A 133,440-nucleotide genomic window follows, 5' to 3' on the forward strand; every position below is an offset into this window, starting at 1 on the left:
CCCCTGTTTAACTACAGGGGCTCTATGTAGGAAGGCCCATGTCAGGCCAAATTTGGTACCTCTTGAGTTCGGGCAACAATTCCAAACAACCACTTAAACGACCAATTAGGGGCACCACTGGAGGCACTGGGGGCGCTTGGCATGCCTTTATTCAATTCGTAGAAGCTTACCGAAATGTCAGTTCGCAAAAAAAACTGCGTTCAACAAGCGTGGCAATCGTTAGCTTAGTTGCTGGAAACTCGAGAAAACCAGCACGCAACGACACCATTACCTTCCAGTCGTTCTTGCTTTGCAATAGAATCCGTGTTCTGCATCTCTTGAGGCCTGAATAAACTCTGAGCGCGACTACGTTTTTTTTTTCATGCTCACCTTCTCCATTGTTAAGCAGCTCGTCCTCGGAAGATGGTCGTTAGAGAACTTGTTCGATAAAATATGAGCCTCCCCTCGCCCGGTGACGTTGAGTTTTCGGTATAGCTGGATAACGTGACAGTATGCGCAAATATTTGTTTTCGAGATCCGATCGAACGCAGTCAACTAATATTTGAAGAAAATTGAATGAAATAATAGATTAGTTTCTGAATAATGAACAGTGTTTTCTACCATTCTTGTTTTCACATCGTAATATTCAAAACGTGGGACACATATTAGAATGCATTGTGAAATGTAACAACTCAAACATTAAAACGAATAGTCACTTTCTTAGCGCGGTTCGGAACTAGGAGGTCATGCGTTACCAGAATCAAGTTTACAAAGAGGCCTGGTTTGCGCATGTGTATACTTTATTGTATAAACCGAAAATAGGCAATGTCTGCTGCGACAACGACAGAGTCAAATAATGCAGACAGTCTTTTGAACAGTTTGAATGGTCGTGTCGGAAGATGCCACTAAAATATGAAATAGTGTTGCAAGGAAAAGCATTAAAAACTTACTCCAATGAGCAAACACAGGAGCAGTGTCATTAACAGTAACAGGCAATATTCACGGTTGAATGCCATTTTAACTTAATATTTATGCTTGATCATCAACCGTTGAGGATGTGAACTATTAGAAAAGTTCGGCAGAGTGCTCCACTCCTGTAACACGTGAAGGCGAAAGCCTGCTGCACACGTGGTAATGCACTGAGTTATACGATCGGTGGGGTCAGACTTCTAGCGAGACATAACGAGCCACAGTGTGAAGTAAACGAATGACGCTGTAGGTGGGCCTCCTCAACGGATTCAATTCGATAACCGCATGGAACAGGACAATGTTTCGTTAAGCAATGGAAAACATTGAATAGTCGCACACCATAATTTATTACCCTTCAAGTACAGCATAGGCTGCATCACAACTTTCTCAATGTGGCCCCACAGAAGTAAAACTGAAGGTGGCTGCGTTAATGCTTTCGGAACACAGCAGAGGTTTCAGTTAGACAGCGCGCATATGGCATCTCTCAACGCAAAAATCAGAGGGTCGCAGACACATAAACATAATGCGCATTAGACAAACGAAGTGAATTAGGATTCGCCTGCTGCAGGAGCCATGCTCCGCTTTAGCAACTAAATAAGTAAAATCACACTTACATCAGATTTCACTCATTAAACGACAAGCAACAGTTAATTAATCAGGAGCGAAACGAAGTTTCAGAAATGGCGACGTCCCCTAGCTTGGTGCGTCGCTCGTTCTTGTCGATCCGCGCTTCATATGCCTGCTTAATATTAAACGAGAAAGGCAAGTCTCCAAAGGAATAAAAAAAAGAAGAAAGGAAAGAAAGAAACGACACACAAGACAGGAAAAAAGAGAAGACAGGCGTTGGTCAGCGCATACCCTGCCTTCCTTCTAGTCCTTCAGGTGCAAGTGTGCCAACTTGTTCTTTTTTTTTTCTGGAGAAAGACAAATTTCAGATGCACTTCCCTAGTCTATCATATAATTAGTGAGACGCGATGTCGTGCGAAGGTTACTCCAATGTGACATTTAATTTACGACCCTTCTCTATCTTGCTGTCATGTCACGACCAGTGCATCAAATTAGCGTGTTTATCGGAGCGTTTCATTCGAAAAGCGCACGCGGGAAGCAGTATCGCAAACAAGTCGGCCGTATCACTACACGTGCAGCTCCAAAGCAGTACCTTTAAACGCTCCAGTAATAACCCATGCGTCAGTGAATCTCGCAATTACACGCCTAAAACGTTGCCGAGGGAATTTCGTTCAATTACGACCTTGTAACCGGAGCTATTTCTAATTACAAGGTTGGTGTCTCAAGATAATTATAAGCAGCTTCCGTTAGCCGGCTTGCGTCAACGCGAGGTTGACCTGAAACCTGGTGGCTTCCCCGCGCTGTGAGCGTTCACAATGACAAACTAATTAGTTTCCCAAAGTTCCCACTTGTATGTAAATTGAAGAATACGAAAGGAGCGCTGCGGTGGGAAAGCGCTATATTTTGTCGAGTAAGTGGCCCGTAACATGCAAGTTACTCTCTCTCTCTCTCTCGGCAAACGTTTCCGAAGGGTAAGCTTAGCCTTTGGAAACTTTAGTTTAGTTTAGGTATTCGAGTGTTGCCTAAATGTTTACTTGTTGATGCAAGTTTCGGGCGAGTGCCGATGAAACCATGCTCCTAGCTTACACAACAAGTGCGCGGAACTGTTTTTTTTTTTTGTAAAAAGGAAATGCGTGGCAGGCTGAATTGTTTCGTCACAGCAAAATCGACCGACCTGAGCAGAGACTATGCATGGGCTCAGCCGACCTCGTGCGTTGCCGCGTGCAGCTCCGAGGCCGCAGGTGTTCTGTTGTGGACCACGTCCCAATTGAACACGCATCCGCATCACTTCCCCGTAACGCGGCCATTCATGAAAGAGGAAATTATCCTGGTTGACAGAGGCGAAACAGCACGGCAGAAGACCGAGGTTGAACAAAAATTTGTGCCTACATAAAATGAATACATCTCGAAAGTAATTGTGCAGTAATATTCTCTCGTCAAAGTTCTTTTAAAAAAAGGGGGGGGGGGGGCAGGGGGGGATTTCCCGATTGTCGTCAGCATCAGCAACAACACATGATCCAATGATTCCATTAAATGGATCGATCACTATGGTGAGGGGTATCCAAGCGGTCTGCGACAGGCATAGCTTAGACTGAGTATGGCTTAAAGGTAAGGTGAGCAGTCTTTTTGACAAGAACCACATGAACCACATGAGCCAAGGGTGACAAGGCTGCATCGAAGAAATAGGTCTGTCGATCGATCGCTGAGCCTGTTTGAGACACCTTGCCGAGGCACACAAACACACACACACACACACACACACACACACACACACACACACACACACACACACACACGCACGCACACACACGCACACACACACACACACACATGCACACTCACACACACGCACACACACACACACACACACACACACACACACACACATGCACACTCACACACACGCGCACACACACACACACACACACACACACACACACACACACACATATATATATATATATATCTTCTGCTAAACTTCTTTATTCTCGAGGATTCCGCGCTACGACGACAAAGAAGTCGCGGTTCTGATGAGAATATGTACGAATTTTGGCCTTTTTCGGCAGTCTTTCGATCTTGTTTTCCTAGGCTTTGTGCTCAATCGACGACGCAACTCAAGAGGACCACGAGGATACCGCTTTCTCCACAAGTGGAACCTTATTTCCTCCATTTTTGGACTGTGTGTGTTCAACGCAGCGCGTAGCTGAGGCGCTGAGGCTACCGCGGCTGACCGGGCCCGCGGCGTCCCCACCGTAGGATCGTTTGCGCTCGTGGCCGCGCGGAAGTTGTGAATCATGGCTACTATGGAAGGAGCGACTACACCCGAGGAATCTTCGGTTCCAGGACAATGGTACGCTAACGAAGGAGGAAGGTACGTGCCGCTAGAGAAGAGCGGACAGAAAACTGCGAAACAGCGAGCCCGGCAGAGGCAAGCAGGCAGGAAAATGGCGGCCAAGTCGATCGAGCGTCAGCATACACGCATTCCAGACGGCGCCGAGAAAATTGTTCTCCGACCACATGGCGGCTTAGTTAAGCTTACCAAATATGGAACAGCATATCTGACTCACGTCATCAAAATGTCGGCGGGGATTAACCCACGTGAAGAGAAGGAAGATATAATAACTCCAAATATGAAGCAGCACTCCGTTCTCGTCATCACTACGAGTGCGGAGAGGAAGCTGAAGTACGCGAGCGTGAAACACCTCATGTTCGACGGTGAACAAGTGGAGACTTTCGCCTACGTGGCCACCCCCGAGCACTGCGGAAAGGGAGTCATCCACGGTGTTCCACTCGGATACTCCATCGAAGAAATTCTGTACCGCCTAGACCGCAAGGATAACCCCGAGATTCGAGGCGTCCGCAGGCTGGGCAAAGATTCACAGTCGATCTTTATTCTCTTCAAGGAGAAAGGAGTGCCAAGGTGGATTTACCTCAACGGGGCACCGCACAGATGCCAGCTGAACCACAAAAAATACGAAGTGTGTGTCGCTTGTGGCCGACTCGGGCATCGCGCTGACGTGTGCCCGTACCCGACGAACGTCAAGTGCCGCGGCTGCGGCCTCGAGAACCCGTCAAGTGACACAGGTGTGAGCTGAAATGCCAGCTCTGCGGCAAAGGCCACGCCCTAGGAGATCCCAAGTGCCGAGAACGCTTCCGCACTCCCTACGAAGTTAAGAAGCGACAGTGGCAGAAGATGGAACAAGCAACGACGAGTGGTGGGGGACATCAGAGTCGACAACGCGAACCCAAAGGGGGCAAAGACTTCAAGTTCCGCGAGGACTCTTTCCCAAAACTGGAAGCAAATCCGAGCAGACCATCGCCGCCGCCCAAAGGACGCTCCGGTTCCCGTGCCAGGAGCCAGTCCAGGGGGCGCTCGAGCTCAAGGGACCCTGCCAACCCATGGAGACGAGGTAGGAACAAGGAGCGTAAGGGTGTGAGCAAGGAGCGTAAGGGTGTGATAAACGGGACGAGGAAATTGAGAAAGTAAAGAAAATGGTCGAAAAATTAACCGGGATAGTCGATTCGCAATGGTCCGAAATCCAAAACTTAAAGAAATCACAGAGGCAGGCAACCCCTCCTCCGCAACAACCCATTAGACAGATGACCCCCCCAGCGGCACGTCAACAGCCGCAAGGAGAGGATAAGATGGTCACAGAGGCGTCCCTCCCGCCACCAATGAAACGCAAAATTAAAGACGCCGACCCTATTCAGGCTATAGAGAAAAGGGTCGAAAATTTGGAAAGGTTAGAGGCCAAGATGAATGAATTTATGAACCATATCAACATCCAAATTCAAGCTGTCCTCGGGGAAGTTCAGAAACAGGCCGAGGAATGCCAAAGGCTAAGGAATGAGATGGTCGCCATGAACGGGTGGCAACAGAATATGGAGCAGATCGTCACGCAACTGCAAAATGGCCAGGCGCGCAAATGAAAATCAAATCTGGCAGTGGAACTGTCGTGGCTTCCGGCGCAAGCGGTCGATTCTGCAACAGTACCTTCCGCTATTAGATGAGACTCTTTTGGCGATTGCCCTCTAGGAAACTGGAGGACCCGCAAAACTGTCAGGTTATCAGGCATTTCATAGTGGCAGGGGGGAGAAATCCTCGGTCACAACACTCGTGAAAAGAAATATCGCGGCCATTGAACACGATTTAGAGTCGAGAGAGATCGAGAACGTGTTTGTCGAAATTCTAACCGGAAAACAGAAGGACCCTAGTTTATTCCTTTTAAATTTATACAGCTCACCCAGGCAAAGGATGGTGAGGTTCAGGGCTCTGCTTCGCAAGGCCCTCAAAATTTCAAGCGATCAGCCACTGTTGATAGTGGGGGACTTTAATGCACATCATCAGGAATGGGGGTACCCGCACCAAAGCCCGAAAGGCAGACAGCTGTGGGAAGATACGCATGACATAGGGCTCACTCTGCACACGGACCCTCAGAGTCCAGCGAGGGTGGGCAACAGCGTTAGTAAGGATACATCTCCAGATCTGACATTCTCGAAAAACATTAAAGATCTAGAATGGCATAATTCGGATCAAAATTTTGGCAGCGACCACTACATAATTGTTTCCATGCTGAAAGAGGGCCTTCAAACGCGCAGGGCTCGCGCGCCAACCGTCGTTGAATGGGATAAGTTTAGAGATATCAGGAGAACGCAGGAACGGGGACCATCAGAAACATCGAGGAATGGACGACGGCGCTCAAATCGGAGAGACGACGAAAATGCTCGAAGGGGATAACGCCCCGGAGATAGCGGACAGCCGTCTTCTGCATATGTGGGAAGCTAAGCAAAGCATGGAGCGTCGTCTCGAAAATCAGAAATGGAACCGCAACCTCAGAAGAAGGATTGCTAGGCATAATAAGGAAATCGAAGATTATACTTTTACACTATGCGAACAAAATTGGGCCAACAAGTGTGACGAAATGGAGGGGAGCATGAACCTCTCCAAGACATGGAACATCCTCCGGCACTTGTTGGACCCCGCAAGCTCGAAAACTCAATCCGGTGTAAGATTGGCAAAAGCTAGGCGCGCGTCCGTAGGGAACGATGATTATTTCATGAAGGAATTAATTGAGACGTTCGTGGGGGAAACACCACGAACTCCACTACCCGATTATGGTGGATCGCCTAACGAGGCGTTGGACACCCCCATCACAGAAGCGGAAGTGCGAGCAGAGATTGTAAGACTCGGAACGAAGTCGGCTCCGGGCCCTGACGGGGTAACGAACAAGATGCTCAGAAACTTAGACGATGATTCCATTAGTTATCTAACGAAGTACATGCAGGAATGTTGGGAAAAAGGCGAGCTCCCACAACAGTGGAAGACGGCAAGCATTATTTTAATACCAAAACCCGGAAAGCCTCCGCAATTGGAAAACTTACGGCCAATTTCCTTAACTTCATGCGTGGGAAATTGATGGAGCACGTCGTCCAGACCAGACTGATGGGCTTTATGGAGCAGGGCGATCTGTGGCCACATGAGATGGTCGGGTTCCGACCTCACTTGTGTACGCAGGACGTCATGCTCCAAATCAAACATGATATAATAGACTCAAGGTCTAAAGATGCAAAAGCAATTCTGGGACTGGACCTCACGAAGGCTTTTGATAACGTAAAGCATGAGGCGGTCCTGGAAGGGCTGAACAAGATTAATGTAGGTACCAGGACATATCGATACATCAGGGACTTCCTGACGGGAAGAACTGCTTGCATGAGGTTCGAAACGCTGGAATCCCCCACAATTGAGCTAGGGAGTAAGGGTATGCCCCAAGGATCGGTGCTGTCTCCCCTACTCTTCAACGTGGCTATGAGAGAACTCCCCGAGCAATTGGCAAAGCCCGAGGGATTAAAATTTAGTATATATGCGGATGATATCACCCTCTGGGTCAACCGGGGAAGTGATTCAGCCGTCGAAAGCCTGCTCCAGGCCGCCACCGACATCATAGTCGATTACGTGGCCGAGAGAGGCCTAGCATGCTCGCCGCAGAAATCAGAATTGTTTATATACAATCCGAAACACTTAAGGTGCAAGGCACCGTCGGAGATCAAAATTAAAGTGGCGAGTAAAGAGGTACCAATAGTCAAGCAAATTAGAATCTTGGGCCTGATTCTCCAGTCACACGGCCACAATGGTGAGACCGTCAAGAGGCTGCAGAATCACGCAATACAGACCCTGAGCCTAATTAGGCGGGTGGCCAGCAAAGGCCGAGGGCTAAAAGAAAAAAAATTTAATTCAACTAATACAGGCGTACATATTCAGCCGGGTGAGCTATGCAACGCCATATCTCGATTTGAAAGTGGTGGAAAGAGAAACGATTGATTCTCTAATGAGAAAATGCGTAAAACTAGCGCTGGGACTGCCCATGTGTACATCAACAGAGAGACTGATGGCTCTAGGAGTGCATAACACATGGGCAGAACTGGCGGAAGCGGTGCGAACCTCTCAAATTGAGAGACTTAGCACCACGAGGACAGGAAGAGCCATATTGGCCAAAGTTGGAATAAATCCGGACAGAGGCCCCACCCAAAAGGTGGAAGTAGATAGGGAAGTTCGAAAAAATCTGATTATCCCCCCCCCCCCCCCTGCCAAAAAACATGCACCCGGAACATAGCAAAGACAGGAGGCATAAACGAGCCGAAGCATTAAAAATTAGATTCGGTAATATCCCGGAACATGAGGTGGCCTATGTAGACGCGGCGGGAGGTAGCGGCAGTTTTACGGTGGCAACGGCCGTCAGCGGCCGAGGTATTCCCGTGACCGCTGTCACTCTGCGCGGGCGCAACATAGAAGTTGCCGAGGAAATTGCGATCGCATTAGCTTGCGCTGGAACGGACGCGAAATTTGTGATCAGTGACAGCAAAACTGCCATACAAAATTTAGCAAGGGAAGGATCTCGCCCTTAGCGGCCAGAATCCTAGGCCAGAGAAAGCTAGATAGAAAAATTCAAATAATTTGGACTCCGGCGCACGAAGCCGTCCCCGGCAACGAGGCGGCCCACGAGCTGGCTCGAGATCTCTACCGCCGAGCCGCTACGGGGCCCCTCGATGACCGAGGGAGCGGAGAGCGCATGCTAAAATATGGGGAGATCACGCAGCATTATAGATTGGCTCGTAGACTGGTATCCCCGCCAGACCCAAAATTAAACAACAGACAAGCAGTCGCTTGGAGACGACTACAAACTTACACATATCCGCACCCGGTTATGGCGAACCACATGTTCCCCGAGGCCAGGAGCGATAAATGTAATCTTTGTGGGGCGAGAGGGACCCTCGACCACATAATATGGGAATGTCCGTACTCTCCCGGGGGAACGCAAAAAATAGATAGTAGAGACACCTGGGAGACCCTGCTGCGCAGCTCGGACTCTGAGCTCCAGCTCCGGCTCGTCCAACTGGCTGAAGAGGCTGCTGGGACCCAAGACCTCCTTGCCTGCATCTGAGGCGGCGGCACTCGCCCCCTGACCTGCGTGTCGGTGGGTGGGTAGATCGCCTTTTCTGTTGGACATTAAAGTTTATTCTATCTATCACACTAATTTCCCTCTCTAGCGGAAGCGGCCAGCCTGGTTGCAGACGTGCGCTACGAAACGCGCCGTCCATCAGGTTTCAAACGACACGTGCACAATTTCGTTCCTGCGACAACGACGGTCAGAGAGAGTACAAAGAGGCGAAATGCGATAGTTAACAGGCGAAGTCCGTTCATATATATATATATATATATATATATATATATATATATATATATATATATCAGTGAGAGAGGACTGAACACTGAGAGACTCGATTTTGGTAACCATGGCCATTTCAAGCAATATACAATGAAGCCAAGGAAAAGATTGGGGAAATTAAGCTGTGGTTAAAATGTAAATGTAGCAAATAATTAAGAAAGGGGAAAGAACAGTGGACAAAACGACACCTTGCCGGCAGTGGGATCTGAACATACAAACTACGAATTACACACGCACTGCGCTACCCAACGAACTACGGCGATGGGTATCAATCCGTCCACGAACTTAGGTATTAATATTTACTAGATCTAGCCCAGCAAGGGACAGCCAGCGGCACTCAGAGATATGATGTACGGATAAGGAAAATCCTAGGGCAAGAATTGTTGGTCCACATTCACGTACGAGTGCATTACTTCCTGTGTATCGTGTGTACATTGTTTTACGTTTTTGATGACTGTAGTGTGGATTTGTAAACGACGCACAGGAAATCAAAAATTATATCCGAAATTATGAAGCCGCTACTTGCAGCCGCATCTCTTCTTAGTAAAAGCTCTTGCTTCTAAAAGGCGCCTCGCACTGTACACAGCACGCGCACACCGGTGTTTGTTCAACGTTACTGGGCGCCTTCAATGTCAACTTTCACGCCGTTACGAACTTGTTCTTTCCAGCATGACGTGATAAATTTTCTTTCCTTGAAAAACTTCTTTTTCCTTTCTTGTCGCATTTTTTTCTCTTTCTTTCTTTCTTTTTTTCCCCTGCGGTTGCGAAAATTGCCGTTTTCTGCTTTTCTGTTCTCTAGAAGTTTAATGCCCGAGTTGCTCCTTTCGACGTCGTTGCAAATCCGTTCGTGGCATCCGGTCTTGCTCTAGGGCAAGACTGGACATTTGTCACATTTGTGTCTTTGTCACATTTGTGTCACATTTGTCACATTTGTGACCGGACTCGTCACATCCGCGTCTCGCTGTCTTTTATAGTGTTTCTCGCTGCTGGCCGCCGGTTGATGCTGGGTACTACTGTATTTCATGCCGATTTTTCCGCTTTTGCGGCGTGCTATCATGTTTTCCTTCTACCTTGCGATGGTCATTGGGTACATTTTCGTGCGTCCTGGTTGCTCAACCGTGTTTCCCGTCAATTTTTTTCCCAATTTCACCGATACTCGGAGCTAGAACATTGTAAACAATTCGCCAGAATCAAATTTAGCAGCGTTTTAAACTGCCAGCTAGACGCTTGTTAGTGTTTAATATTGTTACGTGGCGATGGGTTCATTTACAATATACAGAAGGAGAAAACGCGCAAGAAGCAGCAGCAGGAAAAGATGAGGCTGGAGAGGGCAACGTCCGACTAAACACGCGTCTGTCAACAACTCCTTGCGGCTACGCGGTGTAGTACTGCGAAAATATTAAGGCTTCTGCAAATACATAAACGTTGTCGCTGAACAGTCAACGCAGGTCACGGAGCAAGAAATCTTTAGGAGTGGAAACTCCGCTGTTTGCGGCGACCAGAAAAGGTCACAAGCCCGCGGATATATTTTCATGCTGGCGGCACCTGGCGGCATGGGAAGAAATTACCGCCGTTGCGGTTGCTAGGGCAACCGGTCGAGCGTGTTGCTCCCGTTCGGCCGCGCGCGCCTGACTTCTGCTGAGGGCACTCTCGCGCGCTTCTTTACCGCTTGTAGCCCGAAGAGCAACTGCTGCTACGCTTCAGCCATTTGAGCGCAGTAAAAAATAAAGCGCGTTCTCCATGACAGCTATAAGATGATACGCAGCTTCTGGTTGTCGTCTGCTCTGAGCGGGCGCCGTCGGAGTGAGCGCCGGAGCTGCCGAAGCCGCCGAGCCGCCTGCCGGGCGCTGCTTTTTATGCGAAGCATATTACGAGAGCTCAACCCAGCTCCTCAAAACCCAGCTCAACTCAACCCAGCTCCTGACGTCACGTGACACCGTGACGTCACGACAGAGGAGAAGTGGCTTTGGCTCAACTCTTGCAAGACGGCCTGGGTGGGAATCGAACCAGGGTCTCCGGAGTGTGGGACAGAGACGCTACCACTGAGCCACAAGTACGATGCTTCAAAGCGGTACAAAAGCGCCTCTAGTGAATGCGGTGTTGCCTTAGAAACGAGCTGTTTCTAAGGCGTGCGTCTCTTGCTCAGGCGCACATTTCGTTGCCCCGCCGAACGCTGCTTTGCTCGACGCTCACCGCGTCCAATGCGGGGCGCGTAGTCGCTGCCCTGTAGCCCATTGTCTTACACCCCTTGGCGGGTCGACGGGAACGCTGTCGCGTTCCACTCTTGAAGGCGAAGCAGTAATGCATGAGTTGTTTCTTCGTCTAGCCGAACCAAATATAGCCAAGCAACAGCAGTTCACCAGGCTAAACAGTGGTTCAACAACTAAAATAAAGGCTAGTATGCTTTGCATCCTGGGCTTAACCTTACCTAAGCCACAGCCATTTTTTTTTCCGCTGCGGCTTCTACGACGCGCCGCATGGTGCCGCCACTGCATAGGGTAGCGTCGGCGCATGCAACAATTGTGACTTTATCTGGTCGCCCGCGCTCACTCGCGCTGACGGGAGTTTCACCTCCTATATGTCTTACTCCGTGACGCAGGTCTACTGATGCTGAAAGATTGGAGGTGGTTTTGTTCATGAAAATTTGCTCGTTGTTCATGACAGTGCAGATGGGCAGACGTCCCGGTGTGCATATCAATATATAATGTCAGTAGTAATTTGATCCCGGTGCACGACGGGCGTTCTAGATTCAGGTCTTTCACAAGACGCAGCGGCTAACCGCCCCTTTTGATAATGGATCGACCGCAACAGAAGTGAACCATCTGAAGTATCTGGCACACAGTTTATTTTCTTGTGATTCCTTTCATGTGACTGAAATCTAAGTGAAACGCAAGTCGCGCGAGTGGTCGCTCGAGGCACTTTGCATGCATTCGCGGGCTTCTTTCAAGCTCGGAAAAACACTTTTATGTAGCACGTATTGAGTAACAGAAAGCTGCGTCGGGAGTTTTTCATGTAGCTCTGCAATTTTGTCATTGACACTATTCATTTGATTAAAATATTTAGGAAGTTGATTAATTATTTGAAGCTAGTTACCTAATTACTAGGCGGAATGAAAGGAAATTAGTATCTCCAAGCGATGGCAAACAAAATTAACTTGGTTCTGTCCAGCTACGTGGCATTCACATATTGTTAAACTGGCTAAAGTGTTGGCTGGGAGCTGGGACACCCTATATACAAACAAACATACATACATACATATAAACGAGAAGAAAGGGGATTAACCGAGGGGCCCGATTTTTATTAGTCATATCATAAGAAGAAGCCAACAAACATTGACACCAAGGACAACATAGGGGAAATAACTTGTCCTTAATAAATGAAACAAAGAAACGATAAACTAATGCAAATTAAAGCGGATGAAAAACAACTTGCCGCAGATGGGAACCGAACCCACAACCTTCGCATTTCGCGTGCGATGCTCTACCAATTGAGCTACAGCGGCGCCGTTTCCCCATCCACTTTCTTGGGTATTTATGTGCCCTAGTGGAACCCTGGGAGTGTTAGCCAGCGCCACCACTCCCACCACTCAGAGTCAGAAACCAAGTGAATTATGTAAGGCGTGCGGCGTTTTCCTTATGGAGGTTTGCGAGGTATCTCCCAAACCTTATGAACCGATTAAGCGAATAGTTCTCCCTTTGTATAATCAAACAACGCTGGATTGAGACATAGTGAGGCAGAAGGTACGTGAATTTTCCTTTTCTAGGCAGCCTAAGCAGCTCTGTAGTATCTCGAATATACTTTAGGCATCGCAGTTGGCGCTCTAAAAGACTGCTTCATAGTTTCGATTCGAAGTCGTAGTGAACTCATGGGTTTCGCGACCAATGCCATAACGACTGTCGCCTGCTATCGTTGCGTGTGGGGTGTGCGATATAGTCGATAAAGACTACTGAAGGCCACCATAAGCATTTCATCGCTTGAAATTTATTAGCTCTCGATCTTAACCAAAGCGTTTCTCTCAGGTGATTGCTACTATGGTATTTGTGAATTAACTATGTAAATACTCTATATGACGCGCCGTCATTAGCAGCCATGAGCAATTCGTTTTATGGCGGCGTATTTCAGAGAGCGGTCAAAATAGCAGCAAACTTTTTCATACAAAATGTGCGCCTACCTCTTTATTTTACGCTTTGAACCCTGAATGATGTATGACGGAACCACCCAAGAGATAAGGAGCAGCCGGCGCCTTACATTGCGCGCTAACATCTCCTTATATCATATCAATAAAAAAAATAAATGGGCCACATTTGACCAGAACCATTCACCGGAGTAATAAGAATCATGATGACAGCTCCACTGGCCAGTGTCTTTCTAACACGAATAACATGTTGACACTAATTATCCATATTTTTCTTCCATGAAAAATGCAAGGTCTCTCATAGCTAAGTGCTAAGGGAATATTAAGTGTTTAGCAAAGCATACTACACAACTTCGCGTGTTGAATTCGAAGACATACATTTTAGGCAAATTTATGGACAGACACGATGCATATATTCATTGCAAAACCAGTAGACCCCTTCAACGCTGAATAGCTTGCGGTAGCCAAGCCGCAAATTTTCTCGACTCACGCGCTTTTCAAGAAGCAACTGTGGTTCAGGCATGGCAGCAGAAAGAAACCCAAATATCCAATAAGTACGGCTCATGCCACCAATACCCCAAGCATGCACGAAGGGAACCAAGCGAGCGAGCCGGAGCGAGTGGTCTCCTGGCCGTGACGTCACTCGCGACAGGGCGCCACTCCAAATTTTCGCCGCTAATAGAGACGGGAACGAACAGTACTAAAGAGTCAAAAGCGCTTGCACAAACCACACGTTCTCAGAAAGTCCAAAAATGCCTTCACTACCTTCTGATCCGATGATCGGTAGGGACGGTGCTCCAGTACGGTCTATTCACTTATAGGACGATCATCTAGTTTCCTCAATGTGTTGGACAAGGATTATCTTGTGTTTCAGATTGAGCACAATGGCACAATAAGTGGTCAATGTTCTCCTCGCATCCGCACATATCCCATGCAGAACTGTCAGCCATTCCAATTAGTGCTGAATAAGCTTTCGTAAAGGCAACTCCCAATCACAACCGACACAGAAGAGACGCGAGTTTCAGTGAAGTATGTGTAGTGTGTTGCGAATTGAATGTGCGGTATTCCACTCAGCTAACAAGAGTGTGCGTGCTAGGAGGCGAAGCTGTCTCACAGCGACGGTCGTTGAGAGGAATGGGCGCGCAGTGGTCTACTTGGTTTGGCGTCCAAGCTGCCTTATACCTGCGTCATCACTTCGTATGGTACCATAATGGCCTGACATCCATTGAGAAGAGATATCATGGCCTTCTTCTACCAAGTGATGGATAAGTTCTACGATTTCGCACGTCAGCTGATGGTGAGTTCCATGACGGAGCAACGACTGCACACATTGTAACGCGTGGCTTGCATCGCAGAAGACTGCCCCTTTTCCAGGACTTTCGGTATTTATCACATGACGCCCACCTTGGAGAGTTGCGAGCTTTGCAGCTGTAGATAGTGCCACGGGAAGACTTGAACCATCGGGTTATTCCCATTGTTGGTATAACGACAGCGCCACCGGAACTGGTTGAGCTAGTCGAGCCATCAATATGGAATTATGTGCAATCTGCGCATTCCTCGTACAAGAGGAGCAGATGGCTGCAAGTCCAACTTTCTCGTGAATTCTTGGCATTGATACGTTTGCTTGAGCAGGGCTCGCACACTATGGAGGAATCCTAGGTCTTGCCGGAGGTGCGCAACCTGACCTGAGAGAGGCACGGTGTGCGGAGACAGTTGCACTGAATGTCGTGTGGGGCCTTTATACTGGGAGACTTGTGAGGTGGTGGGTAGGGGTCCGGACGAAGTGTCTCATGTGCACACGCATTGCTTCAGTGGTAATGTGTGTTCTAATAGTGTAATATTGAGCGACTGCAATAACGTATGCCGTTGACGTGCTCCGTGGTAGACCAAGGCATATCTTGAGGGCTTCCACTTGGATGCCTTGGATTGAGTTCAGGTTAGCTTTGCAGGTGTTGGAGATGACCGGAAGACTGTGCCGCAGAAGTGCAATTGGAAGGACGTTGTACAGTTGCAACATAGATTGTACTGACACTCCACAGGTCTTTCTGGCTAGGAACTCATATAATATACACGAGGGGTCCAGGACAGATTTCTTTCAATAATCACCCCCCAAAAATCGTTAACTTGTGTTATCTATATTATAGAGTTATCAGTAAACCAATGAACGCAGTGCTCGTTCACTTCCAGAAGAGCGACAATATTGAACCGGTTTTCACAGTTTTGTTAACTTACGCTTCCAGTACTCATAAAAATCTACGTAGGTGACAATAGGATGCCGCATACACTCACGTCGTGTAGCCTGCCTAAATACTTCAATTGCGCTTACAGCGGCGTCAAGGTCGCCAAATAGCACTGAAGTATTCGCGTGATGGCATACAGTGGTGACGGAAGTGAGCAACACATTGTGCACGCGCGAGCCGTTATTATTACTTGATAAATTGAATATGCAGCGTAATTTCAAGAACCAGGTGACAGGCTATTAAGTGACAATCGTCATGAATATTTAGGAGGTGTAGGGAATAGCATGCGGGGGAAAAAGATATTCCACAAAATAAATATATCAGATGACCAAGCAACCCCTTTAGTTCGCTGCTCACCATTTCCTGGAAATTGTCGGCAGCGCCGGAAAGGTAAAGAAAGAAGCAGGTTCTCGCGGTTCCAGGTATCATGCAATATTCTCTCGTACTACAACTGCAAGAAAGGAACAAAGCGAAAACTACCGCATTAACTGTGCCTCGCGGCCACGGTGAACACGGCTCGAAAGAGGGACGTGCGCAGACACGTCAAGATCGCATCTCGCAGCGAAAATGACGCAGCAGTTAGGGCCCGCCGGCGTGAGCTGGGTGGACACGTCATTGAGTGCATTTCGGTTGCAAGCGCGGACACGCAATGCGGCGTAGCACCGGCGCTTGACGCAGTTTTGCTTTATGCCGGCGCAAAGGGGACACTTCACAGCCTCGTCACGGCGCAGCCATCGTGACCGGCGGCGTTAGGCGCGCTTTTATGGGAAGGAAGCGGGAGGTTTGAAATTGTAGAGAGGAAGAGACGCAATTTCTGGAAATAGAAGCTTCCAAGTCATATCGCATGCCGGAGAACCTATACACTCTTACACAAAGGTACTATCAGCGTCAAATGAAAGTTGAACAGCGGAGCGCGTGGCCAAAGCATAAGTGAAGATATGGTGCGCGCCGTCCAGTCGTCACCATTGAGAGGCGCGCACATTCGGTTTGGCCGCACTGCCCGATCCCCCTCTAGTGAGGTAATTTCGCTTCTCTTCTGGTTCAAACATTTGAAAGGTAGAAAATAAAAATGAAGCTAAAATATTGCAGTTCACAGCGAGTCTTGTCGCACAGATCGCCGAAACCACAAGTGCTGTCGGCGCGAACAGCGGTGTGCATGGTGCAGTTTGCACCGTCATCGCCCGCACCGCGTGGGCGAATCTACACTCTAAGAACAGTTTACACCCTTTGGCTTGCCCCTTCTGCCACACAAAAATAATCGTCATCTGCTTGATGCGTTTCCTTTCTTTATCGCCGCAAGCCCGGAACTTTCCAGTGACGAACGGCACGCGCGTTATCAGATGAGGCACTCCAAAGGGCGTACACTGTTCTATGCTGATAACGCGCGTGCCGTTCGTCACTGGAAAGTTCCGGGCTTGCGGCGATAAAGAAAGGAAACGCATCAAGGCAGATGACGATTATTTTTGTGTGGCAGAAGGGGCAAGCCAAAGGGTGTAAACTGTTCTTAGAGTGTACCTTGCGATGATGGTGCAGTGTACATCATGCACTACACTCTTAAAACGGCTGCACCCTTTGGGGTGTATATTTGTCCACAACAATAATCGTCATCTGCCTTGATTGCGTTTCCTTTCTTGAAAACTCGGCGCTCGCTACATTCCTGTCGAGAATGCTGCGTCACACTGATAACGCGCGTGCCGTTCGTGACTGGGAAGTAGCGGGCTCGCAGCGTTAAAAGGAAACGCGGGCAAGGCAGATGACGATTATTGTTGTGGGACAGGATACGCCCCAAAGGGTGTAAATTTCTTAAGTGTACACTCTTAGAAACATTTACACCCTTTGGGACGTATCTTGTCCCACAACAATAATCGTCATCCGTCTTGCCCGCGTTTCCTTTCTTTAGCGCTGCGAGCCCGGTGCTTCCCAGTCATGAACGGCATGCGCGTTATCAGTGTGACGCAGCATTCTCGACAGGAAAGTAGCCAGAGCCGAGTTTTCAAGGAAGGAAATGCCAGCAAGGCAGATGACGATTATTGTTGTGGGACAAATATACACCCAAAGGGTGCAACTGTTTTAAGAGTGTAGTATATACTGGCCCACAGCAAGGTGCACTCAGTCGCATGCCGATACGCAGTGGCAGCGCCGCTTCTACCATTGATGGCTGCCGTGTATCCAACTGTAAATAATTCACAACTAAAACAGTGTCTATGTGACGTCACCGATGAGGTCAGAAAGTAGAAAGAGATGGGGCACAGCTGGAAGGAGGAGTGCTGCCGCCGGAAGCCATCCTTTCTCTCTTCACATGAAAGCGGGGTGTGTCTACATTTCCTGGTGTTGCGTGTGTCCGCGCTCTCTTGCAGGCCCGCTGGTCCCGCGGCGTCATTGGCCAAATCGCAGAGCAGGACCCGCTTGAGTGCGCCGTGTTTATCAAGTGCTTCTTTTTCTGCCGCGTTTACCTTGCAAGCTTCTGCTAATTTTAAACCACTGGGACATTGCTCGTTAACGACAGCGCCAAGCAATTACAACGAGAAATGTTTATACAGCGAACCACTGCTAACTATCAATATTCGCGCCTAAAATGTTACATTTCGTCAGCTCGTGATGTGATGGTAGCCGCTTTGAAATTCCTAACTTGTGGTTAATTTTAGGGCTACAGTTAGACTAGCCCACAGATGTAGTGGGAGCTAGCATAAAGAAAACTCAGAGGAATTAAATCATTCTATAAGAAGCATGGCATGATTCATCGCCAGAGTAGCGCGCAGCAAAGATGGTTTCACAGAGGACGAAACCTTAAGACTGGTACAAGCCCTCGTCATCTGCCGTGTCACGTAAGTACTTCCGTATCAAGTCAAGCGCAAAAGCAAGACAGAGCGCATGGACACTCTTATAAGAAAGGCGTACAAAACGGCCTTACAGCTACCGTCAAGCACAAGCACAAAGCAATTACTAGCGCTAGGCGTATAGAACACCTTTGAGCAGCTATGAAGTGCCACGCTCATAGCGCAGAGGGAGCGCCTCAACAAGACTCAAAAGGGAAGACACCTTCTTCAACGGCTAGGGTACCCGCTGACACCTCAGTACTGCAAAGAAGAAACACAAGTCTTGCCTAACCACATTAGAGAGAGCATTGTAGTAGACCCTATCCCCAAGAACATGCACCTCACCCACAATCAAGAGAAGAGCAGCGCGTGCCCGCATGTTGCAAAACCCCGTTTCAGAGACCCAGATACGTACTACACGGACGCTAGCCCGTATCCCTCGTCGCCACGTTGCGGGCCCAAACACACACTCGCCGTTGACAATCAGGGGAACCTGGTAGCCTCTGCCTCTATCCGCGCCACATGCAGCGCAGCAGCAGAAGCAGCAGCGATCGTTCTCGCACTTCGCGACGCCGAGAGCAAGAGAAGGTCCACCCGCGTCCTTACGGACTCACAAGCGGCGTGTCGTTTATACGTGAATGGAACACTCCCTTTACAAGCCATTCGAATCTTGAACCGCGCGCTAGAATGGACTCCCGGTATCGTCTGGTGCCCCGGGCACGAAGGCCTGCGGGACAACGAAGAGGCGTACTGCGCAGCTCGAGGTCTCCCTAGCCGAGCGGCAGACAACACCGTTCTTCAGCCCCCAACAGACCGACGAGCGACCCACGAATTACTAACCACAAGTCAACAAATACTGCAGGATAAACGTCTCGAAAGAACACAATACGCTCCCCCACGCAAAGCTCTCAATAAACTCCAGGCAAGAGACTGGCGCCTCCTGCAAACGAACACATACCCACACTTGTCTCGTCAATACGCAATTTCCCCAGACAGATATACGTCCCGGACATGTCCCTTGTGTAGCAACCACACAGCGACACTCGTGCACATAACACACGAATGCACCGACCGTCCGGGCGACGCCATTTCACCATGAGTCACAGCACACACACTCACTATGTGGTCTTGGGAGGCGAGACTCTCCGAACTGGACCTGGGAGGCCAACTGGCGACCCTCGACCAGGCGCGGCGACCCGCGATCGCCAGTGGAGCCCTGTCAGAGGGAACCACCCGGGAATAAACCGCGCAACGGTTTCTGCAATAATAAAGTTAAATCCACCTTCTCCTCCTCCTCCCCCTACCACCATCGTTCATTATTTTTGTTCGTGTATCATGCAGTCAATGAACTAAATATAGTCGATTTCTCAGTTAGCCAAATCACAACCCAAGTAAAAACTTAAAGTTTTTGTTTTTGCACGCAGAATTCGTACTGCGAAAAGCCTGACCTCCCCGTAGGGCAAAAGTGTCAATCGGCAGAACCAATGTTCAATCGCAACTTAAATTTGTACATCTACAAATTGTACATCTGCATCTACGAACCCGTACAATTTGTACGGATTCGTCTCTTTGCCGATGATGTCGTAATTTACCGCACAATTTCCTCTGATATCGATCGACAATGCTTGCAATCTGACCTTGATGCAATTGCCTTATGGTGTTCCAAATGGCTAATGTCGCTTAATATCTCTAAAACCAAGTTCATGACATTTAACGGCCGAAAGTCTCAAATTGAAAACCCTTACTTCATTATTAACAGCATGATTAAGTCTTCCACTTCCTACAAATATCTTGGCCTTCATTTCCAGTCTGACCTAACGTGGCATCACCATATAAATATAACCCTCGCAGCTGCTAACCGTACTCTTGGAATACTTAAACGAACCCTCAAGCAAGCGCCACCACTCGTACGAAAACAGGCATATACCCCAATCATTCGCCCGAAAATTGAATATGCTGCGGCAATTTGGGATCCCCATCAGGTATATCTAGTCTCTAACCTTGAAGCCCTGCAGAACCGTGCTGCTCAATTCATTTTTTCAGATTATTCTACATTCACCAGCGTTACATCTTTAAAAAATCGTGCCGGTTTGCAATCCTTGAGGCTTCGTCGAAAACATTCTTGCTTATCACTATTTCATAAAATTTTCCACCATTCCTCACTTCGTGATGATTTCTTTCAGTCACCGCCGATTATCTTTCCTCGCCGTGATCACCCTAACAAAGTGAAACGCATTTTGTGTCGGTCATTAACTTTCACTCAATCCTTCGTACCACGCACCATCATCGATTGGAACGATTTACCCTCATACATAGCCATGGAAACTGACATAGCCAAATTTAAGGAAACAATTTGCACTACTGTGAGAAGCTGTTAAAATGTTGTGTTTCCTTATTAAGTGTGTTTCCCTGATAATTTTTATGCTTTGTGATTTGTTGCTTGCTCCTGACGTTTTTATGTAACGTTTTTTTTTTTTTTTGGTTTCTTGGTTCCTTATGATGACTACACTGCCTTGTTGAACGAAAACAAAAAACACATGTCTTGTACATGTTTTTCTTTTTATGTATGCTGTACCTGAATGTACACTTGCTTTTCTTGTAGCCCCTCCCCCCCCCCCCCCCCTATGTAATACCCTCCTTCGAGGGCCTTTAGAGGTATTGTAAATAAGTAAATAAATAAATAAATAATAAGAGACAATGGATTCCCGAAGATCCAAACCAACGCGAAAATAATTCACCATCAAGAGATGGTCACACGGAACTCGATTCTATCACGTCTGTTATGACGATGCACATATTTTGTGTGTTGTGGCAGTTTGAGTATAATACATATACCACTGACAGCATTAGAAGTACAGACCCACAGAAAGTTAAACTGGCTACACGCATATAAATAAATATAAAGTAGCATATAATTGCTCTCACCATTTGAACTGCCTGCCGAATAAGGGAGCACGCTTTTGTTACTTTTGTGCTCAGTTTCTATAGCGCTTACAAGTCCATATAAGCTGCCAGTCATCATACTTTGGGTCATGTTCCTATATACAGAAAAGCACGGCAGGCAAATGGTTAGACACTATTTTAACACAACACCAACGAACGCCAGTGGCCAACCATTCATTAAAAAAGAGCTTAATAGCGCTCTGCATCACAAGAAGGATTACCAGTGAGTACTTAATTAGCATAGAATACCCTATACATGTGATACTGGCATTATGAATGCATTTCGTTGGCAAAATAAAAAGCATTGCGCGTCGTCTAAGATGCAGGTGAACAAAAACCTGCACACACCGAAGCTGAGCACGAAGCAAGGTAACCGAAAATCAAAACAAACTCGCACTCAAGCCCTTTACTACAAGTATTTTACCAGAAGCTGATGGGCTGCTCTCACGACAAATAAAGGTGCGTTTAGACTACGTACGCAATGTGCAGATGTTTCGCAAGAAGCGCAAGCGCAAACACTTAAAGCGCGACTAAATTCTTCAGACTACAATCATATGAAGCGTGAAGAGCGCAAGTCGTCACACGCGCAAGCTTATTTGTTGGAGGGCCCACTGGTTTTACGTTTCGTACAGATACGGCAGTTACGACGTGGCTAGCAAGCGCCTCCGTTTCGGTGTTAAATATATGGTGGCGCGACTTCCGGCATCCCCAGCTAGAGCAACAGCCATGATTGCATGCGTATGCTTATGTGCATTGTTCGAGCTGCAACGGCGCCCGTATTTTTCTTGGAGCTTTCGCTGACAGCTTTTCGGTGGTTTCGCCATGTTGAAAAGCACTAAGACTCAACTGGCCAGTTTAGGTTTTGATTGGCCGGTCTTAGGAAGCGTGACGTGTGCACTTGACAATGTGACCGACCAGCATTGTTAACGATCTTAACGATAGTAACGCGCGATACAAGCTTTACTGCAGATGCGCACTTTGCTAACGTTACGACGGCAGTCTGAGCATACCTTCAGTCCAGCGACACTGCTCTTCAGTCCACTCAGGCTTGCATTGAACTGACCTATCCCTCTTGTACAGAACTGATTTACCTACTCAGAAAATGGAGTGAATTACTGGTGGTTACCTGCTGTCATTGGGAAATCTGACACACTTTGCAGAACTGGAAATCCCGGGATTAGAACGCTACAGAGTCGCACAAGACATGTGGCGCCCCGATTTAGCCATCTTCGTTTAATGCTTGGTTGAACTGGTTGCGATGGATGGACAAGCGCATATAGCTGAGCATAGGATATGTCCAGCCATCGCAACGTTTTCGACGTCGGTCGTAATCGGGCGACGCTGCATTTCAGCGACGCGGAACTTAGCGTGCGTGACGCGGCTGATTTCGAACGACGGCCCTCGCTGCCACACGCGATACGTCAGACTGTACCCGAGCCTTAAGTTAAGATTACTGAGTGGTTTGCCAACGTAAGCCTGCTTGCTTCGCCATCGCTAGGCGCTGTTGTTGTTCAGGCGCTGTTCAGGATGACATAGCGTACTTTCGCGGAGCGTGCACTTAACGAATTCACGATCATTTCTGTGCGGTAACAGCAGAGGCTCGGTTGCGCCCAGATTTCTCCGTAAGCGGCTTATAAGTTTGCACCCTATGCGTCTCGTAAGAAGTTGAGTTCGCTGGGGCGGAAAATTTCCGGAACCATTCTTTGTCACGGAACGCACGAGTCCAATAGGGTGAGTTGGTTTGTATCCCTTGTGGGATGAGTTGGTGTGTGTTCCGTATTTCAACGCAACGAGAAAAGACAATACGTTTAAAGGTATTCGCACGCGCACGTACTCCTCACGCGTGTGAGTGGATTTATTATTATTATTTTTTTAGTGCTCGGTCTCAATTATGATTTACGAACAAGCTGTGATACTCGACGCAATACTTGACTGCTTCTCTCTTATCTAGGGGCAGCAAACGAGTCGGTGAGGGTTGAATTAGTATTAGCCTTGCTTAGTCGTTTCAATAACGCATTCAGTCGTGTTCATGTTCCCTCCGAGGCTTTTGAGTGTTACATTTGAAGTGATTTTTACATATCAGAAGCATTAATTTGTAAGAAAAAAATAATCCATTGGCGTAAACCTTGACGTAGCACACGTACAGGTTTACTGGCCAATTGTATGGTCCTGACATTGTGTACCGCGTGACGGCCGCGAGTTGATAGATGTTCTACATACGGCAACGTGACCTCGAGGGTGCTGGCTTGATTAGGTACAGACATACATAAATAGCCAAGCCATTGAACGAATGAAGAGTCGTTAGCGAAGCTATACTTATAGAACAGAGCACATTCTGCTAACATTGTGGATAGGGCTATTAACGGCCTATAGCCATATAGGGCTATAGGGCTATTACAGGTTTACTTGCCTTTTTTCTTTGTTATAGATATGAAGTTAGTAAACAATAACTCCTAAACACACGCAGAAAGCATACTGTCACGTAGTAGTCACGGTGAAGAAAACAGCAAAACTGTGATTAACGAAACTAGCGTTTTATTGGGCGAACTTACGCCCTCAAAAGAAGGCTACACTCAAAGACCAACGATAGCGGCGAACACAGTCGGTGGTCGTCGAAAATCTGGCCGGCGGGTCAAGCTCATCGGCTTTTATACATCAGTCATCAGAGACAAGTGATGTGCAGAGTACTGGACCAGTTGGACAATCGTCCACTATCAGAACTAAAAGCTTTAGGCCAATGCTCCGAAAGAACATCCGCGTTGAAGGCCTTACTCGCATTATCAAGGTTCTGCGGTCTACGGGGCTTCACGTCAGACTCTAAGAATGCCGCCCCCTACCGCTCTGTAGTGTAGGCGCTTTGTTCGTACTTGTCTCTCTTTCTTTCTATCTCCTCCTTCCACTCTGTTTCTCTTTCTATCCCCCTTAAGCCTTCCCCTTGCGCAGGGTAGCCAACCGGAACGACCTCTGGTTAACCTCCCTGCCTTTCTCTGCATTATTTCTCTCTCTCTCTCTCTCATCGAAAGTTCCAGAGTAACCGTTGAGACCCCGTGTCTTCCAGAAAGTTCTACACAAGGTTGGGTGAGAACAGACTGCGGATATAAACATCGATAACTTATGAGAAACTTCTAATACCTCCAAACGCGTCCTGCACTGTACGACAACATTTGTTAGACGGTGAAACGGGATCACCCGATAAGCAAGTACACGTGTCGATATCCCCCCTCCTCTTAAAGAGCATCGTCCCGACGCTACGAACAGAAGAGAGCAAAACGCAAGAGGACACTTATTAAGCAAAAGTAACAAAACAAGGAAAAGAATCAAAGTCCTAAGTAACCCAGTCCAAAAAAAAAATATAATGATGTCCACAGGTGAGCTATGCCCAAGTGCATTAGCGCTGGTAAAACAGCTTAAGTCGCACAATTTCAGGTCGTGGACGGCGCCGCTGTGATAGCGAAATGCCGTCTGGTACGACCTCATAGTTGAGTGCGCCAATGCATCGGATGATCTTGTAGGGCCCGAAATAGCGGCGTAAAAGCTGCTAAGTCCTCGTCAGCGTATTGGAGCCCAAACACGGTCACCGGGATGCTATTCGACGCAGCGTCGTCAAAGGTCATAATGTCGGCTGTCGGTCCTCTGTTGGTTCTTGATCCGCAGGCGGGTGAACTGTCGGGCGTTTTTGGCGCGCTGGAGATAGGTGGCGACGTCAACATTCTCTTCGTCGGTGACGTGCGGCAGCATGGCGTCAAGAGTCGTCGTCAGGTTCCTGGCGTAAACCAGCTTGAACGGTGTGATCTGTGTTGTTTCTTGCACCGCCGTGTTGTAAGCGAAGGTTACGTACGGCAGGACAGCATCCCAGTTCTTGTGTTTGACGGTGACATACAATGGTATCATGTCTTATTCAGGCGCTCTGTTAGACCGTTCGTCTGCGGGAATGTAAGCAGTTGTCCTCCTGTGGCTTGTCTGGCTGTATTGCAAAATGTCTCGGGTGAGCTCCACTGTAAAGGCTGTTCCACTGTCAGTGATGAGGACTTCTGGGGATCCATGTTGAAGCAGGATGTTCTCGGCGTAGAATTTAGCCACTGCGGCTGTGCTGCCTTTTGGCTAGAGCTTTCGTCTCAGCGAAGCGGGTGAGGTAATTCGTCGCCACGACAATCTACTTATTTCCGGTTGTTGACGTCGGGAAGGGCCCCAACAAGTCTATCCCGATCTGCTGAAATGGTCGGCAAGGAGTCTCTATCGGCTGTAGTAATCCGGCTGGCCTTGACGGTGGCATCTTGCGTCGCTCACAGTCTCGGCATATCTTGACGTAGCGGCGACGTCGGCGGTCAGGCGCAACTGGTAATACTTTTCCTGTATCCTCAATAGCGTCTGGGAGAATCCGAAGTACCCAGTGGTCGGATCTTCATGTAGGGCGTGCGGTATTTCTTGACGCACCGCTGAGGGAACAACAACAAGGTTGTTGGCGCGGACTGGTGATAAGTTCATTACGAGGAGGTTGTTTTGAAGCGTGAACGAAGATAATCCGCGCTTAAATGCCCTAGAAACAAAGTCGCTATTCCCATCTAAATACTCGACGAGGCCTTTTAGCTCCGCGTCTGCTCGTTGCTATTCAGTTAAGTCTTCCGCGCTTATCATTCCAAGGAAGGCGTCGTCATGCACGCGTCGTCTTGCGGTAGGGGGTCAGTGGGGGCGCGTGATAGGCAATCGGCATCACAGTGCTTTCATTCGCACTTTTAGATTACAGTGATGTCATGTTCTTGCAGTCTGAGGCTTCACCGCACCAGCCGTCCTGAAAGGTCTTTAAATTAGCTAGCCAACCCAACGCGCGGTGGTCGCTGACGACTTTGAATGGCCGGCCATATAGGTAAGGGTGGAATTTTTCTGTCGCCCAGATAATGGCGAGGCATTCTTTTTCAGTCATAGAATTGCCTTCCTCTTTTGACAGTGACCGGCTAGCATAAGATATCCCGCGTTCATGGCCGTCTTTCCTCTGACTAGGAGGGCACCGAGACATATAGGTTACTGGGGTCAGTGTGGATTTCTGTATCGGCGTTCTCGTCGAAGTGCGCAAATATTGGAGGCGATAGCACGCGTCGTTTGAGTTCTTGAAAGGTGTCGGCCTGCGGCATTTCCCACTTGAACTCGACATACATCACATTTAGTTATATGTGTCAGTGGCTCAGTGATGCGTGAAAAGTCCTTGACAAAACGCCTGTAGTAGGCACACATGCCAAGGAATCGACGCACTGCCTTCTTGTCGATGGGCTGCGGGAACTCTGCGATGACAGCTGTTTTCTGCGGGTCAGGGTGGACTCCATATTTGCTGATGACGTGGCCCAGGAACAGAAGCTCATCGTAAGCGAAGCGGCACTCTTGCGGCTTCAGAGTGAGCCCTGATGACTTGATGGCCTCTAGTACTATTGTAAGCCGCCCAAGGTGATTGTCGAAATTTGCTGCGAAGACGACGACGTCATCCAAGTAAACAAGATAGGTCTGCCACTTGAACCCTGCTAACACCGTGTCCATGATGCGCTGGCACGTTTCAGGTGCCGAGCACATTCCGAATGGCGTGACCTTGAACTCTTAGAGGCAGTCTGGCATGGTGAAGACGGTCTTTTCGTGATCTCCCTCGTCGAATTCCATTTGTCAGTAGCCAGATTTGAGATCCATGGACGAGAAATATTTAGCGTTGCAGAGCCGATCCATTGCGTCGTCTATCCGTGAGCGGGGGTATACGTCCGTCTTAGTGATCTTGATCAGTCGACGACAAACGACACCAAAACGTAGGCTTCCGTCGGATTTCGGACCCTAAAAGATCATTCCACGCATTAGCGCACTCGACCATGAAGTCGTACCAGATGGCGTTTCGCTATCATGGTGGCGCCGCTCTGAAACAGTCCCCATTGTGCGACCTAAGCCGTTTTACCAGCGCGAATGCACTTTGGGACTTTGCCTAGCTGGCCTTTGGACTTTCTTTCCTCGGGCATTTCTGGGTTGATGTGGCGGGACAGACGGCTCATTTCTTCTGTAAAGATGGCAACGTTCAGCTGATTAGGTAGCTGCACTCGGGTGTCTAGTAGTGCGTGGCCTCGTTCTCTGCGTACGACGCTTGTGAATGTCTGCAGGGAACCGCTTCGGAACAGGTCGCACGTCCTTAAGGCGGGTTCTCTATTCTCAAACCACGTCCTGACGGCGTCTTCCAAGGCGAAAAACTTATGTCGCAGCTTGTCGTTGGAGTCGCACTTAAAGGTTGCTGTTCGTTAATAGGTCTCCAGCCAGGTTTATGGGTCTTCAGGTGATGATCCATGGAAGATTGGTTGGTCCCGAGGTTGTTGCAGCCGAATGGGGGACACTGGGGCAGCCATTGGGTTTGCTAACTTGTACTTGATTCCTCTGGTCTTTTCGGGAAGAGGTCCGTATTCCGGTAGCAGTCCTTGCTGCTTTCGGCTAGCTCGCTGGTCCTTGGCGACGTTGGTGCTGGCCTCAGGCTTCGGGCTTGGATCGCGGCTTTACGGGGACGTCCGGTACATGAAAGCACAAGCACCTCCACCAGATGTCACGTAATAGTGACGGTGAAGAAGGCAGCAAACTATGCTTAACGAGACTAGTGTTTTATTGGGCGAACTTGTGCCCTCAAAAGCAGGCTACACTCAAAGAACAACGATAGCGGCGAAAACAGTCGGCTATCATCGAAAATCTGATCAGCCGGTCAAGCTCGTTGGCTTTTATACATCAGTCATTGAAGGTTCCAGAGTAATCGCTGGAACCCGCGTGTCTTCCAGAAAGTTCTACACCATTCGCGCCACGCGATGAATTCAGATTACACAAGGTTCGATGTGAGCAGACAGCGGCTAGGACCATTCATAACTATCGAGAAACTTCCGGTACATGCGAATGCGTCCTGCGCAGTACGATAACATTTGTTAGGCGGTGAAAGGCGGTCACCCGACAAAGAAGTACACGTGTCAATATCGCCCACTTCCATCAAGTGCTTCTAACGCTTCTGAGAATACGTGTTTTTGTACGGTATTATCGCTGAATCGAGTTTTATTCTTTGGCAATACAATTTCAAAATGTAGATTTTTTTTTAAGCCAATAGCAAAAAATATGAGTTGCGGCGGCTTTTTCTGTACCTCACGGCCGCTTTGTACGTACTTCCGGGCTCGTTGACCTCAACGATTACAAATATCATTATTATTATGTATAAAGCATGGGCTGTCACAAATGGAATGATGTCGCAAGGAGCGCGTATTGCGGGGTCATTTTTTTTAACATGGTAAGAAAAGTTAAATTCTGCGGTTTGAAGTGCGAAAACCACGATCTGACTACGGGGCACGTCTTATACTGGCGGACTCCGGTTGAGTTTTGTCCACGTGGAGTTCATCAGCGCGCACCTAAATCTAACCATACCGGCGTTTCTTCATTTCGTCCAAATCCAAATGCGACCGCAGCAGCGTCGGCCGATGCCGAACCCTCGACCAAGCGCTCAGCCGTGCAACGTCATATAACCACTAAACTGCCGCGACTCGTTTCTAACAGACAAAAATTTCTAAGTTTTGTCAGGGGCATATGTTCCCTAAAAGCCAACAGAAATCATCATCAGCAGGCGAGAGCCCGACCCACAGCTCACGCAACATGCGTGGGATGCTCTCTACCTCTTCGCGATTTTATGTTTAGGTTATTCATATCAGTCCAATCTTTGTGATTGGACTGATAAATATCATAATATATACATAAATAATATAAATGATAAGATATGATATGTAAATGATATATACATAATAAATAAATATACACAATATATATATATATATATATATATATATATATATATATATATATATATATATATATATATATATATATATAAATAAATATATATATATATATATATATATATATATATATTACGGTGTGCACGTCTCCAATGAATCGCCTAGAGGCAGCTTAGCCGGCTGAACATTGTGCAAACTGCAATCTTTCCGGCGAAGCTATGCAAATGAATTTAGTCACATCATATCTGTTCACAATGCTCATCAGGACGGTCGCGATAATTTTCATAATCCGAACTTGAAGCAGCTGTAGCATTGAAGCAATTTCCTGACTTCAAATATGCGTGTGTAGAGCCGGCTTTATTTGCAGAGTGTGTGACACAACTTAGAAAAAACTAATCACTTCTTTGCCCCAGGCGTAGCGACAACGCTATTTTACTATGGATTCACCTTTAGAGTAATCAACTATATAGTGCCAGCACAGAATTTCACTTATGCGTTCCAGTAAAACTTGCAAGAGATCAATTAATTCAACGTCTAACACATTTTCGGGCGAGCAGAAAGTCTACAATAGCGCTTTCTCGTTGTGTAGTGAACAGAACACGTTCATTATGCAAAATAGAAGTGAGGCGTGCAGACAGGACACAAGAGTAGAGAAGCAGACAACACTTCGTTTAAATCTGTTTATTACTTGTTTTATTGTTACTACGCTACGCGGAAGGTGCTCTTAGCTTTCTTTACGCTCATTTCCCATGCAATGCAGCCGGCGTACCATAATTATAAACTGTAGCAATATAATTAATTGAAAACTCTGTACTCATAAGTTCCTTTTTTGTAATGCTTGTGCCCAGGCGCCTGCAATTAATGAGAGAAATGGCATGGAAGCACAACGATCACGCTGTGCATTTTTTTTGCGGTGTTAAAAAAATTGGCCAAGGAAGTCAAGCAGGAAACAAGCTTTAGCTTATTCTCTCAGTTCTTCAGCGGAACCTACGAGATTTACTTCAGGCTGGCGGGCAGAATGGCACCCTTGCTAGCTGTTATGAATGTGTAGTGTGCGTTCAAGTGTTGGGATACACGTGTGCCTGAAGCCTTTAACAGTTAAAAATATATTTGTTTTCTTTCACTCAAACGGCTTCAGGAAGCGTTATTCTGATGCGCCTAATTTTTTTTAACGAGAGCGCTGATGAACGCATTAAGACAGGCACGCCATATTTGCCTACAACTTGAAGGTACTTATTAATTTATGTTTATTTTATTTATTCAATGCTCTAAACCACGGTGTACAAACAGGAGGGGCATACAAAGGATTGCAAAGTATAGTGTGTGTCTTGTTACTTCTGCTTATCAGAGACGGCTTCACTACTACTTGGTTTAAATTTCCCACTTGTAACATGCGTCCCCAAGGGAATGATTAACACGGCTGCAAGTGAATCCTTCTTGTTCCAAGGAACTGTGGTAGCAAACTCTATTGCTCTGTAGAGAAATAAGCCACAGTGAAATGATATTCCCTAAAGATGATACCTGCATGCTGAACTACCATAACGGTGCTTGAACTATATACTGGCCTTCATTAAAATGATGTTATTGTAAAAATAACTGAAATTATTTAGAGGTTATTGAAATGTTACTGTCGAAAGGTTAACCAGCGTTACTCCCTCTTTTTTGTTTTCACAAGGAGATCGCCCCAGTGCAGAATGCACAGGCGCTGCGGAATTTGCGTTCATGTTGCCATTCATCCGCTAAAATATTAACCGTAACAAAAAGAAAGAAAAAAAAAACCTGTTCGCTAGCCCCTTGGCTATGACGTTCGGGGTCAACGGTGCGACCCCGGCCTCGTCCTCCGCGTTCCGATGGGGGTGGAGTGCAAAAACGCTTTTGTCCCGTGCATTGGGTGCACGTTAAAGAACCCCAGGTCCCCAAAATTAATATGGAGCCCCCCCAACCCCGCACCTTTACGGCGTCCTTCATAATGAGATAGTAGTTTGGTCACGTAAAGCCCCAAAATAATTTAAGTTAAAGATGAAAAATGATAGCAACTAATTTTGCGGTCCTGGCAAGAAGAAAAATGGACCGGCCGCACAATTCGAAAAGTTCTCACATCTCGTTGACGTTAATAACCGCATTTCGCATTACATTCAGCCTGCTTGCTCAGCACTTCATATTTGCTCACTCAGTTCCCATAAACCGCTACTTCCTCTCGAGTGCGTGATAAGGCGGAGCTTCGCCGCTGTTTGTGGGGCTAAGCCACACACGTACTCCGCTCGCCACACGCACCACAGAGCTCATTAGATGAGGAATTAAGCACTGCATACAGCCGAAGTCACCATGAGCAGGCGACTTCGTTAGTTTACGGTTCCTAATGAGAACAACGTCAGCGAAAACCAAGTTGCAAAAACTGCAGCCCGTGACCGCTCGTACTTAGTCGAGGCCGTCCTTACCACCGCGACGTAATTCCGCTTTCTTTTTTTCTCTCACACAAAACGATTGCGCCATCGTAGATTGCGCAGGCATTGTGGAATTAACGCTCATCTAAGCAATAATTTGTTTAAATACCAGCCTTGACAATGTTGCGCATAATATGGTCACTAATTTACCGGTATGGCATGAGCGCGAATGGTGAGTTTCTAAATGAAAGTTCTGTCGAGAAAGCAGAAGATTATCAGAGAGAGAGAGAGAGAGGAGGGGAGGGAGGGAGGGAGGGAGGGAGGTTCGATCGCTAACACGCAATCAGGAAATAAGGATGGCATATGTACACAATAATAAGCCGAGTAAATCGAAGCAAACAAACGAAAACAAGAGGTGTAAGCGCATCGCCTGCGCACTATACGCGTGGACACCGAGCGATCGTGCGATATACCATTGCTGTGTCTTAGCCGACGACGTAGTTTTTCTTTTGTCTCTGCCGATGTGCCATATGCACCACCGTTGCGAGAAAGACTGTTCGGTGCAAATACAGCAACCCGAACTGGGAGCCGCATTTCGTCCCGAAACTCGAGCGGAAAAGAAAATTAATCGCTAATTTGGTGCCGTGCAACGGAGTTCGTGTATTTTCGGCGTCTACGGCAGCTCAACCTCGAGCAGTATCGATTATCCATGCACCGTTTTTGCTGGCCCTTCTCGGTGCACTTTCCTTACGCGCTATATAGGTATCCTGCGCACTTAAGAGAAAATGAGACATCCACCCAATCGTAGCAATTGCTACAAAGAAAACCTATAGTGGTTCCTCAAAAGAATATCCTCGCAGTTGAAGAACTCGTCCAGGTCCGGGACTCGAACCCGGGACCACCGCCTTTCCGGGGCAGCCACTCTACCATCTGAGCTATACAGGCGGCTAGCAGAAGGCAGGGCGAAGCCGTATTTGTCAACGACCCGAAGCAAAGGCAAGAGTTTGACGTAACATTTCTGCGGAAACCCACAAGGTGGAGAGAAGTAATTAATTGCTGCGCAGTTGCTACGCAAAGCAATTGCTACGATTGGGTGGATGTCTCATTTTCCCTTAATCAATTACTTCTCTCCATCTTGCGGGTTGCCGCAGATCTATCCTGCGCGCACTCGAAAATCATGGAGGTGTATAGTAATTGCTCCGTCGGGGCAGCAGCGGCGACGCGGCACCGAGAGCACGCCGCGAACTCTAGCGTCCGTGTCCTTCAAAGAGCAATCTCGCTAAAAGGTCGCGTGTAGGCGACTTGGGGGTATCGGGCTGGCCCTGCTTCTTTGTTTCGAGCCGCGAAGTCTGCAAGTAATCAAAGCTTCTGACGACGCTCCCATTCGCCGTGGACAAGTAATTAGAATGGTTTCTCCATTAATCGCGACGTTTCCTCGGTAACTGCATGCAGCTGTATTCATCTTGCATAATATGGCAACCTCATATCGCGTTTCACCTCGTGCGGCCCCTATAGTGCGAAAAACATTGCTTAAAATTCATCTGTATACGATCCTTGCTTACAGGTCACAGCCGCTACAAAGGAATGCGTAAGAAGATGGCGTCTTTGTACGATGGCACTGTTAATAAAGCAAGCGTGCCTGCGCGCCTTCTGTATTCGATGTACTTCTATACACTCTCCCAGGTGGACACTAATTGGACCCTTTAAGCGGGGAACATTTGCTCAGTTTAAAGGGATATTGGCAGTTCTCAAAGTGAAATTCCGTCGGCAGGAACTCTAAAGTCTTGATCTTGAGCTCACCAACATGCTCGAAGAAAGAGCTAAACATGGAAGCCGACAAAGAGAAAGAAACCTTTTTATTGAAAATGCAGAATGTTTAGCGACCATATTTTCGCCTACTTGCTACTCTGCAGGGAATGGTATTAAGGAGAAGAAGGGCCCTGAAAGACGGTGGGCAGAAGAAAAAGGGGAAAAATGCAGGTCGTGTGATGTTATTAGCCGTAGAGTAAGTGTCCGATGCGACGAATGCAGACGAATGCAGTCTTCATGAGACCACGTGCATGAGTCATAGTTTACACAGCAAACCAATTGACACGATGTATAAAAACAAGAAGTCCAGGGTGTTGCGCGGTTTTGATAGGCAAGGACAGGGACCCAACATCCGTGTCAATGCCAAGTGGCATTAGTCGAACTTTTCCATGTTCAGTTTATACCGATGTCGCTCGTCTCTGTAAGCTGGGCACTCGAGCAAGTTGTGCTCTGGAGATTCTATGGCGCCACAATTGTCAAAACATGTATTTATGCTCTGACCATTGCGAAAAAGAAGGCTGTTCGTGTAAGCAACGTTAAGTCGAAGCCGGCGATAGAGGATCTGCAGATACCGTGGTAGACATTGTGGTAACCTCGATTGAAGTTTGAAGTTTTGAAGTTTGTTTATTTCGGACAACCATGTACGGATTTTTGGTGGACGCTGGTGAAAAGGCAAATAAATTCCTGACAAAGCACCAGCTAACCATAAGCACAAGCACTCACTGAGAATAACAAAAAAGGAACAGATAGAAAAATGGCAAGTCATAGTTTAAAGAAGTTAAGAAAGTAGTGGAAACCACATGTAACGGCAAAAATGCACAATATATGTAAAATATGATGACTTCAGGAGTAACTCTACAAACACTAGACGATATAATGAACAACATTGAAAACATGACAACAACAATTCCGTACAACCAAGGTGACCATTTGCCTACATAATCCATCCCTACTGAAATGATAATAGGTAGGCATACATAGTTTATTTCAGGGCGTGGACAGAAGTGCTTCTTTTCATAATGGACAATGCATTAGAGTGTTTCTGTAAGAAATCTGGTATTAAGTTGGAGATTGGAGTTCTAGGTCGTTGCTCAACAAAAACTTGTAATTGCCTGAACGTGAAGAGCATTTTCTATGTCTGCATATCATATTGACCGCATATAAAGACGGGGACAGCGGAAAAGAAAAGAAAAACAACACGGGTGGTGTTCTTTTTCTGTTCTCTTCCGCTGTCCCCGTCTTTATTTGCGGTCTATATGATATGCAGTAAACACCAACTAGGCCAAACTGAAGTTCTTCTGGATCTTCTATGTCGTTAATCGAGGACACATGGCTTCGCCAGAGCTGAAGCTTTGTTTTTAGTGAGAAACCCTTTTATAAATTTTGTATGATCATGTCCTTTGCAGGCTGCCTCATCCGCTTTTTCATTACCTATTATACCGCAATGTCTTGGAAACCATTGAAATGCTATCGCATGTCCAGCGTTATATGCCAAGTGGTGTACGTATGCTATGTCCTGGGTCAAAATATAATTGCTTGATTTCGTGATTTTCGGGGAAAGGCTTTGCAGTGCTGCTTTCGAGTCTGTGAAGATTGTTCATTTTTGTTGAAGCTGCCGTGGTACATATTTTAGCGCCTGTTTCATCGCGTACAGCTCAGACAATGTTGATTACGTTACTCGATCTAAAAGCTATGAAAATGTTGGGTTTGTGGAAGGAACGAAAATTCCGCAGGAAGAGGTAGGTTGCCCAGAGGAATGTCAGTAAATGTGTGCTTCGCAGTGGAGTACTTCACTCTCATGTAGGCCAGTGCTGTCTGTAAAATAGCTGCTTGAGGCATGTTCTTCTTGGGCTTTATCCCAGGAACGTACTTTCGAATGTGTAGAGGAGACAACATCCACGGAGGGAAGTGTAGCGGCATCATCTGTGGTGACTATTTGGGGATAGTAAGTCGAATTTCGCCAACAGCTTGCCCGAATCCGGAATGGTTCTGCGTTTTGATATTACTCAAGAAATTACTCTTGTTTTGTTACTCTTGTTACTCTTGTATGTAGCAGGTCAAAACAGTGACCTTCAGCTAGTGTCCCTATAAAAGAAAACCCCATTGGAATACCTAGGTAAAAACGCAGGCTATTGTTACGTGCTGCTTCCAAGCTTTTCTTATTATTTGGGGGCAGTCGCTGCAGGATAGAAAGGCTATAGCGCAAGAGGCCATCAGCATAAGCATTAGGAATCATCACCATCGACCAGCTGTCGCTACCCCACGTAAGCCGCTACGCGACAGAAGGCTTCAAATGAAACTTATGTGAATGCTGAACGAAAGGTAAAAAAGAACAAAAAAGAACAAGAATAAATAAGGCAAGGCAAGTACATCAACGAAAGAACAGACCCGGCTGAGTTCTTTTATATTGCGAAAATACTGCTTTCAAACATTCCGCGCTCGCAACTCCGGATTAAGAACGGCTACATGGCTGAAGCTAATCCTGCGGCTAACGAACCTTACAGTTGCCTCCCGCGCTAAAGCCTCTCTAGGAGCGCAAGCTATACTCCTGGCCGGACGTGTAGCTATTTTGGAAATGTCAAGAAAAAAAACATTGAACGTTTTTCGTTTCAAAACCCCAACGAAACGGTGCCGGATAATGAGCCTTCTCCTTTATCGGGAGCAAGACCTGGGTCTTAAGCTTTCTCATTCAGGGTCTTTATCTAGCACAACCTACCCCGGCCTCCAGAACGTGTACGAATGACGGAGCTGCCGCTTGTCTTGCAGGCTGTTTGTTACATGGAACGCCGAGGTATACGTTCATGCCAAGGGCCGAGCTGAAAGCGCGATCGATTATCTAGCTTGATTCTCTCGGTGCAGTAGGCAAAAGCTTAGCCGTGAAGATTTGGTGACGTGTAATTGGAGAAGCGTGAGCGAGCAATTTAAATAAAAATAAATGGTGGAGTTTAATATGCCAAAATTGCGCATTGGGTTTTGCCGCCGTAGTTGAGGGTTGCGGAATAAGAAAGTTCGGAACAGGCTGTTTTTTTTTTACATTCCAATCACATCGGTATGCGGCCGGGAATCGAACCTTTGACCTCCTTCTCAGAGCGCAACGCCGTATCCATTGTGCTGCCGCGGAGGGAGAGCGTATAATCCAAGCCATGTGTAGACATCTTGAAAGCTATTTTCAAGATATATTGGAGGCTTAGTAAAGGTTTCACTACCCAGATATATGCACCAGAAACTAAAATAAAGGTACAGGGGGTTTCTAACACTGCGACAAGTTCTTTAAGTCGGAGGCTGCACTGTGCCAGGGTTTCCCCTCATTTCCTCTGACAAACTTTAAATGAACATTGCAATGTCTTTTTTTAACGGTTGCATCTGTTTGAAATCAGACACCTCAGCATGTGTGCACAACGGCTGCAAGAGTACTTCTTTGGTTAAATAAAGTAATTTACATCAGCGACATCAGCTACAAAAACAACGGATTGCCTTTACTACTTGTGCTGTAGAAAGAGAGAGAGAGAGGAACTCTTCATTGTAAGGCATAATATTTTTTTTCTTTGCGGGGTGCATATGACCACTAATACGCTAGCTTTCATAGGGAGGGAAAGAGAATTAAATGATCAGGCGGAGTGTAAAAATCCGAAAAGAAATAATAACTAAAACTGATAATGATATAATGCGTTGCACCTCTATATGGTGTATCCACAATGGTAGTAGCTATTTTAAGGTGATGCGCGGCCTTACTGTGTATTACGCTGTTTTCTTGCAAATGCACCATCTTTCATTTACCGCAAATTTCGTGAAAGAATACCCTATATCGCGCGTTAAGATTTAGTAATTCAAAAGTTTTGTTGCATAGCTTGAAGGCTGCCGCAAGAATCAGAACAGCGCATTGTTTATACTTGGTCAAGTACTTGCAGGCGTTATCTGCCGAAGGGTGCAGGTAATTACCAAATTGCTTAATGAAATTTCCTCTCACTGGCACTGATCTCATCAGCACTGAAATATTTGTTTCAGTGCTGATAAAGATTCTTCTCTGAGGCAAACAAACATTGTTGAACCCAGCGCAAAGAACGCATGCTTTCAGATATCGGCTTTCTCGTCGCTTAACTGGCTGTCGGAGGCGTGAAGTGCCCCTTTGTGCTCTCGTACTTGTTTTGAACAACGCTCGGAACAAGCTGTATTTAGGTTAGCCAGTCTTGTGATAAGGAAATAACCTCTCAAACGCCGAGTCAGGCCGCGTATATATGGGTCAGTAGCGCCTCGCACCTTTCGAAATGAAACACACTGAGAGACTAAAATGTTCACGAACATCACGCAAGGTGGGCATTAATGTTTACGATGCATCGTATGAAATGAGCTTTTCCCTGATACTGACCATGCCGTTATCTTGTTGTGTAGCTACGATAGTGTGAACAGCTAATTAAATAAAAGGTAATTACCGAACCTTGTGCGTAATTAGGTTCTGCAAGTGTGTCAAAACTCTTCCACAATGCCCATAAATAAAGAAGTGATTCTTGCCACCTTCTGCAAATTTTCTCAATACCAGTGCACGGAAAGTAATGTCAAAAAAAGAAAAGAAAGCAGTAATGTTTTCTATGTCAGAAATAGTGAAACGCTGCTGAATACGACTCTACAGGGCGTTCCACTTAACTTAGGCCAGACATTAAAAATAGGCAAATGTGACGTAGCTGGGCCAAATCAAATTAATGCTGCTTGCCGTCGCTTGAAAACACTCAAGTTCGTTTTTACGACTAATTCAATAATTAGTCTTAATCAATCAATAAACTTCTCGTTTATTATAATTATATGAAAAGTGTCAAAGAGGAAATCGCAGAGCAACATGAAACATTCCAGACACAGCTCTCTGTTGCTCAATACGTGCTATACATAAAAGTGTTTTTCCTAGCGTGAAACAAGCCCGCGAAACCACACAAACCGGCCGTGCGGCCGGAAAAACAACAAACAAACAAACAAAAACTTTTAAGTGTACAACAATTTAATTTTATTGCCTCACTGATCTATTTACCTCCCAAATAGATCAGTTTCTAGAGGAACAGATGAGTAACCTTAACAAAATTCAGGAGGAAATGAAACACCCCTCTCCTACATGTATGATGTCCCCGCACGCAGACCAACTCTTTCGGAGTAGCGCACATGGAGCCAATCAGTGCTTTATTCCCGCAACTCCAGAAACGAGACTCCATTTACTATTTACGAAAAATTTGGTGAACACGGACGCAATCACTTTACGCAATATCACTTTCAGTGCGCGCTTATTGACTGAACAAAGCGGGGCGCACTGATTAGCGGGTATAGCACTGCTTCCCGCAAACGGGAAAGCCTCGCCGTTACTGATCGTTCGTGAATACGTGCCCGGTACGGGAATCAACCACGGAGCAAGAAACATTTAGGAGTGGAAACTCCGCTGTTTGCGGCGACCAGAAAAGGTCACAAGCCCGCGGAGGCGTTATCGTGCTGGCGGCGCCTGGCGGCCTGGAAAAAAATTACCGCCGTTGAGAGCGCGCCGGAGCTTAGCCGGAGCCGCCTGCCCGGGCGCTGAATTTTTTTTTTTTCGCTGCGGCTTCTACGACGCGCCGCATGGCACCGCCACTGTATACGGCCCCGTCGGTGCATACAACAATTGTGACTTAATCTGCTCGCCCGCGTTCGCTCGCGCTGACGGGAGTTTCACCTCCTGAATGTCTTACTCCGTGGAATCAACCGAATAAACTAGTTGGCTGGTTTAGCACTATACTTCAGGCAAACGAGGTACTATCGCCGTAACTGGTCGTCCTTGAATACGCCGTCAAGAAGAGTCTTGCGTTGTTCCACGAATTCTGGTGATTCTGGCAAGTCACGTTTCCTATAACCATGAACGTGACGAAAACGAACACGTTGTTGGGGGTGATAGTCCTACTTTACAGGCGAGGCGGGAGTTACCGTCCTTAGTCGCAGTTCTCATTCAATAAACAATCCAATATCTAACACACATCACCATGCATGCGTATCTACATTCCTACGCGTCGTTAAGTGTACGTTGAACGCTTTCTAGAGTGCCACACGTGCCTACATGTCTAAGACGTACCAGATCACGGAAAGCATTAGGGGTTCTCTGAAATCCATGCATTGCGCGTGAAGTGAATACCGTTCATCTAAACGCACAATCATACTGGGGAAACCGACAAATGCGGTGCCTAATGAACACTACTTTCTTCCTTTCTTTTTCGGTAAAGCCATGGCGTTAGTTTCGTACAAACCCCTCGTTCTATATCCACAAAGTGCGGCGCGCTATGAACGCTGAGCGTCGATTTGGCGCCGTCGAGGTGACGATAGCTGCAACAATCGGTAAATCGAAGTCTCGGAGAAAATGTATTGCGCCAACGCGAAATGAACGGGCTTTCGAAACTCTGGAAATCCCCGCAACTCCAGAAACGACAAAGACTGCATTTTCTATTTTTTTTTCTCCATGGTCTTTGTACGCTGCTCACTTCTTAAGTATTTGCAAGCAGAAAATATTCTCGCCCCTGAGCACACGCTGTTGTTGCCATGGCGACGTTTTCGCCGTTCTTCTTCTCGCCGTGGATGTCTCATCATTAGCACTCCACGAGAACGCATAGAGACATGAGGGCCCCTAAGAACCCCCTGATAATGCAACTCTATCGATGCTAGGTTTTCTTCCTTTTTTTTTCTTTTTATTCGTGAGGTTCTCGCTACGTCCCGCGAACCTGATTTGCTTTAGATCGCTGGTGACGGGCTGTTAAATTGTCGTAGCACGCGCACAAAGCGAGGTACCGAGCAAGTCATGCTTTAAGAACGTTTTGCTTCTCTTAGCTTCGCTCTCACCGGTTGGGCTGGGAACGTGAGAACCTCCTGCGTGTTCCACACGCGAAAACCAGAGGACGCCTTTCTTCCACTGCGTGATGACGCAAAACGTTTTCGAAACTGAAATGCCGAAATATTGCGAAGTATTAAAACTGAAAAAAAGCGGGTGCAAACAGATGTCAAGCCCATGACATGTCAAACACATGTAAAATGTAGCAGTATTCATTCCCATTTAGGTAAGAGAATCACTGGAACGGAAGTTTTCGCATTTTAAATAAAACGCAAAATTTCCGTGATTGCGTAATGCACATTATTCCTTTAGACTAAAATACATTTCCATAGAAATAATGACGAAACAGACAAAGTTTAAAGAAAATGAAAAGCTAACGTAATTCTGATACGTCTAAGACATGTAGGCATTTTAATTCGTCAGCTAGAAAAAACACAAAAGATACCTAAAAGGGTGATTTTAAGTCAATTGTGCGACGGCAATCGACAATCGACAATGTATCAGCTGCGCCTAAAACGCAAACCAACGTGTATGTCTGATATTCTTCGAATCGCCGGTAATGTGCAGTTTACAGAATAGCGAAATATACCACAGTTTACTTCGCTGTTAACGCCGTTGAGAAAAGCTTTTTTAATTGTGTTGCTTTTTGCATGCACAGTAGCGTGTAGGCATTTATGCACGCGCTGGAAGATGTCTTCATTTCATCAGCTAGTCTCTCTCTCTCTCTCTCTCTCTCTCTCTCTCTCTCTCTCTCTCTGTAATTTTTTTTCCCTTTTTCTGAGAAAGAACTTGAATGGCCGTATAAATGTTCCAGTCGTAAAGCACATTCTAATCTCCAAACATTCCAAACAACTCGCTCAATGAGTGGACTACCACATTTTGCGTCTATTTGAATAGGGAAGCCCTGAAGCAAACATTCCTCTTCATACGCGGCAGTACTCGGTTCAGCACTCGAGCATGTCCTTTTCTTTTTTCTTGTAATCAGCTGCTGCGCAGTAATAAAATAGGCGGACAAAGAGTGAATAGTCGCAATCAAGAGCCAATTCATGAGCAGAACGGAGTGGCTATGTAAATGAAGGAATGGCGCGTTAACTGTCCCACGCGAATGTGAAAAACTCAACAGCGCTGTCGGGAGAATGGAAAGCGGGAGGAAGCTGCGGACAAGAAAAGAAGTTAAACGTTATGCAGATCTAACGCACATGTTGCAACACATGCGAAACGAAGCTTCAGTAAAGGGGTTAATCGTATATGCAGTAAAAACTGTTCATCTTCTGCAACGCCGCATTTTGCAGCACTACGATTGCGGGCCAGCACGGGAAAAAATCAAGTTGCCGAGAGCCACGTGACCCACGCGATCGCTGATAACACTATCTCTCGGGCCAGCCCAGTTTTGCACTCTCTCGAAGATTGGCACACTTCAGTGGGCGAAAAACTGAAGAGCCTCGATATAAAGAGGCCTTATGCGCTTGAAGGAGTACATTTGTTGCAGTGAATGTCTTTAGGTACTGTTTGTTGCTTCATTGCGTAATTCTGCAGAGAACTGAGACGGTCATCAGCACATTAGGAAAGGTAGTACTTATAGCTGTATAGAAGTCGATCCTTTATATGAGTGCTGTGTTCGTGAACTATTCTGTACAACGGCAGCAGCAGCTAGCAGCAGCAAGCAGCTGCAACAGCAGCTACGGAAAGCAAAGTCCGTGAGGGTCAACAAAGAAGACCTTCGAAGCTTTAAAACGTGGAGTAGAATTGAATGCAGCGCACTACCGGTTCAATGGTGTGGGGAAAGTATGCGCACAACAGGAAAGAACGTTCGTCCGGCGCCTTCCCTCAGTGTGAGTCTATAGGGTTGATGAAGACCTAGACAAAGAGCGCGAAAGACTGTTGTCCACATCGATGTTAAAGAGGGCCTGAAATGTTCCGTTGGACAATGTCCCTGTGCCCGAAAGGAACAGATCATTCAGGCGTCCATACAGCTGCTGTATATTACACTTACGTCGACTAGAGGCATGTATATTACATATCAGGCATGTAAAAAAGAATCGCCGTTTTGTCCTTGCTGCGAAGCAGTGATTTGATATTGGCACAACATCAAGCAGTCTTGTACAGGTTCGTGCGGTACTGGTTGGAGAACACATTCGCAGATGGATGGATGGATGGATGGATGGATGGATGGATGGATGGATGGATGGATGGATGGATGGATGGATGGATGGATGGATGGATGGATGGATGGATGGATGGATGGATGGATGGATGGATGGATGGATGGATGGATGGATGGATGGATGGATGGATGGATGGATGGATGGATGGACGGACGGACGGACGGACGGACGGACGGACGGACGGACGGACGGACGGACGGGAAAACTTTACTGAGGTCCATCGGAACGTTCACTAGCCCGCAGTGGGCCACTGCCACGTCGGGACAGAAAGACCTAGCCTCTCCGCCAAGTCGCGGGCCCGCTGGACTGCCCATACTTCGGCTTCGAAATCGGGACCGCGTAAGGCAGCCTCCAGATGAGCACCAGAAATCTTCTTTCGGGAAAAAGAAGGAAACGCAAACAATAACGTCGTCCGAGTTTCAGAGTACTTCATTACTTAGGCTTTGTTCTTTTTCACTGGAAGACGATACAGGAGGGCACAGCACTGCCATCAAGTAGGCAGGAGGACAGGCTCAGCGAGCCTAGTTTACTCGGAGCCGCTTCCAGGTGCAATATTCCATTAGGCGGTAACCGTGCGAAGCTCAAAGACGAAATAAATACACCTAATGAGACGACTCGCTGCGGCAGCGTATCAGCACTACGTCTCTGCAATTCGCCCTCTTCTTTAGCGCTCTTCCCGCCTGAGATTGAACCAACTAGCCAGTGCATCCACGTTAATAGCAGCTATATGTTCTTACAGAGCACTGCAGTAATTATCTTTGCAGGGTGATGCTCCTCGCAAAGCACTCTGAGGTGCCACTGATGGTCACCGACAAAACACGTAAAGGATTTCCTAATTCACAGTCTACCCTCCTGCAAAGGAAGAGTGTCAGCACAAAGCCATTAAGACATTAATACGGAAGTCTTTCAGGGTTCTTCTTGCGATATTTTCTTGCGAGTCCTGGCGATCACTGAGGAACCACTGCCGCAAGAAATGGCACCTCCTTCAGGCAAGCAATTACTCGCGTTAACCAAGAGCCGGTCTAACGTGCAGTTTGGTAACATGGCAGTGAGCATTAGTGCTTCGCTGGGAGAGACATTAATAATAATAACAGAGAATATAATAATAAAAAGAAAGAAAAGGGAATGGAGGAACGTTTTTCGCTGTTTGCGTATCGACTTTCTCTAGATTAAGTTTTCCTGTTTCCTTTTCATACACTTTTCCATTCATACTGTTCCATTCATTCTTTCGTTGTCCTTTACCTGTTCCATGCAGTTTATCCTTTTCCAAGGCCGTTGCTTTTTCTCAGTGCATCAATTTTTAATTTACACTGAAAGTGCTATTGATTTTTTTTTATTAACCAGCCGGCCCTTTTCCAATCTCTCATGTAGGTGATATCTATAGGTAGGTAATACCTACAATAAGGACAATCTGCTCTCAAGAGGTTTCAGCGCCCGATTACGGCACGTTGTACTCGATGTTTGTCCGCGAATATCTCTCTAATACATTGGTGAATAGATCCCATCAGCACACCTTGCCTCAATACTAGTTAACAGTAATAGTACTATAGTAGTATACAGCGACATTGGCAATACACCGGAATGTCCCAGAAATAAACGCTATGGTAATAAGAATAGGAGCCGAAGCGCGAAATGCATTTAGCAGTCTGATGACGAAGACCGTGAGATTGGATCTCCTCTGTAATGTTTTGTGTGCTTTTCAGTTACCAATTACTGATTCTCACTGACATTATTTCTCTGATTTATAGATTTAATTTCACCGTTCGCCGCCATTTACACTGTATCAGTCATGAAAATTTATTTCTAGTTATATCTTGGAAATAATAAAGCTATTTCTTCCCCAATGCTCCCACCAATAAGCCTCATGTTCACTGGTCAACCATAAAGACGACGACGTTGAAGTTAAATGGAGCGAGGTCACAGCTAAGCGATGCGCGGTCTCCCATTCTTCGTGGCGATCACCGCCTTCTACCTGATGGCCACCACTCAAAGCGTTCCGCTGTTTGAAAGCGTCAGGTAACGATGATGTTTTATCGAATCTCTTAGACGCTACCAGGGAAGGCTCATTAACGCGCGAAAACTGTTTCCCTATACGAATATGTCGCAGCTTAGGGACCGTTAGACTCGGACTAGTTGGTTTAAGCAGCCTGCATGACTATTTTCTAAACCACAGAAGGCTTGCGTTTGGTTTTGTATTGCCCCAGCATAAATGGTTAGCAAAGGGAGAACATTGGAAAACTGGGTGTGATATATGGTACCCATCTTCGTTTGCTAGCATTAAGGCTTGCGATTCGTCGCGTTTTAGTAATACAAGAGAATTAATGTTACACTTGCTTTGGTACTAGGCGAGTCACGTCATAAGGGAAAATATTCCTAGAGGACTGTACCGATGTACGGAAGGACTTCTAGATGTGGCGTTTGCCGCTTCAGTTGACCATGGCTTTAACAAATGAAGAGAACGTAAACGAGGAATCAGCCAGGTCTACTGCACAAACCACTTTGAATGGCTCACAAGCCCTTCTTTAGCGACGAAGTACACTTTAATCTGGTGCATATTTAAGAGTACAACGTTTACTTACAGTACTCATAGTTTTTCTCAGGGTTTCCGACACTAAGGCTGCTCGTCGGACACGTTCTTGTCGTATATTGCATGCGTGTCTACGTAGTTCTTGACAAAGCAATCGATAGCACACTACATTGTTACTGACTAAGTCAATGTTACCACTGACGTCGTTTGCGATGTAAACACTGTGAAAGGTTTAACATTTTTCCGAATGCATGAAGAATTCATGTAATCAGCTAAGCGCACGTTAATTTGTGGCGTAAAGTCGTGTTTGCGGCGCTCAAACGAAAGTGCATTCTCTAACCTGCGAATTTGTCAACAGTGATCTTAGAATGTGTTATGCGATTTTCATCTTCGGATAAAGTGCCTTAGCATCGACACACCTTCTAGCAAGTGCATTGAAAAATATGGGCTCGGACGTACTCCCGCTACATCCTATATATGTGAAACTTGTCGGCCAATTGCAGAAAAGGACGCCAATAATTACGTTTCAAAGGTCTGTCAAGTCATTATTGATGAGGTGTCTCCGGCAGGGCAGGAACACTTGTTTTGAAACCAGCGATGCCATGTGAAAAACCAGCCGATTGGACTGAATGTTTAAAGAGACAACAAATGTTTCCTTTTGACGTGTTTGTAAGGACTACTCCGAAACAACCCAATAAATCAAAGTGGTGGTGGCATCGCTGCTTATGCTGAAGCTTCGAGAGAATATGAAGTAATCTCACGTTACACTAGTGTTACTAATGATTTCGAGAACCTAACACTAAAACGGAACCTTGACATTATTGCCGTCGTTTATCGACCCCTAAATAGGAACTGCGGTCAGTTTGTTAGCTCGCTTGAAGAATTTTTGTACTTTATTTAACAAATAGTCTCAAATTAGTTTGCGGTGGAGATATTAAAATAAGTACACTCGAAACAAATAACCTTGCTCAAGGTTTCAACAACACTATTTATGCAACAGGCTTCATGAACATAATCACTACGCCAACACAGATCATGGTCATTACTTCATTCGTACTTGATTTGTTTGTCACTAACACGAAAATTGCTGTATCGCATGCGGGAACCATAGCCTTAGGTATAAGTGATCACTGCCCAATCTTCGTGTTTTTCTTCCCACTCCAACACTCACAAAATTGCCGAAAGGGCGTAATTACCATGCAGCATGTATGAGACAATGACTTACTTTCATTTAAGCTTGATATCAGTGCTCAGGACTTATATTCTATATATACAGGGCAAGGGATGTGAACGATGCATATTCAAAGTTCATGTAGTTTTTTTTTCAAATTTACGCTGTACATTTTCCTTTTATGTCTTTCAAACAACCCAAAAAAGTGAGAAAACCATGAGCCACGCGAGCTCACAGAGAAGTCATCGAAAAGGAAAATCGATTATTTCACACCTTCTTGTGTACCAGCACACGGGTCAGACTTGAAATATTTTAAATCTTTCAGAAATAAACTGAACGCCCAGCTTAGTTATGCCAAGACAAATATTACCAACGACTGTTTTCTGGCATTAAAACAAAACCCGAAGTTGCGTGGAAATTTGTTAAACATGGTCCTTCGTGGAGAAAAAAAATCGAAAACACCCGTAATTCTAAGGCACGATAACCGCGAAACTGCAGGTCAGGAGCTTGTTGGTTATTTTGACCGAGTGTTACTTGAACATGCTTTGCCGGATAGCAACCTAGGGGGTTATCAGACCCTCATTCAATAGCCCTGCTGAAAGCTTTGCTGTACATGATATAAGAGAAGCTGAAATCTCTCCAACATCTGTAAGCTTAAAGAACAGCAAGGCTTTAGATATAGATAACCTTTAGGTAGAACTTATGAAATTTGTTATTGAATACAATATGCCTGGGCTCGCTTACATATCTAATCTTGCTGTCCAATTAGATCAATTTCCAGATCCCATGAAACGATCCAAGGCTTCTGCTATTTACAAAGGTGGCAATAAAAATGAAGCAAAAAATTATAAGCCAATATCTGTGATACCAATGTTTTCGTAATGCTTACCAAAGATACTGTCTTCTCCATTAACCAACTTCTTTAACAAAATAAATCTCATTTCCGACGCCCTGTTTGGTTTTAGGAAAGGGTGTCCTACTGAAAGAGCTTTGTTAACTCTATAAGAGAGCGTGCTGCAGAACATCGAAAATAAACATATAACCCTAGGTGTCTTCATCGATAATATCAAGGCCTTCGATTCACTCAATTTTATTATACTTATACAAAAAATCTCAGATAACGAGGTTTGTGGCAGCAAGGTAGAATTATTCTGTTCATATTTCATAAACAAGACTCAGTGTGTGTGTGTATCGGCAATTATCATTCATCTCCTCTCCTCATAATATGCAGCGTGCCCCAAGGCTGCATTTTAAGTCCTCTTTTGTTTACTGTACACTCTAAAAATTACAACCTTTGGGTTGTATCTTGCCACACAATAAACGTCATCTGTCTTGTACGCATTTCCTTGAACGCCGCGAGCCCGGTACTTCCCAGTAACCAACGGCATGCGCGTTATCACCATTACATAGCATTCCCGACAGGAAAGTAGCAGACGCCGCGTTTCTAGAAAGGAAACGCAAGCAAGGGAGATGACGATTATTGTCGTGTGGCAGATATACACCCCAAAGGGTGCACCTTTGTCTGAGAGTGTACACATAAATGATATTTTCAGTATTGATACAAGCTCAAAATTTATTATATGTCCGGATAACAGCGTTATCTTGCTCTCTGGGCCTGATGAAAGCGATCTAACACCAAGATGTAATCATGTTCTTGAGAAACTGGTATATTTGTCTCATTCTGACTGTCGTAAAATCAACACAACCTAACTAAGGCTTTTGTTTTCTGCGTCCAAAAGAAGGTAATTAACTTGAAACACGATATATACTGTGACGGATACAAAATTCAAGTTCTATATGAACGTAAAATTCTTGGGGTTACATTTAGCTCGTATCTCGCTTGGAATATTCACATTGACAACTTGTTTAAAAAAAGAACTTCCAATGAGTAGAGGAGCGCTGTCGCGTAATCGTGCCATCCTTCCAGTGCAAGCAAATTACAAATTTATTCCACATTATTTGCTTCACGTATGAATTATTGCAGTTCAGTAGGGCTGACTACTACACAAAGAAATATTTAAAAAATTTATTTTTTTTACAAAATAAAGCTATACGCAACATGGAAAATGATTATTTATCTTCAACAGAGCAGTGCTTCCAGCCATGCAACATTATTAAAATACAGCGTATGTACAAATTTCGTGTTTTGCGCTCATTCTATGTACCTTCACCCACTTTGAAGCATTTTATTACTTCAATTGCACTGCTTCAGCAGTATAGCGATATTGGCACACGTAGTACTGCCTTATGGTTAAACCACGTTTCCGTACTTTCTATAAATTGCAGTCCTCGAAACGAAATCTTTCGTTAATCCTTAATAGGTACAAATATATAGCGAAGCCCACATTACCGTCAACTACATTTTCAATTAAAATATTTTATCGTACGTTCAAATATGTTCTTGTTCAGTTACATTGGTCGGGCATGGGCAAACTCATACTGCTATTATTTGTGCTTCACACAGTAGTGTGTCATACAATGAGTAATTTACGTTGAATGACTTAATGCTTAATGTTTATCTAATGCATTTCTGTTGATCTGTTATTTTGATGCTCTGTTTCAGGCTGATACGTTTCCTGTATTCTGTGTGTTACCCCTTATGCTAGTACTTTTTAGATTGCGCTTGCTTAGATATCCAGTATTGTAAACCCTAGTACTCTAATACGTTTACATTATTATTTGTGTTATCACTTCTTAGCAATTCGTACGATGTATTACACAATTCTTATTTCTGATGATTTCATAGTTTTAATGCTCTGTTACCTGCTTATACGTATCCGTTCATGGTTCGGCATAGACATCAAAGTCGGGTACCACGTGTGCATAAGGAAAAGCCTTGCCTTGTATTTATTCGGTTTCTGGGCATCTGTCAAGCTGCTGAGCCCAGATTTTAGCCCTGGAAACCGTTCCGAACAACATGTTTGGTAAAAATAAAGAATTTGGAATACCGGAAAACGAGATAGGTAAAAAATAAATAAAACATGGCACAAAGAAAAAGAACGCGTTGAGCAGACGGGAACTTTAAATGTAACGACGACGGATTGGTTCTTCACGCAGGCTCGAGGAGGCAAGTGATGTGCCTACGTCTACTTTCGACGGAGGAATTTCCAGTCAGGATGAAGAATTCACCGATACGCCAGTGTCACTCCACGCTAATAATGGTAGGTGGACCACGCGACCACCGTACTTGTGTCATGCTTTCTCACTGCACGGCGTTGGGAAGCAGCTTCACAATGACTTGCCAAGTAGAGATTACGCTACTTTTTGCTTCCTGCTGACAAAATGCAGATGAGCCGCAGATTTTCCTTGAAAATGTACAATCCTCTTACTATCCTTCCCACTCGTACTTGTGTTGCTAAAGACAGTGGAATTAAGCCGTCTTTAAGTAAAATTCGAAGCAAAAATTGTGTGTGTGCGCACGCCTGTGTTTGCGTGTGTGGTTGCGAGTTTGCGTGCATGCTTTCGTGTGTTGATGCGCCCCTAGGTGCGTGGCGGAAGGGCGTATTTGGACTACAGACAGGTACCTAGGTCGGCCGGATGACTGCTGCTGCCCGGCCGACGGGATACTTCTGTTATTCCTGTGACATCAGGCCGGTTCATTACATTTCGCAACTGTCAGTACGTCCTCAAATGCTCGTTCAAAGTGTAACACTTTTCTTTTCTCTCTTAGTATGCTAAGAAAGAGGCACTGCATGCACGCTGGGGCGACGACTCGAACACGTGAAATATCGGCTGAACCACCTGCGCGAGGTATCTGGGCTTTGAATCGCCACATACATTAACATTCTCTTTCTATCCGTATAGGCGCTTAACATCGTTTTCAGTCTGACATTGGAGATGAAGCAGAATTTGTGAGCCCTAGTCGTCCCGCACGCCAACCACAGCAACTTGAAGATATTACCAACAACTCTGGCATGTCGTGAAATTGTTTGTTTTCTTAGTAGAGACGAGATTTTGGAGCCAATAATCATTTGTTACAAAGACAATTAGGCGTTGCCAGTGCTCAGATGTTATTCGGACGGTTGAAATTTCTTCAGAACTTGCGCATGTCATGACGAGTCAGAATCCTGAAAAAGCCGATTATCGCCACTGACGATCAGCTTCTGGTGGCAGAATCATAAACCAGGCTTCCTGTGCACACTAGTATTAGGCGACACTCATATGAATGTGCTCACCCTCGCAGTGCGTGCGCTAGCCAAGAAGGTCGGGTTGCGAACTTCAGCGACCGCGCCACCCTCAGTATGGCGTCCTAAATCCAAATATCTAAACCTGCACACCGCTACGCTTGGGGGGGGGGGGGCGTCACTGAGGAAGAAACTAACAAACATCCTCACAATGATAAAAAAATTGCTAAATTCTTCTGTGAAAGCACTGCCTAACATCAACAGACACTTTCTGTTCCTAGTGTACAGGCATTCTTGAAGCCGAATTCGTCACTAATTGAAGCTGAAGATGATCTGATTTAACAGACTTCTAGAAAATCGGTAAACGAAACAGTGAGAAATATTTGGAGCGAGTATACCAAATGTTTTCTGAAATATCGATGCTATTCCTGAAGTCTTCACTAGGTACACAAATACCTCGCGCACCCGGTATAAGAGGGTACACTACACCTTCCTATCCGTACTCCCTTTTTTCTTGTGCTTGTGAATGAGATCCATGGCTGTCCACAAACTTTCTGATCATTCATGCACTTTATCTTCATTGGTATGGCATCTAATACAAAAAATAAAGTCGACAGGAAAGGAAGCAGTGCAGTAAAATTTTCAAAGTGAACAATGGCATTGCTTATCCCCGTACAGGGACAATCCCATTCGGACGTGGTTCATCGTGCACCCAACAATCTGACTGTGACGACGCCCTGGTCTGTCTGCCGTCCAACACCTGTGGCTGTCCGGAACTCGCACCCGTGATGCTGCAGGAAGCGGACGGCGTCGTATGCGTCTCAGGTGCGTGTTAAGCCTATTTTTCCTTCTTAATCTCGTTCCACATACGTACGGCTAAATAAGTGGAGCATTTTCTTTCAGTGTCCCATTTAGCTAGTGCAACTTATGTCGAACACTATGCAGAGTGTTATTTAGCAGCAATGGCATGAAGGATGGATGGATGGATGTTATGAGCGTCCCCTTTGGTACGGGATGGTGGGTTGCGCCACCAAGCTCTTGTTCCACCAGTGCTGTCTCCACCTAGAGGCACTGCTTTATCGAGAGGAAGCTTCTGAGCTGCAACTCGTGCGCCGTCACGTGGCAACTGTATAAATGCCTGGATCATACGACCGCTAAACTGATTTGAGTAACATTTGCTGACCCAATTGCTGTTACACCATCTTTGTCTATAATACTGAATGTTTTGTGAAAGCGAGCAAACCTTGCAACATTTGTACAAAAAGAAAAAGAAAATCATATCAGAAGTTGAAATCTTGTTATTCTGAATAGATAAGAGATATTGCAGTTTTGCGCATAGCTATATTTATAGATAACTCATCGGACATGACTCACATAATATGTTACAGCTTTCACGAATGCACAAATAATATAAGACCAGTTAAGAGTGGGTGCACATGGTTAATTTTGCCAATATACAACAAGCGTGTGGTTTAGGGCTTGTTTTGCAGCGGTATCCAACACATGCCTTTCATATGTTCTATCAGTGGAGTTATCGAAGCGTATTTCATAGAAGCGTATTTAGAAGCTGTGAATCTTACGTCAGAATGCTGATACATTTCGTGTTTAGGGCCTGAAACAATCATTGAATAAGTTTACTTAATACTTCATTTAAAGCGCAAGAAAAAATAATTTACCTCTTTCCTTTATACGTAAGACAGTCATCGTAATTGGTTAAGCTATTTTCTAACTAGGGCACTATTGTTTGCAGAGTGTACTCGAAGGGGAAAATTGCTGTTAGCTTAAAGATAATGCTTTCTGAAAGTGCTTAGCGGTCAAATATTACATTCTGATTCATGCCTATGTACCCAGAATTTTAAAGCAGGGCCTATTCTGTATTTAGCGTCTGACAATGCAGGTAGGAGAAGTAGACTTGAAGAGAACATCTGAATGAGAGAGAGAGAGAGAGAGACTCACCTGACAAAAACAGCTCCTTGAAATCCGACAGGGACTTGTCGTACACCATATTGCCTTGTACCAAAGAAAAAAATTTATGTCATCCCTCGGTAAGTCGTCCTGGCATAATAAAGCTTGAGGGCTTTTGGCAGCTGTTTCTTACAATACGACAAGGAAGGCGTCGTTGCGAGAGCAGGGTGCGAGATTCTGCTCGAGAATGTTATGTCGCTGCATGGCAGTAAAAAAATGTTTGACTTGCCGACAGCTCCGTGTTTTACGTGTAACATAAGTTCCTATCGGTACCATGAAAAATTTTTTCGTTTTCTTTAGCGAGGAATTCGTTCTGTAAACCGGCCAGCGTGGAACGTGCTGAATGGCCCGGGTTGTACTGCACTCATTCACCGATTATCACAGCATACTTCTAATGCCCGCGAGGCTGTCGGGGCAGCTTATCGCAATTCTGCCACCCGTGCGTAATGTGCAGGCCAATGCCAGGGTGCTGTTATGGACGCGGTCAAAATTTCGCCATGCTAGTGTTTTGAGCCAATCAAAGAGTTGGCTTTGTGAAAGGGCTTTGTGACATTGCAGCATTAGTTTCCAAAGAAATATACCTCTACAAATGCAAGATTTCCTAGTTGTTATGCTTGCGCAAAGAAACCCATTACCTTCATGCATTAAAAGTATGATTTCTTGAACATTACAGATATAAAACGTAATAAATAACGCAATGAGAATGTCTGAAGTTACAAGCCACGAAGGTCAGATGAATGCGTGTCTTGTGTCCCTCATTCCCTTGGTAGGTGAACTATCAGAAAGCGAGAGTTCCGCTAAGGTTACTTTTTTATGATAAGCTTTTCTCACTCTTTCTTCTAAGGAATTCTTGAAGGGAAGTCTATTGCATAATGAAATGGATTATTAGAATATATCTCCCTTTGGCTGCTTTCAAATGCGTCCTGATCATATGCCATACAGTTGCCATGTGAGTGTGACTTTAAGTGCTACCATATTCATGAGTCATCGGTGTGTATGCCTTATCTGTGTAGTCTTTACTGTTGTCGTGCAACGTATACGCCAATATTTGCCGCGTCGGTTGCGTGACGTCAGCAGCCATTGGTCATCGAGTGCTGGTCATTGGCCAATCAGTTCTGGACAGGAATATTGTGACGCAGCCCGGCGGCTGAGCGAGCCCTGCCTGACCGACGCCGAGTGCAGGCACGGCAACGAACACGCACGGTGTCTGGATTCGACGTGCAGCTGCCAGTCCATCGACGGGTCTCTCTGTTTCGCCGGTGAGGGGGGAACAGTTGCTGGCTGCTTGTTAAGAGCTCACTGTGGCCCGCGTTGCGAGGTTTCCGCAGATTGGGCTTTCCCGCTGCACATCGAGCAGAGCCCCCGAGGAGGCACTTCCCCACAAAGCCCAGGGCACGTCGGAGCACATTGCCTTCGGGCAGTGTCTTTTTCCTTGCCGGTTCTCCTCTACCAGAGACGTGTCTGGGCGTGTTTGCGCGTTTGTGGACTTTGCACATTGCTTTGCTCACAACATTCATATCTCATTTCCTTTTTCTCTTTCTTTCTTTCTTTCTTTCTTTCTTTCTTTCTTTCTTTCTTTCTTTCTTTCTTTCTTTCTTTTGAGTCAGTTGTGGACTCGAAAAGCTAGAACGCTGCAAACCCGTATCTGCGCAGCAGCCTCGCATGTCACTGGCGACTGCTAGTAGCATAAATATTTTATAAACCCATTAGGTTATGTATAAAAAAAAGCACTGGTCAAGTGAAAAGTTAATTGGCCTTTCGGAACGCACGCGTTTTTTGTTCATGAGGGCATCGAGTGAAACAACCAATGGAGGTGAGGCATTAGCGATGGAGTGAGGCTTCTTCAAGAGGAGTACTGTAGCGCGATTAAAAGACGGGACAAAAGAAGACGCATAGGGACACACTAGTGCTGTGTGTGTCCCTATGTGTCTTATTTTGTCCCGTCCTTTCATCGCGCTACGGTACTCCCCTTGAACATGCATTACCAACAAGCCCACATTGCAACCCTCGAGAGTAAGGCTGGTGGAAAGGGCACAGTGATATCTTAGTGTGGATGTTGGAAGCTTTCTGAAGGCTGGGAGCAGGCTCCGAGTGTCGAAACGTCATGCCAGATAATCTTGGCAGGTTGAGAAAGGCGCCCCAAGACAATCCCGGAGCGCTCTTAACAGCTACGTAAGGAAAAAGGCGAGACGCGCATGCAGCCGTGGAAGCAGCGCTTCACTGGGTGAAGTTGTGACGTGGAAGAAACAATGCGGCCAGTGATGGTGACAGTGTATCGCCACATCTACAATGTCACTGTGAGCACTGGGATTTTGAACAAGTACGGCTTTCGAAATTTCAAATAACTTTTAGCTTGATAAACCACCAAAATACTTTTTTTTCGTTTTTCTTTTTCTAACATGCTACCTGACCGAAACGAGTTTTCGCCTAACTCTTGACTCGGCGCTTATGTTATTAGCATTTTCGTTTTTGCTGACGCATAACTGTACGTGCCGTCATTCTGACGAATAAATTATTTGTTGATAGCCTACTATTTATATTCTACCCATCGTGGTGGCGTAGTGGCTATGACATTCTGCTACTGACCACAAGCTGTAGGTTTCGGTTCCCGGATGGGGCGGCCGAGTTTCGATGGGAGCAAAATGCAAAGATGCTCGCGTAAACAACATTTATGTGCGGTTAAACAACTTTGCGTGGTCGAAAGTAATCCGTAGCTCTCCACTACGCCATGTCTCATAGCCGCAGTGTTGCCTTTTGGACGTTAAACCCCATAATTGAGTCAATCCCGTGTACTTAGATTTAGGTGCGCCTTAAAGAACTCTAGTTGGTCCGAAATCCCGGAGTCCCCCACTACGGCGTGCCTCATAATCATGAAAGTGGTTTTGGAACATAAAACCCCATATTTTTAATAATTGAGACGATGTAGACATTCTATACGCTTTCGCTTAGGTATGGAATGCGCTAAGACGCGACGCTCGCTTCTCGTTCGCTGCTGCAGATTACCTTGTACGGAGCCCGCTGCCCGCAGCTATCTTCCCGGCCGCGCTGCTGATTATCGGGTTCGTCGTCCTTGGAGTGCTCGGCTACCATAGGTGTGCTCTCTTATACAACAACAATTGTTCGCTAAAATTTACAACCTATTTGTGCACCTATTAGCCTGGTGCATCTTCTACTGTTAGCCCCAAGTGCGTATGGCATGGCTTCTTCTATGAAAGATGCCGAGAGTAGTGCACAATGCCGAGTGCTGCCTTTCTCTGGCTCGAACCGAAACGCTGTTTTCCACAATACCGAGTTAACGAAAGTTGCTTAACAGTATTTCATACGTAATTCTAATCGGGTAACGCACACACGTCCAATGAATACAGCGCTATACTTCGTCAACTATTCGTAAGACATGTTTGACTAACCAAACGTCACACCTGGTAACTCCTGTCGTACTGCGCGTCGCAGGCTGCACAAGCCAAGGTGCGATAAGGGACGGCAGGTGCAACAGCTGACGTCGTTACCAAATAACATCGGCTACTCTGGCCGTGACCGGATCAATAATGACTTCTTCGACGGCAGCCTCAACGAGCACGAATGTGATGCTAATAACTCAGTCTGGAGTTGGCTACGTTCTTTCGTGTCGAGTGTCACGATGAGACTGGAGGCAGCCAAGCGCCGCTGTCGATGGTCCTTTTCTGGCCGAAGTCCGCCATGCGCAAACTCCCCGAAGCGAACGCCGGTAGATCGGGTCGCAACCCAAACTGGGTACTCCAACGAGACCAGTATTCCACCTCAGTTAAGCAGCGTACTCCCGTACGCGCCTTCCGGCACCACTGATGGCACATCGCCACAATTTCTGCCCCCAGCGAGTATTGCTATGCGACGAACACATAGCGCGGCTTCATCTGCAGTGAGCATGACTGCCTATCCAGAAGCAAGAAGAGAAGGACGCATAGCACCGCTCCCGAGGCCAAGAACAAGAATATCGACTTTGTCAACTAGCACACTTATGCCCTGTAATCGTGCGACAAGACGCGGCACCTGCAGTTCATCTGCGGCGTCATCTAAATATGGAACCCCGCCGAGTTTCTGGGTGGGCGGCATGTCTAACCTGTGTGAACCAATCGAAGAAGGAATTGCCGATGAGCCCAATAACACCGTCATGTTCACCGAAAGCGAGCTTCAAGGCGGGGTTCACAGAAATTTCCGGTCGGAGGAGCTTGCGATGCCGATACCTACAAGCCTTCGGCCTGTCGTGTCGGACCACGGCCGATATGTGGAGGTGATCTGCCCGGACAGCTATTCAAACGTCGCTCCAGAGAAGCACATAGGGTTTTCCTCGGGTCGCTGTTGCGGCGACAGCTGCCCGAACATACACTTCTACGGGCCCTCCACCGTGTCATCGAGCAAGCTTTTCGGACGGGGCACAGAGTCTCGCTTGAGGTTGTCCTACGCCGAGCACAGCGCGCGAAAGAGCCTCGAGGCGCTTTTCACCCGCAGTGAGCCGACGTGGCCTCGCGATCGCGTCGTCGGCAAAGGCCCAGACCGCAAGGCCAGGACATGGGAAGCGTTGACTGCCCATGTCAGCGGAGCAAGGCCTAAGGAGACAAGGAAGCGCTTTGTTTCCGCGCATATCGGGCATGGCCGACCGAGTCTTCCGACGACCACCGACCACAGGTCAACAAGCAGGGACGATTCTGGCTGCCGGTATGCGGGAGCCACGCGGTCGATCGGAGCGCCGTCAGTGGCTGCGGCGGGACGGCCATCTCACGTCCGCTCTTTGGCGTCACCTCTATGTACACCGAAGCGCGACTTTGGCAGCCCAGGAAGGGGCAGTGTATCACGTTCACCAGGACCCATGTCGCTATCTGACTGCGCCTGCCAGCCCGCTGCCCGGGTGCCGCAGGTCGCCCAAGCGGCGCCATTTAGTAGCCAATCGCAGACCCTTGATTCTGAGCGTGATATCGCGGTTCGATGTGCCGGGCGGAAGGACAGCAGGGGTCCTGCCGTCTCGTCGAAGGTGGCACGCTGAGACCGCTCCAGCGTCCATCTGTGCGAGGACAACTTTCGCGGCCGGCGCACCGACGCATCGCTCGATCTTAAGGTTAGGCCGTGGAAGGTTGTGATGTCACAGCCAATGCTCTGTCGGGACAGATAGGGCAAGTATAAATTTCGTACGAAGATTGCGTCACCCTAGTGTCATGCTGCGTGCACCCGATGTTGCCGTGCTACTCGGACCTTTTTAGAGGTGCCTTGCAGAATAAAGTCTATTAAATCGAAAGAACTGGTTGCATGCTTTAGAGTGCAACAACTGCCATCGGGTTGCGTACTGCGTTCTAGAGCAAACACATAGTAAAGATTACAGGCAATCGACGAAACAGTGCCGCTTGTGGCTGGGAATGGATTGAGAAAGTTTTTGTTTACATGAGCAAAGGATCTGTAAAACAAATTCAGAAGTACGCAGTGTCGCGACAACTGCAAAGTGTATTATTTTTTAGACTGAAGTTTTAACGTTGGTCTGTTGATGATCCAGAAACTAAATCCAGGAGGGCTTTCGCTCGTAAAGAACCTTTTGCCACCTGCCGACCCCCCTCACTGATGTCATGTTTCCAATCATAATTTGTGGGTACTTAATCCTAATCATTACATTAACGTACACATTGTTCCTGCGAAAGTGGACACTGCTCGCCATAATCGCTTAACTATGAATTTACAGTGTACGGTGTAGCATCTCCTAGCAAAGTTAACACTTTATATAAAATCCTACAGAATATTGCAGCCAGTCTTGCTTGCGACACTACATTCTATGGTGCAGAAATTTCATCTATTTTTCAGCATAAATGACACGCTTTATTTGAGCATAATTCGCCTTGAAGAAGACAAGTCCACTTTTCGAAACGTTGGCTCCTGCTTTCACCTTGTTCTCGTTTTGCTCATCGTCTTGAATTTCCATCTCCCGCCTTCCCAGTGTTTTCCATGCTTAACTTGACGTATTATATAATAATTATTTTCACACACTTGATGTTAAGGAAGTTCACCTTCCTTGTTGCAACAGAAATATGTTGTACCATGGTGTCTATACAAATTGCGGGAGTAGACGTCGTGACTTTATGCCACATCATATTATTAAATGTAAAATTTATGCATAAGAGTGCCCATTTCCTGTTTCCTGAATTTTAATTTACCTTACTATTTTTTGCGCGCTCATTGCTAATTTTCATTAGATAGCATATAATTTTGTTTGTTCTACTCTACTGTTGTAGTCATCATCATCATCATCATCATCAGCCTATATTTATATCCACTGTGGGACAAAGGCCTCTCCCAGAGCTTTGAAATCACGTCTGTCTTGCTTTAGGTTATTACAAGGTGCGCCTGCAAATTATTTCATTTCTGTCATCGTACTGTTTCAATAAACGTTTTCCTGTTCCTCTAAGATAATGTATCTAATATACAGCTCTCTTTCTTTTTGCTTTTTACTCTCAGCATGTACTTAGTGTGCTGTATATTTTATTAATTTTCAAAATTACTCAGTATGATTTATCTTCTACTGCTTAAGCAATGATCGTTTAGAATTTCTTCAAATGCACAAGTCGGTCGTCAATCTGGAGTGACTAGCTTCGCACACGGGGTACGTCGTACTTGGAAGCCTAAACGGGCTGGTTTATGTGACGGTATGTATGTACGTCAATAAACACATTATCATTATTGTGGTACATGCGTGTACGGAGCGCAAAGTTGGACAGAGCTAGAACATACCGGAAGTTATCTTCCGCTTAATCGAGTCGCTGTGCTATCGCATATTATGGGTTGCTCAGTTTTAAGTTTGATGGAATTTTTAAAAAAATGGAATGTTCTGGGTAACATAACTATTGTCTTCAAGGTGAAGTGTTCGCAGGCGCAGATATTACTAGCACGAGAAATCAAAACACATAATCAGCTAATTAAAAAAGATTGACTAATTAGCTTCCTAATTAGCTTACTGCACATATTGCAATTCACGAATTGCAGCCGGTGAGTTTGGAAGACGCATCCACTTGAAATGAATTTCCAGGATCACCCCTGTTTTGAGATATTATTTCCCAAAGTGTGGCCGTGGGCGTTCCTGTTACTTTTGTGCTCCAATGCATAAAAGAGCGTTTTATTAAAAAAAGTGACTGAACCAACAGTTCATTTTTACGGCGAGTTTGATGGCGGATATCTGCAAACTAGCGTCATTAGCGAAATTATTTCCGAGTATATACGCCTGAGAAACTCACCGCCTGCACTTCGTAAGGTGTAATATGTGCCGCAAAGTAATTAATTCAGAAGTTAGCTGGTGAATTTTAGGCAATTAATTGAGTAGGAGTTTTGGTTTTTCATTCATGTTCACCTCTCTGAGCAATCCAGATCAAGGACTAGAACAATGTTATCTTCAAGAGGCAATTTTCTTTTCAATTCAACAAAACCAAAAAATGATCGCCCGTAGAATGTTTCCCCGCTCACCTCTTTCTATCAACTCAATAATGATGATAATGATTCATTGCCATCACCATTGAAACGGGGTGGTAACAAAGTCGCTTAGCCTGCTTGAGGTAATCAGGTAGTCTATACACGCTTATCAGTCTAGCCTTTTGCCGACATCTTAATCTTCTGGCTCATCCTTAAGAGCTCTAAATCTACCTTGTACACTTTCCAAAGCCTGTAACGGACGCGGTCCTGTCAATCTCATCCCTGTTCTTTTCACCAGCACTCTAACGGTCTTTGTCTGATCTCAGCTGCTGCTGACGGGTTAAAGGGAAGCTGAAGAGTCTGTCAAATTCAATAAGACGCTCATATACGGATGCGGGAACCTTATAAACCATGAAGGTTAAATTTTGGGGGGGATTTTTCACTTAGGAGCGACGCAATCGTCGGTTAAAATTGCGTTGTAGCTCCACCCCCGTCGAGCGCCGCGCGCTGCTGCTGACGCTGACGATGCGAGCGGAGACCGGAAACCGCGGCTTAGTGACGTCAACACTGGTGTTCCGCTCCTTCGCAGTCTACGCGACCGTGCCTGACCGGGCTTATTTCTGCGTGCGTGCCGTCCTAATCTGCTTCGCTCGACCCTACATTCCTTTATTTGTGTGTATATAGGAGTGGTAGTTGACGTGCGCAGCATCAATTGAACTTGTAGGCCGATCATGCGGGCATTCTATGCAGCCTACGCTTGCACGAACACCAGCGGCCGCGACGATGTTCCGATGTTCCGTTAGTTCCTGCAAGACAAGAAGCTTTCAGCTAAGTGGGAGGCTGTTGTGAAGCGAAACAACTTCAAGCGCTCAAGAACAACAGCGTTGTGCTCTAACCACTTCCGTGACGATTACTACCGGAGTTTATCAATAATGCATGCTTTGGGTTCTCCTTAAAAAATATAGTTAGCACGCTGAACGGAAGGTGCATGTTTATCGCCCACCCTTGACGCAGGTTTCATCGCCAAGCGCCGCGAATTTTCTGTTCGCACGCGTGTTGTGAAACAGCCTGCATGCAGCTACCATAACGCAGTGCAAGCGGAAAGTTTGCATGTGTTGGAAAGCCTGCTCCCGCCAAGACGCTGCGCTCCCCCTTCTCTCGCACACATAAGAAACCGACCATCTCACGTAGCCGACGGAATTCGCCGGTTACGAGTAGCGTGCGGATGGCGCGCTGATGAAGGTTCTATACTACACGTGCTACAACAGCCGATAAACTTTTCCTCGCGTTTAAACCGTCTGTGTAGATTGCCGACAGCTTTGGGGCAGCGCACAAATGCTGAAGATTGCATCACCGCTTACATTCTACGAGGAGGCATGCAGGAACATAACACTACAGTTGTTTGCCCGGAAACGTACTCACTGGAACGCTGAATGCAGCTTAGCAAAAAACATACTCGCCAAAGAATATTTCCAACACAAGGAGATGCTAACACTTCGCCTTCGTTCGCGTGAAAAGCGACAGCGACAGCGCTACAAGCGAGGCGATGGCTGTCGCGTTCACCCGTCGTCTGCAAGCCCAACTCCACGCGAGCGACGACTTCCCGCTATGAGGGCAGCAATATACGCGCCGAAACTAGCGTGACGCATGCTTTATCAATTCAAGTTGATGTATTTTACTGAAGAAGGAGCATAAAATATTTCTGAAAGTCTTGCACTAGGTTCTTATTCTTGCACGTGTAAAATTCAATAGTTTGCTCGTTCCGTGCGACAAACAGTAGTATTTGGGTTATGTACATCCAGTTTCGGCTTCGCACAATTGGCTAGTCACTCATAGCATTTCCGGGCGACGAGCGACGAGTTCCAGATTTCTAGAAACGAGCGATCGAGCGGCAACACCGAGCGATTTGTTCAAGCGACGGCCCGTTTTGTCGCTCGAAGCCGTCGCCCGTCACCGTCGCGCGCAAAATCGCTCTCGTAGAGTTTGGACTTAACGCCGAACTCCTCAGAGAAACGCAAGCTCTCGAAAATTTCCATGACCGTCTCAGCAAAACAGCACCAAATTACTTTGCACCGTGCTTCGTGTGTAGCGGCAGCAGTCGGTCCGGACGAACATCATTGTTGACGTCACGAGGCACCCGACCAATCACAGGCGGGAACGAGGCGCGCGAGCTGGGCGTGTCTGCTGCTGCACTTTTCGTCGAAATAAAATATGTTTGCGCTTTCTTTCACTCAATTTCGATGCGATATTCGAATTCAGAGGGCTGAAAACCATGGCGTACTGCTCTTCACTCATTTTGTCTGGAAGAGCTTTCAGCTTCCCTTTAATGCTTCCGTCCGCTTTGAATTCCAGTGCTTCTGGAAAGTGGACGTTACCTACTTGTCTCGCTATGTGAATACCTTTGCATTCCATTAGAATGTGCTGATTTGTCACCGTATTTTTGCTGCAACATACACGTGCCTCATCCAGTTGGGAATATTTGCTCCGGTATGTTTTTGTCCTTGCGCAACCAGCTCGGGCCTCAAATAGCAAGTTACTGAAATTTATGTTATCATACAGATTTTCCTTTCTTATTTCTTGTAATTCATGTAAATATCCATGACCTTTCTTGTTCCCATCGTTTGCATTCAATCTAGTGGCTTTGTTTTGCTATTTCTTTTTGATAACTTCTGGTTTGCACTTTCAGTCCACCCTTTATCATGGTCTCCACCTTTCTTGAAGTCTTCCTTCATTCGGTGTCCACGCGTTTCTGAGGTACAAATATTTGTGCATTTAGCCGCCCATTTATTTTCCCCGAAGTTCCTGAGGTACTTTCGAAATGAATTTTGCTCTGTGATTCTCTGACTTCGAAGGAGGTCCAGCCAATGTCTGCTTGCGGTGCCTCGTTTGTGTTTTTTACCGTGGGCCTCCAAGACCAACCGGCCTACCGACCTCAGTGTAACATTTTCGAACGCCGACAAGACGTCGTATTTGCCGCAGCGAATGGCATTTGTGATCGTTAGCATTGACACCATTATTCCTTTCCATGTTTCTCGCACCACCGCATATTTATTGTAGCCCCAAAGTGCTCCATGTTTCATTATTATGTCATTCCGTTTCCCCTTCAGTCTTAGGTTATCTTGGTGAATGGCCGAGTAGCCGTTTTCTTTATGTATACACCAAGGTTATTTATGGGTATGACTTGCTCTTGAAATGATACCACGTCATTGCTCTTCTCTTCAATACAGAACTGTTATTGCGACAAAGCAGTTTGGAAAATGACCGTCCCAAACTTCAGAAAAATTTGCTAACGGATAAATTCACTATTTAAGCTAGCGTATCAGTACTTGTTGCTGGCCTAATTGGGTCATCTTCTTCTCCGAAGTTAAGATGCAACCAATGGAGGAATAAAGCTTTCGGACAGGAAAGCCGCTCTTTCCTTTCTTAAAGCTTTTTTCCGCCCTTATTTTCGTCTTCGGACAATTTAAGCTAGCGCCATGCAATTTAGTGACGTTTAGCATATCAACAGTAATGAATCTGCAAAGTTAGGAGCGCATAGAACGATTAGGTCCTTTGCATAAAGTCGCAGAATTTGCCTCAGCTGACCTTCGGAACGTTACAGGGCATTGAGCAGTGAGTCTTTTCGCAACTAGTAGGTACAGGATTAAATATTCATTTAGTGGAACTATGCAAAAGAAAGCGTTTCCGTAAGAAATGATCGGAGCTATATATGCCCACGGATATTTCTGGATGCTTGCAGTGAGACTAAAATATCTGGGTTCGCGTACTATCAGCTGAATCGAGATCAGGTTTCGTATAGAAGTAAAACGTGTGTGAAGAAGAACACGCTGAAGAAATTTTCTCACTATATATTTATTCAGCCTTCCATAAAACATTTCCAAGGTATAATATGATGCATAGCTGGATTATATATACAATAATATAGCCGGATTCTCCAACTAAGCTCATGATTTCGCATAACATTCCCACACTAGCTGCACGCACAAAAATCAGTCGACTAAAATTCTTGCATAGTATTTTGTCTGGAAAAATAAATATATCTGTACCGTCATACTTAAAGTATATCGCAAGAAGACCGACATGTAATACTCACAAACACTCCCTACAACCAATTTTTGCCAAAACAGAGGCCTTTAAGAAGCGTTTTTTCCCACGCACAGTTTCGGATCGGAACAGTCTACCTGAGTTTGTTTGTGAGGCTGAAAATTTTGAAGAAGCCCTTGAACTACACTTGTTGTCTTAAATATCAACCTAGCCAAACTGTTATTATTTCTGGTGCAAGTACTGTTGTAAATTATTTATGTGCTGTTCTTTTTACGTGTGTGTGTGATAAATACCATACTAGTGAAACCGATGTGTTTTATTGTCGCGCGAATGTTGTTGGAAATTATTTCTGGGCTGTTCTTTTCCCATTTCATTGTAATTCCACTCCTGCTTGGGCCACATTGGCCTGCAGCGTTGTGAAATAAATAAATAAATAAATTTAATACCCTTCAATAAAAACAGCGCTAAACGACAGGACGAGTGAAGGGACACAGACAACAGCGCTGACAACCAACCAGCCCCAATGCGTACTCTTCTGCAGCTTTAATACCCTCCTTCGAACAGTGGATTAAGGTATTTAGAAAAATTTCTTTAAGTAAGCCATTGAACACTAGTGCTTAAGTTATCGCGCGCTTATTTACGGAATACCAGACTTATAATCGACATTTAGGATTTTTGAATTGTTCAAACGTATTAATTTGAAAGCAATTATGTTAACTACTCACGCGTGTTCACCTTCCCGGTGCTACATACGACAGTGCTGAGCTATTTAGACGTTTTATGGGGAATTCAGTTGAGAAGAGCAATTTGTGCTCGCCGGTGGATATAATACGTAACTGATGCGCTAACCAGGCGGGGACATTCAAGCGGATGGAAATGAGCACTACTTTCAGAGGGCAAACCTGTATAGTGGGTTCATACAGACAGACCTAATTTACCACACAGTGTGCTTGTCGCACAAGGTACGACCCTAAACTCTTAATTTAGAATGAGACCTGAGAACGCGAGAGGTGGCACACCACGCGCCTAGTCTGTCTATTATTTATTTTGCACGAATGATTTCTCTTGTCGCCTCTCTTTGTTTCTAGATATTGCTACAGCTGCCTGAAATATTAGTCGATATCTGCAGCTCCTGTAAGCTCACCGTCTCTTTCTAATGTAACATTCACATCAGACAAAATGCCTAAGTAACATTCTCATCAGAGAAAATGCCTCATCTTGTTGACGTACGCTATCAAGTGCATGCTTCCATCGCAAAACAGTGGAGCTTGGCATGCAGTGGAGCTTGGCATGGCCGCATGCAGCAAAGTAAAGCTCCCCTTCTGCAATAAGCGTACACTGTATAATAGCTTAGACCCTTATTCACTTTAACGGTGCATATTATTTGACAGTTTACTTCTGGATGTGCGCCAACTGGTTGCGCATGGTGAAGAAAGGCCATGCGTCGAGAATTGATTGAAAAACAAAATTAGATTTTCCAGAATCTTGTGCACGCATGTTTCCCAGAGCCGCCAGTGCGCGGTTAGGACACACGTTTATGCGTCAACGCGTTTTTTCAAAAAGGTTTGAACCATATTCAGTCGACGGCCAACCGCCGGGACGAGTAAGAGGCATTTGAATTGATAAAAGCCTGCGTTTATGCAATTCCACGCAGTCATCTCGGCGCATTTCCTCACACTACCAACGTTTACCCGCTGATTTTTCAAGATCTAGTGCACACATAAGTTTGGATAGTTTAACCCAGTGTCGCCAAAGTACACTTTGGATACACGTTTATGCGTCAACGCGCTTTTCAATAAAGTTTAAATCGTATTCAGTAGACAGCCCACCGTTGGGACGAGTGAGAGGCATTTGAATCGATAAAAGCCTGCGTTTATGCAATTTCTCGCACAGCCTTCTCTGCAGTGCATTACCACACACTCTAGCAACGTCTACTCGCTACAGTACCTTGACAAGATATGCCATTGGCTGAGGCATATACGTTGGCGATGGCGGTACTATTGAACTTTTCACTACATTTTTTGTTTAGAGCGTGCGTCATTATTTGCAGTTTTGAGCCGTCTATTTCTGCTTTGCTTTCCGCTTGCCTATGTGGTTATGAGTTGTGTCGGCGTCACAGACATATAGTGACGGCGGCAGATGGCCACCACCCGCCATTGCAGGCCAGTCGCTATGACGTCGCGCTGCTGAGGTCGAGGTCGTGGGTTCGAATCCGGCTGCGGCGGCCACATTCCGGTGGGGGTGAAATGCGAAAAACGTTCGTGTATTAAGATTTAGGTTCACGTTAAAAACATCCCAGCTGGTAAAAATTAATGTGCGGGCTCCCAGTAAGTCGTGATTCGCAATAAGATCGTGCTTTTTGGTACGTCAATTCCCATAATTTAATTTAATTCTTTATTTTCAGATGGCTAAATTAAGAAACCTCAAATAAGGGCTACCCTTTATGGGCAGCTGACTGAATGGTGGAAGTTTTGGCGATGGTAGTTAAAAAAATATAATGCGCTTACTTCCAAGAATAGGTCTGCCTGATTTGCATGATTCGCAGAGACCCTGTAGGGTGTTAATTAAAAAGCGGGAGAGTACAGGTGTCGAGCCCGATCGAGAGTTAATCAACTGTGCAAGGTAGGTGGGCGCGTGAGCGTACATTAGCATAGGAACGTTTCAAGTCCATGCGATGTAATTACGTTTCTCACTGCAAATCGCGAAGGATCCGGCTAGCACTGGTGGGAGCAACGGGCATTATTATTAATGCTTTCGGGGCCAGATGATCACAGGATGTTCTAAATATTGGCGCACCAGGAGCCGCTGCGTGCGATGATAAAACAAAAGATATACAAAATACAGAAACGCTCGCAATTAGAATTTCTGTGACAAGTCGACGTCAAGCCGATGCACAGCACGAGAAAACCAAAGTGGCTTTGGTTTAACGTGACTTAAACTTAGTTATACGAGCGAAAGCTCTGTTAAGCTTGGTTAGGCACGGTGCTTCTGTGCTTCTTCCCGGCTAGCTGTATCGGCAGGCTGTCTCAGAGTCAGCCTGGCGCCTACAGTGAAGAGTTGACGCGCTCCCACCGGCGCGTGCTTCATCAATCGCGAAAGTGAGAGAGTAAGCACCGCCGAAGCAGCTGGTAAGGCTCGTTTATAGTCCGACGTTTATCGGCGCGCGGGCGAGCGTCCCTCGATGCCGGGCGCGTCGGAGCGCGTTGGCAGCGTCCGGCTACGTTGGCTACTCCAGTGCGTTTAACCATCGGTCGAACTGTACACGCTGTTCTAGCCAACGTGACGTGACGTGTGTGCGCGGTCACGTTACGTCGGACTGTATTTAACCCTTTTAAATCTTGGCCTAGTCACGTGGTGCACAGCGGCGAGGCTGGAGCGAGCGTATAGCTGCGACGCCTCTCCGCAGCGGAGCACGTGACGCAACGTCACGCCTTCACACTTGCGCGCCGGCGGGGCTGAAGGTCAAACGCGCGCCGAGATCGACCTTGGGAGTTGTACCTCGAGGAGCAGAGCTTTCGCTCTAAAAATAGCGATGAAGAGAGAGGAGGAAGAAAACAAAATACGGAAAGTATCGAAGGCACTTCATTGCGTTTCCCGTGAGGATCACTGGGACATGTAATACGTCTCTGTCCATATTCATCGATCACTTCGTCACTGTAGGTAAGCGTTTAAGAGCAAGCGCCATGCTACCGTGATTGCGGAGATATTTGCGGAGCTAGCCAGCCACTGAAAAGCACAGCAAAACATTTTTTATTAGGGCGATTTTGTTCACTATGAAGAACGGAAATTCATAGCGCACTTAAGACAAGGACAGTTACAGGCTGGCACAGGACAAGCGCTAGAAGTGTCTTTCTTGTGCACGAGTATCGAATCTGCGACCTTGGCTTTATTGCATTATCATTTATTGTCTATTCTCTATTGAATACCAGTCATTGAAAGAAGAAGGTTTTGTGCCTTAAGCTTTCAAAAAGCCTGTATTCGAAGGACTTGGTGCTACGAATCCGGATGCTCCACAATCGTCTTCTCTTTTCACTTCGCCTTGTCTAACAAGATTTATTCCAGCGAGGGAACGCTCTAACGTGAGACAAGTTTTTTTGTGAACTCGGCCACTCGTTTGCAAGAAAAGCGAAGCCCCTTAGGTTTTGAGCGTGAATGAAGCGTGACGCACTTAAATGGGGCCTCACTTTTCTTCCGCCCTAGCCGCTGTCCTCCGAGGAGCGAAGCTTGCCCATCCTGTGTTCGAACTTTTTCGCAGGGCTGAATCATGAATGGCTCGGCCGGAGTGCTCAACGAAAACAGACAAAGTAACATTATAGTTCCTTTATTTCTTGAGGGACGCGACAGCTGTCGCGGAGCGCACCGTAAACAGACAATGACGCAGGTTTCTTTCTTTCTCTCATTTTTGTAGGTATTGTAAATGTTAAACTTTTGAATTTGGCGGCAGAAACTGTGCCCGTTACGATAATAAAAAAAACGTAAAAAGTAGGCGGGATGGCTAAGATTTCTTTGTAACTCATTTCGGTAGACACGAAGGCAGCGGCAAGTATTTGCCGGTAAAGGATAATTTCTTTTTGGCATTATGTGAAGAATGTAGCGCAACAAGTAATATTTTATTGGAAGAAAAACTGCAGTGAGGGACAGGTAACTGGAACACATAAGGGTAATAAATTATAGTCCGAGTTCTAAGTCCGAAACAGTCATCGTTGCTATGTGGTACGCCGTGGTGCAGGACTCCCGTTGCGCGGCAACACTCATGGATGGATGGATGGACACAAAACTTTAATGATTGTCCTGAGGTACGCGACTCAGCGTGCTGCGGGCCGCTCCCACGTTGGGACAGTCAGGCCATGCCCGACCGCCGCATCGTGGGCCCTCTGGACAGCCCGTAGTTGCGCCTCGGCATCGGGGCTCTTGATAGCGGAGAGCCACTTGTCCTCATTGATTTGTTCTGTGCCTCGTAACGAGGGGCAATGCCAGAGCATATGGTCTAGGATAGCGATGTCATTGCAGTGCCTGCAAGAACTAGTGGCATAGGCAACACTCAGGCATATTTAATAAAGCCCATAATTTTTTATCAGCGCCCCCACAGCAGAGCGGCCGTTTCGAATCACCCGCAATGTTGTATGCGGCAGCACAGCACCACAAACACACCGTGTGTCGTGACAACACAAACCAGGCATTCGTTAATTATTTCGTTTCAGCTTTAATGCTAATTGATTCTTTTTACAAGGCACAGTAATCTAGCGATGTGGGCAAGTTGGAATTTGCGAATATATGGTAGCTGTCAGTGCAGAATTATACGGGAATAAAAAAGAAACGCGTTACCTGTGTACGTGCTATTTGTTTTTTCTTCGTTCCTGTGCGGTTCTGCGCTGGAAACTACAATCGACAGGCACTTATTGTGAGCCTAGTTTGCTTACACAGCATAGATGTCCTGTTAACGTTACAATGTTTGGCTCCTTTCTAAGAGTTTTAGTACGATAACAACATTGCGCCTGTTATAGAGCGAGAGAGAGTGCGATAGAAGAGAGTAGAAAGGCAGGGAGGTCAATCAGTCTCGCGTCCATCTTGTTATCCTGCAAACGGAAACTGGGATTTATGGGTGAAAAGAGGGAAAGAAAAAATAATTAAAGAAAGAAAGAAGGAAGCAAGGATAGAAAAAGGAACAGAGAAAAAAGGAAGAAAAGGTAACACCGAGGGTCTCGCTTCATCAGGAGGCGCGCATCAACACCACACTTAGTCACTGAGGTGTGAAGAATTCAACTGCACTATTCGCATGTCGCTTTCCGAGCTTGACATATTCACTGTAACGTCCTCTTCTGCGTGAATCTCTGCGGCTTAGAATACGCGAGGTATAATTCTATACTTGACTAATGAGCAGTACTCTGTCCAGTACTTTCCGTACTTCTTTGCGCACAGCCTCTCGAAGCGGTGCGTTCGGTAAACGAACCAGCCCACGAGGAAGATCACGTAAAAGTACGGCACCACGCTTTTGTTCCCCGATGGAAGAACCCAGCACAGGGCCGTGAGAATTTCGAAGACGTAGTTCGGGTGGCGACATACAGACCAGAACCCGGACGCCACAAGGTACTTTGTGTCGTCGTTACCAGAAGCGTCTTTGTACGCTGCCTTGATCACTTTTGCTGGCGAGCCCCATATGTTGCAATCGCCCTCCTTTTCCTTGACCAACTGCTTTTGGCGTTGACACCAGCAAGTCGACAAGGTCATGATGATCCCAGTGACCAGAATCAATCCCGCCGCAACTGGACTCATGTCCGGTGGATTCTCCACCATGTAGATGCTGGCCAGTGAGTACATTGAAGGCACAAAAGTGATGTGGCTCCAACACATGTAAAAACCTGCAGATAAGCAAAAAAAGGTGGTTGCGCGTGATAAATATTTTTTTATCGTTTGTCTCTTTCTTAATTTCTCATTGTGTGTAGTCTTCATCCCCTCCTGCGAGGTGAATCTATTTCGTGGGTATGAGCCACATCGTGAAATCGCAGCAACAATGTACTTGTGAGAGTGCAGCAACGACCTCATAACAATTACATGGAATATTACGGTTGAGTTTCGTAAACCTCACATCGGTTATACCCACTCAAATACTTCAGCCGATCCTGATGCTGAATATAATAGCGAAGGGGCGAAAGGACTACCGGCAAATAACACTTAGGAACGCAAATCTTTGTGAATTAGGCCATTAGGCCCATATTCACAAAAATTACGCTGAAGTTGTCAATAAGAGAAAATGACACCCACTCCTGATGCTGACTACATTATTAGCAAAGGCTGCCAGCCAGTTTAACAAAGCAGTTACGACCGCAAGCGTTCGTGTATTCAGCTGTTGGGCCCGTGTTCGCAAAAAATTCTTACGCTAGAATTGTTCATAAGTAAACACTTCAGCCAATCCTCATACTCAACATAGTATTAGTGAAAGCGGATGGCCAATTGAAAAGAGCCCTTATGAACCACACAAAGCTTTGTAAATCCGGCCCCTGGGCCTCTATTTTCAAAATAGGTCTTACAGTAGAATGGTTCGTAACATAAAATTTCAGGGAATTTTTGTGCTGGTCATATTATTTGGCCGGCCAATGGTGAAAACACTTATGGACGAAAAGCTGTGTGAATTCAGCCTCTGGTGCCGAGTTCACAAAGTTTTCCATTCGTAAGCGCTCTTTGAGATTGACCGGTGGACTTCGTTATTCACATATCCGTCCTCATGATTGGCTGCAATTCATTCTTATGAAAATATTATAGCATGAGAACTTTTTGCGAATACGATCCATGGTGATTAGAGGACAAAGCGCAGGTAGTTTTGTTTTGGTTGCTTACGCTCACCTCCTCTGTCCACGGTTATGTCCATGGTCTGCATGTAGAGGTCTTCCCACCAAAAGAACTTGGAGATGTACGCAGTCTGCAGCAGGGCCGACACTGCCACGGCCCAGTTCCAGCCGCTCGTGTCCACCTGCGCCTTCCAGCAGGCGAGAACGAGGAGCTGCCAGAGCATCATGCCGAACCGACTGTTGGTCCACATCTTCATGTCGAACCGGTCGCCTATTCGAGGATAGAGCTCGATGCCCCAATAGAAGTCGAACACGATGTTTCCCGTGGTGCCGAACTCTCCGGGCGAAGGGTCCATCGTGCCCATTAAGAAGAGCAGTGCCGACACGAATGTTCCTCCCATCACCAGAGCAACGGTGAAACCGGGCAGCGCTTGGTAAAGCGTGTAGCAAGGAAGGTCCTCTTTCAGGAGGAAAAAAACGGCTATTGCCATTGTCAGCGCGTAGTAGGTGAAACCATTGTTCCAGTAAACGGGTTTGTGTCCCGAAGACGTAGGCGGGCCCCAGTACTTCTTTCCCCGTAGCGCTTCGATGGACAGCGAACTGTGCAGCGCGAACACCATCAGGAACTGCCAACAGTCTCGGGGTCCCAGTCCGTAGGCCGTCCACGATTCCCATAAGAAACTGAGGAAACCAGACTCCAAGGCTAGAGATATAGTGGCACAGTGCGTAACCACGAAGGAGACGCTGCAAATGACCACGTTGGGCACAGTGAGCATGAAGGCGAGTGGCATGGCAATGTACCAGAAGATACTTGACGGCAACTTCTCGGGCTCTTCCACATCTGCACGTAATAAGAAGGCATGTATATGTGAAGCAATATTTGAAGCAAAGCGCTAGAAATTAGGGCCCTTAGCATACATCGTCAACTTGGTTAAAGGCTTTGTTAAGTGCTCATTAGACAACAGAACTGTTTCTTTTCCTAGTTTGTGCTTGCTCAAAGACGCACCTGCTGCAAAGAGGAGACGCACAAACATGAAGACTCATTGATTACGACACTGGCGACACGTGTCAATGTGTATTCCTTTTTCTGTGTGTCCTGTGTGAGGAAAATGTGCTTTATAGCAAATACTCACTGCTTCTGTGGAACAAAAATTTTTTGTTCAATTATACACGTTATGTTTGGTACCACGGAAAAATATGCTTAAGAGCATTTAGCAGGCCGGCTTTTTACATTTAATTGCTTATTCAAGGTATCCATAAAGGCCATCAACATGATGTTATCACATAAGAGGAAAGTCATGCAGCCCTTTAATGAGAATTCAACTACCATTGAAAGACGAGTGTAATTGTAACGTCAAAATAACAGTAAAGAAAGTACACATCAGGCGCATTAAATTGTAACGCCAAATAAACAACCAAAAGTAAAAGATGCGGATCATTAACAAAGAAAGAATACGATAACATGGTGCAGCCATTACCAAAGAATGGTCCACAGGAACCATGTCAAATGAAAGGTCAGGTGTTTTAAATGTGCTCAAGTTCTTAAACTTTAGCTAGGTCACTATAAGTGGGGGTGTTTTACGGAAGCTTATGCCGATCTGTTATTCTGCATAGCAGAAATTTTGCCACCTAAAGAGATGTGGCGACATATGAAAAGTATTATTTTGTTTGGATGTTCTCGGCGCGGAAGAAGAGCTGCCGGTTGAGCGAAGAAATCACCATAAAGTGATGCATTATGGTAAAGGTTTCCTGCTAGTTGTCCAGCGAACATTCCCTGTCTTGCTTTTGGACATAGAGTGGGCGCCATGGCACAATTTCTCGCTTCACATGCATATTATGCATGCACATTGCCGCTTCAGCCAGAGCAGCTTTTCGTAGGCTATTAGTAGAGTAGAAAGAGCTAAGCCCTAGTTATGGAGAAGACAGGCAAGAACACGATTTGCATCGTTATAGACATCTACTTGGTAGCCATGACCAAGAATGATTAAAATACCAGGAGACTCTCCAGTATTTACGAAACCTTATGAATGACATTGAACAAAACAAAGGCATCTTAGGTGATCGCCAACAGTGTGAATGGCAGAAGGACGCAGGAAGCGTCTGCGTAGTTTTCTGTGACATTGGTCATATTCCTAACAAGAATGGAATGGAATGGTATCTTTGGACTGCAGGGCACGAATACAGTTGAATCTTTTAGCTATCTGACGGAGAATACAGTCATCTGCAAACGAAATCATTTCCGGTAGAGGAGTAGGAACTGAAATCGACAAGGTCCGTTATTAATGTATAGCATCGGGGCCCACCTACCACGTTTCACTCGGCATCAATTACATCAATCGAGGACTTCGCCACAAAGCCCCGTCCTGTCAAATTGCATGTGTGAACGGTTTAGTATTGTTCCAGTTCATAAACTTTGCGACCATTACCTAGCAATGAGATATAAGCAATCACTGTTCAATAATAATCACGCCTTCCTGGATATATTTGGTCTGGAAACATATATTATGCCATACCCTACCCGTCACCAACAGCATTGGATAATTCCATTTCGTAGAACATACTTTGGGCAACAAATGCTATGGTTCCCTGTTAATAAATAAATTACTCCAATACAGTCCGCATAATATCAAGGAAGCTCTTCTACTGTGAAAATAAATGCAATGTTAATGTAGGCGTTAAGAAAAGTGACTATGTATATTGTATTGTGTGTATATTGTAGTACTGTATATTGGCGTCCATTCATATTATGACTTAATTTGTGTAAAACCTTTCCACGCTTTATTGCTTTCAATGAACTCGCCCTTATGTCCTGGCTGTTTTCTATGCATCAGGGAGGCTCGGGTTCTCCTCAAGTGGCGTCACTTTTCTCCCGAGCCTACCCTCATCCTTGAGGTGAAGAATAAATTTGATTTTGAACTTGAATTTGTTGATAGATGTTCCGAAGCACGATTGTGTATATATACACTCCCTCTAATTCAAAGCCGCAATATCTGCGCCCTCTTGGTGGTGCTCTTGTAAACATTATTAATCGCGTACCACATGGGTTCCATTAAGTGGAACGTTTCTTGTGAAAATGTTCCATTTTTTAAGCGCAACCATGAAATGTGGAACAGCTCTCCTCAAGTGTTGGCTCTCGAGGCAGGCAGGCTTGTTTGCGCTGCTTCTATTGACTAATGGGATTATGCGTAAGTTTCACTAATTAAGCTTGACATCTTAATCTCGTTGAAAATAATTTCCACTTAGTGAGAGAAACACTTCTGCAAAAATGTTCGGCTTATTGGAACTCATGTGGAGAGAAATTAAGGGCGAAGTCCTCTTTGGCGGAAAAGCCGTCTTATTAATGCACTCAAGTATACTGCGAATCACCTTCCGTTTGCCGGGACGACGCCGGAGCCTAGTCTTAGTTCTCCTGGTGCTTACCCCAAACATCAAAAAAGCGTACTACTAAAATTTGCCTTTGTAAGCTTAACCGAACTTCAACCAAACGAGAAACAATGGAATATTCTCCATTGGTCTTGTTCGTCTCGGGCATGGGTGCGCAAATCAAGGTCACATAACAAGGCTCTGATTAAGGACACAGTTCGTCTGCGAGCACGGTAGTATAGCCAGACATTTAATTAGAAATACAGGTCTGAAATATTAAGAACGAGTTGTTAATGACTTCGGCAGCAATGCCATACTTCTGAGAAGCACAATTTGTACACTGCGCGGGGTACAGTAAATTGACTCAACAAAAGCGAAGTGTCAAGAATCGTTATCGGTGATAAGCTAATCCCTCGCCTATGTCGTAAATCGAGTACTACAATAAATACGTGCAAAAATAGAACATACTTCGGCAAACTAAGGACTTCATTTTTACTCGCTTGCGAACGTTATTTCTGTATTTTGACGACGCCCAAGAAACTGAATAGTTGTCAAAATTTTTTGCTCCGGTATATGTCAAACCTACACTCGGCGTAGATAGAAACGTGTGCAGCTTTTAAGGTAACGGTCGCAAACTGTTGCTATGGGTTTTAACGGTGATATTTCTTGCTGAATTTAATTCAGAGGCTGGTCATATTTTTCGGGGTAAGACAATGAGAAAGTCAGCAGGTGTACCTGATAGCGAATATTACAAACATTGGAAAGAGAAGAAAAACATCGTTATCACTAAGTGCGTCGTCGCCAAGTGCCTGGGACTTACTCAGTGATGATGGTACACTCTTAACTTGCATACACATAAATTACAGTGTAAGTGGAATAATTTTACGAATATGTTCCACTACGAACATTGCAATTCTAAATGTAAGTGTTTTAGTTTCCAAATGAATGCTGTTGTATGGGTGGCAGGAGCTCGGTCAAGTTGCGATAGATCAGCTTTTTCTCCAGCCACCATTTTTTCGCTGTATATTTATTTCATCAGACGAGAATAATTTTTTTCTATTGATTTGATCTGATTGACTTGCTTAGTCAAACCTCTGCAATGTACCACTTAGTTAAACTCAGTGGCACTTATGCAATGCTACATTTATTAAGTGGAACGTTTCTTTGCAAATATATTGCTCCTATTTAGTGGAGCCGATGTGGAATGAGGTTAAAGAGTGTAGAGCCCTCTGAAGTCGTACGGTCTGCACAAAGCAGTTCGCTTGAACACATGTCCCATATATACTGCAGCCGTTTCTGACTTCAGTAGATTCCACGCATTATGAAAACCTCCTCCTTATTCACTTCATAATATTTTCTTTAGTTCCTATTAATCTTGCACTAAAACCCTTGTAACCGCAGTGATAAAAAAAAAAATCTATGCTTGAGGGGCGTTAAATAAAGCAAAACCAACGATTTGGTTATCATCATTGCGTACGTTTTCGACGCCACTTGTACAGCAAACATTGAAAGCGTTTCTTTCCTGCTACCTTTTTCGAGCTGTAACTCGGTCAAAGCAGGGAGTGATCAGATTGGACGTACCCACCCTTGAGGTTAAAAAATTAAATTATGAGGTTTTACGTGCCAAAACCACTTACTGATTGTGAGGCACGCCGTAGTGGAGGACTCCCAAAATGTCGACCACCTGGGGTTTATAACGTGCAGCTAAATCTAAGTACATGTGGACCCTTCGCATTTTGCGCCCATCGAAATGCGGCCGCCGCGGCCGGGATTCAATGCCGCGACCTCGTGCTCAGTGCTCAGCAGCCCAACACCATATACCCACTGAGCAACCAGGACGGGTACCATTGAAATCGTAGGGTTAGTTATGAACAATACGCCACTATCCGTGCTATAATATGCAAGCTACAGTTCTTTTGTCATCGTTTAATTCACCTTGCCCGCTCGGTTTACCATGTTGGAAATGTTCATGTGTGAGAACGCTTTTCTATACGAAGAAAAATGTCCACAGTTCGAATTTGATGTTCAGACCGCGGGTATAGTTCTAAATAAAGGTAATCGCCAACGAGAGAATTAGGAATGTCACTGTTCATGCCAGAAAACGAGAATTCTTTCTGTTCACGCATACTCTTTGACACAGAGGCATAAGCGCGCCCATTGCCGCTCAAGCAGCAAAAAGAAATGTTGCAAATGGGATACAAATAAAATTTACAGCCTCGGTTAAAAGCTTTCAGGCCACAACATGCGCGAATACGTTCAGGTTCCGACCGGTGTCGGGACTCCCGAAGCAATTTTTACACTCGGAAGCAATGAAGGGTGAGGAGCGGGGTCCCTTTCGCTCTTGAGAATCTTGAATACCGTAGAGAACGGAATACAAGCACCGCTGCAGGGCACGATGTGAACGTGTTCGTGTATGTTGTGTCCTGGGAACATTTGATAGAGACTCTCCGCAGCAGCTGGAAACGGCAACTAAGAAACAAGACTTAGGAACGTGACCACATTTATTTAAATGGCACGGGCCCGTTTACTGAATGGAGTCCTCATGACTGGCATTCTTGAACTAGTGACCATCCTCGTGCGTGCGATAGTATAGCGCGTTTTCAGCCTCAAGAGACGTCTGGCCACGTGCCTCATCAGTCTGCAACACTGGGTAAAAAAGCGTTCTTTTTTAAGTCGTTTTGATGTAGCGAAAGTCTCCTTTTACGTTTTCAGATAAAAGAAAGGCGCATAATGCCTCAAGGCAAACTTTTCGAATTTTTCGCATAGCTTGCGGCAAATTTGGCTGTTAAAACGGTGGTTATGTGCGGGGGAAAAGCGTTGAAAATCAGAAAGCTTCTCTAATGACGCACTCACCCAGATCACCGCTGTCTTTTTTGTCCTCTATATTTACCCAGATGCGCAAGTGTTGCCGGCATGTCTTGAAGCCGCCATGTACCTATGTTTGCGAACCGCCAGAAGGTCTATAGACAATTTTCACGGCACTCCTGTGGTCGCCGCCATGTTTTATCACCTAGTGACACGTTCATTACTTTGCCCCAGCCAGCCTCCGCCGCCTCTGTTTACAACAGCACACGACGCCCGTCCGACGGAGCAAGCCGCTGTTTCGACATTTGTCCTTGACTGCCTGAATAGCACGAAACTTTAGCCTAAGCTTCAAAGGACATCCTTACAAGACATCCTTCATCCTTACAAGCTCGTTACATCTTGTCCTATGTTACGAACACTGTCACACAATGCGCCTGTACTGGAAGGCAGGGCTAGAAGTTGTTTTGCGAAACCAATAGGCATGTACTTTATAGCAGCTGTAATAACTAACAATTAATTTCTTTCGCTCGTTCTTATTTCTTTATTGGTCGTCAATGACTTGAGAAGCCCAAATATGCACGTTATGGTTCAGTAACGTTTTTTTTTTTTTCTGGGTGCTGTCACTAAAGCATTTGTTTTCTACGCAATCTCTCGTGGACGTGTCATTTACGCTAGATTTGATTCTGCGGCGCTCCGAGCTTAACGCACCCATGTGTTGAGGTTTTGTAGTAGCCAGCAGAAAAGTCGTAATATGGTTACCTACTCGTTTACGTTGTGGTTAGGGACGAAATGTATAGCTTCGAACGTTCTTACGCAACATTTGGGACCCACTCATTGGTCAGCATGCTCTAAAAGAGTGCGCTTATATATTATACGTGGCTGTGACTCTCAGTGTGAGTCACAGTAAATGAGGCTATAGGTTACTGGAGAACAAAAAAAATATTATTTAGAAGTGCGACCAAGTATATACTAACTTTGAGGTGCTATCTAACTATCTTTTCCTGCTGAGTTTGCCTTGATTAAAAATAGTCGCAGAAATTTTTAAACTGTAGTAATACGTTGGTTTTAGTTGGATAACGCTTCGTCATTTTATCCCGAGGTCAGGGCGCACACAAAGAAAACAAAGACGAAGAAAAGTTGCCCGCACAGTCGCTACAGTTAAGCAGAGTTAGCACAACGCTGTTAACAAGTGGTACTTCTTTTTTCTCGATGCTTCTCCATTGCGAACACGATACAGGTCGAGCTGAGCAGCTTTTAGTAGAAAGCTCCACGGGAGAATGCCACAGTTCTCAATCCATAGTAAGCAGCCTTGCTGGAGCGTTGCGCGCGTGCAGCCTTTTTAACAGATTTTTATTTCTTTAAAGTGGTATAGCGTCTTGAAACTGTCAACCGGCACACTGTATTATGAGGAACGCAGTATGCTTGTGCTCCTGATTATATTTTGATTACCTAGTGCTCTCTAACGCCCATCTGGTATTCTCTAACACGAGAACAGGATCGTTTTTGCATTACACCTCCATAGGAACGCGCCCACTCAACACCACCTAGATAGCACAAGGCCTGTTCACTCCGATCCACGACGTCATGTTATCTGGCGCGACTGCCATAGAAGCTTATGACGATGCTCCCGAGTAAGCCGCGATGATTTTGACATCACCACTTTCAACAAACCAGCCTTGTCCATGGAAATTTAGGGCCAGGTAGCATGACGTCATGGAGGGGAGTGAAAAGGCCTTGTGCTATCTAGGTGGTGTTGGCCCACCAAATGGGCAGCACATGGGTAGGCACGGCGCAAGCGCCATCTGTTTATAGTGGGTGAACTAGCCGGTGAAGAGAGTTTATAGTTAACTTGACTTCTTATCCTGGCTACAGCATGTGCCATGCCTGACGAGTGTGATTGGACTTGACCAGCGACGTATTTCCACAGCGTCCCAGCGAACTGAATACCCACTGCAGCGCCAGTCCATGCGTCAGTGAAAGGAAACGCCCGAAAATTGTGTTTACGATCTCTAGCGGCAGCATATCTTACTTCTCAAGTCAAACATAATCATTATTCGTGTGGGATGTTGGAGATACCGTTTTTTAACGCAGCAGGACGCAAACACGAGCACGAAGAGTCAGACGAGGATAAACACAGTGTTGTGTACATTACATACATTTAGAAGTATAGGCTGCGTCGCGTCGAATTTGGATGTTAAAAATAACACCTCGCCGCTGCGCATACACCGTGAACAAACGAGCTTTCGGAAGTTCCTTTCACTCTTGACTAAAGTGCAGTATTCAACAAATAGCCTGTGGACGCAAAGTCGATAGGATCGCAGGACCTCGGGATGTATACGCCATTCTAGGAGCCAATGGTTTCCACAGGAATTCTTTGGCAATGCGCTGTGGGCTTCCAGGAGATGAACAGCGCAGTAACATTTCGCTTGCGGTTATCCCCTTTGCTGAGTTTTGATGGTGGCAACGATTGAGAAAGTGTACGGTTTAACTTCCTTTAGTATAGCACTTGGACTTTGAAAGACGCCATTCGTAAATACCTTCGAGTTAATATTGACCGCATGGTATTATTTTTTTTACCATCCACTTAAATCGCGGCTTACGAACTGTCCTTGCTTTGCGTCGATATCAAGCACTGTAAAAATATTTACGCCCTTAAGGCTGTTTTCTTGTCGCACCGCAGCACCCTTACCGTTAGGGCCTTACAAAAATTTATAGAGGACGACAGCGGAGCTCTAACGAGACGTGCGATAACAAACGACGTAATTGAAAACTATGTGATCACTCGGACAGCCTTGGGCGCATAGAAATATCCCACAGGAGAGTTTCATATCCCTCCCTGTCAAATTCTCTTCTCGGTTATTTCTGTGCGCCCAAGGCTGCCAGAATGATTACAAAGTTTTCAACTAAGTTTCGCACGTCTAGTTAGAGCTCCGCTGTTGTTCTCTCTAAATTTTTAAGGCCATAACGATAAGGGTGTTACAGTGCAAAAAGATAACACGCCCTTAAGCGTACAAATATTTTTACTGTGAAGTTGGGTCCCCCCGGTAAAGAATCAAACGTGCGACCAGGTTATTGTTTGTTTATTTGTTTGTGGTGGGCCCAAAGTGAAGTTAGCCCCAAGTTATATTCGCACTTGTGTGACGTGACGGGCTGTAGTGCTATTTAGCTGAGATTTCAGTAGATTAACAAATTGGTGCTATATGTATACGCCGATCAAAAGGCGCTGCCACTGCGCAAGTCCTCGGCCCAGCGTCGATCTGTGGACAAGGGCGACGGAAGTAACTGTTGCAACTGTTGAGAGCCGGGGGCCACTGGCGGATTAGGATATAAATCTGGGAGATCAGTAGGGGTCGCTAGAATTCAGCGAGTACCCCGCAAGTACCACGCTTCAATGTATTAAACAGCAGCACAGCGCAGCAAGCACTGCGGTTACCACTGAAGATTATTTTTTCCAGGAGTCGTATGTCCGCGCTCTCGGAATAACGTGCAATGTCTGAACATCCGAAAGCGTAGCGGTGGCGTCGATGAGGCAGGGGAGCAAATAAACGAGCACGGTGTCGAGCTTTGTAAAACTGTCGTCGATTGAGCCGCGGCACGTCAAGAGAGATTGCATGCTTATGTAAGCACTTTTCTTCATTTTGCTTCTTTACGTTTCGGTATCTCGAAGATATATGTGGCAGCCATTTGCCGCTGTCTATCGGCTCTATCGACAAGAGCTTTCCCTTAAGTATGCAACGACGCTTCAGGCAGAAAACAGAAAGACAGATTCAACGCGTCGCCTTCGAAAAAAAAATGATCGTGGCAACCAGTGCGAGTTATGCCGCAGGCAGAAACAAACGAGGAAGGCCCAGAATGATTACACAGCGTGTGTACAAACTAGGCCTGGAGTATGTCAAAGCCTACATAGATGGTGTCCAAATGCACGCCTCAGACACGCCTCCGACGGAGTAACATATATCAATCTCGAAAACTATGCTTTCGTTCGCTGCAAGCGCCGGAAGTGATTGCAGGAGCCGTAAATAACGTCATGGCCGCCATGCTTTAGACATCACCTACAAAAATACGGGTGTCTTGGCAACTAACACCCTCTATTCCATTGCCCCCTTCCCTTTAAAGAGGGATAAATAAAGTTTTTCATAATCATCATCATCATCATCTCTGTGTACATTGAAAGTACTGGATAACGATGCATAGGGAGGGCACTTTTTATACACTGAGTCTCAGTTTTTGAATGCGGAAAAAATAATTTAGTTTAAAAGCGTCCTTGCAAATAATAACCAGCCATTTTGGTGCGTCTGGCTGGAAGAAAACGAGCGTAGTTGCTGTAAGCCAAAACGTGTCAGAGCTGCAGAAGCAGAGCGCTTATTTTATTACACGCTGCTCGCAGTTGCCGTGGTGTGTCAATCGGCGCGTTGCCGCTGAAACAATTTGCACGTTACATCGTTCACACTGTTCTTCCATGACGGGTAATTATGCGCTTCACCGCGAAACATGCGGTACAATTTACTGTGTTCCGCGCGGTTGGTTTGTTTCTTGAACTCGGTGCAACATCACATTCGTCGTTTATGTTTCTGGAACGATGCGCGGTTGTCATGGTAACAAATTGGGCCACTGCTCTGAGTGAGCCCGAAAGCGCCAGAGAAACACGAGATGCCGAAGGCGGGGAGGTTTCTGCCTTTTATTACCGAGCAGGGGCTTTTACATAAAGGTTAAACAGCACTCCCGTGTATGCAATTTTGCGGCAGGAATGCTTCTCCAAGCCAGAATTGCATAACTGCAGATCTTCACCAGTACCACTGCTCATGCTTTTCCGCAAAAGTTTAGCGTTAGTGGGTTGGCCCTATGCAGTTATGATTTATTTTATATACTTAGATGACGCACTCCGTTTAGTACGTCAGAAAACATTTAAAACATGAAGAGGGCCCGAAAAATTCTATCATTCCGAGATGTTTTACTCCATTGCAAATAGGCTTTCGCAGGTTGTCCTTGTGACTGCAGCCGCAAGGCAAATGCGTGGCAGGGCCTATAGTTAAGCGAAGCACGGCGACTAAACCTTGTTGAGTCATTGAAGCCAAGCGGCATACATTGTAGGTACACTTATAGAATGGAACTGTCGACACGTAATACGTAAAGCTACTTAGTTGTCCCCCAAAATCAGTAATTGGATTTTTACGTCTATATAATCAAGGGCACATTCGTGCAGTACTTATTATGCCAAACAGTACGGGCATTTTGTTTCCATACATATTCAAGGTCGATTCCTATCATGCCGAGGCGGAGCGCCACTCGAACAGCCGACGAGGCAGGAGAAGCAATAACAATTTAATGTAATCGCTGTACTCTATCACAGCCCAGCAACGCAGGCCCAAAAAGCATGTTAGCGTAGCTCCAATTTCCTTGGACGGGAGCAAAATTATGGTAGTAAGAATGAACCATTCCACTGACAGCGTCACAATGCGCTAACACGGCAACGTGTCCTGAAAAATTGAGTACACAGCAAGGTCAAGGGGAGCGGCTTTGACTGCAAACAGCGCTTGCCAGACTCTTACTATACCCATCCGCCTAAGCGGCGTCGGCACAGTGCTCAGTTTGTGGCACAGCTGTTTGCGGCAGCATAACCGCGAGGCACGGAGCTAGAGAACCCGGAATCTATCGCAGCTGCGTGATCGTCGCATCGCCGGCAGCCGCCACTCGCTTGGCGTTTACATATTAAACTTAGAACGACCAGAGCAGGCGGTCCCTGTCGCGTCCCCCGTTCGCTCCCCTTCCTATATGTCGCTTGCATGCGATTCTCCCCTCACACGCTTCCAAGCGATTGTTCGCAAACCAAGAAAGGGTGTCGCGATGGTTGTTGTACAAGGCAGCGTGTCTAAATTTTGCAATGAAAGGCGGGTTTAGAAGGCGAACATAAGCCTCGAGTACACTACAGAAGCATGGATCGGGCGGAATTAATCGAAATGCGCGGAAAATAACAATACGAAGCCTTCGATCAACCGAACCTTGTATATTCAAAGGCTGCCCCGGTCGAATCACAATATAAGTGGAACGTTGCTTTGTCTCTTTAGCTTCAGGTTTTGCTTCGTGTACCGGATTTTTACGGGATTCAAGGTTCAGAAGCTAAATTCGACGACTCATTTCAGAGTGGCTGACGGCCGTTTTCTGGTTTCTTTCAAAGACGTGATTAGTAGCTCCTCTAAATCGTTCAGATGACTACAGTTCGGTAAACCTGGACAGAATCATTATTAAAATCTTGATAATATCTGGGCACAAGATATTGAAACATTTGGACACGTTCTGAGACAGTGCATGGAGCCCCAAGATACGTCCAGTTTGTTTTTATTGGCATGAAAATGTTTATGAAGCTCTGGCAACCAATCCACGTGCGGCTTCATTCTCTACGATTTAAATAAATCGTCAACAACCTCTCAAGTGGCTGCTCGCTCAACCTGTGCATTTTATTCTTTAAGGTGTTCTTAACAACGGGTGGAGAACAAGAGCTCTGCTTCTGCAGAGACAAGTAGTGAATCCAGAGTGCAAGTCCAGGAGGTTATTTCCATGCGCTGTTCTCAGTGCTAGGATTCCTCGACTCATTTTTTCTTTAGCTGGGCCATAGAAAATTTCATGCCACACATTTTAAGGATTCGAGCTGCGCCTCTACGTCAGTCCCTACTGTTTCCAGTCTCTCATATTTATTAAGTGACCTCGAAGTAGCCTAAGCGTGCCCGAACACATGAGGCGCGTTTTATGCTCAGTGGCATGCAGCTGTGGAGAACCCAAACGAATGCCGCTTTTGTTTCTCGCACTGGCCAGGCTTAAGCTACATTCCGAGACCTGATAGCGAGTCCCGTCGATAGATTTCGAATGACTTCCCACCCTTTCCTCCAGCAATTAATACCTAGAGAAGAGCAGTGGGTGGCTGCCTTGCGCAGCTCGAGGCTCGACCTTCAGGAGGCCATCCTGGAGTGAGCTTAGAGGATAGAGGAGGCCTACTTCAAGTATTTCCTCCTCCCACCCTCTATTCCGTTGCCCCCTTTCCTTTAATGAGGGATAAATCAAGTTCTTCATCATCATCATCACATCCTAGTATAGTTGAACTTCCCGCAGCGTACACTGCAGTGTACAGAAGATACAAAGCATTGCGTGACAGAATGCAATAGTCGGACAGATTTACGGCAACCCTCTGACGTTTTGGAGGGCAGTGCCTGGAATGAGCATAAAACTATGTAGCTGCGATAAGGTCGACCTTCAAGTTTAAAGAGCAGTGCTGAAAGCGGACGCATACCCGTCGTGAACTAATGTGTCAGGCTCCGACTGACATGACGCGCATGAAATGTCGTGCTTTTTCAGTTTCTTGCAATTTTGAACACTGGAAAGACAGTTTGCAGTACAATTAAGCGATTCGGACGCCGTTGGACGCATAGGCAGAAGAAACTGCAATTGTTCCCTGCCGAGAGTAAAATATTACCAGCAGTTTGATGGCAAAGTGAGCACAAGCCCGTCTATTACAACACTACAAATATCAAAATCTGCACAACCAGGACAGTCTGCAATTTTCCGGGACATCCAAAGTAATTTCCGCTCATTTCGTGAGAACACAGTCGCTGACAATCAGGTCTAAGCAGTTTGGTAGATGCAGCTACTCATCTGAGACACCTTTAGAAATCCGGACATATCCAGGAGGTCCCAAATTATAAAGGGGACACACAGCCAACGTATGTGAGTTCAGTGTGCGGAAATATATGCGCCGAACCCGTAGAGAGTGCCCATAAATTTAGCTCATCTTACGCATGCTACCGGAGCAAATGGTAACAGCACCTATTTCAAGAACAAATGAGAATAAAAAAAATAAAAAGCCAAGAGAAGAAGCGACGACGGTGTGATTCATGAGGAGAAGCAACAGAAGTGGATGATGCGTTTGAAGCTTGCTTGAAGAACTTGCAAGCACCAGTGATAGGTTGTGTAATTATATTCTGTTGTTTCATCTTATTCTAAGGTGCCCTTGTGCTATCTAACTGCTGGTTAACTAGCCACATATTTTTTTTTCCTTTGCTTACCTCAAACAAATAATCTTCAAAGGGCCGAATAAGCAAACCGTGTTTCTTATGGCGAATGACGTTTGTGTAAGTATTTTCTCGTTTCGTCGGTCTCAGCCTCGCAGAATCTCATCATCGCAGTGGCCCACTTCCTGTATTTATCGGTTCACGTTGTGCTCTCTGCGCACCAATCAACGTTTACCGTTAACGTACACTTTTCGGTCCTCGTCAAAACGAGTTCCTTGATATGGCTGCTGAAGCTTGGCGTTATAAAGCCTTTGTTCTTTCTGACTAGTCTGTGTCACCGGCAAAGAAAGATCGTCCGATTCCGGTTCTCTGCAAGGCGGGCAAGTTTGTATGGGAAAGGCAAACACGGGAACACTGAGTCTCTAAATTGACTCCGGCAGGAGAGTGCAAACAAGATGAAGCAATTCCCCACAAATGGCGGAAAGCCAGGCACTGAGAAGAAAAGGCTTAGTGCTGTGGAGAACCGTGTTTGCACTGGGATTACATATTTGTCCCGCAGGATGGGTCAATATTGAATGGACTGCAGAATAAAACGGAAAGTGAACTCGCAAGTCGTTTCCTCACGTTCATCATTTAATTATCAGTTGTGTTTTTACACGTTGTTTCCTAGAAACTTGGTCTCTAATTGGCACGCTCAAGTGCGCCTGTTCTCTGCCTGATGATAGCCATGTCACCTCACTCCTAACGCTGTTCATCAGGACCGTGGCATCTGCAACATTTGCAACGCTGTACCAGTGAACACGCAATATTAAGGCAGAGAAACACGCAGTGCAATATGTGCTTCTACATACGTGCCATTACTTTGCATTGTCAGTACTTACTATAATTTACAAGAAGGGGGGATGCAGTTCTGGAACACGTATCAGCGTCAGCAATCATCTCATATACATGAAATAGCACCCTTTTCAGGCTCACAGGTCATCCGGTTACATAGAAAGGGAGTTGCGCGTAATATATTATCGCTTGAAAGAAAAAAGAAGAAACTGGTAATATCTTAAACAGATAACGTCATTTGCATTGTTGGTATAGGTAATACTAATAGGTGCCGTAACTCTGCTAGTGTAAGGTAAAGAAAGGGTGCTTCTTGCAGAAACTGTTTGGCCTACCTGCACTTTTAGCGGCCTCTGGATGGTCGGCATCAGCGCAGTCATGCTCCGCAGCATTTCCCTCGGGAGATTCTGCGGCAGAAAAAAAATGTGATGAAATAAGTTAATTGTACGCTGCTTTGACTGCGGAGATGTCTTAGTGCTTGAGCTTGGAAGGAAGGAAAAGTCGTACACACCTCCTGTCAACGACAGGAGGAACTAGGATAGAGTTCAGCAATGTGTGCCATTTGAAGGTACCCTCATTTTCATCAACGTTCATTTTGGTAAGCGATAGAGTGTTTTTTTTTTCGTAATTCTACTGACAACTTATAATAAAGAAGCAAAATATGCATACGCTCCAGAAAAAGATTGTCTACGACAAAGCCGACAGCACAGTGACATGTTGCTAAACTGAGAAGGGCATGTTTCAATTGTACATTGCTTTGACTGCGGAGATGCCTTACTGCTTGAGCCTGGAAGGAAGGAAAACTCGTTCACATCTCCTGTCAAAGACAGGAGAAACTAGAATAGAGTTCAGCAATGCGTGCCACTTGAACGCATATAATGAAAAAAAAACACAAAGTGTTTTTTTTTATTATTCGGACAACTTATATTAAAGAAGTAAAATATGCATACTCTGGGGAAGAAGATTGCCTACGAGAAAGCCGACAGGACAGTGACATGATGCTACACTGGGAAGCACATGTTTTGCATAAATATATAGAAAATGGCCACATCAGAAGAGGTTTTAGGAGGAGTCTGATTGTGACTGTCTGCAATCGAAATTTGTTGGAAGTGTCTATACCAGTTCTCCCCGCCAAGTTCCCATGTAAGGAGCGACGCATTCAGTTTTCATTGCTGTGTCAAAATACACCATTTTGAGCAAGCTTACTATTTCACATCATCCAGGGAATAGCAAAAGCTAACAAAGAGGCCTGGCGAGCTGTTCTTCAGTGCAACATTAAAAAAGAGCCACTTGCTCTGTTTTGCGTTTGTTGCTGACGTCGCTTGAACCTCATCTACTCTCGTGAACGAAATGTTATTATAGGATAGGAAAAGCGAAGGTTTGGCGGCGCAGAAGGGCAGCGGAAAAGGACGTTGCCAAATTGCGTTGCCTGAAATCAATCGTCTCTTTCGTAATATAAATTCTTAAAGAAAAGAATAGATGAAGTCTACTGCGAAAGCTTCCTTTACAGTGAGTATCCGAGCTGCCATTGAAATTTTCGGCACTGCCTCAACGACAGCGTGAAATTAAACCATGTCATTTGCATTTGTAAAAAGCGAGTGCTGGCCACGGGTGTCTTATACCCTCTTTGATTTTTGCAATCTATTCGGGCTGTCCAAGCGCTCGATGGCAACCACGTGTAAAGCTATCCACGTTATTCAAGAGTGTATTCGAGTTGGAGCGGCTCTGACATATTCTATTGCATGTTGCATGGCACTGTCACCTGTGTACCTTGGAAAACTTTCCAAGATACATAGCTCCCCCATTTACGACAGGAGAAAGACACCAGCTATGGCTTTGCGCACGACAAAAATTTATCGCAATGAAGCCGTTTGCATAACAGAACACCGCCGGCTCTTTACGAAAATGTACGACAAACTGTTGCTGTAGTAAGTCCATGTTTACCGGCTACGTGCCTTCACACAAAAATTTTATTATTATTACTTGGGCTGATGCACACGAAGAAAAAAAACAAGATTACAGTTTGGTGGTAACACCAAGTTTACAGAGAAACAAGATGCGAAATACAAGATGGAGAGCCAAATTTAGAGAGAAAGGACGTACAGAAAAACAGATAGGTCAACCAGGCATAGTTCTCGTTGGCTAAGCGTAGATGAAAGCTGATAGAAAAAGAAAAAGAGAGGAACGCATAAATAAAATCAACCGCGTACACAATCCAGCATTAGCAACGGTATCTGAATGGCAGTGTTTTCTGCGTCTGCTATGTAGGCGCGCAGACCTCAGGAACATCAGCGGCACCTATTTAACTTTCTGGGTGGAGTTTCCTTGGTAGTGCTCGCCTAGCACTTCTTTATTCTGATAGCGGTCGTTTATGTAGTGTATCAATGACTGCACACATTACGAGTCTCTCGGTCTGATAGCGCGGGTAGACACAAAGTAGGTGTGTAAAGTAATCATAAATGTTTACTCTATTAAGAAAAAAGGGCATAGTGTGAAAAAAAAACGAGTTAACGCCTCAGACCAACGCAGTATAACCCTTATAGACGCCATCATGGCACTCTTTGATCTTAGCTAGCCCTTGCGCCTTTAAACACCACTAATCATTATAGACGCCATAGTGAAAGGCTTCGACCACTCATTTTAACTACTTGAAGTACTTTCACGTGCATCGAAAGTGGGAGGCACCCGAGCGTTCTTGCATACCACCTCCTCGGAATACGGCTATGAGACGGGGAGTCGAACTTCCAACCTGGTGTTCAATAGCTGGGCGCCCCTGGAACCGAGCCAACTCAGCCGTGCGAAGAATACGTTCACACTTACTGCCTATTTCAAGCATAAAACACGAGAATGTAGAGCACGAAAGATAGAAATACCAACGTCTGAGCTCTCGAAGCTGCCTTTTGAAGTCGTCCATGTAAATATTACAGAAATAAAAAACAAATGGTAAACGCTAGCTGCAAGCATTCACAGTCACATTCTATGAGTGCACAATATTGACAGCAGCAAAATCTTGAAGGAAGGGCACTGCTACTGCCATCACATCCCTGGACTAGGATTTGCCTTGCAACAACAAAAGGGCAACTGTAAAAGATTAGGCGAGTTTGGCAACGGTTCGATTTGAGGGCGTTAACAGCGCATACAGACCTATCGAAATATGGGGCAGGCAAATAGTGAAATTGTCATGACTTCCAAGTGAGCATTAAACCAGTACTCTTCTTTACTTCCCGTCTCTCCCTTATTTCCATAAGTCTGTGTACGTTGTGAGAATGCTTGAAATGAACTAAAGACACGGTGGTGGACATAACGCCGCTTTTCGTTGGTGACAAATTACGAAACTCTATATACTGCACTTGGTAGTTTCTGACGTACGTATTTAGGCGGACTGGCACAAGTATATACTAAGTATGCAGAGTGTAGAGGAGTTGACCAGTTCATGAATTTCTCAAGGGGCTATTCTTTAAATAACACCCCAAGGAAAGAAAACAGGACTATCGCAGGCGCTCCATACAAAATATATTGGGTTAAAAGCTTCACAGAAGGTAACCAGAAATCGAAGTCGGCGTTTGAAACCTATGGAGCGAAAATTTCCGCGAAGTTGAGGGTCCATTCTCTGGCCCTTTTTGTGTGAGAGAAAGTGTAAAACGATAGCTAATTATGAAGGCCTGGGATAAAACCTATAGGCAAGCGACGATCTTAACTATAAAACTAACGCAGTAATAGGAACGCAAGCGGTGAGGTACTAAAAAGCGGACATCAGGTAGTATAAAGCGAAGTTGGGGACGACAGCTGCTAACTACACTAGCTATACTTGCATCTCTGGCTTTAAAATCCCTTCAGAAACGACTGCCACATGCACAGCTATGACACAAATTTTTGTTCATACCTCCGACAGCTCGCTTGTTCGTTCGATGCTATGAAACGTCTCATTAGTTATGCTTACGGGCATGTCCACCCATAAGAACATGCTTACGGGAGCAAGGCGTTGAGAACTGTGACTTAGCCTTCGCACAATTTTGTCATATCACCTGTGTCGTTTGTGAAACGAACCTGAATTGGCTACGCAGTTTACACGAAAGAACATTAGAAAATGTCTAATGGTTTGGAGTTGTCGCTCGAGTTTAAAAATAAAGCAGCGAGAAATTTGGGTAAAAGAAGTGCTTCATTAAATTGGGTTACTTTGCGGCTTATAACAAATGATTGTGTTGATCAACCTTCTCCATTGAAAGCTGCTCCCTTGGCTATTTGCACAAATAAGTCATAAGGCCCGCTACCCTAAAATAATTAAAGCTTGCAGCAAATTGCCCATGTTCAGCAGGTATAAAGCCCCTCAAGCCCTTTCTCCGTGCACCAGGCTTAGCAAAAGCCAGCAGTCGCTGACTGTTCAAAACTGATCTAAAAATACAGTCTACCGCAAGACTGTGACTGCTATGCTTACCATCTGTTTTGGTCATAACGTTCCAATCTGCAAAAATACCTGAAGCGATTCCACCAGTATGCTTTCACTCGTGCGTGACACTAGTATCGCGAAGTCTCGTTGTATTGCAGTTCGGCGAGATCCACAGCAGACCACCATGCCAGTGCGACAATGAGACAAACAGTGAAGCGACAAGGTTGTTGGCCAAGCGATACACGTCGGCCCAGCAATTTTCTGTATAATGGAGTTCCTGTCACGTGCGGATTTATCGCAGTCACCATATGTTGTGTCGGGGAATAGGAGCTCCATGCAGACGCAGCTGGCGGCTCAGACATGCGCTATGTAACGACGGTGACGTGGTTTCCGAGCCGGTACGGAACCTTAATTGAAGCGTGCGCTGCAGTTTCATTGCAGCTGAAAAAATATTCGCCTTAGAATAGTAAAGGCAGGTAGTAAGGTGCAGTTTACGCAAGCTTACACAACTTCTAGCATAATAAAAATTCTATAACGAAAAAAAAAATACCCTAGCAGTAAAAATCCGCAAACCAGGTTTCGTGGTATAACGAATGTGAGATAAAGAAATGCCTTCAAAGCTCGTGACAAAATTTAGTTCAAGACGAATTAATGTCTATACATTAAACATTCGCATCTCACTACTAACTGTATGCATCGTAAAAATGCCTAATGATTAAGTCTGCTTAAAACAACCTGATTGCCGGTTGTCGCTGTACCATGTATATTACGCACACCTTATCTCGTCGTTTGCGAGAGGCACTGTATGCGACCTTTGACAATTCGGAACGTCATTTCCGATAGCCTAGCCATGCCGTACAAAAAATACTCTCATGAAAAAGGCAGTCCGTTCTGTAATGTGACTAGACGACTTTCGGTAATAAGCGGTCCTTGCTCACTTGCTCTCACGCGTCGTTATTGGTTTTTGTCATCATCCTTCGGCTGGTATGTTTGACGGGCTTCAATTCAGCTACCGTACAGCGTAGTTCACAGCACGTTTCCAGAAATTAATGTGAGATGGTCGTAACGCCAACCAAAAATAAGAAAACTCTACAACGACGAAGAAATAATTTTTTAATATCTTTATCTGAGTTGCAATTGACTCCGCTGATAAAAAAAAAGACATCCAATCGTTCATGATATTACACGACTTACTATACGTCGACGTATCCCGCAATCAATCAAACTCTCTCAACAGTCTATGGAGTGTAAGTTGTAGAATACTGGTGATTCAGTCGACCCAGTCAATGATTCAGGCCATTAAAAAAAAAGTAATGTGAACGAGCAGACAATTCCGCCGTCGAAGTATTTGTTATCTTCGAGCACTTGTTCCCGCTAGGTTCCTTTATGTGTGAATGGTCTGTCCTTTGTTTTGTTTGTGCTTCAAAAACAATTCGGACTAATCTTGCTGATTGAAGACGAAGAGAATGAGAGTCGGCCGTACGAAAGGGCACCAATCTCCAGCGCTCCGGGGCTTTCTTTTTTTCGCTGAGAAGCCTAGCTGCTTCCCCCGTAAGAAGTGAAATTCTTCTTAGCGGGCCTGGTGGAAAGCGCAACTTTAGAGCAGGAGCACTCAGTTTTATTGGGTTAGACGACCTTCACCGCAGCACTCTTCACAAGCGAGCGCCAAAATTTTGCCCCTTTTCGTAGATCGGAACGGGAACGGTGAGGCTGGAGGAAACCACGCACCGTCGAATGCAAGGCGTGTGCGTCATCTGCGACGAGCGTGGCCTTGAGCTTCCGGCTTCAGTCACTCACCTGAACGTCATAAATTCCTTTCGTTTCAAAGTCATTTTGTTCTTTTCCCGCGGCAAACTTCTTTTCAAAGGCGCACAGCATTTTACTCGCGCTTCGAACCGGAAAACTCGGCACATTGTTTACTGCCGTTTCAGATTCAATTGTAGACTTCAGGAAGTTTCAAGGACCACACTTAGTGTGCGTGTATGTGTGTCAATGCATAATTCGCTTTTACTTATAGATCTTCTTTCTAGGTTTTTCTTTATATTTATTTATTCCGCACGATACTACGTTAATTTTGTTAGGGTGCCTTTCCTAGAGAGAGAGAGAAACAACTTCATGTAGTCGCCTGCAGAGCGACACGATGACTAAATGGCGCCGTGACGCGGGCCCTGACGTCTTCTCAGCGGGTGCCTTTCCTAAACATTTTATAAATGATCCACGCACGCAGCGCTTAGCTTTTATCGCAGTCCGTTGCTGCATTTCAAAACAATAGTCAACGTCTGACCCACTTTCCGTAAGGCATACTTCAGAGTTTGTTCTTTTCCCTATTTGGCTGAACACACAAAGACAAAATAGAGGCGAATCTCTGAACAATCCTTTCCCTCGCACCCTTTCTATCACGCTTCTTTACTGAAAAAACCACACAGCAGGTTAGCTTATGCCGCGTAATGCTAAGAACCATTCTGTACTTACCCACAGCAAGCAATGACAAAATGATTTGTGCCAACCACGCACAGGGATAAGGAAAGTATTGTCATGAAGCGTGCAGTGTTAGTGTTATTGTGTTGCTGTTGGTTATTTTCATTCTTTCCCGATTATTAATTGTTCTTTCCTCAGGGGGGTACCAAGCTCTCTAAAGAGCACCTCTTCCTCCGCAAGATCACCCACTGCTTAAATACCTTAGTATTTTTTTAACTTAAGAATAAATTTTCGTAAGTTGTCTTGCGCGGTCCTTAACATGTTCTCAAGCTTCAGGACCACGCTAAGAGCGATGGAACGAAGATTGATAGGCATAACGTTAAGAGACAGAAAGAGAGCGCTTTGGATCAGACTGCAAACGGGTATAGACGATATTATAACTGACATCAAGAGAAAAAACTGCAGCTGAGTAGGTCATGTAATGCGCAGGTTAGATAACCGTTGGACCATTAGGGTTACAGAATGGGTACCAAGAGAAGGGAAACGCAATCGAGGACGACAGAAGACTAGGTGGAGCGATGAAATTAGGAAATTCGTGGGCGCCAGTTGGAATCGGTTGGCGCAGGACAGGGGTAACTGGAGATCGCAGCGAGAGGCCTTCGTCCTGCAGTGGACATAAAACAGGCTGATGTTGATTATGATGATGAAATTTTCTTCCCATCAATGTGTCTTACAAAAGTGTACTATTTAGCAAAGTTTAGTAGCGTCTGAACTACTGTAAGCAACAAAAAAAAAAAAACACATGCTGTTACGTAGCAGACGAGGTGCCGTGCAGAGTCATTAATTTCCCTATTCCTGCTATTCCATTCTCCATACCCTTATTATCATCGCCATGATCCTAGTACTATAGACCTCGATTGGTGCACTGCAAATCAGAGACGCTTGCCCGGCTTTCCCAGTCACGCCCGTCCTAAGTCGACCGCATGCTTCACCAACCTCCGGGTTATTTATTGCTGTCACTTTGGCTGGTGATTGACAGCAGTCTACTATTGCTTTACTTCCCGTGGTTATGCGAAGTCAGTTGCACTAAAACGCCGTCTCTTTCTTCCGCACACCACTTACCCTTGTTCCTGCCTGACAATTCTTCTGTTAGAGTTCGCAGCGTGACGCTAATGTTCGCCCGAAAACGAGCTCAACGACATCCTTAAGGAAGCAGTACTGAGGCGGGAAATAACCTGCATCAGAAGAGGAGAAAGAAAAAAACCTGAATGTTCGCATAGTGCGATTTTACTTCGTACCTTCAACTACCTGCGAAGAATTCTGTTCAACGATTGCTTGTAATAGCTGCCATGTATTAACGACTGACGCAATTCTGCAAAAAAAAAAAAACTGTCATCTTCCTATTCCGAAAAATCAGTCGTTCCGTCACGTACCAGGACGCCTAATGAGAAATTTCTCTGTTCGTTGGCATGGATCGTGGGAACGTTTCTCATGCTTTCAAACTCAAAGTGGTAGCGCAGAAAAACTATTCAAAGTAGCCCTAAAATATTTAAGTATCCACTTGTGCTTTCTAACTCTGCCGGAATGACTGCCGTGTTATAACGATGGTATCAATGCGATAAGAAAGAAAAATATTTTCCTGAGAAGGGTGCTGGCGCGTTATCCTCATGAGGGCCACAACAGCTCTGAGTTTCACCAAGTTTAGGTTGTAACGGCTGGAGAGAGCACGGACTTTCTAACTGGCAATTAGGGCTGAGCACCGTGCTTTCAACGTGTTTGTTTCGAGCTGTGGGGGCGTACTTTCGAAGTTCCTGAAAGGCCAGGTTCAAAACATGCGCGCGTCTTTCAGCTCGACACGCTATGTAAGAATTCCGGAACGCTAGCGCTAACCAGGTGCCCAGGACACCGAACAGTATTGTCCACGCGCCTGATAAGACCGGTCCGTTGTTAACGAAATTTGCTAATGAGAATTTGCGCTTCGTTGCTAAGGGCACATGTGGGATACTCTAGATTCTTGTTGCTCCTGTATCTCCCGCCTAACGTTTCTAACTAACGTTTCTAACTAACGTTTCTAGACTAACGTTTCGCTATGACTTCAAAGCACCCCTTGGGACATGCACAATAATTAACTATTAGTTTCGCCTCGTAGAGGTTAATTAGCAGTGCTTTTTCATCTCAACCTAACCGATAGCCTTAACGATCTGTATTCTAACTTTTTGTGTACGTTTGTCAGTACAGTTTCTTTGCTTACAAAGGACACCGTATAGTGCCTGATTAAGTCGTGAAGGCTTGATTTCTCGAAACGATATGATCATGAGATTCAGAGCACCTAATCTTATTTGTTGCGCCTGCTTACTTTGAGATGCGAATACCGAGTGCGCCTTCAATTTGAGGGCGGTAACCTGACTCCACCAAAAGCGAAATCATTTCGCACGAAATTTGTGACTTTTTTTTTTGCGAGGCCTTGCACACTGCTTGTTTGCACGCCTAAGTGGGCAGACGTGATAAGCGCATTGTGGAATACTTGTCTTTAGAGGAATAGAGGCTATGATTACGCAGGAAAGGCGCGGCACCTTCGGAACAGTCCTCGGTGACTCGCAGAGGCATGCAGTGATGCTTTCTTTTCTCTTCTGTTGCTGGACTTCTTTTTTGTTCGTGCTTGGGCTTGGAATCTTTGTTAGACGCGTTACTATTGTTGTCTCCTTGCCGATCTCTTGCATTCCAATTGTCATTGTATCTCGAACTATACTACATGCTCACCTTACAAATGTTTCTCCAGAGGCCTGTAAAAATATTCCCTCTCCCCTAAAGAAAAAAGAAAACCTTCAGCAAGGTAAAACAATCGCCCGTGAAGTCAATAAGAAAGTGCATACTAATGAGACAAAAAGTAAACTTCGGGGCCCTACGCATGTAGGGGTATTCCTCAATGCGGAGTACTTAGCCCCACCTTGTTCAGTCTCAGACTCGTTGACATCATTCAGTCAATGTCAAATACAATCAAACTATCAATGTATGCATACAACATGTCTGTCTTGAGTTCGGATGTGACATGTCCTCAAATAAGTGCAAAACCTTAGAAAGCTGGTTGACAATGGTTTACCTTCACAGTCAAGGCCTTTTTATACCATCGTCACTTTAGCACTGACAAGTTGACTCCGACTCGGTGCGGAACAGAAGTAAATGTGTTCATCTGCTTTCTTGCTCCCTCTCTCTCTCTCTGTCTGTCTCTCAGTGTATTTTCTTGATATATTTTCACGTTCCCCTCCCCCGCACCGTATATAGGGTAGTGAACTGGATTTATGTTGTGGTTAACGTTCCTGCATTTCCTTTCTTTATTTTTTCTCTCTTCCTTTCACTCTGTCTTGCTCGGCTGTGGAATTACTTGGCATTGCAGTAAATTACTCTGAAGACGAATAGCTGTGGGTAGCCGCCGATCATCGGCTCCTCTCACACGCTTTCACTCGCACAAACAGCATACGTCAAGTGGCGACGGTGTTATGGCCCTTGCATATTATATAGAGCACCACGGTGACGGCGACGACAAAAATGCGTCTGAAGTGTCCACATAATTGCTGTCGCAATAGAACGCCTCTGAGAAACAAATACTAGGCTCTTTGCGACACACGCAACTGCCTTTAGTATTAATGAATGTTAAGATCCTGATATATATGTATAACCACTTCAACATGGCCCGGAAAAGATACTTTTCTAAGTGAAAATTTGGCATCATTATAACTGTGTAGTTATTATCAACATTATTAATCATTAATTTATATAGAAGGATACATTGCAATGTGTTTAGCCAAACATATCCAGCTTACGAGACAGCGCAAAGTGGTTTGTGGTGTCTAGCTAAGATAGCAGGTTATCTCAAGAGGACGCCTTCTTGGGCAAGTTGGTAAGGTAAGCTAAACATTATTTTTCTGACAAGTAACAGAGAGAATGGAAAACTCCTAATTGGAGGGTAGTGATATAACCACCAATATAACGATCTGCATAGAGATGGGGAAGCATGTTGAATGATTCTAGAAGAGAGTGAAATGTATGTGTGGATTTGCCGTTGAAATTGCTCTACTACGCAATGCGTAGCAGAGCACGCTCTTCAGGCTGAATTTTTCCGCCGAAACTTAAACTATGCCCCCTCTCACAAATGAGCCCTGTGTATGGGAATAAACTGGTTGGTTGCTCCTAGTGCTTCATTTGGGCTTCTAATGGACACCTAATAAGGTACACTCTAATGACAGAAAGGTGATAACGTTGTGAATGTACTAAGGTTGTGAATATTGTTTTATCTCAAAGATCAATATGGCCGCTCCTTATTCGAAAACTATTCGAAAAGCATTGGTAATTCGATTCCATTTGCTTCGGGCACTATTCGGCTCGTATTCTATTCAGTCTCGAAAATCGCCTTTCGCTCATTCCTAATACATTCAAGCGCTCTCGCAAAATAGAGAAGCTGTAGCTGAGAAAATAATTCTGGCAGAAGCCATCCGATATGATCGTCAAAATCAGCGATAGAGTTGCGTTTACCCTGATGCGTTTCCTCGTGCGGCATTTCACGTGTGGAAAGGGTAGGGCCCAATGCTCGTCCGGTCTCCTTCCTCCTGCTTCGTGCGTGACTTCACCGCATGATCCAACAAGTACCACCTTCTCTCCTTCTCCTCTATGCGCGCGCAACCTTCACGACTCTTTGCTCTTCTCCTTTGGACTTGTGTTACCCTATACCCTGTTAAATCGCCCATCTGGCATCCCCCCTCAAAAACCTGGGTAAAGGAGGAGGGAAAGAGATAAGAAGAAGGTAGGGAGGTTAACCAGAATCACGTCCGGTTGGCTACCCTACACCGGGGGAACGGGAAAGGGGGAACATAAAGATAACAGGGAGAGAGCGGAGGGAAGGAAAGAAGGAAATTGCAGTGAGTTCGCTGACGTGTGTGGCCTTACAGAAATTGCAATTAGAGTCACAAATGGTCACACAAGCCCGTCGTCCTTAAGAAGCACATAAGTGCCTTCACCGCTTTTTGGGCCGATGGGCGATGGGGGCGGTGTTCCAGCAGCACCTGCACAGAAAGCGGCCGATTGTCCAGTTTTTGAAAAGCTTTGGCAAGTTCTTGTCTCTCAGGGGTGTATCGTGGACAGTGGCACAGCAGGTGTTCGATGTTTTCTTCCGTGCCACAGACCTCGCATGCTCCACTGTCAGTCACTCCAATCAATGTAGAGTATGCCTTTGTGAACGCAACTCCTAACCAAAGGCGACAGAGAAGCGTCGCTTCACGTCGAGGAAGTCCGAGTGGAGGCCGGAGTTGCAGGGAGGGGTTTAGTCGATGCAGTCGTGTAAGTCGTAAGTATGGCGAGTTCCACTCGGTCAGTGTGAGACTGCGTGCCAAGTGTCGAAGCTGCCTAGCGGCGTCTGTCCTCGAAAGCGGAATCGGAACGCTCTGCTCTTCATGATGTGCTGTACGAGCAGCGTTATCGGCGGAATCATTGCCACTGATTCCACAATGGCCAGGTACCCATTGAAAAATGACCTCGTGACCTTTTTGTTGGACATCATGGTAAAGTTTCGCGATTTCGTATGTCAGTTGGTCATGGCATCCGTGTCGAAGAACTGACTGCGTGCACTGTAATGCCGGTTTGGAATCACAGAACACAGCCCATTTTCTAGCTCTTTCAGATTCAATGAATTCCAGTGCTCGACGCAGGGCCGTTAGTTCTGCTGCCGTTGAGGTCGTGACATGCGATGTCTTGAAGCGCAGTGTCATTCCTCGCGTTGGTACCACCACGGCACCACCGGAACTGCACGACGTAGTTGATCCATCGGTATAGATGTGGACGTGGTTTCTGTACTTTTCATGCAGAAGAAGTAAGCTCAGCTGTTTTAGAGCAGGGGCCGGTAGATCTGTCTTCTTCTGTAGTCCTGGAATCATTAGATGCACTTGTGGACGGCTCAAACACCACGGAGGAAACGCTGGCTTGGCCGCAGGTGCGTACCCTGAAGTAAACGACGCACGATGTGCACTGACAATGCCGCTAAATGTCGAGCAGGGCCTTGCAGCAGTGAGGCTCGCCAAGTGGTGGGAAGGGGTCCTAGCATAATGCCTGAGATGCATACGCAATGTCTCAACGGTAATGTGCGTCTTGATTGGGTAATCCTGCGCAAGGGCAACGGTTTCAGCCGTTGATGCACTGCGTGGTAAGCCAAGACATATCTTAAGGGCTTGGGCTTGAATGCTCTGTATCGTACGCAGGTTAGACGTGCAGGTGTTGGATATTGCAGGCAGGCTGTATCGCAGGAATCCAACGAACAACGTTATGTACAGCTGTAACATAGCGTGTACAGATACTCCCCAACTTTTTCCAGCAAGGAACCTGAACAGGTGGCAGATAGCAGTCAGCCGCTTTTTCACGTAGTTGACGTGCGGAGTCCAAGACAGGTCTCTGTCAATTACGACTCCCAAGAATCAAAAAAAAAACCTGGGTAGGTAGCTAAATACAGCTATCGTTTTATTAACGGCAAATTTTGCGCTTATTTTCAGTAGTACGACACTCAAGGTATAGGACAAAGTTCAAGCTTTCTCTTTGAAGTTCTAGTTTGCGTAATGCCCAATGAAAAAATGGTCCGCTAGAGGCACACCTATGAAGCACTAAAACATAAAGGGACAGAGACTACCCCCCTCTCTCTCTCTCTATTCTCAAGTGTGTTGTTGGCCCTGTTTAAAATGACTTCACATACGCAGCGGCGTTACCGTGATAGGGTCAACGACCAGCAGAGGGGCGACAGAAAAGAAGGCTGAATCTAAAGCAGGGGCATTATGCAGACGAGCACCCGCGCCATTTGTAGTGCTTGTACGCCTCCTCAGCTGACATTCTTCTAGCACCATCACCGCGTCGCAGCGCCCCCCGCATTCTAAGCGCATACAAGCGAGACAAGCGGCACCCACTTGAAAAACTCATTTGTGAAGTCCCTATGCCAGAAGTTGCAGTCAGACAGGTTGTTGTTGTTGTTGTTGTCCTTAGTGGCCGTGGCACACACCCACAGTGGGGGATTGGCCAAGAATCAGACAGGTTTTCCAGTTCCTTCTTCTCTTTCTTCTTCTTTAACGCCTCTGCAACTTCTTTAAAGGCGGAATTCTTATTTGAAAATTCACTGACATGTCACACATTTATCTACTCGGGTAGCATTTCTTGTGTATATAGGACGAACTCCAGTTACAAATTTCATCACGTCATGCACCAAGATTATTTTTTTTTAGGTGCTGATGTTCCCGTGCCCATCGAATGCGCGACTATAAACGGTAACAGCGCGCGTGTTGACAGCACCGGGTGCATATTTGACAATTTACGCCTCGTTCCTGTGCCCAAGCTACTTTCACGGGTAACAGAAATGCCCGCTGGAGTTGTGCGTTGCTGAAGGTCACCGCAATGTGTCATTTAAATGGCCATAAAGGAATCATGTCAATGCACCCCAAGTAGATTTCTGGCTGCGTGCGTTTTCTTTTGTTAATTTTGTAGCTAAGCACGCCTACTGAAGCGTGCTCCGAATTAGTGAGGAATACTCTGAGGAGGTGCGCGAAAATTAAAATGCAGTAAAAGAAACCTTGGTCACTCCCTTAAACTTAAGCGCCAGTTCGTGCAAATTTTATAGAAGTGCCACCACACTTAGCTTAATATATGTGACAGCTGGTAAATATATTAAATGTGTACTTGTTAATACAAGTTCACGCCGCCACAATTTAGGTGAGCAGTCAAGACACGGCCAACGACGATTGCCATTATTCTTCAAGTGCGAAGCGTTCTTTGCGAGAACTCTTTATGGATTTCGCTTTCAGCTTCGAAGAGAAAGGGGGTTAACCGAGGGACCCGATTTTTATGAAGCATCGCACACGTAATTCGAAGACGTGGGATCGTTCCCCACCTCCGGCAAGTTGATTTTTCGTCCACTTTCCTTGCCATTAATTTATCATTTCTTTAATTCAATTAGTAAGTGCAAATAACTTCTCCTACGTTTTCCTTGGCGTCTTTCTTTGTTGGCTTCCCATGTTTTGCAGCTTCTTGTCACTCTACGACGACAATCTTTTATTTCATCGTTCTGTTTAATTTTTTTTTAGTTTAAAGTAGTATAGCATACAAAGGAAACATTCATGCGAATCTCCGACTTGTGATCTTGCGTTGTGAGTGGAAAAAGAACACCGATGATTACGATACTCCCTAATGCGAAGATTGAGCGCAGCAAGCTACAAGTGAAAGAAGAATTCTTGTCAATAGTTTGTGTTATGATTATATAGGTAGATGGTTTATATTAGGAACAGAATGCTGCGAGTAGCGTGAGTAGCTGCGACTAGCTGTGAACGCTGTGAGTACCGCGGAAACTGATGCCTAGCAGCTGCGCTTTAAAAAAATGAACAAGGTGGATGTCACTTTTTGATTGCTTCCGTTGTGTTTTTGAAACCTCTAATGTTGTATGGAGGGGCAACATATTGTGCAAGAAGTGCTTTAAGAAAAATGTGCTGTGTTGGTCGCCTATCAAAAAAGTTCTTTTGACAGTTTATGGAAACTTCCTGGACATATTGCTATAGATTCTACATATTGTTTATGTGCACCCCGTGTTTATTAGGTTTACAAATTTTCTCAACTGATTTCTGCAGGAATTCGGCAAACAGCCCCTTTGGAGGTCTAAAGACCGGAAATGGTTTGAAGCAACTTTTTCTACCGATAATCCGCGTGCTCATACAGCCAAAGTTATGGCCGACATAAGAAGGCAATTAAACAGTCTATATGGAGGATATAAATTGTACACGGAGTCTGATAAGTATACACAAGGTAATATACGGCATATTATAGGTAAATAAATGTGTGCACATTTACGACAAATAAATGAATCAGTTAACTAATTATATAATTATAATAAATAAATAATTACTGAAATATCTTATCATCAAACAGTTGGTTTCAGCTTTCTTGCAAAAACAAAAGAAAAAAAGTGACGTTGACAAGAAAAAAGCAGCCTCAAGCACTGCTTGACATGCCTCTCCAACACTAGCACAAACAATGTCTGCAGTACCTAAATGATGCGATATAAGGCGAGAGCCTTAAGTGGCTCGTAGCAATGGCTCACACCTAAAGAACGCGGCGTCTAGGCGAGTGGTACAACAAAATATCATCATCAGCAATGGCTCATACCCCCTAAAGGCAGGGGCGCTCAGCAAAGTGAAGCGAACAGTGCATACATTCATTGAAATCACCGATACAACACACAGAAGTATGTACGTTTCAATAAAGAACGAGCTCAGAATCCGTATCCGAACCATCAGTAGGTGGTGATAAACTTGATTGAAAGGGGAAGGGTAAAGAGGGACGTGGCTGAGGGTTTGGGCTCAAGTAAGGCCCTGGGCCTGCTTGGCCTCTTCCGCCCTGTCCACCAGTTCAAGTTGTCGGTTGACGTCCCCGGAAATGAGCCAGGCTATCCAGTCAGTCTCGCTGCTGACGGAGGGATGAGAGAACGGGAGCGAGGTGCATTCCCACATTATGTGTGTGAGTGCTCCTGTTTCTAAACAGAACCTACATTTGTCGCTTTCCTTGCCCCCTGTGATTTTGTTAATGTATTTTGGGTGTGGGTATGTGTTTGTCTGAAGTCGCCGAAACGCGACCGCTTGCGTTTTGTCGAGTTGCTTGGCCGGTGGTGGGAGCGCGCGACGCCTCAAGCGATACCGATGGGCTATTTCATAATAAGTCTCGCAGGGTTCCTCGTGTGTCTCCTCCTCATTCACGCCGTCCGCATCCGCGGACGAGGCTCGGCGCGCGAGATCTCGAGCCAAACTGTGAGCCGACGCGTTGCCGGGCACAGCCGCGTGATCGCATGGGCAACCAGCGCTGAAGCTTCGCGTGCCGACAGCAGCGCCGTAACACACAGCCTAGCGAGCGGTAGACACAGTTTCCAGTAGCACACGCAGTGATTTCGTGTCAGCAAATTCACCGATTGTCTTGAGTCACACTTTTCACGGCTCCTCAAACGGCAGGGAACCGACGTGCTAGGACGTAGCAGCGCATGCGCTCTACTCAACGCGCATGGCCATGGACAGAACTTGGCTGGCCGCATCGCGCTAGGCAAACATTGATACAGGCGCACGTTTCTTATCGTTAAATATGTCGTGCCATCTTCGTAGCCTCCCTATCGGACGGTTTCAGCATATTTTAGTAACGCATGAAAACTGTCGTAGCGCCTCCTGGCCAGCGCTGGTTCCCCATGCCGCCCTCGGAAGTACGCTACGGCCGAGGATGCCCGCCAAGCGAGAAACGAGGTGCCACAATCACAGCGGCGGGAGGAAAGTGCTCGACCGCGAGAGTTCCCTCGCTGAGAGGATGCAATATCAAGCCGAGGAGAAAGGTCCTTGGCGCGCGTCTGATCCCGCTATACGAGCGCGCGAAGCCGCAGCTAAGCGTCGAAAGCGAGCCGAAGAAGCCGAACTGCTACAGCAGCAACGCGGCGATGCGAGACGGCAACGTAGAGGGGAGGCCGAAGCTCGCAGACAACGTGCTTGCCACACGTTTACTTCCCACTGCGGCTCGTTATGACTTGCGAGAAATCTGATCCCTCCAATCGTATAACTTAATGCGTTACCAAATGTGCAAGAGGTTTTTCGCCTTCACGTGCTGCAGTAGTGTAATGTGCTGCCGAATTTGTGTACATTTAGAAGCAAATAGCATGGCCTAGAAAACATATTAGTAAGGACTATATAAGATAGATTCTAGAACGAACGTTTAGTGAACATAATAAACAGTTAACAATGATAAGCTTAGTAAGCATCCAATTGCATAACGGTATAGTTACGGTGATATAGTCACAACTTGTGTGACGCAGCTCATGCGTGTGAACTTGCGACAGTGGCGGTCAAGAATTTCAAGTGCGGTCTAGATGAGAAATGTCCCTTTCACGACTATTGAGTTTATTGTCCATCATTTACCGTTCATAGTCTGCGGTCTGGTCTGTTCGTATTCCGGAACCTCTAGGCGTTTTCTCTTTATGGACCTGTATGTCCATGTAAGTCAACAGCGAGAGAGCACACAATGAACAGCATCATGCTTCGGGACTGGCAATGTGAACATATTACAGCGTTCTGAGGAAGCCAGCCCTTCATGGCAACAAGCGGGTGCAGAGTAGGGCAGAGATTTGGCACCTCAGGAAAGTCGATCAGTGTGGGCGTGTGTATGGGCATTGCGTTGCCATTGGGCAACCAGCTACTTTCTTCTCGACTGGTTCTGAGAGCCCTAATTCTGTTTGCCGGCTACTTGTGCAATAGCGACCAAGGGAAAGCTATCAGTGAGGAAGCCGTGCGAGAGACGCTGAGAGGCAAGTGCCTGTCGTAGTTGCGCAATAGCGTCCCAAGAACAGTCAATAACGGCGCCGTCCAACGACGAAGAATGTCGCCTCCTCAGAAGAGTGAAATTACATCGGTTGCGTGGCGCAACTTCGAGATAACCTTGACATACCTCTATGAGGTTCTAGGAGGCTCTTCAGCTGTAAGGCGATAGCAGCGCAAAGCGTCCTCAAAGCTATTTCTATGACATGAAGGGAGAGTTTCATTTACAAACGAAGAACAGGAGTTAGACTACACCAGAGGCTTGACTCTGAAGACTTGATGAGAGCCCCCCCAACTTGGCAAGAAATCGTGAAACGGAAGGCAGAGCCCGTACCAGATTTTCCACAGCGCGTTTCCAAAGAACTGGCTAAGTCAGTAGCGTGCGAAGGAACAAGAAAAGCTTGAAAGAAACCGCCGTCACTGCTGAAAGGAGATGATGCGCCTTCAGGAAATGGCACATACCCACAATGGGTAATAGACCGAGAATCGGGAGTTTAGAGCTCACTTGACATTTATAGGAACGAATGGATAAGAAAAAATATTGGCAATCTTTGGGAAGAAATTTTGCCAAGATGAAAAGAAGATTACTATTTAATATATATATATATATATATATATATATATATATGTAGAGCATAGGTGGAATTTTTGTCGTTCCTAATTGAATTAAAGCAATGATAAATAAATGAAAATGTACGTGAATGAAACAACAACTAGCCGCAGGTGGGGTACAAACCCACGTCATCGCATTAGGCGTGTACCAAGTGTTTGTTTTTTCATGTGCTTTAATTTTTATTTACATATCACTTCTTCTTTCAGTTATAACGACAACTTATTTCTTGTATGCTGCCTTTCGTGTGATTGTTTGCTGGCTTCTTATGATTTTACTAATAAAAATCGGGCCGCTCAGTTTCCTTTCTTCTCGTTCATTACATATCGAGGGTCTGGAATCCGGCAGCCTTTATGCCCTCAAGTAGCATCTGTGAGTTTATTTAGCAGTTTCCTTCACTCAATAGCTTCCTCTATTATGTATTGCCTACGATAGATGGGATGTTCTACATACACTGACATGGTCGGGAATGGTGGCGGTTGAGTAGCACTCCCATGTTCAACTCTAGCAGACGGACATAAACACCCCAGAATGTGAATGGGTAACTAGCGCCATGCTAACTCATTTACGTCGCACGAAGACGATAGATCGAAGACGAAGACGATAGATCGTGTCCCACTTGCGACCACTTGTTTTTTCAGCCACTTTCATTGCCATTGCACTATCACTTAGGTAATTCAATTAAGAACTACAAATATTTGCTCTATGCTATCCTTTGTGTCAGTGTTTGTTGGCTCCTCATGGGTTGACTCAAAAATTGGGTTACTCAGTTTCCTTTCTTCTCCCATATATATATATATATATATATATATATATATATATATATATATATATATATATATATATATATATAGAATGAGGCTCCTTGAACTGTTTCGTTGGTAAGCATTTGGATTTAGGAGTGCAATAAGAACTGTAATGAAAACTGGTCAGCATGATAACCGTATTGTCAATGGAATAAAATCACACAAAGCGTAAACCAAACCACATCCTTATGGGTGCCACCCAGATCTGAAACACCGAAGCACAGCAAGTCCTAAGTAGTTAAATCTAATCCGTGCTTGCGCATTGTAGCTTCAAGCAATCTTTCTCTTTGTTCAATGATCCGGGAGTGTCATAGAAAATATTGATCGATAGGTTTCTTTTCCCCGGAAAAATGGCATAGCGAAGAGATTATCAAACCGAACCTGTGTAAATAGAGGTCTAGTTGGGTGATGCAGGAACATACTATTGTAGTGAATGCCTCTAATTGTCGTGATGGGCATCACCATTAAGTCTCTGAATGATGTTATTTATATTGCAAAGGAGTCTCAATGTGTCGTAAATTTCATATATCTTATCGCTATGATCTATAAGGCAATACTGGAACAGTATAAATTATAGGCCCATTAAGAGATGATCGCGCTGACGACTCAGCCATGTCGTTTGAATATAACCCACTGTCACGTCACGGCTCAACCAAAAGAATCCGCTTTCTCTATTTTATGTGACCCGAATTAGATTCACAGCAACAAAATTTTTCAAGCGCACTGAAAGCAGGCGAGCAGTACAAATGTAAATACTGCGGAATAATCTCAGACGCTTTTTCCTTGATGATACGAATGCGGCTTTGCTTTCAAGCCCAGAAATCCGCCGGTTGATATGCTAATGTGCTTGCCACAGACAGCGTTATCCTAATAATATGCGTCGGCGACAGGGCAACGACTCATCTACACGAACAGTGCTCACAAACTTCTATGAAGCGTCGGAGCTAGACATGCGTAATAATTCTCAAGCAAGTTTAGTTCGAAAACTTAGTAACTGCATACAGATGAGCCATGTACGTGCTTTACATATGCTATATGGCTCAGCTTTCATGACTGCATTGGTCATTGCTCTTTAAAAAGTTGCAAGGTCATAACCTCGTAAAACCGGCTTGCGTGAAACCTCGTTATCCAGAATTTGAAGGAATACTAAGTAACCGTAACGTACTTTCCTACTTAGTACGCGTAGAGCTAGAATCTTGACTAAGCATTTTTAAATGGCAGCATGAACCCGGCATCTTATTTGGTAACTTCTAAGTTGGTACTGATATTCTGCAACGGCAATGTTTTGTTATATTACTTTTCCTTTCACATTTCTTATGCAAGAAAACACCCAATAAGAAGTTGTGGCATTGAACCTCGGCATAACCACTTGTGCTGCATAAATATACCCACGTATTCAAATGTGAGCTCGAGCTTTGGATGGCATAATATATTAGCACTCTTCGTAAGAGTAGCGAAGCTCCAGGGTAAGTCTCAAGAATATACGAGCAACAATCCAGGTTAAGAAATACAGAAAAGACAAAGCTCAGGCATGTTAACCGAACACACGCCTGGTTTACCACCCAGGATAAGGGGTAAAGGGGTTATAAGAGATAAAGAAAGGGAGAAAAACAGTACTTCTTGTGTGTACACGGGGTGACGGCCGCACAAATCTGTATTACTTTATTACTATAGTAATTGGAGTATTGTAGCAGCACCCTCATCGATTTCTGCTCCAGCGAAGCGCACGGCCATGGTCCAAGGATCTTTGTTTACGAAAACGACATTGAGCCTGGCTGGTTTAAGGCTTAGTTGTTAGTAATAGTACATCTGCTTCTTCTCATGTATCGCCAACACTCAGGAACGGTTTCAAGATCCAACTTGACAAGGTTCGCAAGCGTTCATAGGACATGGTCATGAAGTATAAGATGCTTGATTAGCCGGATTTCGCATCTCGTTGAACTAACGGTTCCGGCAATAATGCACCGCCAACAGACGACGTTTTTTTTAAGAAATGATGCGAACTTGTCCCAATGACAAAATTAATCAGCTTGACCGTCAAATACACCCTTCAATGCCGCAAACTTCACATGGTCAGGGCAATGTGCTCAGGGGCGCTATAACGTAAAACTATTCCAAACATTTCTATTCCAATTCTGCTATCAGCCGTCCGCGATTGGTCAAAAACTTTTTTTGACCACCCCCCACTTCACCTGTCTGTCACGTGATGTCACGAAAACCGCAATACCTCCCCATCTGATATGATTTGCACACACTGATTGTGCATGATTTGACAGAAAAAAGAAAAACAGTTATTTCTGATTCGACCCCTTTTCGCCATTAGCCCTCTGCTATTAGTAAAAAGTTTTAGGGCTGCACCAACTTCACCTGCCTGTCACGCGACGTCACAAAACCGCAGGAACTCACTGCGTCAAAGTGACGTGTACGCGATAAAGATGCATTAATATGCCGAACAAAACTCAATTTTTTTCGGAATAATCGCAGGCTGCCCCGTTCCGAAAGGAATAAAAGATGGCTGCCGCCGATCGCTGAGACGCTGGCACCTGCCGGAGAGCATGGGTGTATTTGCGTATAATAAAGCTTCTTGCGTGACCGTGTAACGTTTTCAAGCACTTTCGGCACGTTTACTACCTCATTCTGCCAACTCTTCTTTGCTGAGGGTCAGTTTTAGCGTCATTCTTAAGCTTCCGTTGCATGCCGCCGCGATTTTCGACCAGCCACCACAAGCTAAGTAAGGGAAAGCCGACCAATCGCAGACGCCGACACCACCCTCTTCATCCGGTTATCGATTTTCAGTGCACTGGCTCTGCCCCAGTGAATCCCTCTCTACTTGAGCGTTCTCCTCGCCTCTTGTCAGCCAATTAGATACGACAAGCCGCTCAGTGTAGGCAATGTTATTCGCTTTTCAAGTAAACAAAATTGACCTCCTGTGAACGAGGAAAGCGTTTGATTGGTCTGTTCAGACAACCCTGTGGGTGGCCGCCCGGTGCTTGTGTCGGTAGTTTCGCAAATTTGATGTCAGGAAATTGGAATAGAAACATATTGGAACAGTTTTACGTTATAGGGCCCCAGGTCAATGAGAGCACAATATTAGTTGCGTTTCGTTTACTCTATATAGTCAACGAATTTGTGTAAGCGCAGTCTGTAACTATTAAGACCAATTGCGGATTTTTGACGTGCGACAATGGTGCCATCTGCGCTCGTGTCACATGCACAGATGGCACCATCGTCGCACCATGCATGACGCAATGGCAGCTAAATTTTAGCCTCTCTCTCAGCGTTCAGAGAGGCATTGCTCGGCAGCACCTTTATCGATACGAATGAAAGTGGTCGCGCTTGAGAGAGTTCACTCTTCCACAGTAGGTATGATCCATAGAACTCAAACCTGTACTCATCAGAGGTTATAACGCTAGCAAGTGTCAAATCTCTTGCCGAAATTTGACGGTTGCTCAGCTGAGCACCTCCTCCTCCCCCCCCCCCCTTTTTCGATACGCATAATATCTACACATGGCTTTAAGAGACTCTGGCAGCAATATAGAGGGTCGCCAATTCGCGCCCACCACCTATGGTCACGACAGGCCTACTATGCAAATAAGGAGCGAGCATGACTGCAAAATCATACCGCAGAACTCTCCCTACCTGTGTCATATGCTAAACATATAAGCTTTGTTACGCGTGAAAAAATGACACTCGTGTATTTCATTGCGTTTCACGTACCCCACTGTGGCTGTATCTCCGATATAGCCTGTACGCAATCTATTTATGAGGTATACGTTTATGCATTATATTTCTTTGAAGCGTCCTGTATTCAGCTAGGATTTTGTTCGTAGCTCTTTCGAACGCATCAGGCCTCTATCGAAGTGAAAAACGAAAAAAAAAGAACCACAAGGCAATATCACAGATACAGAATACGAAAAGGTATCATCTTTATAAGAGAAACGACCACGCCGGCATAATTCACGTAGAAATCCAAACAGCTAGCATCTTTTCCATCGGCCTTTCTTCAGCGCATCGAACCGTTTTCGTTCAAGCTCAGTTTCAGTAAACGCAACACGATGCGACTTGCGCGGTTCGCTCACCCAACACCACCTAGATAGCACAAGGCCTGTTAACTCCGATCCATGACGTCACGCTGCCTGGCCCGAAATTTCTATTGACAAGGCTGGCGTGATGAAAGCGTTGATGTCAAAACCACTGTTGCCTACTCGGGAGCATCCCCATTAGATTCTATGGCAGTCGGGCCAGGTAGCATGACGTCATGGGTCGGAGTGAAAAGGCCTTGTGCTATCTAGGTGGTGTTCGCTCACCGCGGGGGCAACGCCGGTCATCGTGCACGTCACGTGATTGAGTTAATTTGCGCACCGAGCCGTTCGCGTGCGCCAGATGCCTTGCGCATGCCATTAAGGCAGTTGAGCCGATGCGCACGAACTCTTCTTCTTTTGTTACGGTTAGCGTGAGCGCGATAAGTGGATCAGCCGCTTGCCCGTAAGGATCAAAGGCTTCTCGCCTTACAGGGAGTGCCTGCGGAGAGGGAAAGTGGGATGTTGTTTCGATAGGTCTTCCTAAACCCCGTGACTGCTCACCCTTTGAAACGTGACAGCGGCATTGCGAAATCACGGCTTCTTTTTGCCGTATTGTTTCCACGTTTCGAAGTTCGGTCTCGTCTACCTATCAGGCGGATCGCTTCCTTCGTTACTCGGAAAGTTCCCAAAGCGCACGTAGTTGGCGTGATTTACTACGCGTACGTGAAAGACGGCTCCAGCATTTGTGATGCGAAAAGGAGAAAACAGACGTAGAAAGAAATATCAGTGCATGTTCGGTCGGTCACTTCGAAACTGCAGCGTGATGCAAGCTAGGCATCACGCTTTCATTGTTCAAACTTCGTTTCGGAGGTAATGCAATACGAAACCTATAGAGGAGAGCTTCGTGAACAGTGGGGGGGATGTCCAGTTTTCCCTGCCATTACATGTGACTTTAGAATGCACTATAATTAGCCAATTACGAGACCCTTATTTTCGATTCTTCGAAGTTTACTTTTAAAAATTTTAGGAAGGTAAAGACATATAAAACTAGGATAAAGAGCAATAAATAGTTCGGTGGATGAAGCTGTGCATACATAATAAATAATATATGCCAGCGTGTGGTAGCATTAATTTGTAATCTCGTAAGTTTACTGAGTCAATGACATTTAGAGCACAGAACATTACGATATTGAATGCACGCTTACGAGTATGCGCAAAAGTCGCGATAGAGCGCTTTGGGAAGAATAGTCTTGGGAAAGTCCACTTGTTATGAACGCAAACCAATAAATACATACACAAATAGCTGTCAAAAAAGCGATAAAATAATGCTAGACGCTTACCTACCTCTCACGTTTCCACAGAATAATTACACTTCGCCCCAGCGCAAGTTGTGTGTTCTCGGTAGGTGGGCGAGAGAGGAACTACTCAAGATAAATTGCTTTTTCTTGCACAGCAGGTTATCTACTGCATTGGGATTTCTTTTTTTTTAAGAAATAAAAACCCGAGGCATATTTTACGGATGTTTTCTACGAGATCTTCAAATTTTTTAACCCTCCTCAAGCACACGCCGAAATGACTAACGCTTTCTGCGTGAGCTCATAAACATAAGTGCTGCCGCCTTCGTCATTCAACAAGGCTACGTTCCCAACAAATGCGGGCAGTACTTCCAGCAACGTCAGGCCTGAAAATACTTTACATGTGAATCTAATTTCTAGAAAGCGATGTTAGTCCGGGCCATATCATATTGCTCTTGTTTCTTACACTGACTGCACGTGCGTTAATAATTAATGTAGAGGATAATGAGATAAGGGCACAGAGGCATACAGCATATGCTCACACACACACACAATATATATATATATATATATATATATATATATATATATATATATATATATATATATATATATATATATATATATATATATATATACATATATATACATATATATACATATATATATATATATATATATATATATATATATATATATATATATATATATATATATATATATATATATATATATATATATATATGGTATGTGTGTGTGTGTGTGTGTGTGTGTGTGTGTGTGTGTGTGTGTGTGTGAGCATATGCCATGTTAACCTCTCTGCCCTTATCAAATAGCAGAAGGAAGGTATAGCTACATGCGCGGTATGGAAGGTCTTTCCATTGTCGTTACGATGGTCGTGATAATGTGCAGCTCCATTTTCATGTGTCAATCGCTCAAGAGAACAGCCAGATGTCCTCCAGCAGTGCTCTTATGAGAAAATCACGCTCTTTACCATAGCGTGCAGTTATTGTTCTTACTGGGGAAATTAGGTGATCACGTGATACTGAGAAGTTAATGGGACGAATACTCCCGCCGAATAGTCTACGAAGTGCTCTAAGTAGTGGCAGATAAGTTCCTTTCGGACACACGCACACACACACACACACACGCACACACACACACACACACACACACACACACACACACACACGCACGCACGCACGCACGCACGCACGCACGCACAAAATTCTGGCTCTCCCGTCATCTCTCCCGTAATCCGGTATCTGCCTTTTGAACGTCGCTGTTGCAAATGGCAAAACTTCGGCGTGCCGGGAGCTAAACGAAATGCGTTTAGCTCCCGTTGTCGGTGACCTAAAAGAGACCTCGAGCCAAAAGCCAGTACCGTTATCCGGGCACTCAAACGAGAACATCCGCGGAAGTTGTGAGAACAAAACGAGATCATCCAGCCAACCAGTTAAGACCACATTTCATACGCTGGTTGCTTGCCAAACAAGTAATAAAAAATATTGCTTCGGAGTTCTCCCAAACTTTTGCTTACAAGCCTGAGTGTTATTGGTATATATATATATATATATATATATATATATATATATATATATATATATATATATATATATATATATATATATATATATATATATATATATAGTAAAACGGACAGCTCTGCATGCTCCATGGAGAAATTGAGAAGAGAACCCCTTAGAACCCCATAGAACCCCTTCTTTTACATTGCAAATCTTCTATTACTCACCGTACAAGGCTTTCAGCAAAGCTACATGCTTGGGATAGGGTGACCGCTGTTATCAGAGAAGACGTCGGATCTGTGGCATTAGAAAAACTTCAGCACATTGTTGCACATGCGTCAGCGTAGATTTTTTGATGAAATCAAGAATATGAAAACGTTACTACATGAGATAATGGAACCTTTCGTCTCGGTTTTCTTATTATTCTGTCATGTACTTCTAAGATTGCGCAGATTGTTTCTGTATTTTGTCCGTTTTCAGTAGTGCTGTAATGGAATCGTGGCACTCAAACGAAACTCAATTTTGCACCCGCCCAAGAACATTTATATTGCGTGAACGCCAACAAATGTATTTATTTTATATATGTCCGTTAGAAGTTATGTCAGTGTTTGCATTTTTTTGTCATCGTTGCTTTTAATATGACTAGCGTTTCAAATACAATTACTATGTCAAAAAGAGAAGTAGCCGGCTCTACTTATAGACACCAAAGCAGCTAATAAAACATTATTATTATAAATTATAAATGTAAATATAATTAAATTTATAGACGCCTAAACGCAGCTAATGGAACACTCAGTATTGTGTTTCTGTGAGCACGTGTATGTGCGTCAATGTGTGTGCTTGTATATGCTAGCGTATTTCGCAATCCTTCACATATAATTACTCATTTCAATAACTAATCACAGAGTTTTTCAATAACCAAGCGCGGAGTTTCTTTCTTCTTTTTTAGCCTAGGCATTTACCATGCTTTGCTGTCCTTACCTGCCTACAAAGAAAGCTTTGGCAGTATTCTTTTCACTACGTGTATACTCGGCTGTTTAGTCGGGCGAAGTGTATTCCCAGTAGCGCCTCTTCAAGTCGTGGTCGATATTGATCGGGAAATCTACCACCAAACGTCGATTCCTTCATCCATACATTAAATATCTACCTTCTGGCCAGTTTTTCGTTCATATTGAGGGCCATGATGTAGCTTCCACTGATGATGGGATTTCTTTCAGCCAAAACCAGCTATTCGATCGCACAAAAAGACGTACTAGTGCTATCGATACGAGAAGTCTAAGGTGCATTAAATACAGGCATCACTTCCGGGGGCCGATCCTTGTACTAATGGGAAGCCGAAGTCTCCAATGGCGGCACGAACCTTCCGCCAAGGCTCTTAATTACTACTTTGGTGCACAGGGAAAACACGGGGGACCCGTTGTGACCGCCCTTTATACACGCGCTGCTTTCCTGGTCCATTAGCCAGACTTCCATTTAAGCACGAAACATGTCTCATTAAACCGACATAACAGCTCTTCGGGTACGCTTATTGTGTTTGTACTCCAAGCATTCGTTAAGACGCTTCAGTAGCTGTTTACCTATTAGTGATGTGTAGTTCTTTGTAGCATGCTACATACGAATTGGCCTTTTTAATTTGGGTGCCGCAATTTTCGCGTGTCCTTAGTCACGGGGTCCCGGGAAAGGACGCGACAATGACGAGAAACTGATAAGATCGGAACGATCGCACACGTCCGCAAGACGTCACTTTGAAACCCCTTCCTTCCACGTCTGCACAATGTGCTGCTTTCAGATACTGAGCTTGTGTTTGGTTTAGGCGCCAACCATGCCGTTTTCCGAAAGAGAAGAAGGAAATCGAGAAGGAGAAATGGCGTAGTTGGGTGACATAAGCCGACTACTTCGCAACGTCGCATCGACCGGCTCGACTCTGAACGACCTCAAATTGCAGCCGCTGATGGCGTTTGCACAAAAGACTGAGCTGAGAAGTCAGAGCTAAGAATACTCGTATAATTGTAGTTTGCGTATATATGTACATGTCCTTATCCAGAAATTCCAAGAAGTGCATTCTGTATCGTGTGGAATTCCTTTGTTTCCAGCAACTTTGTCTTAAAGACAGAGAGCTTTGTTACGATAGAAAAGCAGAGATGTCGGCCTGTATCAAAGTTCTGCCTAGCTACTTAGCTGTGGGCAAGGGAAATGGGATTAAATGTAATGACAGTGAGTATGCGTTCGAACTTCATTTTTAATAATTTTAAAACAAAAGGTGCATGAGGTAATCAACGAATTGAATCCGATTAGTAGGAGCCAACCTTAAAGCCAGCAGCAGCTTTTAGTTTTTAGCTGTTTGTAAATGAATAAATAACTTGAAAAAGACACCTCCGAGGCGTGGGAAAATGCGCTCTTGTTTCACCTATTTATTTAACAAAACACAATTTTATGTAGTGCAAGGCAAATTCAACTGAGAAACCGAAGCACTTCGTTGCACATTTAATATTAAAAGTGGTCATTTCTAATTGGCTATGTAAGTGAACGGAGCAGCTCCATTTCGTAAATGGCAATAAGTGGCTTAAACCTATTAGGTTAACTATATCATAGTTTTTTGGTAATTAGCTGATTATTTAAATTAATTTCTTATGCAAGTAATTTCCAGCACAACGAGGAGTCAAGCAGCTCACTCGTGCACAACTGCTATCTGCCACTCGCGATTTATTCGTTCCTTATATATATATATATATATATATATATATATATATATATATATATATATATATATATATATATATATATAGTCATATAATGAGAAGCCAACAAACACTGACACCAAGTACAACATAGGGGAAATTGCATGTGCTTAATAAATGAAATACAGTACTGATAAATTAATGGAAATTAACGGCAACATTGATGCCTTCAGGTAGCATATGTGGGTTTATTGATCAGTTGCCTTCACCCGAAAAAGATCACGTTCTCGTGACGCCTGCGGCAAAAAAGACGTTCCACGTCCGCCGCCAAGGTCTGTGAGTGGGGGCGCTGGCTAACACTCCCAGGGTTCTACTAGTACACATAAATACCCAAGAAAGTGGATGGGGAAACGCCGCCGCGGTAGCTCAATTGGTAGAGCATCGCACGCGACATGCGAATGTTGTGGGTTCGGTTCCCACCTGCGGCAAGTTGTTTTTTCATCCACTTTAATTTCCATTAATTTATCATTACTTTATTTCATTTATTAAGCACATGCAATTTCCCCTATGTTGTACTTGGTGTCAGTGTTTGTTGGCTTCTCATTATATGACTAATAAATATCGGGTCCCTCGGTTAACCCCCTTTCTTCTCGTATATATATATATATATATATATATATATATATATATATATATATATATATACACATAGTGAGAGAGAGGAGGAGGGAGAGGGGAGGGCTGGGATTTTGTGCAGATAAGAAGTCAGATTCACATAACTTTTTCCTTAGGAATTGCTGTTGTTCAGTTGATGGCCACCTTCGCTTCATAGTACGTCTAACATTACGATTGACCAGCATCTGCCCTTACGAAGGATTTTAGCGTTTCAGCGTACTTCTCGCATGGTTTACTCATTAGCCAAGGACCGAGAGCGCGCCTGCAACACCTTATATTTCCCGAGGGATCAGTTATAGCCCGCAAAGAAACTTGACGTCTCCTCAACGAATTCTTAAGAGAGATTGGTTTGATGGACTTATGGTGAAACCCTTCAGCGGTATTGTGCGAGACGCTCGGGCGGAGCAATTGCCGGCCTTGTTCGCCAGGCTAAACCCGCCTGTTGCTACAATTCACCACCACCACCACCACCTGCCACACATGCTACCGATCTGTTCTATAACCAGACAGTCGCCACGGCAACGGCAGGACAATCGCGAGCGACACCCTACGCGAAGGATAATCTCTGGATACAGACACAGTGGCCGCATTTAGGAAAGCGTTATTGCAGTAGCTCAATTCGACAGGTCTTGGTCGCCGTTTACAGACTCTGTGCGCAGGTTCAAATGTGCGCGAAACTTTGCTCTCTTTCTTTCTCCACTCTCTCTTTTTCGTCCCTATATCTTCTCCCCGGTGTAGAGTAGCAATCCGGGCGTGCTTCTGGTTAACCTCCCTGCCCTTTCTATCTTCTCTGTGTGTGTGTCTTTCTCTCTATCTTTTGTATCAGAGGATAATGTACAGTGGGGCGATGTCTTTTGTAGCAGGGCATAATGTACAGTGGCGCGATGTCTTTTGTATCAGAGCATAATGTACAGTCGACCAAAAAAGTTTGCGGTCCAAGAGACCTGACGAAAAGCTGAATATCTCCGTAGCCTCAAACCGCAGCCTGGTATTCCCATTTACAGCCTTTATTGGTATATATGAACAACATTGTGATGTACGGTTTTATTGGCTATTTTTAAAGGCTGCTCGTATATTTAGCATATTCCGAGACCCCGTGGTCCGTAAACTTTTTTGGTCGACTGTACAGTGGCGCGATGTCTTTTGTATCAGACCATAATGTGCAGTGGCGCGATGGACGTGGCACAAGACGAACAAAGCACACAGACGAATCTCTTGTGTATGTGTGTTTCTTGTTGCATTCAATCCATGGCACGTGACGGGCTTCGACACCGCTCTGCCTACGTTACTTTACTTTCGTACATGCCCCGTGTCATTATGTGTTGTGATTTATTGTTTATCATGTATTTGTTTTTTTCCCTATATCTACATACGCGGTGTTATCTGCGTACCTAGGTGTCCGATTACTTGCGATCAACTTTAGTTGTGAGTGTAGGACTTCGCCTGTGAGTTTCCTTCGTATGGTGTCACGTCTATCGCAACTCAATATCAATTTAGCGTATCGGGCTTGCTATTCTGGTAGCGTGATGGGGCGCGCTTCCCGACTGGTAGCTTTGAATGCTTGATGGAGATTGAACACTGAAAGCGTGACGCACCTGGTGCGGTGAGATTTCGCCGCACTCATTAGCGTTAGCACACCACGCTGCCTTAATTAAAGCGGAACTTGGTCGAGGAACCGGCGTGGACCGCGTGCTCAAGCGGAGCGCAAATTCTTTTCCGTTTTCCCCAGCCGCGTGAAAGGGATGTCTTCATCAAATCGAGCTTCATTAAACTTCGCGGGCGAGGGGGGTCGGGCGGAAAGTGGTGAATAGAACTGTCAGCACGATATGACGGGTCGATTCGGTCACCTGCACGCGGTCTTGACGTCACAGTATACTTATAATAATCTTTTTTGGAAAAGGTGTGGGGGGAGTAGTGCGGAACGCTTTTGTGTCCACCCAGGCGAAAGCTGTGTATCATGCCCTAGTCGAGTGCGCTAAATACGATCCACAACGGATGGTATTGCAAGCAAATGTGTTGCTTTTAGACAGAAGACCATTCATTCTTAAATGATACTTGGTCCATAGCCAACTGCAGGCCTTTAGAAAAGAGCACTTCTTACCTTCAAGAAGTTTTTCGAGGGCACCAACATTTTGGGGAAATATTAAGTTTCAGTTGATCCTGATAAGCTAAATGAGTGTCACAAATGTCGTTCTGGGTTAGAAAATGATATACGCAGTGATTGTAATTTTTACGCTGTGTGTGATTGTGTTCTGTGCTTGTAGTGTAATTACATGTGTCATGTGTTTTGGCTATTCAAAATATCTGTCTTTATATGTGCGGATTTGTACTGAACTCAGGCGCAAAACATTGCGATTCACGTAGTCTTACACTGCATAGTTTTTATTCATCTGGTTTTCTACTAAGTGCCACATTATGTGACATTATTCTCCCTTTTTGCGCATATTTATTTCTTTTGCTAAGTGGCAAGGAGTAGCGCGGTGCCGCCATAAAGGCACCAACCTTCCATAATATTAATTTCAATAAAAAAAGGAAAGTGCGGAACCTAACCTTCAAAACACCGCCATCGAACGAACCATTCTGAAGAGAAATGAGTGTCGACGTCCCTTCGCATTACTTTAGTTTGTACGATACCATTCACGAATAACATTCATCGCCAAGAGCCTATGCTATAGTCTGGATAGTCTGGAAAGAGGGTGAGCGTATCCTAAAACATTAGGACCAACTTTAGGAGCTCTACAAAAGTGGAAAGAAAAAAAACAAATGGTAAGATACAAATAAAAAATGGCTGTGGCTTAGCTAAGGTTAAGTCCAGGATGCGAAGCATACTAGCCTTTATTTTAGTTGTTGAACCACTGTTTAGCCTGGTGAACTGCTGTTGCTTGGCTATATTTGGTTCGGCTAGACCAAGAATCAACTCTGCGTTACTCTGCTTCGCCTTCAAGAGTGGAACGCGACAGCGTTCCCGTCGACCCGCCAAGGGGTGTAAGACAATGGGCTACGGCGCAGCGACTACGCGCCCCGCATTGGACGCGGTGAGCGTCGAGCAACGCAGCGTTCGGCGCGGCAACGAAATGTGCGCCTGAGCAAGCGACGCACGCCTGAGCCTTAGAAACAGCTCGTTTATAAGGCAACACCGCATTCACTAGAGGCGCTTTTGTACCGCTTTGAAGCATCGTACTCGTGGCTCAGTGGTAGCGTCTCCGTCTCACACTCCGGAGACCCTGGTTCGATTCCCACCCAGCCCATCTTGCAAGAGTTGAGCCAAAGCCACCTAGAAAATCAGTCTCTGTAGCACGCCGCAACCTTCGCTTCTCATTCCAACGAGCAGCTCTGTCTCCAGGAGGCATCTCACCTCGTGAGTGTCTAGCAGAGGCAAGCGCAGCTGCTTATATACCGCCGCGACGCCGCGAGCGACGGCGCGAGTTGGAGCCCCGTTTCTCCTCCGTCGTGACGTCACGGTGTCACGTGGTATTGAAGGCGACACCGCCGCGCCTGAGGAGCTGGGTTGAGCTCTCGTAATATGCTTCGCATAATAATATGTATATATTGGAACGGCAATGCCAGAAAATCATAGTGTACGTTTGTGGAGCGGTTACTTAAATACCATAAAACAGTTCGTCAGCACCACGTTTCGCAGCTTAGCGATTACGTCATGCCTGCCTGGCTTGACGGCAAGATGCGGTGACCCCCACCCACCAAGCACCCCATGTGACCTGCCCGACCGTCGATTACACAACCTCCGAGATGGACATACTTTTCTCCACATAGCCTCCGGAATGGGCCCTCATTCCAGTGCAGTGTTTTCAGGATCAGCACACTTGGCTCGTCGATAAAGCGGCCAAGCAGACGAGCTAAACAACAAAAAAAAAAAGACGTGCAGAACTTCACTTTGGTAAAGGAATCGCCCGCTTGAAGATTTACGGTTGTTGCAATGAGGACATTTGGGTACCGTCTGTTGTTTCATTGCGTAATTCCGCAGAGAACAGAGCCGACCACCGACACCTTTGTAGGGTTTGTACAGATGGCTATAGATAAAACAAGTCGTACAATGGCTGCTCTGCGTCCTAACTATTCGGCAAGGTTAGCGATACGGGGTTAGCTGCTCCTGCTGCCGCTCCCATTACCGCCACCGCCACCACGTTCTGCAATGTCCAGAAGGGTTCCCAAAGAAAGCGTTGCGTTAGTAAATACGAAGCAAGGTGCCTGCCGACTACGATGCGTGATATAAGGCGACTAAACGAGCTCGTTTGCAGTGGCGACTGCGAGCACATATGGGCGGCACAGACAAAGCAGACACCCAAGTCGGCAAAAGCTGTTTAATTAGGCTGTGCAAGTCAGCCAACCGTTGGCACTGTATAAGCAGCACCTATAGCGCGTCCTGTAAGGTTGTGAAACTCGTATTTGTTCAGTGTAAAGAGCTTACTGCCAGCTCCGGAAGGTCATTACGCAGCTTTCACCGAGATAAGTTTGAACTACCTCCGCCGCGACGGCTCACTATAAAACGAAGTCTTAGTTTGCGCCCGTCTTGACGACGCGGAAGCTGTCTCTTGAAACGACATGCGCACGCGCCACTTGTTCCGGTTTGTCGATAGCGTCCATTCATGTCCTCGAATGGCGCCGCCCATTCCTGTAATGCACACACGCTGTGAAAAAACGACAGTTAGCTGAACAGAGTTTCTGTGCCCGCATTCAAGAAGTCTAGCGCGACAACCTCCAGGCTATACATATAAAAAGGTGATGTTTGCTCAATCCGCTTGGGTCTGGTTTATATTTCCAGGTACAGGCTTTGGGTAAACATCTGAACCGTCCTGCATCTACGCTTCTGCGCTTTTAAGAACAGGTCGCTTAGGTGTTGCGTATAAATCCACTTGAGTCGGGTCGGTGTCTTCAAAGGCAGACTCGGTGTACATATGTAAAGCCCCCTGATTTTACGCTTTCACGAGCAGGTTGTTTGAGGGATGTCTAACTGGTGTCGCAAGTTCTTCACAGGGAAAGAATTAGACTTTAGGAGTTTTCTCGGTGCAGGCGAGTGAAAAACAGAGAAGTAGGAAACCAGCGTTCCTGAAATTTTATCCCGCAGGTATAGCAAGAATTCCTCTCTGTTTAAACGGCTTGACGCTTGACGTGGACTTCTAAAACAAGGTAAGTTTTCACATCTTCGTTGAAAAGTTCTTGGTGACACAGATTTGGAATTATTTAAAGAGAATATTGGTCCGAACTCATAAAGGAGTTCTTGCGCAAGAGCTCCTATAGCAAGTGTCAGCCAATCATCATGCCGAACATAACTTTAGTTAGGGAGGCTGAGCAAATGAAAAGTCTCCTTCGTACAAAGAGCTTTGTGAAATTCGCCCATGAGAATATAATTAGAGAGTAGTCTGTATGCTATAGAAGTAACGTAACAGACGCTGTTGTGACTCGGGGAGGCATTTAGGCAAGGAATCTTTCGCGCCATATGGATGAGTATGTCCGGGAGTAAGAGTGAAAGATAAAGCGTGTATTTTATATTATTTGCATATTGAAACAAGTCGTCAGATTCTATTCAGAGCTCGCACATGTCGGCAGTCATAAGGAAGCCCATGTCTGGAGACGTCAGGACATTTAAGTAACGCTCAGCACAACTCTCACGGCACCCAAGGTCCGCTTTTAAAACGTTCTTCTTCCCTAGTTTCCTGCACAGGGAATTCGATGGCCTTGCTGCGGCCAATCAGAGGCATCGTACAGTTCACAGAACTCCGCCTCTGATATCCAACCTTAGAAACATGGACGAGCAGATTTCGTTCGAGCTCCTTCCACGAAACAGTTCACGTTCCCTCCACGAAAGTCATCTACTGGCATTGTGGCTCGAGGTGGCGTTAGGGCAAGGAATCCACGAAGCCCATCGACGAATACGTCCAGTAGTAGGAACGAAGTAAGAAGGGTTCGTTTGACATTAGTTACGCGGCTCCAATTATGGAAGCCCACTCCTTGCAGGACCAAATTGAACTTAGGAGTTCACATCAGGACACTTCGGCCCTACTGCACGAGAAGTCTCCGATTTTCATACCGTCGTCTTCCCTGGGCGACTCGACTAGCGAATATGATTATTTTTATCGCAGCCAGTCACAATGGTAGAATCGGCTACGGTACCACGCCCATGCTATCACCACGTTCCGAAGCCTTCCCCTCTCCGAAGCCTCCGCTCAACCGAAGCATAGTATAGAGGACAGGATAGCAACCTGGGAAACCGCGGTCTGTGCCATTCTTCGGTAGCGTTTGACGTTGGCCCTTTTCATCTTTAGTTCGGGCTGTCAGGTAGTGGGGGGGGGGGGAGGGGGGGGCGGAGGGAGTGCCTTTTGTGGACTCATCTGGAGGCGGTGTCAACGCTGCGTTGATGCGCTCAGGGATTGGGGGAGGTTGCCTGGTGGAAAATCTCTAATTAACGCCTCTGGCCGTGTTGAGACGTAACACTGAGTTCCTTGCTCTCCATGACGGCAATCTTGCCAGGGTCCGGAGATTACTCTTTACGCTCGTTACCGCTCCCACAGAGGACGGCGGATGCGGTCAATTCCAAGTGAGCCGCTTGTTTGCCCGTTACGGTTGGTGTAGGGCCCCGTCGTAAGGTAGACGGACGCCGATGAAAGCGGCTGCCTCGGAGGAAGCATCCAAAGAATGCGCACTGCCGATTTGGGGTGCAACAACGCCAAGAAAACAGGACACCGAGTATATTAGTGAGGGCTACGGGCCAATAGAGAGGTTTAGCTCAGGAAGCCAGCAGACCAGTGGGCCAGCGTAGACGCCAGTGCGCATGCGCAGTATAACATGCGTAGTGGCGACTACGCTGGCCCGTTGGCCCGTAAACCCGCTGAGCTATAACTCTCTAATGAGACGGAATGGAAAGCTTTGCAAGTTTGATGCCCCCCTTCGAAAAGGCTGGGTTTCGGCAAGTCTTATCTTTCCGCCAGGAAGGTAACATCACAAGTGAATTGTTGGTGAATGTGTTAAATATTCGCGATCATTTTCTATGAAGAACAAAAAGTGATGTAGTCAATGAAATATTGTCCCCGGAATTTAGTGGAGATTATTTTAATTTATTTATGAACACAAACGTATCCTTAATAATCTGCACTCAGCTTTGTCAACTTTACTGTTGCAGCAAAGACATTAGCGACATCAATTCAGTGACGTACGTTTCACCACTACATTCATTTGCGATAGCCTCATTACCACCATCGATTATAACTCGAATCCCGTTATAACGAAGTTGAACACAGAGCTGAAATTACTTCGTTATATGCGTTGCTTCGTGATATCCATTATTGCCACTTACTGCAGTATATTCGGAATCGGATGCACAATTGTGAACATAGAAAAAATATTGAAGCAACACAATCAAATTTAACAAGCTCACACACACATAGAAAGGACATACTCCGGTGCTGGATGGTAGCTACTGCTTTATTGTTCAAAGACCCGCCTTTTATAGTTTCCCCTGAGAAGCGCATATGAGCTTACGGCAGTGAGGGGTGAACCAGACCGAAAGTAAAAGAGAAAACAAAGATGAATGTTTTCCCATTTCCACTCTAGGAATCATCAATATCCAACATAGCGGCGCGCTTTCTCAAAGAATGATATCGAGGGGCAACTGGTCCACCTGCCTTTCTTTTTGTTAATTTCTATTGCTTCAAGAATTCCACTTGTTTTTTTTTTTTTTTTTACAGCAAAGCGGTATACCTCTACTTTCTAAGGAAATTCTCGTGTTGGTGTGGTAAGCAAAAAACTCCCCATACGTGGGCCGATCCCGGAGATAGCTTCCAATGCACTGTCTCTGTGTATATGTTTCTTTCTCCGTCCTCGTTCAGTCGCGCTTATGCACTCCATCGTGGATTCTAACCAACTAGCCCACCAACGTATTTTAACTGAGCACAATTATCACTACACGATTTAAGATTCAGGCCATTTAGCCTTTCATTGCAGGTATTGTGGCTGCAAACCAGTTCTGAAAGAAACGGGCGTTGTGCGCAGGGAACACAAAAAATAAACAAGGGAAATTCTCGAACCAACAGAAATCGACGAATAGAAAGACAGGTGCATCAGTTGCCCCTCAGTGTCATTCTCTGACAAAGCGTGCCGCAATTTTCGACTCTCTAATAAATAATAAACAACAACCATCATGCCAACACTGGGGCGAATTTTTAAACATGCTATGCATTTTAATAATATGTCCCGGCTTAGAAAAATGGCGACAAAGATATTCTAAAATTTTTAATGAAGGAAGAATCCCTTTCCACCCCGTACTCTCATAGCTCGATGAACCACTTGCGCCATATGAAGGTACTTTTAACTATTTAAAAGTCACAGCAGTCCTACCGGAACTGTAGCTCATTACATGCTCTTATATTGTTTCTTGGTCATTTACACCATTTTACCACATTTGAACAAATAAGCTACTTAGATACACATGTGCTTGGCGCATTATAGCCCGCACGACTGCTCCGCCACTAAAATCCCTAATCATCAAATCTTGAACTGTGATTGTTCCTAGAGTGAGAATCCAAAATGTGTGATTTTCGTTTTTTTTTCTTTACTCTGGGCCTTGTTCACGCCTCACTGCCGTCAGAGCATGTCCCTTTTCTCAAGGGCTGCTACAAGAGGCGGGTCTTTCAGCAATCAAACAGTAGTTGAAGTCCAGCGTCTGTGTATCTCCTTTTGATGTGTGCGTGATATGCGTCAGATTTAATGGCGCTGCTTCATTATCATGGCTCAGCAACTGCATCATCAGTATCATCAGTATGTATTAATGGAAATAAGATGGATTCGTAGCCCGTGGAACCGCTACACAGCCACGCATGTGATCCAATCTAAATAATACAACAAAATAATATTGGGCGTGTGCAACACGCGAATTAGCACCTGACACGACAGCCTTTATATGGCTAAGTTCTGTTCCATTGTCAGGGTGTTTCGCGTCGGCTTTCCACTTGGTTCATCGCTTGCGAGGAGCTCGTGGCACATAAAAACCCTTAAACTTCGTAAAGTAGTCTCACGCTTTAAAAAATGCCGCCTCCTCTTTAAAGAACGCCGCGTCGCTATTGGCCCAATAGCATCACGTGGGCCCTCGCGCCGTGCATCAGCGCCATTTTTGCTCGCGAAGGGTCTACGAAGTGCCGAGCAGCGCATGTTCAACTTGGGGTGAGGTGGGGGGGGGGGGGTTGTAGTAAGGTTCGGCGAGTGAGGTAAAGGGCCTCAACGAGCTCGTGATAAGTGCATGGTCAGATTGTTTCTGGTATCCAACTCGCCTCCAGTGACTCCGGTGCGGTTGACTAGGCATCGCGCAATGGAGTGGTGACCTCATTGAGATTGTGGAGGGTGGGTGGACAGGGCCCGCATGGGCAGGGATCCATGTCAGGGAGATCAAGCTGTCTTTAGATGTGGTGCCTGGCAGAGGATGCGAAGGGCTTGGGGAGAAATACAGCCTTTGCTGAAGTTAGTGACGGCTGGAAGATACAGCCCCGCGGTGCTTGGTCGTCAGATATCTGCCCACCGAATACCGTATGTCTCATAACTTTATCTCGCATGACATATTCTAAATCTTTTTTTATTATTTTTTTCATTGAACAGCTTGGTTAACGATAGCTTGGACACACAGCATAACGGTGTTCGGAATATTTCACAAAGAGTTCGAGTGTGTAAAAGAAGTTCGCCTCTATGTTTCCATCGTATAGCTTGTTTTCCCATGACGTCATGAACGCAGCTTCTCGCCGTGCTAGTATCTGAACACGGAAGCCGCGATGACGCCAGTGCGCAATACTGCCTCGCGTACTTTGCTTCGCTTTGGTGACGGTGAACGCGTTTGACCGGATTATCCCTGAAATCGAGTTGTCGCTCGGCGCAACATGCTCCTTTCGTGCTGTCACCGTGTCTTGTTTACGCAGCGCCTCGAAGTGCTGTTAGGCCAAGGTGACGGCCACTATGACGTCTGTGCATGCTATCGATATACAAACACAAAGAAAACCCTGAAGAGCGAGATTGACGTGATGTCTCGTGAAAGTTTCTTGACGAGGTTATTTTTCCCCTATAAAGGTCGCGCCTAATTATGTCGCGTTTCAGGCCGCGATGCTAAGGGGATAACCTGAGAGAGAGAGAGAGAGAATGAAGAGGAAAGGCAGGGAGGTTAACCAGATATGAGTCTCCGGTTTGCTACCCTACACTGGAGGTGGGGGATAGGGGTTAGAAAGATGACAGAGAGGAAAACGCCAAAAAGAAAGGAACGCGCACACATAGAGACACACACACAAAAGGCGTTCCAGTTAAAGTCGTTCACACAGGCCGGTAGATCGCAAGAAGCGCAAAAGTGCTTGCACGGCCTTATTCTGTGACGGGTCCTTTCGATGTTGTAGAATTCTTTTTTCGGATAGCGGTTGGTCGTCCAGTTGGTCAAGTTGGTGGCTAAGGCATGCCCTCTGTGGACTGTACTGCGGGCAGGCGCACAAAATATGGCCAATTGATTCTTCATGGCCGCAGTGGTCACAGGTTGGGGTGTCGGACATCCCTATGCGGAAGGCATACGTTTTAGTAAAGGCAACGCCCAACCAAAGTCGATAAAGAGATAACCTGAAATTCTCATTTCGCTGACGGGAGTCAGCAAGGAGCAACAACGCGAACAAGAATGAAAATGAGTTGTACAGGCATATCCAGAGTCGTCTGTGCCCTTCTTTTTTTTTTGTCGTTTTCTTTACTTGCCTTTGTCCAATGTCAGCACACCACATGTTCAAGCACTTCATATTGACTGCAGTTGCATACAGAACGGGGAGGGGAGGGAGGGGATCAAATCCACCAAAGAATTTCGGACAGAGATTGAGGAATTACTGTGAGGAATATGAAGAGAACTTGTAGTCGAACCTCGAGGCATGTACGCACATCGCTTTATCTTTGTTTTTCTGGTGGGTCTTTTCACTGAATTTCGATTCGACGCTATCCAACTTGTTACGCCATTACTTTAGTGTGTTCTTGCTGTAATTCTTTTTCCCGCTTTCCTTTCTTGTGTAGCTGAACAAGTCGTATGTTGTTATGGTTAACTGTGCCTATATTTTCGTCAGAGCCACTCAAGTCCGCTTGAGTAAAATTGTTAACTTCGTGAAGAAAATATGCTTGAATGTAGTTGGAATAGGAGTAAATATCTTAACCAGGAAATATGGTTAGTTTTGCATGCCGTCGAGAAGAGTGAAAGCGTTTACAAAAAAAAATAACAACTAGATCTGACGTTAGCAAACACACTACTTCGTTCTGCAGAGCACGACTTATGGTTAATGAGGAAATGTGACTTGTTGGTGGAGATTTTTAAAATATTGAATGAAACTGTCATGCTTGTTTTGTCAGATTGTCATGGGAGAAACATATATAATTACGACAGCCCACAAGCGCAAGCCAAACGCAGGAAATAAGTCAAATGCATAAAGAATGACATACTGCAATTGTATGACGGCCGCTAGTTGAACAGCGACCAATTTGCTTCTGTAGTAATATGAATTTGAAAAAAAAAAGTATACAAGGGAAGTTTTATCAGGCAAACAAGCTTAAACGTACAGAAGCACAAACTAATCCGGAACGGGACCGACAGCGTCGATCACGCTAAGCACTTCTGAAACTTCTTTCAGACCTTGTCGTATGATGTTATTCAGTTTCTCTGTCGATCATGCGGCTCCTGCGTAATTAATAAAGTCCAAGTGGCGCGAACAAATGCGGTGTATGTTTGGGAGTTTTTTCTGAACGGGATGAACGGAATACTGCAAGATGTAAGAAGATTTTTTTTTTGACACCTCAGCGAATGTTAATGCACCCAAATAATACTTTATCTTGCCTCTGAAGTGCTCTATAAATCTTTTGGTGGACGCTACACTTTGCATATTCTCCATAAATCAGCACCTAGGTGAAAGAATATCAGCGATGTAGCGCACGGTGAGGAGCACTAAGAGGAGCAAGAAAGAGTCGTATCTTTCGCTTCTGCACCACTAGGTCGCGCCATCTACGCGGATGAATACCACTAGAAAGCTATAGAATCGCACACATAACTAAAATTTTATCCTTCATCTCAAAAGGAGCTTGTTCGCCTGCATCTTACGAATGTTAACTCCAACCAGCACCATACGCAAAAGTTCAATACTTATTGCACGTAATATTTACTGCACCAGCTGTTGGCATCAATGCTGCGAACTATGGTCAAAACAGCAGCTTCTTCAATATGGTAACTGCACTCGGCATCTGCAAGTTTCCTTTCTTTTGTGCGTACAGCTGCTCTTCCTTACACATCCCAAGAGAAAACCTATACTGCGCTATGACTAGTCATTTCCCACGGCGTTGCCCGAATAAGCGTTGTTCTCCCTGGTATTTTCGATCTATCTTCGATCTTCTTCGTTTTACCTTCAACGAGCACGACAAATTACTCCACTCTCCGAACATTAGTTAGATAATACACAAACGCCAAGCCTCCTGCACCGCGGCATTCTGTTGTTATACAGAAGAGTGTAGCATAATGTTTGCTCGCGTAATGGCTTCGTGGCGCAGTCTAGCGAACATTGAACGATGCCGGAACCCTTTAATACATTCTGCAGGAACCGCCATTAGCGCTGCCGTAAGTTTCGATCAGTTATGAGTTTCCACGCTGTAAACATGCGCGTAAGTATGCATTTGTTTCAGCACATGGTACGTTCACCTTTGCCCTAAGCTTGAAATAATGAAAGACTATAGAACGTTGTAGCTACAGCAGCCGCGCGTTCCTGCCTGGTGCGCTCATCGATTACTGTCAAGAGTCGTGAACCTTCGCATAATAGGTTGCATTTTCCAACCTTCGCATAATTGGTTACACTTTCCCGCACCCCATATACATCTTCCTTCTCTCGTCACCGTCACCCACCATGCGCCACTTTCTTCCCTTTTTCTTTCCATCTTCCCCTTTCCCCAACGCCGAGTAGCTGGCTAGAGGAATATACCTCAGGCCGACCTCTCTGCATTTCGTATCATTAGACTTCTCCCTCTCTCTTTCTTTTCCCACACCCGTCAACTGGTACAGCAGGTGCGCAGAAATATGTTCTTTACCAACGCATCCCGGAAGCTTTCCGGACTCATATAGACTGGGAAACATAGCGCGAAAAATGACACAGGGACAAGCAGGAACACAGGACGAGCGCTCGTCCTGCGTCCCTGCTTGTCCCTGTGTCATTTTCTGCGCTATGTTTCCCAGTCTGTATGTATCTCACCAACACGCCCAAACTTCTTCCCTGCTAAAGTGCATTTCCGGACTCATCGAACAACTTAGAAAGGACGCTAAAGAGGAAAATTATTAGAGCCGCCCTGTAGCGAAATATCTCCCGATAATAACATGGAAAGCCATGCTTATCGTGATACGAATGGTAATCTTGGAAAGATGCAGAGACGAATGACGTGTGGTGAAGCAGCCTTAATTAATGTATCCCCGTCAACTTGCCTTGACGTCATAGATTTTGACGGCATTTGCTCGGGTCTGCGTCACGTTCGGCCGTGATACAAGACACATGCACGAGGCCCGGTGTGCCTGCTTGCCGGTCTGGCCAATGCACGTTTATTTAAAACGAACGGAAACACCCCATCTGCCGGCCTGGCAGATGGCAACGGATAACACATTCCTTCGCCCTTTCGCGAAGTATTATCGTCAATAGAACACAAAACAAAGCTTTTCCGCACGGGACAGTTGCTTGCACGTTGACTGGGGCACGTATCGCACAATATGATTTCGTGCTCGAGTGCTGCGGCGCAGGTCACTATGGACCTGTGGGTGTACCAGGGGTCCCGAAGCGGCATTGCGGTATGAAGTGTGACTCGATGATTGAGCTTCGATACGTCCGCAGCACTGGTAGCTTAATTGAGCATCGCTGGCGTCAAGAAGCGGCGTATTCGAAGCGTCCGCAGCCGAAACAGAATCAGATTTACTGTTAGCTAATACAGTAATTAGGTCGTGCAGAAGTGATCACGTGCAGGAGCTCGGGCGTCTTCGGCACCTCAAGTTGCTGTGGCACTACGCGTACGTGGTCATTGTGCCTGATCCATTCACGACTGTCTGGCAACCGTAACGTCGTCGTGAATGCCTGGTCGGACAGTACTGTAGGTGGTACCCAGGTAGGACCAGGCCTGAAATTGCAGGTGTACTATCACGGCAGGTGTGGCTGATTTTGTATTTTTTCAGATGCTTTAGTCTAGCTGACTGGACAGCAGTGTTGTTCGTAAATCCGGCCGGAGCAAGCCCAGCGTTTTATTGATTTTTTTAGGCTCCAGGCCCCTCAGAAGTTCAGTGAGGCCACAGCCGGTCACATCGTGTGCCGTTGTTCGGTAGGACCGCAGTATCCTTGCGATCTGTGTGTGTAGGACACCGGGCTCTGGCTTTCTTGGGCTTTTTGCTTGATTGTCTGTATCGCTTGCTCCGCCTCTCCGTCGGACGCTGGGTGGCACTGGTGAACGAGTAAACGCTGAATGCCATTCTTGCGTAAGAAACCCATTACACCACTAACGAATGCCGGTCCATTATTTACATACAATCACATTAGGGAGGCCTTGCGCGGCGATCATCTTCCCTAGGCAGTCAATGGTAACTGTTGACAACGTTTATCTAATTCTTTAGTGGTAATGATGGAGTCATTCTGAGAAATGGCGCTTCAAGAAGCAAAATAAAGAAGAAGGAAGAAGAAAAAGCATGGACATGAAAATTAAACCATGACCGTGCTGTCGTGTCTTTTTCGCGAGCGCGTTCTTCCTGAGGCGCCATTTTCCAAGCATGAACCTACGCCTACTCACCCATCTGTCAGTTGGAGTCAACGACTGAACTTTCAAACTTTAAGACCGCTTAACTGAGCAACAGCAGCACAAATGCAAAAACGCTTTTGAAATCCGTGCCATCGCTCTTACGTAACGACGCGGGGGTTCCCGTAAGAATAAAGCAAGATTAAAAACCTTCATCTTAATTTTCACTTTAGATAATGAACCGATTCGGCAAACCTAAACACATTTACTGCTTCTTTTGATATAGTGTCCCTCTAGTGCGTGGCGGCATTCATGCCAACATCGTTATATGTGAAGAAATGAATCGGCGTTTCGGGTATCATTCTCCCTCTTGACCTCTGCGGAACACAGCTGTGTGCAACACTAGTGTATTCTGTCACCAATTTGGGTCACGTTTATCTCGAAAGATTTGCTGATCACTGGATTTCTTCTAAGTCGATAGAGATATATATTCATTAAAAAAGAAAAGTTGGGAGGTTGGCCTCTAAGAGGGGAAAAGATGTAAACGGCGAGTGAGAAAGTGAGCATGACAATAGTACGAAGATAGGAAGCATTAAAAAAAGAAAAGGAACATAAATACCTATTACAGTTTTATATCTTGCGCAGTTCACAATCTCTCAAGGGGGAGGAGGGAAGAGAAAAGTAGAAGGCAGGGAGGTTAACCAGAATAACGTCCGGTTGGCTACCCTACACCGGGGGAATGGGAAAGGGGAAAACAAAGATCACAGGGAGCGAGAGGAGGGAAGGAAAGAAGGAAATTGCGGCGAGTTCGCTGACGCATATGGTCTTACAGAAATTGCATTAAAATCTCACAAAGAAGCCACAGTAGCCTGCGAGGCCTGGCACGTGGGCTATTCTATCCACGGATTCAAAAAAAAAGAAGAAGAAAAAAAGACCTTTGTCACACGTAGACAACCGGCCATGTTCCAGGCCGAAATGCTCCTAGGATACAGCATCATATCTGCAAATTTAATTTGTGTGCTAAAGGCATTAACAAAATAGATCTTTAGTCTTTGAAACTTAGTGACGGTGCGACATGGCAATCATAAGCGGAGTTCCTATCTCCAACACTATGTTAATTATATGCAGCAATAAACTTATCGTTTTGTATACCAACCATCACGTCTTAAACAACTGTGGACCGTCCTCACTCGTTAGGCTCCGTATAAGTCGTACTGCATTTCAATTGTATTTTTATACAGTTTCACGCAAACCGCGCGCTCGTTTTTTCTTTCTTTTACAACGTTTCGATGGCGATATTGTGCGCACTGCGCCCCTTACCTACGTGTGCATGCACATCTGGCAGGCCCATACAGGGTTGGATTACAGGGGCATTCAAAGTTTCGAACACCATATACAGGACATTTGCACATCAATGTACTGTTCCGCAACACATAATTCTGACCAAGTTTCAAAAGAGCACATACAACTTCCGCGTTATGGCGCAGGATGAAAAAAAGTTTCGAATTTGGTTACAAATCTGTTATAGCGACGAGCTTCGCCTTTGTCGCAATTTATGACCACGCTGTTTTCTTTTTCTTTTTCTTTTATTCCGCAATGGGGCATTTAGTACTCTTCCCACTTACCTTAATATGTTTATTGTTGCGCATGCTTTACGGCCGTTACGCAACGCCACGTTTCACATGGTAAACAAAACGACAATAAGTTGCGCGCCATCCACTTAGCTAATAGCGCTGATGTACGCTGTAACCTGTGCCTTGATTTCGCTTGTTAATGAAGGGAAAATAGTTTCACAATGTTATTTTCACATTTTTGTTTATCAGTTTTTGCGCGATATATAGGAAGTGCACAATCTGGTTTCTAGAGCGCGTAGCAACGTTACAATCTGCTATGTGGTGCCGAAGAATGCATGCTGCGGGGTTACAGTGAAGAAATTTTTTAGAGGTAATAATAATGCTTATTGACGCCTTAATGTCACTCCAGCACTTTGTTTTCCTTTGCCGAGCGGAGAAGGAAACCAGCGCCAATAGCATTCAACGACAACTTCGCTTTGCCATATAGGATCCCAGTCACTGAAGGAAAAAAGAAAATAACATGCGTGGCACCACGGCATCCACAGAAAAGCTTGTTTTGCGCAATCCCCGTCCGCTTTTCTGCTCACATTCTTGTCGGGCACGACTTGTCGCCTGCATGAGAAAAAACACAAAAGAAAACGTTATAAAGCACACGCCAGTTAGCAATGACTCGTAAGATGCTTACTTCCCACGCACACGACTTCGTTCTTTCTAGCTTGAGCTCCCTGTTACGCAAGCTTGAAAAGAAGACGCGAAAGAGGAGGCAGGGGGGGAATGACGCATAAAAAATAACTACATCTGACGCACGTGCGTGTTCACCCATCATGAAATAGTGTTTGCGATAACGAGGTTGCCTGACATGGTTTTTGATGAGTACAGTCGATACGAGCTGTTATTAGGCGTCTTTTAATAAGCGCCAACAATTGCGACTAAACCCCGTCAAGCTCATTTGCTTCGAAACCGCTTGTGTGTTAGGAGAGTGCGCGTGACTATGTTTGTGTTATCGATATCGATCGCAGTATAGGCACCACCTACAAAATAGAGATAAAGAGAGTTAGTTAACATACCAAAGATGTGCAAAGGCCCAGAATTTTTTTTTCTAAGTGAGGTACGGCTGTTATGAGGTACAGAGACTTGCGTGCAATCATGGCATTCTGAAATTTATTGGCTGCATTTCGACTCATTAAAACATTACATATATAGCGAACAATGGGGCAACTTCCTTTTCGTAAATGTAAAAGCGCACGATAGATCCCGCTAAAGACCGGCCAAGCAGATTAATTTCATCGGCCTGTTTAACAAGACGAGCCAAACGGAGCGGCATTAGCTCCGTTTGAGTCCACGTTTCTCATTAGTAATCATCTATAAATTCCCTGAAAACTTTCTAGTCGCTCATTCCTGCTAATACATGTCTCGTTTTCATTAGTTAAGTGTAAGTCCTTAGAGCGCTAATAGATCACGAAGCGTGAGCCAATATTTTTCATAT

At 45.5% G+C, this 133,440-nt stretch overlaps 2 protein-coding genes across 5 annotated transcripts; one reads left to right on the forward strand and one right to left on the reverse strand.

Moving 5' to 3' along the window:
- The first annotated feature begins 44,217 nt into the window (after positions 1-44,217).
- On the forward strand, positions 44,218-57,376 carry LOC135906385 (uncharacterized). Of its 2 annotated transcripts, XM_065437762.1 has the most exons (6): positions 44,218-44,345; positions 49,085-49,188; positions 50,830-50,976; positions 53,256-53,375; positions 55,115-55,208; positions 55,567-57,376. In XM_065437762.1, exons 1-6 carry the CDS (start codon positions 44,260-44,262, stop codon positions 57,131-57,133), a joined length of 2,118 nt encoding a protein of 705 aa, XP_065293834.1. In that variant the 5' UTR covers positions 44,218-44,259; the 3' UTR covers positions 57,134-57,376. The 2 variants fall into 2 exon arrangements, with proteins under 2 accessions (XP_065293834.1, XP_065293835.1); XM_065437763.1 differs by lacking the exon at positions 53,256-53,375.
- Positions 57,377-68,167: 10,791 nt separating this feature from the next.
- On the reverse strand, positions 68,168-99,699 carry LOC135906441 (uncharacterized). Of its 3 annotated transcripts, XM_065437834.1 has the most exons (5): positions 99,605-99,699; positions 93,789-93,901; positions 86,197-86,268; positions 70,918-71,703; positions 68,168-69,935 (listed from the first exon to the last, which is right to left on the reverse strand). In XM_065437834.1, exons 4-5 carry the CDS (start codon positions 71,651-71,653, stop codon positions 69,415-69,417), a joined length of 1,257 nt encoding a protein of 418 aa, XP_065293906.1. In that variant the 5' UTR covers positions 71,654-71,703; positions 86,197-86,268; positions 93,789-93,901; positions 99,605-99,699; the 3' UTR covers positions 68,168-69,414. The 3 variants fall into 3 exon arrangements, with proteins under 3 accessions (XP_065293906.1, XP_065293905.1, XP_065293904.1); XM_065437833.1 differs by lacking the exon at positions 93,789-93,901 and having other exon boundaries at positions 99,605-99,658; XM_065437832.1 differs by lacking the exons at positions 93,789-93,901; positions 99,605-99,699 and adding an exon at positions 90,297-90,436.
- Positions 99,700-133,440: the final 33,741 nt, after the last annotated feature.

This window comes from Dermacentor albipictus, chromosome 5 (genome assembly GCF_038994185.2).
Source record: "Dermacentor albipictus isolate Rhodes 1998 colony chromosome 5, USDA_Dalb.pri_finalv2, whole genome shotgun sequence".
Lineage (NCBI taxonomy): Eukaryota > Metazoa > Arthropoda > Arachnida > Ixodida > Ixodidae > Dermacentor > Dermacentor albipictus.

Excerpts from the sequence above, each read along its gene's own strand:
- LOC135906385 (XM_065437762.1), top strand. The coding sequence starts at position 44,260 with ATGCGCGGTCTCCCATTCTTCGTGGCGATCACCGCCTTCTACCTGATG. Across the intron at positions 53,376-55,114 it reads CGGGTCTCTCTGTTTCGCCG|ATTACCTTGTACGGAGCCCG; the intron begins GTGAGGGGGGAA and ends TCGCTGCTGCAG. Across the intron at positions 55,209-55,566 it reads GGAGTGCTCGGCTACCATAG|GCTGCACAAGCCAAGGTGCG; the intron begins GTGTGCTCTCTT and ends TGCGCGTCGCAG.
- LOC135906441 (XM_065437832.1), bottom strand. Across the intron at positions 71,704-86,196 it reads AGAGGCCGCTAAAAGTGCAG|ATGTGGAAGAGCCCGAGAAG; the intron begins GTAGGCCAAACA and ends TATTACGTGCAG. Across the intron at positions 69,936-70,917 it reads CATAACCGTGGACAGAGGAG|GTTTTTACATGTGTTGGAGC; the intron begins GTGAGCGTAAGC and ends GCTTATCTGCAG.